General features: G+C 43.9%; 1 protein-coding gene across 2 annotated transcripts; it reads right to left on the bottom strand.

Moving 5' to 3' along the window:
- Positions 1-12,513: 12,513 nt before the first annotated feature.
- Positions 12,514-82,296, bottom strand: BAALC (BAALC binder of MAP3K1 and KLF4). Of its 2 annotated transcripts, XM_045561904.1 has the most exons (5): positions 82,008-82,167; positions 39,088-39,116; positions 35,296-35,371; positions 25,208-25,374; positions 12,514-13,865 (listed from the first exon to the last, which is right to left on the bottom strand). In XM_045561904.1, exons 1-5 carry the CDS (start codon positions 82,165-82,167, stop codon positions 13,755-13,757), a joined length of 543 nt encoding a protein of 180 aa, XP_045417860.1. In that variant the 3' UTR covers positions 12,514-13,754. The 2 variants fall into 2 exon arrangements, with proteins under 2 accessions (XP_045417860.1, XP_045417861.1); XM_045561905.1 differs by lacking the exons at positions 35,296-35,371; positions 39,088-39,116 and having other exon boundaries at positions 82,008-82,296.
- Between the last annotated feature and the right edge of the window lie 56,945 nt (positions 82,297-139,241).

Raw genomic sequence — 139,241 nt, forward strand, 5'->3', positions numbered from 1 at the left:
CTAGACCAGGAACAGCCCTTGGCTCCTTTCTCAGGCCCCTGGGAGATGCTTCAAAAGAGGTGAGTTTTCAAAGGTAGAACTTCAGGGAGAACATTTTGTGTTCAGACTTCAAAATGGCAATTCTTTCCTGAGTTGTCACCTGTGATATCTCACCATGTTTCCTGGTTCAATGATTCCTCTAAATCTTATCCTCTTCACACCAAATATCCCTGGTTCCTTTGATGTCTAAATCAAGAGGCAAATTCCCATAGCTCCAAATCAATAGCTCAAGTTTCTAGAACAGACACTTGCACAAAATACAGGCTCCCCACAGGCCCTCAGGTTGCTGTCTGATTGTTGTCTAAAAAGTCAATATTACAGGCCAGTTGACATCAGAGAGTCTTGGGCTTAAAAACTGGCTCAGAACTTCTAACTGCATGACCTTACGCAAGTTATGTGATGACTCTTAACCTAAGTTTTCTCATCTATAAAGTGGGGATTATAACAATATCCCACAACAGCTCTGACAATGATGTAATGTGTATACACCGCTTGGCACCTAATAGCCATTCAACCAGTCATAACTCCTTGCTCCCCTTTCCTAAGCAGACATGGAGTTATATATCTAAATTGTGGGATTTTTACAAGGACTAAAATGGAATCTGATAAGGCATTTCACTGTAGTCAGTAATAAAGTATTTGTACCCATGTTTATTTACCTACTGATTCTCTATTACATATTTATTACATTATATTTTAGCTGTCTGATTATGTTATGAGATCATTCAGGACTGGAACTCTGTCTAAAATTCTCTATAAACCCCCAGGACCTAAAAAGCACTCAGTGAATGATTGATAAATGAATAAATGAATTAATGGATTTCTAATTAAGCACTGAGGTGATGTATTTTGCTAATGCCTTATGTCCCATGAGTATTTTAAATTTAATAAATATTTGTTGAACCTACAGAATGCTACCGAGTTAAGGTCCTTACAATAAAGCAAAAGATCCTAATCTCTTACTAGACAAGCACAAGAACTTTATAACATGGATAGATTAGTACTGTAAACTATGTGTAGAGAGCTGAGGTGTTCAGTGGAGGGAGAGATTACATTTGGTTGAGGGATTAAGAAAAGTTCGATGGAGGAATGTGGTAGCAATGGAACAGAACCGTGGAAGATGCATAATAATCCAACAGCAGTGCAGAGAGGGATGCTGGAGTAGAAATTTGTGCCTAAGGCAGGTGGTGTGATGGGTGATCAAAGGGTTGCAAGAAGCCTGATTTGTGGCACAAAGTATATGCAACCTGATTAGAGCTGCAGAGACTGGGAGGGTTTTGAAACCCAGCCAGACTGAGAAATTGGTTCTCAAACCAGGCAATGAGAGTCGCTGAAAATTTAGAGTAAGAAAGGTTCAGATTTAATTAACATTGATTGCCTCCATTTTTCAGATTAGGCAAATGAGGCTCAGACAGGTTAAATGACATAGCCAGGTTGCAGGGATTGAAAGTGGCAGAGCTGGAATTCTATCGCAGTCCCTTGATGCTAAGATCAATACTCCCAGCACACCACAGCCATGCCTTTGGCAGATTCACCGTGCAGCAGGGAAGGCTGAGCTGCACGAAGGGAGACTGAAGCCCTGGATCCCGGCTGAGATGAAATGAGAGATGTACCCTTCACACTCATTCATCAAATCCCTGCCACAGATAAAGGAACCTCAAACACTAGGCAATCCTCCATTTTCCCAACGAGAAGATCCAAAAAGATCTGACCCAGTATAGAAACTGACTGAAAGTGATGGAAGGAGATGCATTTTGAAGCAAATATTAAGTAAACCAGTCTTGCTAAAGCCTAAATTTTAAGGGGTACACAAATATAGTTAGATAGAAGGAATAAGTTCTAGTATATGATGGTACAGTAGGGGAATCATAGCTAACATAATTTATTGTATATTTTAAAATAGCTAGAAGAAAAAAATTGTAATGTTCCCAATACGAAGAAAACGTAAATGTTTGAAGTGACGATATCCCAATTACCCTGATCTCACACAGGGGTGGGGGACCTGTGGCCTCGGGGCCACATGTGGCCTTCTGGCTCTGTGAGTGCAGCCTTTGAATCCAAATTTTATGGAACAAATCGTTTTAATAAAGGGATTTGTTCTGTGAAGTTTGGATTCAGTTGAGGGGCCGCAGTTGGGGATCTGAGGGCCACATGGTAGCCTCGAGGCCGCAGGTTCCCCCCCAGGGCAAGTGCTATGGTTGGATTTGCATTTTAGAAAGAGAATTTTGTCAGCAGTGTGGAGCCTGGATTAGAGGCAAAGAGGGAGGCAGAGAAGTGAGAAGATGTCTACAGAAATCTAAGCGATTTGGTGGCCTGGGCTAAGGTGGTGGTTGTGAGAGGAAAAGACAGACGTAAGAGGCATTTGGGAAGCACATGAGATAGGATTCAATAACACGGGGAAGGGACAGTCAAGGGTGACTCCAGAGTTCCTGTTTTGAGCAGTTATGTTTATAGTGGGTCCTTGGGTGTCAGATGCAAGGCACATTGATAAGGACAAATTTATAGAGCTAGGAAATTGAAGTGGTATCAGGAAGGGAGAGATAAAGTCAAAAGAATGGGAGAGAAAGGGTGTGATAGCAATATAAAAACAGAAGAGTCAGGAGGAGTAGCTAGTCAGGAGGAGTAGCTGGCTGGGAGGAGTAGCTGAGTTGAGGGAAGCTTGAATTTCAACTTTGTCTAGAGAATTAACCATGTGGTGCCATCAGAAAGATTGTCTTTCTTGCTTTGATTATTCCAGGAGGAGCAAGAAAACATGGTCATTACCAGTCTGTAATTTCCTGTCAGGAAAAGCTAAATCTTCTTCAAAATGAACATAATATTTAATTGACGTAGAAAAAATGAACATAATGCAAACAATCTTCCTTTGAAGACAAGAATAAACAATGTCACTCACTGTAATCACTTCCGTCTCAGCTGCTGTCACCAAAGGGCATCTCCTCTCCAGTGTTTAAAGCATGAAACACCCAGTGCCCAACCAGAACTCTGGATTTTCTTTCCCAAACCTCTTCTTCCGCCCACCTTCTCTGTCAGTAAGTGACTCCATCAACCAGCCAATTGCTTGAACCAAAAATCTAGGAGTCATCTCTGATTTCCTCATCTGCTCTCTCTACCAATTCCAGGTCAAGAAACCAAGAAACCAACCTCTAAAATGTATCTCAATTCATCTACTTCTAAAAACAGTAGCCAGAGGGACCTTTTAAAAATACAAACCCTAACTCCCTGCCATGACCCATGAAGCCCTCCTGATCTGGCCTCTGCCTCACTCTCCCATCTCGACTCTCACCCCGGCCCCTCTCTTCCTCTGCCCCAGCCACACTCAGAGCCTCCGCACTTGTCCTTCATGTTCCTGGACTCCTTTCTGCCCAGGTCTTTGCACAACTGGCTCCTTCTGGTCACTCGAGTCTTGGCTCACATGTCCCCTGTGCAGAGAGGCCTGTTCTGATCGCCCACCCTACGCAGGGGTAGATGCCACCCAGGGGAGTGAGAGCTGGGCTGGAGCCATTTGGACTCCTGCCCCAGAGGTCAGATTGGGAGGGTGACAGGCTTCAGCAGAGGGAGTCTGTATGGGGTGGACCACTGGAGCCCAGGGCAGAGCAGGAAACAGTCACCGTATCACCCCGTCACAGGAGTTAAAGCCAGAAAGGTCCAGCAGGAGAGTTTATGAGGATACAAAAAAATGTCCAGGCAAAACACCACAGAACCAAATACACAAGAATGTTAAGTATCAGAGGACCCTGAGAACTGGTGGCAAGCATTTAACTGTCAAATGAGAACTCTTGGCTCCCTTTTTCTCATCCTCTGGCAAACTCCAAATTGGAGGAAAGAGAGGAGGTAAGCAAAGAAGGATTAGGAGCAATCATGCCTCCTTCCTGACGGCAGGTTGTCCAGCTCCTACAGGCCCTAACCAGGGACAGGGGAGGACAGAAATCTTACCCTTGAGTGAAGACTGACATGCTGATTGATTTCCAGGACTTGCCATTCTAATTTCTGAATTGAGACCACGTTTATGACTTTCAGTAACTATAGGGATTTCTGTTAACTACGAGTGTCTAGAAACATCCTAGGGATGCTGGAGATGGCAGGGGGAAACTTCCCTTGTAGAATACATTCTAAAGGGACAGTTAGAGACAAAACTAAAGGTTATTGTGATCATGTCCCATGAGCCATGCTCGAGCTGTGTATCCAAGTAGCTCAGCTTGCAGCTGAGCCAGATCTGTCTGAATCCCAAGACCTGGGCTGGGGCTGGGAAAGTGACCAAGGTATCAGTGTGAAGTGTAGGCTCACCAGGATCTCCTTCATTTTGTCTTTTTTTCCCAGAAGATTTCCTTTGTCTCAAAAATGAGCCTTGATTTTGTTCAAGAATTAGCAGGTGAATAGTCTCTATTCTTCTTCTCTCAAGGATCTCAGATAAAGCTGTTTTAGAGGGATGTCTTCTTTAAAGGGATTTAATTTTCTATGCCCATTCAACTGATATATTTGGATATACATAGTTACTTGGGTCTTTTCTGGGTCTACAGGAGGTGTTGCTGGCCTCGTCACACTGCCGGCCTGGATATTGTCCCTGCCTAGAGAACATTGCACATTTGAAGCTAGGTTCTAGACGATTTATCCGTACAAAAGAAAAATGTGAAAGCCCCAAATCCATTGCCCTACAACTCCTCACACAAGACTCCTTTATAGCCAAAGTCATTTCTCACTTGCTAGTTACCAGTTTGGGGAAAACCACCCACCATAGAGCCTGCAAATGAAAGGCCTGTCAAGTTTAAAGATACAACATAAAGTCCCCGGAGTCTAAACCAACTAAAGAGTTTTCTTTCTCTGCATTGTCCTGAGTCTGTGCTTTTGCCCAGAGCAGAGCACATGCTTTCTGGGAAGATTTCTTGAAGATGTTTACTTTCCTCATTGCAGGGGTGCCCAGGGTATATTTTGTATCAGACAAGAAGTGCTTATCTTAAAAAAATGTTCATGTTGTGGTGCATGAGAGCAAAGTGCTGAAATAAAGAGCAAGCCCTCTGGTACATTTACCCATAACAGCTGAATTTTATATACCAGGCCTTGCCCATGTCCTGGAAATTTCAGGACTGGATCATAGTTCAACAGTAAAAAAAACAAAATAAAACAAAACAAAAAAACAATCTTGTGTTTATCTTCATAGGCTAGGGACTTCCTAAGTGTTTTAGCTGTATTTCCTTACTTAATCATTCCGATAACATGAGATGCTATGAACCCCATTTTACAAATGGGCAAACAGGAGCATGGACCAGTTAAACGACTTGCCCAAGGTCACAAAGCTAGTAAGTGGTGAAGCTGGCACTCAAACCTAGGGAGTCTGATTTTACATCCCCTCGTGGAGGTTTTTTGTGCTCTGTTGCTGAGGCTGGAATGCAGTGGTGTGATCACAGCTCACTGAAGCCTGGATCTTCTGGGCTCTAGTGATCCTTCTGCCTCAGCCTCCCAAGTAGCTCAGACTTGTACAGGTGAGCACACAATGCCCGGCTAATTTTTTTATTTGTTTTTGTAGAGATAGGGGGTCTCACTATGTTGCCCATGCTGGTCTCGAACTCCTGGCCTCAAGTGAATCCCTCCTAAATTGCTAGGATTATAGGCATGAGCCACCTTGCCGGGCTGCTCATGGAGTTTTTAAGACACTAATTCTGTCTGTGATCTGCTAAGCCAGTGATTTGCAACCGTGGCTGCACATTAGAACCCTCGGGTGGTGGAGAGGTGGGATTAAACATCGTGATTCCAGATTCCACCCCAGACCAATCAGACCGGACTCTGTGGGGGTGGGACCCAAGCATCAATACGTTTTAAAGCTCCCCAGGTGATTCCGATGTGCACCCATGTTGCCAGTGTGCCACGCAATCATAATTCTTTCCACCTGTTACTTTTTTTAAAAACTAGAAAACAGTTCTATTCCATTTAGTTCCTTTCCATGAGCAATGGCTGAGAGAGAGGTCACTGAGTACAAGACATGGTGCTACCCTCTGTACCCACATTTCCTTTCTCCTGGGGGACCCATCCAGCTCAGGCCTTCACTTTCCTATTTTAGAACAAAGACGAGGAGTGATTACTATGATAGATCTACAGTGTTTAGGTTTGCAATGCATTTTAGAAAGTGTTAGGTTTGTTCCAGGTGGGTGGAATGTGGTTAATGGAAAACTGAGGTTTGTGAAACAATAGCCCCAGGAGTCTGGAGAGTCCCGGAGGTTGTAAAATCTAACAGACAGCTGCGGCATTCCTATCCCCGATGATAAGTACAGAACCACCCTCCTCCCTTATCTCTACAGGATGAGACTGACCCAGGGGTCCCAGAAATTGGTTGTTAAAAAAAACTTTTTATTGCAGCAGCTGTCCTGGCCAGGTACTCACTCCCCCCTAAGAAACCCTCTGTAAAACCCAAGGCTTACCCCTCCCTCAGTGTGGACACTTTTTCGCCTCCACCCATCTGCACCCAGATGCTCAAAATAAATAGCATTTTGCTACACATGAGGCTTCATGTCTCTCTCTCTCTCGGCTCCAGACCTAACAGAAAGACCCCCCCCCAAAATTTATTAGTGTTACCTTCAAAGGAATTTTAATATTGTGGCGCAACTCAAAAGACTGCTACTGCTTTGTTGCTGTTAAGAAAAAAAGCTAAAAGAAACAAAGTGAAATTTCACAGATTTGCAACTAGAGTGCTATAATTGATCCAGGATTGGCACTGACAGCACTTGGAAGTGCTGAGATACTGATGCTATAAAAAGGGCTGTGAGGTTACTTGCCATCCATCATGACAGGAAGGAAGTAACATTTACTGAGCACTTACTCATGGTCCTGTGGACACAGCATGGGTTTTTATAGACAGGCAGACATGGGTTCAAATCCCAACAGTGCCATTTAGTAGCTGTGTGACCTTGGACCTTTCAGTCTGTTTCCTCATCTGCAAACACGTTCACCTGGCAGGACTGTGTGCTTGATTAGAGATGGTGTGTGAAGCACCTAGACACATGGCAACAGTTATGATCATGTGGCAGACACAGTGTTATCTGCATTTGTCATCTCCCCTAAGCCTCACAATACACCCCCAGAAAGATGCTGTTGTTTATTTCCATTGACAGCAGTGAGCCTCGCCCCAGGGCACACAGCTGTAAGATGTCAAGTTAGGATTTGTGTCCTGCACTGGAAGCCTGTGTTCCCTGTGTTTTTCCAGGTTGCCTGCCACCCTGGCTCCTCTAGCCATCCCCTGGCTGATTTAGCTATTAGAACAGAAGGAGATACTTTCTGAATAATGCAATAAAATTAAAAAGGCAAATCAATTTTCAGTGATCTTCCAGGCACGTGGCAATGTTATGAGAAGGGACATTTGGGTCAGAAAGGACAACATTATTTACCCCTTTTCCTTTTAAAGTGGAGTTCCACCTGGAGATCACCTAGCTCAGAAACGAAAACTGCAAAGCTCACCCTGACTTATATAAGTGCCTAGACTTAGCTCTCTGCTGAGCTAAAAAAGCCCCGGGAGATCCACTCTCTGATCATGCCAGTTCCTTTAATAGTTCCATATTCCCAGGAGAATTAAGCATAAAAATCCCATGGGACATCATAATATCAATAATTCAAATTGTCAAAACAATGTGAAGTAATTTAAGGGGTTAAATATTGATGAAATAGTTGAGGAGCTCATTGTAAGCGAGGCTGGGAAATACAGCCCAGGAAGGAAGGGGATGGGTTTGGAGACCGGTAGCAAATCCCTGCCATGCAGGTTGTCCAGGTGGAGGTTTCCAGTGGTCATTTGGAAATACAGTTTTGGTGCTTGGGATAGAGAGTGGATTAGGGATATAAACGGTTGAGGCCATGGGATCAGAGGAACTTGTCCAGGAAAATTGGGTAGAGCCTGAAGAGGAAAAGTTGAAAAGGGAACCTTGAGGAATACCAATATTTAAGGGGCAAGTGTTCTGACAAACAGTAGAATCAGAAAGTTGGGGGTGACCAAAAGGCAGAGTAGCATCTCCAAACGCAAAGGTTGACAGAATTTTTGTGAGGGACATTGACAAGAAAGAGATGCAGAGAGGTTGAGCAGGATAAGAAATTACACGATGTCATCGAATTTTGCAATCAGATTATTGGTGAACCTAGAGAGTAGCTGCAGTTGGAGTAGTGGGATCAGAGGCGAGATGGTAGCGGCCTGCGAAGGAAACGCGAAGTGATGAATCGGAGCTGGCGAGCAGACCCCGCTCACTGACGACTGAAGACTTTTCTGGCATTCTAAGCATCAACTAATTATGAAGTCTTGTATTTCCTGTCAAACTAATGCAAATGTCTTTCCTCACTGGGGAGAGTGAGACGTGGCCCTTGACTGGCCCACTGCGTAGTGTGCTTGTTTTCCCTGGAATCCACTCCTTACCTGTGCTTGCTATGGGATCCTCACAGGAGCACGTGAGTCAGGGGCGGGCACACACATTTAAGGAGAGGAGTGGAACAAGTCCAAATAGCAAAAGCACTTTGGCAAAACCAATTATAAGAGTTATCAAATATCACCACTTGGGAATCTGCAAGTATTCCTTGAACAAGCCCAATTGTGAACCTATAGAATGGGTCACAAAATCTTGGTGCAATTGTTTGTCCTGCCAAGCTCCTTTTTTTCCCCCAAGCTGTAGTGCCTTAAGTGTGACATGCATGTTCTCTCTCATCCCAGGTCCCGCTACTCCCAGTGGTCTACAAAATTTCTTTGTATCACCCACCTGTTCCTTGAAAGCACATAGTTTGTGACTTCTGTTAAGATATCTTTTGGGGCTCCTTTCCCAGTTACTTCTTATATCTAGGATATATCAGAGATTCCCTCTGAAGGAAAACAGAGCATGTATTTATTTATTTATTGTTCTTAAAGTCTTTTTAAAAATTGTGTTACAATATACATAAACAGAACAGTTAGTTATAAATCGGTGGTAACAGAATGGATATCCCATGCTAGGGAGAAGGAGGAGGACGGTCTACTGGTGAAAACAAAACCAGGTTTGGGAAAAGATGATGTTTGATGATAATAAAAAAGAGAGGAGCAAGGATGCTTTCCTACTGAAGCCTTTGATGACAGCAAGGTATCGACCCTAGAAATTAATCGAGAATCATCCAGTAAATAAACCAGCTACTCGCTGGGTAACTGGACCTTAATACAGCTGGGAAAACTCTAGGAGCTCGTAGAAAGCACATATCTGAGCATTACCCCACTCAGGATCGAGGGAGCTCCCAGCAGTCACTGACTGACAGGTGTTGGGATGGAGAGAGGGTGAATAAGCATCACTAGCACCAACGCCCTGGCCACGCCTGCCCTGGGAGTGGCAGGATAAAGCCCCAGGCCAAGGAGGTGCTGTGGTTGGAAGTCAGACGAGTGACTAAAGGCGTTGAGGGGAAGGTAGATGCAGCGTAGTGTCTGCTGCCGTCCTGTGTTCTTTTGTCCTCTGTCATTCTGGCTCCCACGAAACAAGTTCTGAAAGTCTGAGTACTGTTCCACAAATACCTGCTTTATAAAAATGTGCAAGTTATTTTTCTAGGGCCTTGTATTAGTTCATTAGGGGCTGCCATAACAAAACACCATCAACTGATTGGCTTAAAAAAACAGAAATTTGTTTTCTCACAGTCCTGGAGGCTGGGAGTCTGACATCAAGGCTGGTTTCTTCCGAGGCCTCTCTCCTTGCCCTGTAGATGCCTGTTTTCTCCTTGTGTCTTCCCTCTGTGTGTGTCCTAATTAAGGACAACAGTCATACTGAATTAGGGCCCTCCCAGATGACCTCTGTGACCACCCTTCCACTGGAATTGCTCTTGTCAAGGTCACCAGTAAGCTGCTTGGTGCTAGCTGTAGTCACATCTCTGTTCTCACATGATTTAGCCTGTGGGCAGCATTCACCACGACGGACCATTTCTCCTTCCTGAAACATTTTTCTATCTTGGCTTCAGTGCACGACCTCCAGTTTTCTTCCTAACTCTCTCACCACTTCTCAGTATCCTCTGCTGACTCTTCCTCCACCACTAACTCCCTGAATGTCGGCGTGTCTCCTGGCAGAGTCCTGGGCTCTCCTCTCTAGCTCCTCAGCAGACAAATTATTAGTGATTCCTGTGCCATTAAATACCTTCTGTGTGTTGACGACTCCCAAATTCCTCTCTCCATCCCTGACCAACCCCTGACCTTTATACAGATGTGTCCAGCTGCCTACTAGATACCTCCACTTGGATATTTCATACTTAATGGGTCCAAAATGGTTCTCTTGATTGGCACTAACCTCCCCCCCACCCAAATTTTTCAACCCTGTTTTACCCTTGTAGCCAAGAACCCAGTTGTAAAACCTAAAAAACATAAGAATCACCCTGATTTCTGCTAGCTGCAAGGGAGGCTGGAAAGTGTACTCTTTATTCTAAGTGAACATGTGCCCAGCTAAGGAAGAAGGGGAGGATGGCTATTGGAGTTCTAAACTAGGAGTCTCTGCCGGAGCTGGCTTTTTATGTGACATTCCTGAGTGTTAACACGAGGACAGACAAACCAAGCAGGTCTGCCATCTGGTTTCAGGAGAGGAGCTGCCAGTGTTGTAAGCCCTGCCTAGAGGAACAGGAGGGATGGGATGCATTTCTGTGGGCAGCCTGCAAATGGGGCTGGTGAGGACCGTAAACAGATGAAGGTTAGCGGGGCTTAGTCAGGGCCTGCAGGAAGGAGTGTGTTCAGGGAGCCTGGGAGGTGGGGGCGGGACGTGGAGTGCACTGTGGAGGTGGGGAGCAGGCAAAGGCGAAGGGGTACAGTCCCTTACCTCCACATCCACGAGTGTTCAGGGCATAGCAGCAGCAGGGGTGGTCCCTGGCTTCCCCCTCTTTAGGTCTAAGCAGTTATTCCAAGGGGTGCAGCTTTTACCTCCTTTGAATTGTAAAGTTCCTCTGCGTGCTCAGACCTCCACTGAAGTTGCCCTCTCACACCAGGTCAGGACCACCCTCTCTGAAGGGACAGGTGAGGCTGGACAAGCCCCAAATTCCCTGAGAGCTCACCAGCCCTCTCCAATCTCTGCTAGCCCTGTCCAATTTTCTCTGTGGTCTTCTCCAGTTACGCAAATTGCCCTCCGAGACTTGAGCTCCATCACATTCCCGTGCAAATGGCTTAGGCTCCCAGCACGCCAGACGGTCCTGCCGTGGAGACGTGTGCGCGGGGGAAGCACCTGACTCGCAGGCAGGATGCCCTCGCTTGAATCCCTGCACCACACTTACTAGCTGGGTGGACTATACATAGATACTTCCACAAGTGTAAATGGGACTAATCACATTCTCCTTACCTACTTCTCAAGGCAGTATCACTTATGTAAAAGGCCTTCTTTAAAAAAAAAAAAAAAAAAAGAGTCTAAACAGCTCTCCATACAAATTTAAGGTTCCAGTAAAAATTCTCTATAACCACCCAGGTATGTTTGAAATTAATGACTTTTATTGACACAAACTTTGCAATGAAAAGTGTTATCCTAATAGGATAGTAAGAATCAGTTTCTGTCTCATACATACATGAAAAAATTGCCAGATGAATTTTCAGTAACATGGTTTAACTTCTGGTCACTGTCTCGGTGAAATCCAGGTTGTTCTGGGAGGGCCAGATCCTGTGCCCTTGGCACTTCCTTCTCCCCCAGAAGTGGGAAACTGTTTCTATATAAAACAGAGATACCTTTTCAAGGTGATAAATTCCAAACAACATGCAGCAGTGAACTGATGCAGAAACAAAGCTGTAAAGAGAAGCCAGGGCCAGTACCTGGCAAAGGAACACCTCGCACTAAACAACGCACATGCCCTGGGAGAAAGAGCCCTTGAACTTGCAGGATCATTGCCAACCACTAGCAGTTGGAAGCTCCTGCTGAGTAATGCCAGTGGGGCCATAGGAGTCACAGGTTTTGCTTTTATTTTATTTTATTATTATTAAAAACAGTTTTTAGAACATTAAGTTCCCCAAAAGCCCTTTCTAAAGGAATCACAAAATGATAAAAGTTTAGGAAAACTATAGTTATGTGTATGGTAAAGGCTTATCCAGTGATTAGGAGAACACCCGGTTTAAGATAAACCTTCCATGAATATAAAAATGAGATTCCACTGCAGAGCAATTCATAAAACACACTATACCCTAGGGTCTAAGTCAGTCTCCTAGTTATAAAGTCATTGTTAGATCAGGATGTAGAGTGATGACTGACCAGACTCCAAACCCCTCAACATCTGCATAGTACCTGGCACAGGATGGGCATTTATAGTTTAATGAATAAATATACAATCTACCCATGGAAGGAAGAAAGGAAGGAATGGGGGAAGGAAAGAAGGAGGGAAAGAAAGAGGTAGGGAGGGAAGGAAGGAAGGAAAAAAAGAAGACACTAATCACTTGTGTTGGAGGAATAACAGAGTTAGCAGATAAGGAGGTTGCGTATCTGACTTTCAACCTGCATGTCAGTTCTCTGGACTATGCTGCGTAAACACACACCATCAGGATGCCTATTTCTGCTAGACATGGAGTTTATTGGTATAGTTTGGTACAACTTTAGTCCTACCTTTTCCAACCCCAGGCATGTTAACAGTCCTTTAAAAATCATGCTATATTATTTTGGAAGAAAATACTTCCAGTTGAACATGTTTAAAGAAAATGCTAGAAAAATTATTTCTATTAAAACATCCTTTTTCCGTGTCAGCTACCTGATTTCTAATGCAGTGCACATCAATCCAACGTCAGTGTGAATACACATCAACTGGGTACTGACTTTCTAAAGTGATTTTGTTGCAGGTGCCAAAATGACACAGTCCTCAGGCTGTGTACAGACAGGCAAGGGGAACCTGTGCGCGCTGCCACACGTCCCCGGTTATCTCCCTCTCGCAAGCAGTGTCCAGTCTTTGACTGACAATCGCAAATGGCCCAAGTGGAGCGGGAGAACGCGCAAGAAGACAAGCACAGGGAACTGGAAAGCTATGAAAAACTGCAATGTCTGACTGAGCCTTGAGGGACATCCTACTTTGGCCACAAGGATGGTGACATTATGGTCTGGAGGCCAACATGGCGCCAGCTTGGAGGGCTTTCCAGGCAGATAAGGAGCAGGTGTGACTGCATCACAGGGACCTCCCAAAGACACGCCATGGGTGTGGGAGAGTTAGTGCGTGAGGAACCGGATCTGATCTCATACCAAGATCTAAGAAAACAAGGATAACAGGAAGTTTTCCTGTTTCTTGACTTCTTATATATTTGCATTTAGAGTTGGGTAAAAGCCAGCTTTTTAGTGAACATGGTAAGTTTTGGGATAGTGGTATTTAAAAACAAAAAAGGAAAGAATAAGCTTGCCTGAAACCAAACACACTTTTGTGGCCAGGAGAGCTTAGTGCTAAGGTGCGGATCTTTCTCCCAGGAGACCCACTCCTCCTGCTTTTTTCCACCTCATAAACTGATCTGTAGCATTAGCTCTTTTACACCAGACCCTGTTACAGGAGTTGCAAAGAGGCAAACTGAACTGCATGTCTGCAGTTCATCAGCATACGTGAGCTCTGTGCCAATATATTTACATGTTAAACAGGAGGCTCAGAAGGTCCCCACAACTCAGGCAGCTGTTTGCTGCCAGGTAAGACAGTCTCTCAAGGCACTCAGCAGCGTTCAGGTTGAGCAAGGGGCATCCGCTTCCTCAAGCTTCCTTGATAGGGTCCAGGATTGTGAAGGGGAACAAAGAAGTCCATCCACTTTCTATTTGGACACTCTGCTAGTTGACACAGTTCTTTGTGATTCTTCGATTTTTGTCCATCTGTCGGATGCTGTCTGTAACATTAATGGTGACTTCTTTTGCAGACATTCTCTTAGTATCTCTTTTAGCCTGTTGGAAAGTTCAAAATAGTGCATTGAGTTACTAGGAAGTATCCAAAGGTCCTTGAATTTGCATTAATCTTTTGAGGTTGTTGTGCACACACACACACACACACACAGAGGCAAGAAGAATGACCCACAAGAACACATACACATAAGCTGTGTTTCAGAGGTTTCTCTGATGGATCTCTAATACCAACCCAACACAGAGCCTGGCTTAAAACATTATCAAATGAATGAACTAATTATTAATAGCTAAGAAAGTCTATCAAAGAGTAATGTGAAAGGTTTCATAGTTGGCTTTAGCAGAGTGGTTAAGGTTTGAGCTTTGGAGTCAGACAGACTTTGGTTCAAATACTGGCTATATAATTTCACTATGGGCAAGTTTTTTCTAACCTCTCTAATGCTCATTTATAAAATGGGGAATAATACTATCTACCTTATAAGGTTATTTTAAGGATTAAATAGGGTAATGCCTGTCACTAAACAAAAATGGAAAAAAAAAATAATAAAGGAAAGACTATCCACTTTTAAGTGAAGAAAAACCAATGATAAAGGTCCAGAATTAATTATATATTAAAGCATATGTGCCCAATCTCCACCTCCACTCTCCCCAAATAGAAAACAACTTTAGCTAGTGAGGGGCGATCTCGCACCCCTTCCACTCAAGGACTGTGCGCTGGGAATGAGCACACGGCGAGCTTGTGTCCACCAGTGGCTGGACTGCCAATACCCACTGCAGGGAGAATAGTCAGCAAACAGCCTCCGGTTGTCCCTTCAAGGGTGGCCTCAGCTGCAGAGAGCCACCTCACCCGAGCTCGTGCCCCTCCTGAGGTGGTAAATGGAGGGGCATAAGGCACGGCCATTTGGGCCCCAAACAGGTCAGTTCCCACAAGCGGCTTAGCTCCAGAGCGCCTCCTGGGGCGGGCGGCTGTGGCTGTTGTCAGCAGGTCATGGCTCAGATTCTCCCTCAGCCCTCTCCTGCTGCCATGGATTTCCACAGGGGTGCCCTGGCTTTCCAGGGGTGTTGACCCCACGGGCCCTTCCCACTAAACAGCCCGTATAATGACATCTCTCAGTCTGCTTCCTGGAAACAGAGTCCGTCTCAGGTCCTGCAGGAGCAACCCTTACGGTGTGAGCATCTTCCCGTGCTGGGTGTGGGGAGATGCACGTTTTTCATACACCCTGACCCCCGAACACAAGCCAACCACTTCCTCTGTGGTGCACCCACAGAAATGGTGGACTCTGGCACCACTGGAGAAAAACAAATCATTCTGCTGTATTTGTTAACAATTGCTCTGTAGGTTTCTAATATGTCACATAAATCCTGTGTGCGGTTGTAGCTACTGGTGTCGCGCCTTCCCATATGCCCCAGACTCTGCCGAGTAGAGTCAGTGGCTCTGAGCGTTGGCTGCTAACTGCTCACACAGCAACCTGCTTTGGAGAACTGCCCTCATCTGATTGGAGCCACCTCCCCCAAGGATGCCAATAGGTTACACCCTATTCCTGGAGAGGCCCATACCCAATGACTCATTTTTAGGGAAACAAAACTCTGGCCCTTTTGCCTCAAGGGGGTATAAGTCTATGATGCCAGGCGTGCTCCAGAGCTCCCTGTGGGATCAGGCCAAGGCCAGACTGCAGCTGTTCAGCTGAGTTCACATATCTGCTGGACTTGGTCCCCTGCCCTGCCCTGCCTCCTCCACTACCGTGCAGATTTCACCTGAGAGTACATTTTCAATACTTCCACAAGAATCCTCATCTCAGGCTCTGCTTCTGGGGAACCTGCCCTAAGATAATAGTTCATGGGTGATTTGAGGAATGTCCAAGGATAATTTTGACTCTGTGCCTCATCTATTGATTTCATGAACTAGGATTTCATTGTTTTCCTCCTTCCGTTTCAAGTGCCTAGAGTGGTTCTGAGACAGAGTAGGCTCTCAATTTAACTTTGGCGGAATAAACGGATGAATGAATGAATAAGCACACTGCATTTGTCAGCAGACTCTTGCTTTAACGACCAGTAAGCAACACTGCTTAGGGTTCAGTCTTACACTCAGATCTTCCATGCCTGAACTGGCACCAGGGCTGGCAAAGATTCTTAGGAGTTTATTTTTTCCCCAAAGAGAGCTCACAGAGTCTCACAACCTTCAAACTAGACATCTCTGGTTATCCACTTGCAACCAACTCCTCATGTCCTTCAAGGCATTTTTCCTGAGAGTAGTTACTTCATCTTCTGACTTCACATTGGACTTCCTTATGTGTGCTAATCTCTCTCCCTCACACACACAGATGAAATAAAAGGGAACGATTCCGTTTCCTAAAGAAAACTGTGGCCACTGTGAGGCCAGTTCCATTTGACTTCCACCCTTGGCGTTATTACATAAAAGCTCTGAGGACTGAGGCAGGGGAGAGAGACACAGAGGCCATCTTTGACGTGAGCAAGGTTGACAGCAGCACGCCCCTCAAAGTGGCGGGAAGTGGTGGAACTTTCCAGAATAGAAATGTAAACTTTCCAGACTGCAGAAATGCTTTTCTTCAGAAAAGATTGTTGGCAAGATGTCACAAAAGGTTATTAAAGATGACATACTGTTCTCTATTCCAGTCTGCATTTCTAAGCTTAAAAATCTAAGCAAAAATTCAGTAGTTGGATTTCCAAGCTCATTAAGCAAAGAGTCAAAGACTATAAAGTTCCTGGAACAGTCATAGAATATATATGATTGTAATCCCAGTCACAATGTGGCAATTTCTTAAACCTATGTATCACAAGCCTGCACCATGGAAATGTTCAGAGCACAAGCTTTGGGGCCAGACAGACCTGGATTTAGAGCAAGCCTTTGCCACCAGGTAGCTGTAACAAGACATGTTGCTTTAACCTTTGAGTCTCAGTTCCATTACCCGAAAAATGGGAAAATAATGCCTGCTTTTTCGTTTTGTTTTTTTTTTTTTAGTAGAATTAAGTATGTCACATAGCATTCATAAGGTGACAACTTTTCTCCCTGTTTATCCAGGACTGATACATTTTGAAACTAAATGTCTCACATCCCAGAAACCTCCTCAATCCCCAGCAAACCAGGATGATTAGTCATCCCAATTACAGCTATTAGCATCAATTTTATTTGCCAAAAGATGATGTCAGTCAAACACAGCAAACTGAAATCTAAAACCTCATTCTACTGAAACTATGACTACTGCTCCTTCTAAATAGCAACAACAACAATTCTGAAAGAGATGATTATGGATACAGCAACAAACCAGAGTTTTATACTCCAGTTATGGGCACAGAAGATTCCAAACTGTAAACAAATCCACTTTCAAATAATTACATTGCATTAAATTTAGCAAATTAAACAATTTATTAATAGAATTACAATGTAAATTAAACAATTAGAACAACAATGCATTTTCTTGGAAACATTTTATAAAAGAGAAGCTTTTGAATCTGAGACATTAACCAAAAGGCACCCACCCATTTGACAGCTGTGAGAATATTTAGTTATGACTTGGAAACCTTAGATTCCAAGCCCAAATGAGAGAGAGAAAAAGAAGGTGAGAAAGAAAACTGAAGTGCCAGATATTTTCTCTAGAAGTTCTGCGAAGTGAGTTTCTTTGCCCTCCTGTGAGGAAAGAGCTATGTAAATACAAAGAACAATTACACCGTTTTGTCCCTCAGTGGCTGTGACACTTTATACAACATAGATATTTTCCCCTCTGATGTGATTTTTAGCTAGAGAGACCTTTTAACACCCCGCTCCCTTTTCTTAATGACAGGAAAAGAAAATGTGTCCCTATTGCAATTACTAGCTTAAAAAAAATATCTTATGGTTCCCAATCTGATGATGAGAGAAGCCTATTTGGCATTTTTTTCTTATGCAGCTGTCTGTGAATTCAGTCCTTCCTCTACTTCTAATATTCTTGTTTTGAGAGTTTTATCACCATTGACTCTTGTTAATGGGCCACCTCTTGTTTCTCACCTAGTTTCACAGCTTTTCTATTCTTTCCTTGCCTCATTTTAATTTCTGTAGTTGTAGTACCCTGTGAATCATAGATTTTAGTCCTTTTGGTACTGCCTCTTAATTAAAAGTAATGTATTGGTTGCCATTTCTCAAGGGTAACCAGATGGACTGTGATAATTTCTTGGCAGTCTCCAACCCAGATGGACTTGTTTCTCTTGGGGTTCAGAAGTCAGTGATCCAGCCTGTTCCCCGTGGAGGGGGGGACAGCCTGGCAGCTCCCCAGAGACCTGGATTCAAGATTGCAGCTACATTTTGTTTAGCCTTTTCTCACTTTCCTCCCAAATGGAAACAGAGATGTTCTTGGCTTTGCTTGGACTCCACAAATATATCTGTACCTGACATGGGATTGTATGAACCTTTTCACAGTTCTTTGCAGACAACAAAGAAAAGCAAGGCTTGCTGAGACATTAATGCAAACATTAAGGCTTAATGATTTATGAGATACCAAGTTTTCCATATAACTAGTATTTTTAAATTATAAAGGCAATACATAATTATGATAAAAAGAAATTTGCAGAGTAGAGAAGGCCACATTGAAAAATAACACTTACTTCCTGGCTCCTGGATTTTCTGCCTTCCTCACAGGCAATCACAGCTAATAATTTCTTAGGGAGCATTGCAGGGGTTTTCTGATCATATGTAAGCATGGGGTCCTGTTAGTCTCTCTGCCTATACTCTTTACCTCCTGGCCTTTAACTGCAGTTTCAACTGTAGTTTTTATCTGTTTGTTTGCTTATTTTCTACTTTCTCATTAGATTATAAACTTCAAGAAGGTAGAGACCTAGCCTATCCCATAAGAGACAGTAAATAATTTGATGATAAATACATGTGTGAAGATAAGTCTAAAGACAGAAAGAAAGGGAGAGTAAAAACCCTGGGAACAGAATTTGTTTGCATTGTCCTGCCTAAATGTCCTAGGGCTTCCCTATAGGATATCAGTCATGTTCATGATTGATTGTTCCTTGCACCATCCCTGAGAGACAGGTGGGAACGTTACTGTGGTCACTTTCCCAGCGAGGCAGCTGAAATCACTCAGGCTAATGCAATTTTCCCAAGGCCAATGTCAATACAGGTGGTGAGTCAAACTAAAGATGGTGGCCCCAGGTCCTACATCCAGCCTCCCACAACTCTGCTGAAGCTCACTCTAAATTCTCCATTGTGTTTCAAGTAATGGGAAGGAAGAATATGGGGTTTGGAGGCAGACAGACCTGGGTTTGAATTCTAACACAGCCAAATCACTACTCCCTGGGCCATGCTGGCCAAATCCCTAGTTTCTGAGCCTCTATTTTCCCAAGTGGGGAATGATGCCTCTTACCTTTTGGAATTGTGAGGGTTAAAGACAATGTTATATATAGTGTGCCTGGCACACTATATAGTAGTAGGGACTCCAAAAATGTTGGTTTCTTCCTCTCCTCCTTCCCCAAAGATTAAAGACCAGAGCTTTGTCAGCTGCAACTCAACTCATTTGACTTCTTTTCAGTCAGGTCCCACTAAAGGGAGAAAGACAATAACAAACCTCAAGTTGTTCCAAAATTCCATGAATTTATTTGCTGCTGCTTTGTGAATTTTTATGGCATCAATGTGAGGTCAGTCAGGGAACATTCAATCTTAGCAACTCCACCAAGGGCCAGCTGCTAGCCTGGGAAGGCAATGCCAGACCATGCTTCAGGCAAAACTCTCAAGAATCCTCCAAGCCTGGAGCAAATCCTGTTCAGACCACTGTCCTATGCCCAGTTATCATGTAGACTCACTCAGCCTAGGGGTTTTTGGCAAGTACCAAAACGGGTTGTTGCTTTTCAACTTGAATCTCAGATAGAAGATCAACATTAGGAAGGCAGCAGAACCTGCTTTAGAAAAGCAACTGAGAAAACAGTCATCCTATGATGGTGGTGCAGAGCCAGGATGGGTGGGGTCCGAGCCATGGGAAACCTTTTCCAATCTGAGCCAATTACGAGGCTGTTTCATTCAATCAACACATAGTCATCGAGTACCTGTCAGGTGCATAACCCTGAAGTGGGCTCAGGGGTCAAGAGAAGAATGTAAAGAAGAAGGAGGGCTCTGCCCTGAGAGCCTTTTAACTGAACTGGTTTTCCCCACAGACCTTTAGATAAATAGTGAACCTTGCAAATCTCTACAACAGGCAGCAGCCAATAAATAGGTGCATATCCCTATACTGCTAAATACCTTCCCTTTTCCCCAGTCTTGAGCTAGTGACTGCACCAAAGTGCTTCTTTTATTTCAAAATATTAAGGGAGTACAAATTTTTGTTACATGGATACCTTGTATAATGTTTAAGTAGGAGCTTTTAGCGTGCCTGTCACCAGAAGAGCGTTCCCTGTACCAGATAGGTAAACCAAGTGCTCTTCTAACAGCTTTCCCTCTCTTCAGTTTTGTCCAGTGGTTTCTTTTGTTCTTTGCCTCTGTTTAATGTCTTTTTGTTTTTCTAGGAGAGACTCATATTTGCTTTCTAAACTCTTCCCTGATATGTCTCATGGTACTGTTGTCCAGGAGAAATTCTGGGCTGGTCCTATCCTGCTTTGTTGATCGGGTCTCCCATCTCAGTGGGGCTCCCCTGTCTCTCCTAGGCTGGGCCAGACACTGGGGTTGCGGGAAGGGCAAAGGGAGGAAGTTCCTTAGCTGAGAATCAGTCCATTGGCTGATTCCTTTAGCACAGTCTGGTCACTTTGCCAAGAATAATAAAGCAACTCAAAAATACACAGCTTCTGAAGGCATGAAGCCTCCTTGGGAGGTCAGCCATATATTTGGAGCTTTTTGTCTGCTTAGAGCTACATCTACATACACACTTCTACTCTAGCTGAATATTTGAAGAGGTAGTTTAGGAGGGGAAAAAAAAAGAGACCTAAGCCCAAGGACCTGGCACATTTGGTGAATGTTTGGAGGCAGCCCAGAGTTCCTGAACAACGGATGGGCAGCCGGAGACAGGCAGCTACAGACCTGCCTCTCGTGCTGCTTGTGGAGCTCAGACCAGGAGCTGGGCAGAAGAGACTGAGCCAGTGATGTATCAGATCCTGCAGAGTCAATAAGGCCCCAAATGATCGAGGAAATCAAGATGCAAGAAAGAAAGAGAAAGAGCTCCCCACAGAGACAGTCAGTTTCAATTTGTGAAAGATCATCTTTGCCACAATCTTTTTGCCAGTTAGCACCTATTAACACCAGGCATAAGGCAGGGGCCAGAGGGAATTGAAAAAAGAGAAAGACGGTTTATTTATGAAGCTATGAAGTGGAGAAAGGCCCAGAACATGAGCTGTTGTTGCTCACAGTCATTAGTGACATTAGGTGCATCCCACCCACCCTCCAGAAAGCGCTTTGAACAGTGGGGCGGTATCTGTGTTAGATGGAGTAGTTGCTACCCCCTAGTGACTTTCTTTTTCCTTCCTAGTACCATTTGGAGACTATAAGTGCTGTGCTTATTTATTCTATATTATCTGACTCTCCACCCTCACCCCCATTACAAGTGGCAGTGGCTTCAGAGCAAAAGCCATGTCTGCCTCTTCCCCTCCTGTATCCCTGGCACTAGCACAGTGCCTGGCACCTTGACAGCACTCCGTGAACACTTGATGAATGAATCTTAAGAGTAGTTACAGGAACTGATGAGAAAATTTTCCAGGCCTAAGGACTGCCTTAAACACACAGACTTGTTTTGTAAATCTGAATGGGAAACTGCAGCAGGCATGTGGGTGAGGACGCATGCTTCACGAAATGGGGTCTTCTGGAGAAAGAAAGCTTAGAAAAATGCCAAAGAATGATGCACAAAGGGATTGCTGTGAAATGCTACTAGGCCATCTTGGGGGTACAAAGGAAGATCAGAAGAAGCAAGTGGATACGGAGCTTTGGCCCAGAGTATAAGAGACAAACTAGGAAGAGACAGTATATCAAAGGCCCAGGAGGCGATAGGAAGAAAACTATTTTCTTTTGGCAGATTCTAGGCAGGTGAGAGGCTGCTGAGTGTTGGGATGAGACAGCTCTGCTACAGAAGCTTTAATCAGAGGCAAACTTGCCTTGTAAACTTATACCTTAGACACCTTTAGATGGAAAACCTTTGCCTTGGCCGTTGAGGGACTCAGGATGTCTGATGGCTGTTGAGGTCTCAGGATTTGAAGACCACTGTAAACTTCAGCAATTGTCTGAACACTGAAAACTCAAGTTATCTGCTCCCTGGTCTTATTTTGGAGATAGTTACAACACAGCCATGTTCATTGAACTGCAAAAACAAAAGCTGCCTGGACTGCTTATGGATGTGATCATCCACTGAGTGGAGCTGTGTTGGTCAGGTGTGTGTGGTCGTCATTCCCGTGTGACACAGTTTCTACAGCTGCTGGAGCCCTGTGGAGGCTGGCTTTGTCCGGCCCCACCTCAGCTGTCCCACGAGCTCCCAGACTGTGTGTGTGGTGTGGGGGTGTGCTTTCCTTACCTCTGAGTCTCAACTCTCTTGTGTAATCTGGAGACCACAATATCAACATTTTAGAGGTCTTGTGAGGATTAAGCGAGATAATATAACAAAGTGTTTAGTGTGCTATATTGTACCTAGAACACACAATTGTTGCTATTACAGGGCTCAGGAAGACACACTAAGCACAACTTATTGATTTTAAATTCTTGTCTTCCATAGCTGGGACTCATCCAGTGCTGGTTAGGGTGTAAAGTGGTGTAACCACTTTGGAAAACTATTTGTCAATATCTAGAGTCAAATATATCCCTTTCCTGTGACCTAGCAACTCTACTCCTAGGTGTATGCCCAAAAGAAGGGAATGCCTGCTAAAGGACACACACAAGAATGTTAACAGCTATGTTGTTCACGATAGCTCCAAACTGGAAACAGCCCAAATACCCACCCAGTAAAATGGTTAAATTGTGGTGAATTTATATAATGAAAAATACATAACAAGGAAAATGATAAAATTATCCCAACTCACAGCAACATGGATGATTTTCACAAGGACAATGCTGAGCAAAAGAAGTCACATGTAAAAAGGCACACACTGTGTTATTCCATTTATCAAAGTCCCAAGAATAAACCAAGCTGATCTACAATGCTAGCAGTCAGAAGCGTGGTTACATTGTAGGGATGGATGGTGGCTGGGAAGAGTGCACAGGGGACTTCTGGGCGAGTGATAACGTTCTACATTTTCACCTGGTTCTGTGGGTGTGTCAGCTCATTAAAATTCGTTGAACTTATGACTTCTGCCTTTTTCTGTATGCATGTTATTTGTGGTAGACTGCACTATTGCTCCTAATATTTTGCTGTCTCTCTACTTTGGATGGAGTATGTCTCTCTGCTTAATTTTGGGCTTGTTCATTGACTTGCTTTGACCAATAAGACGTTAGTGGGTATGGTGTAAGCGGAGACATGAACTGTGTTTAAGCAGTCTGGCTTTGCCCTCTGTAGTTTCTGCCATAGTCATGAGAAGAATATACCTATGAGAGCTGCTGCTCTCTCAGCCTGATTCCCAGAATAATGCACATGAAATAGACCGAGCCTAGAGCCAAAGTCAGGCCTGGCCTATTTGAGTTGCAGCTCACCGTGAGAGGGGAAAACAGTGGTTGTTTTAAGCCACAGAATGTTGATGTGCTTTGTTATGCAGCACTATTGAGGCAATAGTTGACTAATACATAATTCTTCTAAAACAAGTACTTTAAGATCTCATGCTCCACCTTTCTGACAGCAACCTTTTACAATTTAAATTTACTGGCAGTTATCTCCAACACATATGTGGCCTTATTCATGTCACACAACCAAATGAGCCTCAGTTTCCTTGTGTATAAAATGGGGGTGATTCTTACTTCACGATGCTCTAGGAAGGACTTACTGAGCCAGTAAACCCAAAAACACCTTCTGAGCTGCAAAACACAATTTTAAAGTAATGAGTGACGGTGGCAGGAAATGAGGTAACGTGCGTGGATCACGCCATCCACCAGGAAAGCTGCCTGCTCCCTACGGCAGCCCATCCTGGCTCAAAGGGTGGGGCACACGTGTGGGGAGGAGACTAGAGGACAAGTGTCGGGGCCTGCGCGAGAGCAGTCACCAAGCTCTGCACACAGTTCTGTGAGACCCAGACGGCCCTGGGAGATGGCACTGAGTAGACAACACAGGACCCACAACAGGAAGGTCACCACTAGCCTCCTATCTACCCACCTCGTACCTTCACGTCTGCAGGGCCACTGCTAGTGTCTCATTTAGGTGTTATGGTGCCGTGTGCCTAACTCTCCCCTGGTAATCCTTCCTGCCATTCTTAAGTACGCCTCAGGGAGCAGGCCCGTCTCTTCACTCATGTTGGTATTATGGCCATTGTGTGGATAAGGAACCTGAGATTCTGCAAGATTAAGCGATTTCTGTAAAGTCCTTAGTTATGAGCTTTAGAGCTGAATTTGCAACAGGTTTTCTGGCCAAAGCTTAGAAAGGCAACTCATTGATGTGAGCAAGAATTCCATCATTAGATAATGAGTTATACCCTCAGGAAACACATGGCATTGGCCTGAAGGGACAGATGAGACCAGCAAGTTTTGTCGGAGGAGATGGGAGAAAACCGGTTTGGAGCTCAGGTTAAGCGGTGGACGTGGAAGTGGGTGGGGCATAGGGGAGGGTGAGTAAGTTGGGTGGATCTGAGCAGGAGAAAGAGACTGCAGACCCCTGAGCCCGGCCTGCAGAGAGCATTTGTTCTGGGCTGCGCCCTCCTGCACCCATGGGAGAAGCCAAGGGCAGCAGGATGAACACTTCCACAGTAGCTCTAGGAGAAAAGAAAGGATCAGAAAGATTGCCAGCCAGGTGCAGGAACACCACTGCCCTGCCCCCCCTCCAACAAACAGTCTCCGATGATGCTGTCACCACATTCTGCTATGAGAGCCAGCCTTGGGGACCCTTCCAGTGCCCACCTGGTTGGAGGGTCTGAGACAAAATGCCAGACTTGTCTCCTACCACGCTGGTCTCTCTCCTTCCTCTGCCTACTCCCCACTCGGCCACCCCTTCGAGTGGCCAGCTGTCTGGCCTAAGCCTGGTTCCTCTAAACAGCACAATCCTCACATGAAGACAGTAAGAGCTGCTGCAGAAAAGGAGATCCTTCAACAAAGCTGTACTTAAGCAAACACACTTCCTTTAGAGTGCAAATATCAAGGACCTGCTTCCCCAGAGTGAACAAAAAACAGCAACCCTCAGGCAGGGGAAAGGCTGGGGTTGGGGTGGGGTTTGCAGCAATTTTTATATTGCAGGGTGGAGAATTTCCATTGCCAACCAAGTGAGTCATCCTGCCTGGGACACAGCCTCTGCCCTGAAACAACCCTCCCCCTGCCCCCCAATCTCTAGTCAATTCTGTGGCTGGGACCTTACCTCTGTGGTCCGAAGGCTATTCTGTTTCTGGGTCAGAGGGCCTGAGCTGAGGTTCTGGGGATTTGGGCACTGGGTCCCACAGTTCGTCTTCTTCTCTGGGTTGGATATTCCACCTGGGGCTGTAGATCGGGGCACACCATTGGAGGACAGTCCATCTTCCAGCACACCTGGGGAAGGTAAGTGGAGAATGGCGCCACAGGCTGGTACATGGCAGTTGTTGCAACCAGTCTCAAGATTGTGGAGAAAAAGATAGTCAAAAAGAAAGAACGAAAGTTACCAGAAATCCCAACATGCATGACTACGCTTTTCTATGAGAACATGTGTGCTTTTTTCCAACAGTTGGATTTTAAAATAATTTTATAACCTGAAATTTTCACTTAATGATACCTTGATGACATGTTTCCATGCCATTACATATTCTGCCATATTATTTTTCACACGTCTGCTGTGTATGGGTATGTCACCGTTTAACTAATCCCATCTGATTGGATACTTGTTTCCACTTTTTCATAATAAATGCTACTGTGATGAAACTCCTTGTGGCTAAAGTTTTATTTTTAGCTACTTCCTGGGGATAAGTTCCTAGAAGTGGAATTACTAGCTTGAAGGTTATACAGAGAGTTTTGCATTATTCCACCTCAAAGTGTGGGACTGAACATGTGTGCCTCACAGAGCAAATGCCAAGAAATGATAGAAAGAGGTTTATGGGTTTTTTTGTTTTTGTTTTTGTTTTTTTGGAGACAGAGTCTCACTCTGTTGCCCAGGCTAGAGTGCCGTGATGTCAGCCTAGCTCACAGCAACCTCAAATTCCTGGGCTTAAGCAATCCTTCTGCCTCAGCCTCCCAAGTAGCTGGGACTACAGGCATGTGCCACCATGCCTGGCTAATTTTTTCTATATACTTTTAGTTGTCCAGCTAATTTCTTTCTATTTTTAGTAGAGAGGAGGTCTCAAACTCCTGACCTTGAGCGATCCTCCCATCTCAGCCTCCCAGAGTGCTAGGATTACAGGCGTGAGCCACGGCACAAGGCCAATAGAGGTTTAAATAGCCTCACTTAAACACAAGGGTAGGACTACACTGAGAAATTAATGAAGGATGAAAGTATCTCATTGGAAGGAGAAAAGGTGGCCCAGGAAGCAGGAAGAGGACTGCCAAGTAGGATGCAAGAAGCAGGCAGAGGCTCTGCTGTAGCCACAGGGAGGCCAGGAGCTGCCACATGGCTCGGTCGTTCCACCTCTCAACCAGCTGAGGCCACACGGCAACGATGGAGGAGTCTGTGAGGGGTGTGTCTCAGAAGCTGGAGACACCTGAGAGACAGAGGAAACCCTTGGCTTTCTGAAAACAGTGCCAAGAGTCAGGCCAATAGTAGTCCCTGCCTCTGGGGCTTCTCAGATAGGTGCAGACAACATTCAAGTAGGAAATTTCAGTTACAAAAATTAGTACAAAAACAAGAACAAGCAAACATTTGAGGAAGGCCAACACCATTAAAGAGAAACAACTAACTCTCTGTTAGAGACCCAAAGGAAATGGAGCTAGTATGGTATACAGAAGAGAATTTTAGATAAGTATAACCAGTCTGCTCAGAAAAATGAAGGAAGATAATATAACCACAAACTGAGGACAAGAGTGACTCAAAAAGGTTCAGAAATATTCAAAATAATAATCTTAACTGTTGAGATGAGAGAGAGAAAAAAACCTCAATAGAGAAGCTAAATAGGGGGATAGACACAGTTGAAGAGCAATGTAGTGAGCTGAAAGGGCAAGCTAAGGAATTCTCCTGGCAAGTAACACAAAACAGTGAGTGAGAATATGGAAAACATATTAGGAAACATAGGATAGAAATCTAGAAATTAAACCTTGATCTAACAACAGTTTTAGAAGGAGAGGCTAGAGAAGATTGAGGGGAAACAATATTCCCAGAAATAATACAAAAGGATTTCTCAGAACTGAAGAAAGATGTGAAACCCTAACTTGAAATAGCCTACCAAATACTTGGCAAGATAATTATCCTAGTGAAATTTCAGAATATCAGTGATAACAAGAACAGCCCCAGAAGAGGAAAAAAGTCAAGATTGAGACTGACAACTTTTTATCAGCAACTGATAAAAGAAGACTATGGAACAATGTCTTCTAGATTTCAAAGGATATCATATTTTCCAGTCTTTTACAAGATATTCCCAAACTTACCTCTATAAATCTTTCTCCTTATTGCCCTTCTGCCACCAGTAGACAAAACAGCAATATTCCCTAAACCTCACAATACTGAATATTCTTGTTTCTCATCTCTGCCAATTTAGCAGGCAAAATAAATTATTTCATTGCTTGGATTTATGCTTTTTGATTTATTAGAAATATTATATTATTTATATGCCTATTGGCTAATGGTGTAGCTTTTTAAAAAATTGTCATTTGTTTCTCTTTCCTTTGGAGTGTTCGCCTGGGCTTGCTTTTAATCAAACTTAAGGAAAATAAACAAAATCCTTTTCCTGGGTGTTGAGAAATGACTTGCCATGAGGCAGGCATCAGAAGCACAGTGCATTTGAGCTACCGGGGGCTGGAGGAGTGGTTGACAGAGCAGGGCTGATGACGCTGCAGCTCCCAGCTGAGGAGGCAGCGGTCCGCAGGACACCGAGCCACACATCGGCCCATCTGCTCTGCCAAATGCTGAAGGGCCCTCACTGTGACCGTGGGATAGAAATCAGAATTCAAAACACTAGAAGTCACAGCAGAAAATGCATGGTCCAGAGCTTCCTGACTGGCAGGCTTCAGTATACTGGGGTGCTGTGGGTGGATTCTAGGTGAGATTCCTTCACAGGGGCTTGCCCCAAATCTCTGTGGCCCCCTTCCTCTGCCAGCCACAGCCTGCTCCTTTCTCTTCTCATCCCCTTCCCCTCCACCCTGCCCCCAAAGGGGCCTGAAACGCACGTGTATGGACACCCAGCACACACGTCTCATCTCTGCCCCTGTCCTCCCTGCAAACAGCGTGGGCCCAGAGGAGTGCACGCCTGGAGCACAGGTCAGGAGAAGAGACCCATGAAGACCCCGGAAGCAGGATTAGTGTGATCTGGACTTGGTGGGATTTAGATTGCATTCTAGAGTCCCAGCACCTACAGCAGAGTCTAGAACCAGAGCTACTCAGCGTGGCCCAGGGACCAAACTGTTGTCACTGGTCTGCTGTGGGGTAAGTATAAAAAACTGAGTGCAAGCATTTAGAAATTTCTATAGCAACTTGACATTGCCAGAACATCCAAGAGCAAACTTGTCTGATTGAACTTCTCTGATTAAACAGGGCATAGACTACTTTGGGTGCTGTCAAGCTCATGTGGTGAGTCACAAGGGGTGTGAGCTGGGTATTAGTCACGCACAGCGGGACCATATATTCGTCTGTGATGGATTGGGGGATGGAAAAGCAGCTAGTCCTGAAGGAGGGCTGGGACCTTGGTAGGTTCGTCCCTTTGGCCCCTGGATAACTCAGACCCTGTGGGGAAGGTTGGGGCTGACGAGGTAGGAGGGGGAGGGGCCTTTAAAGCACGAGACTGAGGCAGAGATCCCACTTCCCTGAGCTAGGGTAGGGCTGCTTCAGCCCTTGGGGCTACTGAGTGGGATCCAAGGTTGCTGTTTGCCACAGTGTGCCACACAGATGTTGCCATTTCTTATGTGTGTCATGACCCCGGCCTGGGTTGAAGGGGAGGGGAGGCCCCTGCTGAGCCACCCACTGAATGCACCGTGGTGCTACCAGCCTAACTGGGGGTGGCCACCCCCTTCCCCCACCCCGAGGCACTTTAAGGTGTACACCTGACCCTAATCCTCCCCACACCCACAGCCAGGTCCCTGCAGGGGTCGAAGGGCGTGAAACACGGCACCCTTCTCCCTCCTCCCAGGAGCAGGGCAGCAGGGCAGGAAGGGGAGGCCCAGGCACAGGGTCTAGAGCAGGCAGCAGAGGACACATCCCAGGGAGGCGACAGCAAACGGGGCGAACATGAGTCAGGGCTCCAAGCTCCAGCACGTGCTCCATTGTCCACTGGATTTACTTACAAAACACCAAGTCAAAGATAAAATTATTAGGGATTTCAGGATGGTGCCTGCAGAGCATTAGACCCTGAGCACTGGGCCCGCGTGAGCCCTGCAGGCCCCGAGTGGCCGCGCAGCTGTGGACACACCCCGCCGAAGCCAAACACAGACCCAGGCGGGGCCACTGCGGCCAGTGCAAATGGCCGGCGCCTCCCTCTTGGCAGCCCTCCCTTCCCTGGCATCTTTACTGAGCCTTGGGGTTCCTAGAAACACCGTCTGAAAATCCATCATTTGGTCCAGAGTTTTCACTTTTCATTGGTGGCTAAACAAAAATTGCAGCTCTGGTTTCTTAACCCCCAACGCAGGGACTTCCTCATCTATTAAATGGGAATAACGATTCTACCTTCATGGGGCTAAAAAGACCACATAGATGAAGGTTCTAACGGTGCCTGGCACACATGTTGTACTGATATCAATTGCCCAGCACCAGCTGCCGAGTACCCCTCTGCGCCCTGTCCATTAGTCACATTAGTTACATTGTTGACTCATGAGTCACACAATCAGCTGAGTGCTAAACCACTGGCCCACCAAGTCTGATAAATTAGCAAAGCTCTGAGGACAAGCAGAGCCAGCTTGGGGACTGGCATTGCCAGACAGTGAGCAGGGATCACCTGCCCAGCATGGCTAAGAGGTCACCCCAGGGGTCAGGAATATGGGGTCATTTATTATTACTTTTGCTTGCAACAAACCATGTGCTTTTGCTGCACAGATTTAATTTAACTAGTATTTTCTAGTTCCAAAAAAATAGACTCAATCTTAGAAAACTTTTATAACATGGAAAAACACAAAGGAAAAATATTTTTTTACCTCATCACCCAGAGGTATGCTCTGTGTAGGAGATCAGCATATGCCACCCCAAAACATGCCACTTTGGTGTAAGGATTATTCTGAGCTGAAGGCAACAGAGTAGCAGATATAAGAAAGTTCTCGGCCTCCACACTCCCCCGCATTTCCCTAAAAGTAGGGCGTAAATTTACTTTTCACTGGTGCCTACACAAGAGGCTGGGGCCTCCCTCTCCACACGGAAATAGGCTGATCACCAAAGACAACTTTAGACCCTTATCTCCTGGAGGGGGCACCAGAGGAATGCGCATTGACAAGCTTTACTCACCAGGCTGTATCTATCATACTATTTATCTGCCTTCCCACAGTTTGCCACCCCTGGGCTCTCCAAGTCCTGTGCCTTTCTTATCAGTTCTCTAAAAATTCACTGTTGTTTGCTGAAGATGCTGTATAAGCTGGAATTCTAAGCCACTTCTTTGAGATTTACTGTTCTCTAGATATCTCCCATGTATCTGTGAAATACACATGTAAATAAACTTATTTATTTTTCTCGTATTAATCTGTCTTTTGTTACAGGGTCCTTCCCAGCTAAGAACTAAGGATAGGAGGGAAATTATTTTTTTCCTCCCCTGCACCTGTCCTTCTGGCAGATGCCATCGGTGCCCGCCCAGATCCATGTACCCGACCCTGCCCCCATCCCCCAGCAGCAGCCTAGTGGCTCACCCCTGCCCCTCCTCCTGAGGCTCGCCCTTGGCTGAAGGGAACCCCCTCGCCAGGAGAAGCCTGGCCTGGCCCGTTCCATCAGCTATGGTCCATGGCCAATGACCAACTAAAAGTATGTGTGGCAGGGGAGCGTCAGCGGGAGTGGGTAAAACAGCCTCACCCCTTTGCCTCTAAGTAATTTCTGTACCTCTCTCCAAAGCAACCCATGGACCAGGCTGAGGCTAGACCAATCCTGAAACTACATCTTTGCCCAGCTCCTTCTCCTGGCCCATCCTGCTTCTCTGCCTCCTTCCCTTACATGGGGCTCCTCCCAGTAGTGTCCCCAGGAGTCACTTGTGCAAAATCCCCATCTCAGGCTCTGTTTCTAGGGAACCAAACCTAAGACAGCATGTATACCCTGCTTGCTGGATACACTTCCTCTGCCCCTCGAGACTCACACTCCCCTTCTCTCTACCCTGCTCCGTGTCCCGGGAGACTGACCCGAATGCATCTGTCAACAGGCTCCCTTGCCCGCTGGCTTCTGGTTGGGTCTGGCCAGTGGGAGGTACTAGGGGTGGCACATTGAGCCAGGTCTTAATTCCCCGTGCACCCTCCAGGCAGGCAGTCATGGGTGGACTGTGTCCTCTACACGCTCCTCCCCAAGAAAAGGACACAGAAGCAAGAAAACGCAAGAGGCTGTGCAGTTAAGTCTACTGATCACTTCAGGGAGAGCTCAGGGAAGTGGTAGGAACAGAAGACAGATGGCAAGTTGTTGAGTAGAGAGTTACAGGTGCTGTATCAGTCAGGGTTCTTAGGTGCAAGCAACAGACATTGACTGGAGAATTAAAGTTAAAAAGGGATTTATTAAGTGATCTAGGAAGCTCACAGAATTTCTAGGAAGGCTGGAGCTTGGGCATGGAGGCCACTGAGGGACAACTTTCCAAATCCTCCTATAAAGCTTGTCCCACCAACTCTGAGGCCCCAGGGACTGCACTGTTGCCACACTTATAATAAAAAATTATTGTTGTTTTTCTGAGATTCAGGTTTAACTGGGCATTCTGAATTTTATCTGGCAGCCCTACTGGACATCAAGTGCCCCAGACTCGGGGGACAGTGTTGTGAAGGCTGCATTGTCCTAGACCCTGGGCTCCATCTGCATGTCTACTCCACACCACCCCTCTCAAGCCTGGGAGCTGGGAGAATTACCCTTATTTTGCAGGAGAAGAAATTGAAGTTTAACACAGGTTCTATATGTTTCAAACCTTGTGGTATTAGCAAGTATTTCCATCCATGAAAAACTCCCAAGTAAACAGTTCTCAAATTTTAGTGTGAATGAGACCCACCTGGGGTGTCTATTAAAATGTGGATCTACATTCATTCCCCCAGAATTTCTGATTCAGTAGAGGCCCAGGAATATGTATTTTAACAAGTTCCCTCCACCCCACTTCCACCCCAGGGACTTGGGACAGGGGATTCTAAAGACCGTAGAGGCTCATCTGTATTATACACATAGATACATAGAGATCTATCTATCTATACATATGTATATCTGATATAGAGATCAACACTAGGGCTAGTTTTGAGGGTTGCATACAAAATGCTCATCTATATTTTTTCCACAGTGAATTCTGTAGCAGTAAATTAAGAGACATTTGCGTGTCCCTCGAATATGTCTTTTTGACACCCTTCACAAAATTTTCATTCCACCCAGGAGACAAGCCAAATTGCTGACTTTACCAAAAGATGGGAAACAGCTGTGTCCAAAGCTTGCTGATGAATTGCAACCAATGACTTCTTGCCAAAGCTCCTTGCTATTTTGGAAATGGAGCCGGGCAGGAGGGCAGAGTATGGAAATGTAAAATGGTAGCTGGATGCCATGGGGAGAGCAGGCCCAGGGGCAGTTTCTCCTCAGCTGGAGCATCTGGCTTTCCTTGGTCAAGGTGATCACCGAGAGTCTGTCCAAAATCATCAGAAACAACCTGCAAGTCATTCCCCTCAATGACAGAAAACCAAAGTATAAGACATTAGCAATCTATCTGGAAAGAATCTCCTAAAGTCACATCAGATGAAACTGGTTCATCAAACACTCTCTGGGCTCAGGTGCTGAACATATGGCTGATGATAATCTTGTCTGAACTGAGGTATAAATTAAATAAATTGTGATTAATGAGCCACTGACTGAGAATTTATCTTTCAAAATGGGAGAGTGTCTATCATTTCTTCAATCTGATGAGTAATCATTGACCACACACCATGTATAATATGATATGTGATCTTTTGCGTGGCTATTATAAAATCATTCTTAGAAAATACTGAGCAACCCTTACATTTATGGTCAGTTGATTTTGGACAAGGGTGCCAAGACAATTCAATGGGGAAAGAATAGTTGTTCAACAAATGTGCTGGGACAACGGAATATCTACATGCAAGAGTGTATACATACCGTCTACAAAAATAAAGTCAGAAAGGATCAAAGATCTAAATGTAAGAGCAAAAACTATAAAACACTTAAAAGAAAACATAGGTGTAAATCTTCATGACCTTGGATCAGGTAATAGTTTCTTAGAAATGACCCCCAAAATATAAGCAACAACAACAATAAGTAAATAAAATGGTCATCTTCAAAATTGAAAACTTTTGTGCTTCAAAGAATGCCATGAAGAGAGTGAAAAGACAATCCACAGAATCGGAGAAAATTTTTGCAAATTATGTATCTGGCAAGAAACTCTTACTCTCAAAGACATCTTACCACTCAATAATAAAAGAGACAAGTAACTCAAATAAAACATGGGCAAAGGATCCGAATAGACATTTCTCCATAGAAAATATGTAAATGGTCAATAAACACATGAAAAGATACTCAGCATAATTAGCTATAAGGTAAATGCTTATCAAAACCCACAAGCAGCTACTACTTCACACTCAGGAGGGTGGTTAGTGAGTGCTGGGGAAAATGTGGAGAATTTGGGACCCTCATGGGAATGTAAGACGGTGCAGGTGCTTTCAGCCTGACAATTCCTCAAAAGGTTAGACATAGAGTTACCACGATCCAGAAATTCCGTTTGTGAGTATATACCAAGGGAAATGAAAACCTATATCCATACAGAAACTTGAACATGAGTGTTCATAGCAGCATTACTTATAATTGGCAAAAAGTAAAAGAAATCCAAATATCCATCAATTGATGGATAAAGAAAATACGGTATATACATACAATAGAATGTTATTTGGCAATACAAAAAAATGAAGTACTGATACATGCTACAACAGTGATGAACCTTGAAAATACTATGCTGAGTGACAGAAGCCAGTTACAGAAGGCCACATATTGTATGATTCCATTTATATGAAATATGCGAAATAGGCAATTCTATAGGTAGAAAAGTAGATCAGTAGTTGCCTAGGGCTGAGGATATGGAGGAAAATGAGAGTGACTGTTCATAGGTATGAAGTTTCTTTTTGATGCAATGAAAATGTTCTAAAATTGACTGTGGGGATGGTTGTACAACTCTGAGAATGAAGAAAAATCATGTAATTGTATGCTTGAAATGGGTCAATTGTATGGTATGTGAATTATAGCTCAACAAAGTTGTTATTTTTAAAGTGGTGAGCAACACATTTCAGAATGCTGTATTGACCAAAGAAAATAAAGCAGCACATTTGGACTTGAACAGCAACAGGTGGGGAGAGAGATTGACTGGTGGACTTCCACAGTCCTTAAGGACAACTGCAGCACAAGCAACAGTCCCCAAAGGACAGGGGTCCTGACCGAGAGAGCCCTGGAAGACCACTGTTCCCCGAGATAAACCATCAGCCTGTCACATCTGCCCTTGGCCATGGGGTTTGGAGGTGGAGACGGCTCCCCCATGGTACCCAGCAGCATGCAAGGAAGACACCCGCTGAGAACTGCAGCTGGAACTGAGAGGACAGCAAGCAGAGGCAAGGAGAGTCCTGTTTGTCTTTGATGAAGTAGACCTGGATAGTTCCCTCCCCAAAGAGACTCCCAGGAAACAACAAACAAGCATATAAACTGGGAGGCAGCCAAAAGGAAAAGTCACAATCTTACTTTTCTTCTCCCTACTGCTACCCTTGGGACCTGTCAGTGTTCTCCGAAGCTTGCTCACTTTTCTCTCTCCCTTTGATCCTCTCAGTGGTACCTTCCTTCTCTGAAGGTTCCTCTGTGCTCCCAAAGCACCGCAGAGAAGATTCAGCAGGACAGTTTAAGGTGACATCCCTAAACTGCTCCAAAGGTGCCCGGCACCATGCTAGACTTGATGGCCTGCAGTTTAGACTCTTTTCCTTAGTCACTGAAATTTTTTTTTAGGGAAAGATTCTTCTAATGCAATTTTCCTCCCTCCTATAGTCTGAATGTTGGTATCACCCCAGGATTCATACGTATAAATCTAACCCCCAGTGCAATGGTAGTAAGAGGTGGGGCCTCTGGAAGGTGATTAAGTCATGAGGGTTCCTCCCTTATGAACAGGATTAATATCCTTATGAAAGAGGCTAAAGGGAGTTTCTTGACTCTTCCACCACGCGAAGATACAGCAAGAGGTACCATCTTTGGAGCACAGAGCAAGCCCTCATCAGATGCTGAATCTGCTGGTGCCTTGATCTTGGACTTCCAGCCCTCAGAACTGTGAACAATAACCTTCTATTGCTTATAAATTACCCAGTCTACGGTACTTGTTATAGCAGCCCAAACAGATTAAGATGATCCTTGTTTTCCTGGTTCAATCACTTTTGGGGTGGTTAGCCCTTTAAGGAAGTCACAGCTAGTTTCTTGGGTTTTTTGTTTTGTTTTTTTAACTCCTTGACATTTTCTGAGCTTAGTACAACCAGATTCTTCATTAGGCTCTTTCCACACCAGCTGTAGCTGGCACTAAATTGTTCTCTGAGGTCGACAGTAGAAATTAGATGATATATCTCTATTAGAGCTAAGAAATATACTTGGGTCAATCAAAATTAGGAGAATTTGATCAACTGAATTGTTTTAATTCTTGTAATTTTTAAACCACCCAAAGCAATCAATCAATTCTCTGGTGTCCCTTGGGTGCTCACTTTGTGCATAGCCCTGTGCTGTTATGAGGGGATATATTAATAAAACATTTACTTACCTGAACCCTTTATGCTCCTGTCATTTAACTGGGAACTTACAAATTATGTAAGAATTCCTGAAAAGTGGAGCCATGCAAAATTTAAATATGTATCGTTTTTTACCCATCAGAGTAACAAAAGTTAAAAAGTGATAATGTTAAATGTTGAAAGGGTATGGACGAATGGGTTCTCTCATACACTGGTGGTGGAAGTGCAAATAGAACTATCCTGAAGGGCATTTGGCAGAATCTTATCAAGTTTAAACTGTGCGCCATTATGACTCAGCGACTTCTGTCCTCAGCATCTACTTTAGAAAACCTCTGACCACTGCGCAAAGAGGCTTGTTGAGGATGTTCCTTATACCCCTGTAATAGGGAAAAATGTAATCAACATAGTCATTCATTAGCTGGATAATTACTAAAATAAATTGTATACCTATACTATGGAATTCTATACAACAAAAGTTATGAGTGGATGTATATAAATAGAAGCTTAATATATAATAATGAATGGAAAAGCAAGTAGGGAATAAATGTGCACAAATGACAGCTTTGATATTGACAAAACTATGTTAATACTATGTTACTATGATGTTTTTGTACAGGAATACGTACGCACATATTTGTGTGTGTGAGTGTGTGTAAACACAGAAAAGGGTGTGTTGGGATGTCTAACAAACAGATAACAGTGTTTATCTCTGGGGAAAAGCAGAGGAGCAGCATCGGGGTGGTCAAAGGGTCTTATAACATTTCCACATTTTTTCATTTAGTACGTATGAAACAAAAATGATTTTTAAGAAATAGAGCTATGTCATAGTCTACCTTTTCTCATGAGTAATAGCTTTGGAACCATGCAGAATATTTGCCTATTTATTTTTTAGTCATTATATCACATTTAATCATCAAAATACTATAAAAATAGTAATGAAATATAAAACACATAAGGATAAGGATAACACACAGGAATTAAGACATCACTACATCAGCCTATTCCACAAAGTCCAACCCTTTTAGAATCAGAGGGTGAGCTGTCCAGCTCCCTGTAGGACAGTCAGACAGTAACATTCCTTGAGGCGCCCTAACAGTATGTGTGGGTGGAACAAATGACAGCTGTTCCTAAGAACCTGTGGGTTACTGACGTGACTCAAATCAGGCACGGTTAGACTGCATAGAGTAGGATTCCTGAGCAGTGTTTAAAAGGAAAGAGTGGGCATTGTTGGCATGAAGACTAATAGAAGAAATGAAATAAAACTTAAATTTGTAGATTCATGCCAGCCCCATGCTCAGAGCTAAGGAAACAAAGATAGAAAGACTCCTGAAACAATTCGTAGCTAAGAACATGGGGTTGGAATTTGATTCCCAACTCTACTTCATTGTCACAACAATCCTGCATGTAGCCCACTTTTTTTTTTCAGAAGGGAAAACTGAGGTTCAAGCAGGTTAAGTAACTTGCCTGAGTTCCTGCAGCCAGTGCCAGGGCAAGGCTGCCACCCCAGGTCTGCCAGACTCAAAAACCTCTGCTTTCACGTGCCCTTGTGTTTGTTCACATCATTTGAAAAAATCTGCAATGAATCATATTCTCCCATTTCAGGGCTGGGCAATAACTAGTTGATGTATCGTGTCATCAGAACAAACGAAAGGCTTTTGTTTGTTGCTTTAAGGATAATCCACAGCTCAAATGTCTTACTCCTTGAGGGTGAAGCAGATCTTTAGAATCCAAAAAAACTTGCCTTCAGAATTGAAGTCCAGCCAGTGAGAAGATGAGCGTATTTAATTAAACTACCCTGGTGTGTTTCCTCCTCCTCAGACCCATGACATTGTCTCCTGCCAGGTGCTCAGCCCTCTGGGTCACCCACTGAAGATTAGACACTGATTCCCTGACACTCAGGAGCCACTGTTGGGCTTGTTTTCTGCACACGACAGCTCCTGTGTCAGGGGTGTGGCTGGCTGGCCTTGGGCAATCTGTGCTCCAGGCAGGACCATGACTACCTGCTCTGAGGTGGAAAATAATCCCAGGGAAGCTCACCAAGACAGGATGCTGCAGACATCTAGTGATCCAATCAAGGGGGCAGAAAGAGGCTGCCAAACTGAGAAGGGGTGACAGCCTGTGGACTCCATTGTCCCCTGGGCAGCCAGTGCAACCTCTTGGAACCATGAATCTGACCCCAGCCCAGCCCTTCATTGACTTCTCAATGACCTTAGGATAAAGACACCAATCCCCACGTGCCCTGCAAGGCTCTTTGTGTGTCTCCTGCCTCTTCAGGCCTCATGGGTTTACACTGTCCCCTCTGTCCTCTATGCTTCAGCCTACGGGACAACACTATCCCTTCTACTCAGAAGACTCTTCCCCTTGGCCTGGCTAATTCTCCATCTCAACTTAAACATGACTTCTTAGGGGGCTTTCCCAGACTCCTCCCGGACACTAGTTGGGCCCCCTGGCCCCCTCCCACAGCGCGGCACTTCATCCTGGAGCACTCGTCACTACTGGTAATTATTTGTCCCTGGTTTGCCTGCCCCACTAGTCTGGGAGTTCCATGAAGACTAGGACCATGCCTGTCTTGTTCATGACCAGGCCTGGCATACATTACACACGTTAAGCACTCAAGAAATGTTTGTTGAAAGAGTCTTGAACCGTTGGGCAGGTTGCCAGAGTAGGTAAGATCACTGCAGGAAGACGCTGCCATATGGTCCTTTATGTGTTAAAGTGTTTTTTCCCTTGCTGTACCACACAGCTGAAATTCCAAAGGAAGCAAGTACAAACATGAATCATGCTTGCTGTTCAGATTCCTGAGCAGGTACCGGGAAAGGAATAGTTCACATGAACGGTGAGATTGGCCTTGACAGAGACCTCTCACAGCCCCCCAGCCACTCGTCCCCGCTCCTCTTCAGGTTGCTGCAGTCCCCTGGGGCTCCCGGTGCAGGCTGGTGCTTTCCCGGATTTGGGGCTGCGTGCACACTTGAGCACAGTGCTGGCAGTCTTCTCCAGATCCCCCCTGAAGTCCTGAGTAACCGCATTGGCCCTTTGGGGGTTCGTGCTGCAGGAAGGAGGGGTAGCTTCTCCTCGAGAACATCAGAGCTCTCTGATAACAGCAGTTCTCCAACAACCTCAGCTTGGTAAAGATCACCCTGAACTCCGCTTACAGGAAGTGCTGGTGACAGGGCCGGAGAAGGCTGCATGGGGGCTGGGGAGGGGACATACGCCTTCACCGGACACTGAAACTGCTGGCACCTTGATCTTAAATTTCCCAGCCTCCAGAACTGTGCACAATAAATTTCTGTTCTTTATAACCTGCCCAGGCTCAAGTATTTTGTTATTACAACACAAATGGACTGACACCAGGGAACAGTATCTTTCATACTATGATTAGCACTAAGGTTTAAACTTTAGCTCACTCCAGGAGAGGGAATATAGTAAACTTTAATTCACCTCTCTCTACCTCTCCCAATTTTTTAAAGACAGAGGATTCTTGACCTCACAGCTTGCTTCTGCATTGAAGAAAGAGAGGGAACATGATACCTTAAATTCACATTCTTTCGTGACAAAGATTAAATAAAAGATTGCATTATATTACATATATTTGTAACTTTTCTCTACCTCACCCAATCTTCTAAAGGAACAGGATTCTTGTTTGCTAGAATGATCTGAGGGCTTGCTTCTGGGTTGAAGAATCCAGGTAATTAACCAGTGGAAAGAGAGTCAAAGAAAAGAGAGACATTAAATTGATTTATCTAAGAGGGGTTTGGTGGAAAATGGATGGAGAGGCAGAGGAGTGGTATCAGGGAAAGAAGATTTGGAGAAAATCTCTGCCTGGCTTGTAAGAAAGTCTGAGAGCAAGGGAATTTCAAAGAGGTTTTATTGTGCATCAAAAGAAAACTCCATCCTTTGTGATATTTTTCTCGTGAGACAGAGCAGGATTTGAGTTGCTTTTTTCCCTTCATTGCCATGTCTCTGCATTTGACTCCATTTTGAGACTGAGTCTGTTGGGGCCCTATGTATCTGTGAGCTCATGGCTTAAATTCATGTTCATCCTACAAGCATCATTGGTAGCTGGCTCACTGTGTCCTGGCAAGAGTGTGCTACAGTGGGGCAGGTACTGACTTTGGAGTCAGGCAGGCCTGGGTTCAAATCCCAGCTCTGCCTCTTGCAAGCAATGTGACCTTCCAGCAGAAACTAAATAATAATACCTACCATATGTTTTTGTGTAGCAAGTGTCAAATATACTGCAATGTGCAGTATTGAGTTCTGCAAGTAAGCATTGTCACTCCCATTTTATAGACTAGGACGGAGTAGGTCAGAGAGGCCAAACAACTTGCTCAAACACAGCCAGCTGGCCAGTCGTGGAGCCAGGACTCAAAACCCAGATCTGTGCCGCTTCAAAGACAGCTTGCTCCCTCTACTGTCTCTGTCCTTGCTCTACTACTTAGCCTCACCAAGCCTTTATTTCCTTGGGTATAAAATGACAGTCATGACGTCTGCATCAAACATTGTTGATCAACGAAAAAAGAGCAGGCGAGCTGGCACACAGTCAGGGTTAATTTCACAGCTGCCCACACCCAGGCCAACAATGTGCAAACGGCTGATGTCAGATCCTTCCTGAGAGCAAGGGAGGGCGCTGAGCGGGTGAAAGAAATGAAAGAATATCACCAAAGATCAACTTTGCCTAGTCCACAACTTTGTCCCTGATCTGGTCAGGGTGTAGCACCCTTTAAAGGGACTAAAACCCAGAGATTAAGAGGCCCCAGGAGGCCAACCAGCAGGTCAGAGGTGGAGCTGCAGTGGGAGATCTGGATCTACGGAGCAGATGCTGTTTACTGCACGTTATCAGAGGGCTGAAAAGTGACACCTGTGACAGAGATAAAGCGTAATGTTCACAGGCTGTTTCTGTGCCTCACCTTTTTAGAAGGACAGATAATTTGGGGCTTGTCTAGCTACTGGGACGTGGTCGCTGAACAGAAATGGACAGAGCCAGAGAAAGACCATGGAGGGGGCGGATCATGGAGCTCTGCACCAAATATTTACTGCACCTCTCTGATGGGCCCTGCTCTGATCCAGGCTGGGGATGCAGAGGGAGGCAGAGAGGCTCAGCCTTGCCCTGTGGGGGCGATATTTGGGATGCTGGGAAGAGAGAAGTCCAAGAGGAATTGCTGGTGGCAAAGCACAGGACAGGCCAAAGAGTGGCAGAGGCCAAATCATGGGTGGCCATGGGTACCCTGTTAGGAGTTAGGATGTTTCCTACGGCCACAGCAGCCCTAGAACGTGTGGAGGATCCATGAAGGGCTCAGGCCTGGAGGCAGGGAGACCAGCCAGGGAGCCTTGCCTGTGGGGCTCTAGCTCCTCCCAGAGTTTTGCTTAACCATCTGAGTGTATTTCTGAGATGATTGTCTTCCCAGCTGGACTCACCAAATTAGAAACCACTTTCAGAAGGCTGTGACTGGAAATTACCCCACTTCAGAAAGATGGTCTTTGCCAAAAAATTCACCTGATGAGTGCAGCTAAATATTTAGAAAGAAAGAGGGGGGAAAAAGCAAAACGATAGTAAATTAATTAGGATAATCATTTATCTATAACACAATCTAGATAAAAAGGGTTTCAGTAAGAATTTCAAAAGGACATGGTCAGAATCAACAGGTGTAAGCCTATTTCTTTATTCTGAGAAATCAAGTTCAAGGCCTGCCCCACTCTTGACAAGTTCCTGAAAGGGTCTGAGAGCAGGTGCAGTTGGCTTTGCTTGAATCATATTAGCGTTCTTGATATTTATAAAGAGTTGGCTCTTCCACTAGAAGGGTTTGCCCATCATTATCTACATAGTCAGTAACCTGCCTGCGTGATCTGATCCCAATCTAAATGTAGATTCCTCTTTGAAAAAGCAGTTCTGCTTGGTTCAGCATTAATAGAACAAGGGGATGTGAGGACTGAGAAAAATCAAAATCCTTTGTAGGTATTTTCCTACAAGCAGTTTTTCTTCAGTATAAAATAACATTTCTTCAAGTTACCCCTTCAGAATATCTGGATCGGAACTCAGGGATATCCAAGAAGGTCAGCAGCCCTATGGGAAACCTCATGAGCCCAAGGTCATGCAGAGGTGACCTCAGATGTGGTACTAGGACTGGTTTATCCAGGCCCCCACTACTGAGCCATGGCTTGTAGTTTCTGTCCAGGAAAATCAGCACACATGGCTCCTACCTCACTGAGAACACAGACACACTAAGAATCTCGTTCCCCCCTCTGTTCTGACATATTCCTCTCTCAGAAACCACACTGTTTTAACTCACATCTGATACCCAACTCTCTGTTCCTATCAGTTCATCGCAACTGTATTGCTGTACCCCTGCACACACCAGACGTTTCACCAGGCCCTGGTGACACACAGAGGCATAAGTTAGTTACTGTCGGTACCGAGTACTGAGTACTCCTGGTACTCACATCTAGGGAGAGAGTTGAAAATATAATTCAATGCAGTCCTTATAAATCAAGTCATCCTTGAGGTCCAGTCTCAGAGTGCCATTAGATTAAAGGCAACAATTTCAACACTCTTAAGTTTTTAGAAAGTAGTCTAAATCCTTTACTTGCTTTTATTGGAAGAAAAGCAAAGGAAGTTCCATTCATAATCCATTGCAACACTTTATAATATCCCTAGACAAATAGTGAATTAGTAATCAGGAAAACAAAGTTATAGGCTTAATGAAAACATGAGAGAAAAGTCCAAAGACACGGAGCAGGATGGATTGAAGGGGATGAGCCCAGAGGAAGGGTAGGCGGCCAGGACTGTAACGACAGGGAGGCAGGAGGTGGTGAGGGCCTGGGCTCACACAGTGGGGTGGGGCAGAGTTGAACAGGGGGGATTCAAGACACAGTTAAAGGGAGAAGGGAGGGAAAGATTCAGGAAGTGGCGCCGACAGCCCTGCAGGACCAGCTGCAATGTAGCTTTTCCACATGGAGGTCTCTCAAGTAACTTTAGACTCAATATGTCCAAACTGACCTTCCCAGTTACCCTCACGCCAGTTCCCATTCCTGATGCCGCTATTGCTGTCGGACATGCCACCATTTTTCTAGCCTCTGGCCTTGAACACTTGCGCGCTATCATTTCCCTTCCCTTCTCTTCCTTCCCTACAATCAAGTCTGACACTAATCCCTGTGTATCTCCTCAAACAGCTCTTTGCTCTCCCCTGACGCTCCCATTGGAAAGGCCCGTTCACCTCACCTCACCTCTAGATTATTGCGATAACCTCCGGCTGGCCTCGCTGACGCTCCCCATGGCCCAGCACATCCTGACCCTGACAGGGAGACGGATCTCCCCAAAGCACGACTCTTCCTCACGCCACATTGCCCCACGGCGTCAGATCCAACGCCTCTGCCTGGCATGCAAGTGCTCCCCACTGTGGGCTCGCAGGTCTAACGTCAGGCCTTGCCCTCCAGTCAGGCTGGTGTCCTTATGTTACCCATGAGGGCCAGGCTGGGGACGATCCCCCACCTGCGGTGTTCGTCCGCCCTCCTCCACCTTCCAATCTGGTGAGATGCCACCGACCGGCACCCTGCTCACCGGCGTCTGCCATCTGCAGTCAGCATCACACGATCCAGCTCTAAATCATTCCTCGCTTATTCTAAGTGCCCGAGTTTTCTCTCCCCAGCTAGGCTGTTCATTCCTTCAGGAGCAAAGTCTCTCACTTTGCCCAGCCACCTCTGCTAAGCTGGGAAAAAGAAAGATCTCAAGGGAGCAGCGTATTTGCATGAGGGACTAAGGGACCCTCGGAAAATAACTCACTCTGAGGGAAGAAGAATCTAGAAGGGAGGAGCAATTTTAAAGAGAATCAGCATTTGTCCCTCAACTCTGTCTCTGCTCACAACCTGACCCCATGAAGATTAGGGGGCCACAAGAAAAAAACGAGAAAGGTGTTTGCTGAAAAATTATCTAAGACATAGGGTACAAACAACACTAGTTGGGGGCTCCTCTAAGATTACAGCCTAACATAAAACGAGGAGAGAGGCCTTCCCTCCCACCTTACAACGTAACTCTGCTTGTGCTACGTAAGTGCACATACGCCGCCGGCACCCACCAGTCTGTCCTGACACGTCCGAGCTCCAGCGTGGCTCCAGCTTACACGCAAACGAGGTAGAGAATCTTTTGTGAATTGGTGTCCAAGGAGTGCAGAACGTGGAGGGGGGCTACTGAAGATTAGGCTTGTGCTTTAGACTGTGTGTCAGTTGGGACTTTTGGTGGCAAGAAATAAATAAACAAACAAACCAACACCCAAAACACAAAATAAAACTGGATCTGGAGCAGGGTTTCTCAACCTTAGCAATATTGACATTTGGTGACAGATAATTCTTTATCAAAGGGGGCTGTCCTGAGCATTATAGGATGTTTAGCAGCACCCCTGGCCTCTACCCACTAGATGCCAGTAGCATCCCCCACACTCGTGACAACCAAAATGTCTTCAGACCTTGCCAGATTTCCCCCAAGGGGCAAAGCCACCCAGTTGAGAACCACTGCTGTAGAGCATTGGTGGCTGTGGCAGTACCTAAGAGGGCACTTCAGTGCCCACTGGAAGTGGCCGTCTTGCCCAGCCATAACAATAAATGTGCTTGGAAGATATGACAGTGCCTAGGATGGGTGCATGAGGTGGGAGGGAGAACGATGAGTGTGGGAGGAGTTTCTAAAGCAGAAAGTGAAAAGACAAAAAGCAAAAACAGGACCCCATGGTAGCAGGACAACACCTGGCCAGAATTATTTGTCAGAGACAGCCCAAGGACCCCCTAAAATACTTTGGGAGATTTTGCAAAAGGTCTAGGGTACTGAGAGAGCAAGTGGCAGCAAGAAACAGTGACATGTAGCACATTGCTTCTCTTGTGAGCCCATTTGTACCCAGAGACCAGTGAGACCTGAGGCCATTTGGAATGACCTTGGAAAATTCCACAACCTGGAGCTGTATCAGACAGCTTGGCTCAAGATACCCAGCACCATGCTCTGTGTCACAAATACATTTACTTACAGCTACGGGACGATGGACTCCAGGGACCACTGCTTAAACTCAGCGTGCTCTCCATTTCTGGGGCTTGGACACTGCAGTGTGTAACTGGGGGATATGCATTAAAACAAAGCAGGAGGGTGTTTCCTGGGCAAATTTAATCAAGAGACCACAGGGCAGAGGGAAGACCAGCTTGGATGAAGAGGCCTTCAGGCAGACAAAAAACAGGCCCTACGGGAACAGCAGTGGAGCTTGTTGACAAGCAGCAGGGCCCTTGGGAATTTTCAAAAGGAACCAGGTCCGTTTATTCACCGCAGTTTTCCTGGCCTCTCGCGGCTCACGCTGAGGGGCTGTGGTATCATGAGAACTGGCTTTGCCGGCAAACAGAGCAGGGGTCCAATCCTCTCACCACCACCAGCTTGTCATACGACCTTAGACAAGTTTCTTCTCTAAGTCTCAGTTTGCTCATCTAATAAAGCAGAGCTCATAGTTCCCACCTCCCAGGAAGACAGACGGTCAGGGTGGCCGAGAGAGTGGCTGGAGCAGGCCTGACACTTGGTAGGTGTCTTACCCCCTGCTAGGGAACCACAAAGGGAAGCAGGAAGTGACTCCTGGACACCCACTCAGTGGACAGATGTTCACTGGCTGCTGTTACCTGACAGGCCCTGAGGGAGCCCCACAGATGAGCAAGCCCTGGGCTTGGCCCTGAAGCTGCTCAGCATCTCATTCTCGGTTCTGCTCAACAAACGTGCAGATTGCATGCATGCAGCTACAGTGAGGACTAACACCCTGGCGACAAGGAGAGAGGAGAAACGAGATTTCACGCGAAAAAGAAATGGAAGGCTGAGCTCCAGCTCCCTGGGCACATTCTAAGTAAGTGGTTAAGGAGGCAAAGAAGTAACCCAGGGTCCCCACAAGTGTCTGTGCCCACAGTGCCTTGTGTTTCAAGTTCAAAGCCCTTTGCACACTTGTGACTATTTTATTAATGATTTGGTTACTGTTTGTCTTTAGTGCTAGACAATAATCCTCTCTCAAATGATAGATGCCACTGTTTGGGGGGCGTGGGAAGGAAGCACAGTACCACACACACTCCAGTTTGCAATCCCAACCCCTCTAATCTCCCCAGGTCACTTGCCGATGTGTCATTGGTCACAGCTGCTTAGGAGTCACTTGTCTGCAAGCCTGGGGCAGAGCCCCATGTGTTACATAGAAGCACCAGTGTCTTTTTTATAGGAAAGAATTAAATTGACACAGGAACAGGGAAAGATAATGATATCTTTAGACTTTGATCAACTATGTATGTAAAAACTTTAGGATAACTAAAGGATAAAAGATTCCAAACTAAATAGTTTGGAATAATAGTTTCTGAAATAAATAGTTTCTGAAAAAATCAGAAATTGGGGGAAAGATCCAAAAGAAAATGAAAACTTAGGGGAAAAAAATAGAAAAGTTGGAAGGAGAAAACTTGAAGAATTTCATGGGTCCATTTCTTCACAGAAGTAGGAAGTGCTGTGCTCCTCAGAGAGGGTGGAGGAGGTTCAGAATGGTTAATGAAGGGAATGAGAAGAGGCCAATCTAGATGGAGTCAAATAACCACCTTGCAGCAACCAGGGCCTGGCTGAGGTTTACAATTATGGTTTTGCAATAGATGCAATCGGCTATCAAGATAGCACATCAAGCTGAAAGCTGCTTGGTGAGTACAGAATCAGTGAACAAAGAATTAGGTTTTGAGGCTATTCTGCCCACAGGCTTGGGAGTGTGAGGCCAGAGATAGGAATATCACTCTACTATTCGTCATGACATTGTGCCCAAGGACACATGTCTCTCCTTAACAGAGAGCTGGGTAAAAACCAAGACATTCCTATTACCCAGTTCCCATACTGATCAGACTCCAAGGATACCCCTGCATCAGGCAAGTTATAAATAAACTGAGTAAATGACAGCTCTCTGTGCTTTAGTCCACGTGAGTCTCTTGAACCTGCATCCTGATGGCCTTCCACTGTCAGCAGTCAAACAGTCACCAATTGTCCCTTGGGTAAATCACTGCTTCTGGTTGTCACTCCCATCTATTTTAAGTTGATTCTCCTTAGCTTCAAGTTCAGGAAGTGACTTCTTACTATGATTTTTCCCTCACTCCCATATACTTGTACGTGTGCTGACATATATTTTAAAGCCTCTGGGTCTATTTGGGAGGAAACAAAGGGTAACACAAGGCAGAATGGAATGGAGGACATATGGACTGAATTCCATCATCACCAGCTGTGTAACTTTGGGTGACTCACTAAGCCTCTCTGAGCCAGTATTGTCTCACTTGTAAATTCAGGATCAAATGTTGGGGAATTAAATGAGATAATCTGTAAAGCACCTAACACTGTCTGACACCTAGTACGTGCTCAATAAATGGCAGCTCTCTATGTATTGAGCACAACTCTGGTGATGTGGTATATTAGGCAGAATAACACCCCACCTACAGATGTCCACTCCTAATCACCAGCACCTGTGAATATGTTGGGTTCTATGGCAAAGGGGAATTAAGGTTGTAAATGGCATTAAGGTTGATAATCAGCTGGCCTTAAAATAGATTATCCTGGAATATCTGGGTGAGCCCAGTGTAATCACCAGAGTCCTTAAAAGTGGAAGAGGGATTCAGAAGATAGGATGTGACTACTGAAGAAAGGCACAGAGAGATGCAGTGTTGCTAGTTTTGAAAATGGAGGAAGGGGCCATGGACCGGGGAATGCAGGCTGCCTCTAGAAGCTGGAAGGGGCAAGGAAATGGATTCTCCCAAGGAGCCTCCAGTAAGGAATGCGGCCCTGCTGATGCCTTAGCCCAGCGAGAGCATGTGAGGCTTCTAACCTACAGAACTGGAAGATAATAAATTTGTGTTGTTCAAGCCACTAAGTTTGTGGTCATTTGTTACGGCAGCAACAGGAAACTAGCACACATGACATGGGAGTTTTTCCATCCTGCTTTCTGGGACCATGCACAGAAATTCAGTCAGTACCCAACAGTGCTCAAACTTAGGTATTCCAGAGACACAACTATGACTTCTGTGCCTGTGATCAGTTTCAGAAATTAATGTGCCAAGGTTTGTGGCAGATATAGAACAGAGGTGGTGGGGCTGGATAGTTACTCGCTGCAGCCTCTTTGTTGGAAAAGAACTGGTCACTGCTAGCAATTCCAGGGCAGCTATGCTGAAGCCTAAATGTTCACCCATAGCAGGGAAACATGCCTCCTGACACCTGGGCCTGAGAGGTCTCCCAGGGTGTGAATCACTAGGTCCTTGTACTGCTGGCCCATGTCCACCTGCCCAGATCTGGTCCTCCCATGCCCCTCTCACCTGTGCATGGGTTGTGGCCATGCTGCCTGAGCAGTCCTTGATCCAGCAGAGCCCTTACACTATTGTCCCTCCATGCAAGTGTGAAGGCAGGAGGGTAACGGGCTGACTGGCAAAACCAGGGGAATGTGGACGGTGGGATTTGGTGATGGAAGTGGTTAGGAACTAAAAGAGAAATAAGACTTTCCCTGTTATCCTCTACTTCCCATCACTTTGGCCTTCTCACGAAGGACTCTTGGCCATATTGCTGGTTGCCCACCCAACGGCCATCCTCTCCCTTCTTGGAAGACCCCACCTTCAGTGACAAAGGCTGAAATACCAACCCTGGCTCTCCCAGACTCTGGCAGCTCCTCCCCCAGCCCGAGGGGATGAAGCATGACTGGTTTGAGATAATCATGATAACATCTTCTCCTTTCTCAGTAATTTGTTCTGTGGTGAGCACAAGATTTAATTACGTCCCATGAGATGTCAAGGTCATCTTCCAAGGGGCTTCTGGGAAAGAGACAAAGAGGGAACCTGCCTTTCCTCCCTCTGAATGGTGTTGCCTGAGAATGAATGAAGACCTGTCATCACGGGGAAGGTGCCCTGGGAGCCGGCCTCGCTGTGCCATGCAGTTAGCTCACCTGGAGCCGCTCTGCCTCCGAGCTTATTGCTGGAGACGACACATTCCTTACTGGTCAGCGGCCCCAGTGGGGCATTCTGTCCCTTGCAGCAGAAAGCTCTCTCAGTGACAAGCACTTTGGGACTCACGCAGACCTCAGGAACCCCTGCTCAGTTGGTTCCCTTCCGATGGAGACGTAAGGACTAAGTGGGCAACAAATAATAATACAGTGTTTCTTCCCTTAGAGTTCCACACAATCTAATGCTGTTATGGAAACCGCTTCCTACCTACTTCTATTCTGCATTCCAGAAGTCATGAAAATGGTGTGTGAGTTCTGTCACTCCGAGTTTAACCCACATTTAAATCTCACTAGAGATCATAGATTTTCAGATGGCAAATTTGCTCTCTTAAAAGCCTGACTGTTCCATCTATAACTACATGCCAAGCCTCTCTATCCCTTCAGAGCCCCCCAGAATGAGGCAGAGAGCAAGAAAAGCCATTTGGGTGGCTGAACCAGGCACCTTGCAGAGTCCACATCAAATGGGCGTAAATATTCAAAAATTCTACCATTTTGTGGATTTAAACAATAGGATACTGGGAAGGGCGCTGGCGGGAGCCTCAGGAAGGAGCCTCAGGAAACGTAGCCGGAGTGGAGATCTGGCACACTTGCGCAGGAAGAAGTGTGGACCTCTTGGATGTTGATTGATTCTGTGGCAAACCAGGGTGGGCTACAAAACCACAAAAGACACAAAATAAGGAAGACAAAAGAAGAAACGGCTCCAGACAAAGCAGAAAAGAAATATCGTGTTTCAGGCCCAACTATTAATAAGTGTGTCACTCAAAATTCTTGGGGGGAGGGATCGGGAGTCAGCCCTGGAATGACAATGCCACATCTATCCAGTGTGTGAAGTGTGGTTATGCATATTCATGGTTAGTGATCAGCATAAAGTTTATAATGCAGGTTTGGTGTTCTCAACTTCACTTTGGTGGCAAAGTACCAGGTTAAAGGAAACCAGCTTTTCACCCTAAGCGGGCACCACCACCAGTAGGCAGCAGCTCACCTCACAGGGCAATGCCCATTAGTTTTTTTTTTTTTTTTTTTTTGAGACAGAGTCTCTCTCTGTCACCCTGGCTAGAGTGCTGTGGTGTCAGCCTAGCTCACAACAACCTCAAACTCCTGGGCTCAAGCAATCCTTCTGCCTCAGCCTCCTGAGTAGCTGGGACTACAGGCATGCGCCACCATGCCCGGCTAATTTTTTTTCTCTCTATATTTTTAGATGTTCATATAACTTCTTTCTATTTTTAGTAGAGACAGGGGTCTCTCTCTTGCTCAGGCTGGTCTCGAACTCCTGACCTCGAGCAATCCACCCGCCTCAGCCTCCCAGAGTGCTAGGATTATAGGCGTGAGCCACTGCGCCCGGCCCATTAGTTTTTATATTAGCTATTAACCAAGTTCTCAAAGGTGGGAAATGACAGCACACTTCAAACATTGCATCTCACAGATTTAAAACAGTGCCAATTGATGAGATGGGTAAAAGGCAGCCAGAAATGCCTAGATGCCCCTTTTGGTGGAGGAATCGCAAGAAGGCAAGTGGCATGGCCCCAGTCGCTGGCCGTTCTGTGGACTCCAGAACCTGGGATGGACCCAGACTTGGAAATGTCCTCAGTGTTGCCACTGTGCATCAGTCATCCATGAATTCATCTCAAGTGCTCTTTTCCAGGGTGGATTACTCAGAGCATTAAGATTATAGAATGATAGATGGTGTCTGTGAAAAAAGTTACAATAGATTTATAAGTCTGGGTAACTCTGAGTGAAACAAAAATGTATTTGGTTTCTGAGGCCACTATAACAAATTACCACAGTCTTGGTGACTTGAAACAACAGAACTTTATTCTGTCATGGTTCTGAAGGCCGGAAGTATGAATTCAAGGTGGCAGCAGGGGGCTGCCTCCCTCTGGCGTTCCTTGCCTCGTCTAGCTCCTGGTGGCTGCCAACAGTCCTTGCCATTCCTTGGCTGGTGGCCGCATCACCCCAATCTCTGCCTCCATCTTCCATTGACTTCTCTGTGTGTGAGGTAATGCTGAAACGCCTCTGCCTGTCTCGTATAAGGTCACATGTGATTGCATTTAGAGCCCACCTCTGATGACAGGGGTTCAGGGCACACTACCCCACAATATGGCATCTTGGCATATTGAAGAACAGCAGAAGCAGGAAGGTCTCTCTGATATTCCTCCTGTCCTTCTTTCTTGAAGCAGGTCAAAAAACCTAGGAAGGATTTTTCAGACTTTCCCTTGAAGCAGGTCATAAGACCCTCATGGGAGAAGTGCCTTCCTTGTACCCAGATGAAAGGAATATCCTTATCTCTGAAGACAAAAGGACACAGAGAAGAATCTGCACAAAGAGCCTCGCTAAGATCCCCCCTAGAACCATCAGATCACACTCCTTTTGTCCTGTCATATTTTTCCATGGCTATCCACTCTTCAGCAAACCTAGCATAAAAATATACAGGTTTAACCATTTCTTCAAGTCTCCATTTCCTTACAAGGGCTCCCATGTCACATAAGATTTATACTAAATACATTTGTGTGTGTTTTCTTGTTAATATGTCTTTTGTGATAGGGCCTCAGCCATAAACCTAGGATAGATCAATAAAAAGATATTTCCCCCCCATACTGATAATCCAGGATAAACTACTACTTTCAAGGTCTTTAACTCAATCCCATCTTAGTTATATAAGATAATGTCCACTCTTTTGCCATGGAAAGTAATATTCACAGGTTCTGGGGCTTCGACTGTTGTCCTAGCTTTGGGACCACCACTCAGCCCACTACACACGGTAAATAGGTTTACTTACTATAGGATTCCTCTAATATGTGCACATACGTTGTGGCCCTCTGAGAGGAGTCCGTGGGATGGAGCATTTCCAAGCTTATCTAACCACAGGGCGTGGCCCAGGTGCCATCCTGGAAAGAGTCTAAAACGGTGGCTAGAAAGCCATCGTCTGTGAATCGCCCTTTGCACAGTATATATTTCCAAATGCATTCATCCAGGGTTTCCTCTGCCACTCGTCCACTTCTTTGCAGTTTTCAAGGTGAGCCCAGAAAATCAGCTAGCTGGCACGCCTGCAGCAGAGGCCCACGGTTTGGCTAGAAGAGCAGCGGCCCTGCCGTGAGCCCGTGAGGGAAGCCCTTCCCAGGACCTGGCGCGCAGTTTGCTTTGCTGTCAGGCCCCTGGCTGTGCCCCATGCGAGACGCTCCAGTCTCATCTCAGTTCTTTCTCAGCAAACACATAAATTACTTTCCCCTTTATTGCCAGGTTCCCAGAACATACTGGCTCGCTCTTTCTTTCTTTCTGGTGACATGCCAGAGGGGTTTCCCTGACAACCAAAGTGGAACCTGTGTATCTGTCCTTTCCTGCTCGAAGTCCATCTTGATGGAGGAGGCTGGAGGGATGAATTCACAGTCCAACCCCCTTTCAGAGCCTTATTAACCATCAGCTTCTGTGGTCTGAATCTTCCGAAAGCTGCTCTGCATGCTGGCCCCGTAATTTGCCTTCTCTGGATTGTTTACGGATCAAGGCCATCAGTGTTCTCTACAAGGACAACCTTGCTCGTTGTGAGAATGGGTGTCCTTTCCATAGCCTCTTCCTATTTCATGTGACAGGTTTTAAAAGTAATTTCTTCAGGGCCTTCTGGTTTGTATGTACACTATAGGCCTATGGTCAAGGACCATAACTATGAAATAATTTTGCATGTGCAGATCAGTTTATTCACTTCTGGCACCACTGTTACCAGTTACTTGGATTCAAATTCAACTTTGTCAAGGCTTAAGTTGAGTAACATTTTCCCTAATCCCTTTCAATTTTTTTAAACATGGAATCATTGAAGTCCAGTTGACTTAACTTTAAACACAAAGTTTGGAAATTTCTGCCCTTACTGGATGGTTTTGGCATAAATTTCATAAAAACTTTTCTTTATCAAGTGCCTACTACATGCTGGATGCTTTCCTACATTTTTTGTCAATTTGCCTAAAAATGTGGTGGCCAGCAAATTCCTGGGGGTCTGAGGATACACTATCATTCTCCTATTTGGATGGTAATTGTGAAAAAAAAAAAAACTATTATAAACAAACTTGGAATCATCCAAATGATCTCAGCTTAGAATTTCATGATTTGGTGCTTACATTTGTACTGTTTTAAAGGTTGAATTAGCATTAACATATGAATGAGACCTCTGTATTTCATGAAGGCAAAATGGCATCATGAATGAGGCTTCTGAGCTATTTAAATAAAGAAAGGGATGTGAGAATTGAATCATCCCCCAGCACAAGGTAATACAGGGGCTCTGTGCTGGAAACCATGAATTCACATCTGTGTGGTCCACAGTTCCCATCCTTAGAGGTACCAATGTGTTGTGAAGGCGGTGGATGATTAAAGTTGGCATCACCATAAAAATGAAGAATAGCTGCAATAATGATGGTGCTTCAAATGATCCTTTATTATGCTCAAAAACCAAAAGAATCCAGTGGGCAAAACTGAAATAAAAAAAAAATAAGCAAATGTGTCTATCACTAAAAGCAATATTTGCAATTCAGTTTCTACAAAACAAAAATATTTGTTATATTACATTAATACTATTATTTAGAATGTTACTGGTTCTCTGGTTTGCAGGTCTCTCCTTTGTGAATCGTTTTTTGTTTTATAATTGTTTATGAGATATAAGAAGTAGCTTCACCTAATTTGCACATTTTTAAGAAAAAAAAACATTTAGGCCGGGCGCAGTGGCTCATGCCTATAATCCTAGCACTCTGGGAGGCTGAGGCGGGAGGATCGCTAGAGGTCAGGAGTTTGACATCAGCCTGAGCAAGAGCGAGACCCCGTCTCTACTAAAAATAGAAAGAAATTAGCTGGACAGCTAAAAATATATAGAAAGAATTAGCTGGGCATGGTGGCACATGCCTGTAGTCCCAGCTACTCAGGAGGCTGAGACAGTAGGATCGCTTAAGCCCAGGAGTTTGAGGTTGCTGTGAGCTAGGCTAACACCACGACACTAGTCAGGGCAACAGAGTGAGACTCTGTCTCTAAAAAAAAAATTTTTAAATATCCCTGGAGTCATTTAATCCTTACACCTGTGGAGTTGGTTTTATTATCCCCATTTTATAGGGAAACTGGGGCTTAGGAGATATGGAAATTTGCCTCTGCAAATAAAAAGCAAGCCAGATTAGAATTCAGGCTACCTAATCCCAATTACTGTCTATTGTCTTCCTAAAGCAAAACATGTTTTCTTGAATAGAACATCTGGCTTCTGGGTCATTTTATGAAATTGTAATTCACCAAAAACCATTTCACTGAACAACCAAAAAGACCAGCCAAAAGCTAGTCAAATGCTCTTTTTAGGAAAGGAAAAAAAAAGAACCCAAGTCCTTAGTTCCCTCAAACGCTATCAGACAATTATATTAAACTCAGCCTAGAAAAGTTTGCTATAATTATACACTGTCCTATGGAGAAACAGAAGCAGACAAGGGCGGGGGCTGGGGTTGGAGCAGGAACAGGAGCGGAGCAGAAGTCCTCAGAGAGAGTGAGAACAGCACAAATGGATGTAAGGGGAAGTTCAGCCATTTGCACTTAAAAGAATCCTGGACTAATGATTCCAAGCTAAAGCAGTTGTAGCAAAGTTGAGGCAGAACCAAAACTTGGGGAAAGACCTTAGGTATTCACGTGGATTCACTAATTGGCAAATTTATTTTTGGAAAATTGTCCTTTGGACTGAGTCTGTTCTTGTCTCGTGTGAAATCTAGATTTGGGGATATTTCTTCACCAATAGTGAACTGTGCTGGGAAGCTTGATCTTGCCTGGGTTGCCTATGTTCTGACAGGTCCGCAGATTTAAGACAGACAGAAAGTCTTTTTGAGGGTTCTTCTTTCCCCATTGTTGCTCTTTGATCTCCACTGGGCCCTATGGTCACCAGGCATTTAGTAGACTAGTGTTCCCTACCTCTGGGAAAAGCTACAGCCGAGGGCAATTGAAATAGCTGGTGATGGCTGCCAGCCCAGACGAGGGCTTCAGTTATGGTGGGAGGATTAAGTGACACAAGTGACAGGAAGTTCTTAGAAGAATCCTTGTGGAAGGACCAGAATCTGGGTTTCATGAAAGAATTTGAGGGACCCAAATTTGATTCTGGGGGTTCTGGTAACCTTAAGAGAAAGAGGCAGCAGGGGATAGAGGAGGAAGTCTTATTGGGTTCATTGTTGCTAGAAGACTTCCCACGGTTTGGGTCAAAATAAATGGAGATATAGTCCGAATTTTTTTTTTCTTTTCTGATTAGCTGTCCTAAACTTCAGCTGGCTCTGTTCAGCTTAATAGTTTTCCAAAGAAAGTAGATAGGCACTTTAAAAGTTAGCCACAAAAATAAGACACATCAGATGTGTGCTTCACAATGACAATTTTATAGTGTGGAAGAAAAATTAAGGCACTTACTCAGTGAAACTGCTAGATAAGAAATGATATAGAGAACAAATTTCTGCTTCAGGGAAAATCACCTTCCATTTCTCACAGCACTTTCATTTCTTGTGGTTCTTTTTTTTTTGAGACAGGGTTTTGCTCTGTCACCCCAGGTAGAGTGTAGTGGCTCAGACTCCTGGGCTCACGCAATCCTCCCACCTCAGCCTCTGGAGTAGTTGGGACTACAGGTGTGCACCCAGCTAATTTTTCTACTTTTAGTAGAGACCAGGCCTCGCTCTTGCTCAGGCTGGTCTTAAACTCCTGACCTCAAGCAATCCTCCTGGCTTGGCCTCCCAGAGCGCTAGAATTACAGGAGTGAGCCACCGTGCCTGGGCAGCACTTTCTAAGAACACTGGAAGTTTCTCAAAGTACTTCCATTTCTAAGAACACTAAATCACATAACTTAATACCCATCTGTATTAGTTTCATAGGGCTGTCATAAAAAAGAACCAAACACTGGGTAGTTTAAAACAGCAGAAATTTATTGTCTCACGGTTCTGGAAGCTAGTCTGAAATCAGGCAGGGCTGGTTCCTTGTGAAGGCCCTGAGAAAGAATCGGTTCCATACCTCCCTCCAGCTTCTGGTGGTTGCCAGCAAGCCTTGGTGTTCTTTGGTTTATAGATGAATCACTCTAGTCTTTGCCTCTATCTGCACATGGTGTTCTCCTCCCTGTCCAAACTTCCTTCCTTTTATAAGAACATCAGTCACTGGATTAGGGCTCACCTTAATTCAGTATAATCTCATCTTAACTTGATTGTATCTGTAAAGATCCTCCAAATAAGCTCACATTCACAGGTACTAGGAGTGAGGACTTCAACCTTTTTGGGAGATATAATTCTACTCACTACACCATACAATACAAAATCATGAGAAACAACGAAATCCATTTTCTATACTATAACCAAAGTGCCTAAAAATAAAAAAAAAATAGGCTCATTGAATTCCAGTTTTTAAATGGCAAATTTTATAATTGCAAATGCAACTAGCTCTGTTCCACCCCCAAATCCCACTAAAGCAAATGTAAGAGCACTTTTAAAGGCATAAACCCATAAGAACAAAGAGAAGAGAAGAAGATATACTACAAAATTATGGAAGCTGGAAAGGAGATGAGCAAGTGCTTACTATTTCAGCAGTCCAGGAAAGCTGAAACCTAAGCAGAAAAATGGAAACTTGAGGCAGGGCACAGCAGTTCATGTCTGTAATCCTAGCACTCTGGGAGGCCAAGGCGGGAGGATCGCTTGAGCTCAAGAGTTCGAGACCAGCCTGAGCAACAGCAAGACCCCGTCTCTACTAAAAAATAGAAAAATTAGCCAGGCATAGTGGTGCACACCTACAGTCCCAGCTACTTGGGAGGCTGAGGTAGGAGGATTGCTTGAGCCCAGGAGTTGGGGGCTGCAGTGAGCTACAGTGATGCTCCCCAGTACTCTACCTGGGGCAACAGAGGGAGACTCTGTCTTTAAAAAAAAAAAAAGAAAGAAAGAAAGAAAGAAATTTTTGAAGCAAAGTCTCCAAAAATGTCACCTTCTACACAGAAAGCTACTTAAGAATGTTCTTGGCCAAACAAGAGAACAAACCAAGAAAGAGAAGACACAGAATACGGGAAATATAGGAGGAAATATGGGATACAGTCAACATGAGAGAGGCCAAGAGAACCCTCAGGTCAATATTAAGGTGCGATTCTGGGCCAAGAAGTCGGCAGTAGCCTGGGGAGCAAGCAGCCCAGACGGGCAGCTCAGAAAGCTCCAAGGGCAATTTTTTCAAAAAGAAAAAACTGAATACAATTTCTAATGTGCTTCAACATGGTGAAAGGATATTTTACACTACCAGAGGAAGTTTTGATGTGAATTAATGATGAGTGCAAATAAAAAACATTTAATGAAGCAAAAATAAACTAGTGTGTGTGAAAGGAAAAGTAATCAGTCTATTATATGGTGTTAACAAAGTCATACCAACAATGAACATTGATCTAACCAAATTATGTCACAGCTATATTGGCAGTGGTTACGGGGAGGTGAAAGAGTGAAATCCTCACCTTTCATGTGGGTAATCAATAGATCAGGCTTTAGGCAAGAAAGAGTAAAACTTATATATTATTTAGAGACAAGGAAATAAATACCAAGAGAATCAGCTTAAAGAGGGAAAAGTGGTTACCTCAAGAGAACTGAAAACTGGGAAACCTAACAGGGGATCATTGATTTTCATAGCAAGCCTTGTGAACTATTTGACTTCAAATTTTGTGCCTGTATCACTGAAAAATATTTTTTAAAATTTTCAGCGTAATTGGATCATGTTATTTTCCTCCTCAAAACCCTTCCAAGGTTTTTCATTGCTGTTAGGATAAAGACCAAGCTCCTTAGCATGGCCTGGGTCCTATGCAACCAGCCTGCCTGCTCCCAGTCGTGCCTCACCTCACTCCCAGCTTCCGTGATGCTCAATCACGTTGGCTGTCCTTCAATATCTGGAAAGTGCCAAACTCTGCCTGCCTCAAGGCCTTTGCACACGTTGTTCCTTTTGCTAGAAATGTTCCCCACACCAACCCCAACCTAACGAATCCCAAGCATTCTTCAGTTTTTAGCACAAATGTCAAAATTTCAAAGACACCTTAGCTGACCCTTAGATTAGGTTACATTTCCCAAGTTTTATTTTCCCATAGCATCTGACTTCTCTTTTGTGGCATTTACAACAATTATAATTAATTAATTGTGTGAGTTGGTTTGTTATCTATCTCTTCTTCTACCTGTGCTATCCAGTATGGTGGCCACTAGGTACGCTGGGCTATGTAAATTTCAATTAACATTAAATAATATGACAAATTCAGTTCCTCAGCTGCATTAGCCCCATTTTCAAATGATCCACAGTCACAGCTACTGTATTGGACAGTACAGACATAGAACCTTCCTACCATCACAGAAAGCTCCATTGGACAATGCTGCTCTAGACTGTAAGGTCCACGAGGGCTCCTCCTAGATCTACCCTGAGTGCCTAGAACTATGTTGTGCATTTTGAAAGTGCTCTCTAAATAACTGTTGAGTAAATACATTCATTCATTCATTCCTTTAGGGTAAAAACTAAAGCCACTGCCCTGAGAGCACATTCATGTTTGGTCTATCTCAGTCTCTTGAGCTATTCAATAATGTCCATTTCTATATCATCCCAAAGGCAAAGCCCACACAAGAGAAAATTAAAGCTTAGGTAACAAAATAAATAAATACTCATGGTACCATTGGGAGCATAATAGTGGACTTAAGTGACTCATGAAAGCAAAAGCATTACATTTTGCCCCAGTTATCACTCTTAGAATTAGCTTTCCCATTTGCCTTATGAGCCAATCACTAGTATTAACCTGGAAGATGTGTATTCTCAGAGTCTATTTAGATTTAAAGCATCCCAATGTGTCCTTTGTGCCCAGCGAAGTCACTTTGGGCACTGTGGATTATAAATCCAATTTAGATGCTGTATTTAGCATTTCACACCAAGAAAGAGATTAAATAGGTATGATTTCCTTTTAAGAGGATTATTACGGGGCTTTCCAAATAAGCACAAGCACCTCATTAATGGTTAAGGTGTTCATTGGGTTTGAACAAATTCAATAGCCCAGAGATGCATTCAAATTATATTTATTTAAGCATCTGGAGATTTTTCTTTTTAAATGAAAAGAAAAGCCAGTCAAAGGATCTTTCAGGACAATAGTAAAATCACTATCTCCCTCGCCCAACGCACTGGCTATGGGAGAATCTCCTCACATTCCAGATAATGGTATCTGCCCTCGCCCCACCCACACATTTGCTCCCCTCATGCTCTGATCCAAAGAGGACCCTGGAAACAGAGAAAATATTCCTGAGGCCTGAAAAAGAGTGTGGAGGAAGCAGGGTTCTCTGTGGCTCTCATTTTCAATGATGGATATTTATTTGTTTCTCTTCCCTCTCGTCCTTCCACTTTCTGGAACAAAACAACCGAAGGGCAGGCCTGCCGCATTCCAGCCGCAGACAGTGGCAGAAACAAAGGTTACAGAAGCAAATGGACTCTGCAAATCAAGTAAGACATGCAGTGGCAGAAGTTTAAATTCTGAGTCTGTAAAGCACCTGGGGCCAAGATGACCTCCTCTCCCCAAGACATAGCCTCATCCCACACTGACCGTGTGCAGCCATTTCAGGGAACACAGACAATGGAGAACCTGCTCAGGTGACAGTTAGACCCAGGACAACTGAAAGGATTGAACTTGTACACGTAGAAGCAAGGGATTATATTGAGAGGAACACAGGCCAACACAGTCACAGTCTTAATAAATGGTGGCATTTATCGAGCACTTGCTGAGTCCTCGACATACATCACATCACACATTCAGTCTGTACCTCACATTCTTGGGGTGTGTTTTGTAGAAAAACTGTGGCACAAATGAGATAGTATAGAAGGTGGACTTCGGCTACTCGCCTAATCTTAAGTCTGCTTACAATACTGAACAGAAGCTTTGAAAATGATTCACTCCCAGCTTCAATAGAGGGTAGTTCTGGTTCCTTAACAGGATGAGGCAACCATTGGAGCAGGGGTCTGCTGGCCCCAGTCAAAGCCAGCACAAAATGGTTACTGCCAAGAAGAAGCCCAAAGTTGACTGCTCATAGACCTTTTCCTTCATTGTAATGCTAAATATCATGTGCAAGGGTGGAGATTTAACATGCTAATGAGACATGTGATATATGAAGACACATGACAGCTGGATGGGCAACTGCCAACCGAATCCCACCTCTACATGCTATGACTTCAGTGCTGGCACTAAACTTTCTTTCTCTCTCCCCTTTAAAAGTTCCCCAGCCCTCTGTTTGGAGAGCCTGTCTGGTCGCTTCTTAACCAGCACTGTCTCCCTCATATTTGAACATGGGCCCCACTAAAGCCTTGCCTGTGATTCCCATTCAGCCTCTGACTAATTTCTATTGCATAGACAGCCCAACAGCCTGTGCTGGTAACACAGAGAGGGGAAGTGTCATACCAGCTGTGTGGCTTCATTTGCAAAGTGGGGGTAATCTGACCCCATACAGTTGCCACAAGCATTCAATGAGTTTTGTGATACAGTGAGAGCGATGTCAGGCCAAAGTAAGTAAAATATACAAGCATTTGTTATACAGAAACAAGTAAGTCCCCATTTTACTAATGAGAAAATGCATTCTGGTTGTGGTTCTGTTGCTGACAAACTGGGACATTAGGCAAGGCACTGAAGCTCCTGGGTCTTGATGTCATAAAAACGTCAGGGTTTGTACTTGGTTATTGGGATCCCTTTCATCTATAAGCTTCTTCTGATGAACAGAAGAACATAATTTCTACACAGATTTTCCCTCACCTTACTCCTCTTGTGCTCATAATCTAGGGATCTTAACAGGTGGGAGAGAGGAATTTTGGAAAGGAAGAGGGGTATTTTTGGTTGTCTTGATGATAAGGGAGCCATTTGGTACTGCCATTTGGTGCCAGAGTCAAAGGATGCTTAATGTTTAGCAGCGCATGCCACAGTCCCACCCAAGATCCCAATGGCTCCTCTTTGGAAAATACAGTCAATTTCAGAAATCACAATGTGACTCACAGGAAAGCAAAGGGAAGGTTTTCCATCAAAGCTAAGGAGCCACCCAGTCAGAGCCATGCAAGCTGTGGCCAGACAGTTGCGCTTCTATATAATCATGCAGCTAAATAGCTATATGATTGATTGCGCAGCCATGCAACCACACAGATAAATCTCCATGGAGCCATGCCCCAAATCCCACAGTTTTGTAGCCAAGCAACAACCCATCATGTTCTTCAAAGGCAAGTTTGGTAACAAAGTAGGTGTGTGCCTAGCTCACCAATCTCAGACAACAGTAGTGGAGCTCCTATTTCGTGCAGGCCTTCACAGGGGATCGATGATGAGCAAGACACAATTTCTGCCCCCAAGAAACACTCATTTCTGGAGAAGGGCACACCTGTGCACACGTGCACAAGGACCATACAGCCATGGAAATAATGATAAGAAGAACAGGGATATGGTGGAATAGATTAGTTCCACTTGGGGAGAGCCCAGGGAGGTTTTGCAAATGGGGTGGCTTTGAGGTTAGGCTTGCACAATGAGTAAGTGTGAAGGTAAAATGTTCCATCTGAGGAAACTACAAGACTAAAGACAGAGAAGGAAGGAAAGGGCAGGCCTAGGAAACAGTGGGGACTCAAGAGTGGAATTGGTAGGGATAGAGGGCTCAGGCCAGATGGCCAAGGGCCCTGGAATGACATGCTGAGAATGTCATCATTCATCTAGTAGGAAATAGGGGTCACAAAACCTTTTGGGCATGAGAGTGACAGGATCACATCCATGACTCCAGAAAGACTCTCTGGCAGGAAAGTGAGATATGGTCTGAGGAAAGGAAAGGTCAGAAGTAAATAAGGAGTTTAGAGGTTCCAGCAGGGGCACTTAATCCTCTCTCTGCTTCCCTCTGTCATAGAAATGAAGCTTAAATGCTGCCCATCACTCACAGGGCCCTATATGTCCCACCCCTAAATATACCCTCTCCTACCCCACTCCCTCTCTCTTGGTTCCCTTCCATCACTGTCACTTCATTCCATGCCTCCATCATATCAAACTCATTCCTGCCTCAGGGCCTTTGTACTTGCTGGTGGCTCTTCCTAGAGCACTGTATCCACTAATGTTTACAAGGCTACACCTGCTCTTCATGCATAATTTAACTCAAATATCACTTCCTCAAAAAGGCCAGCCCTGACCACCTAATCTGCTAGGCTTCCCCCATCTCCAGTTACTCTCTACTTCATACTTTGGTTTTCTTCATGCTGCTTACTGACACCTGAAGTTACCTTGGTTATTTATTTCGCTGCCCATCACCATTACCCTAACCTGAACATAAGCTCCGAGAGCAGGGTCCCATCAGTCTTGTTCATTGCTACAGCACCAGCATCTAAAACAGTGCCCACCCCAGAGTGGGTGCTGAAGAATATTTGTGGAAGGGAAGGAAGGAAGGGAGGGAGGAAAGAAGGGCATTTTCTATGTGAGAAATGCATAAAATTCAACTGAGCTTGTGATTTTGTAAGAGACAAGCATGGAGCAATGAGGGGGAAAGGGGACGCTTGCCAAGCCACCAAGATGCCCCCACATCCAGGAAGGTCAGTGGGAGGTGATTTGAAGGGGAGCATTAATGAGGGCCTGAACTAGGGCAGTACTGCTGGGACAGGAAGGGAGGGAACAATTCACTGCAACCATTCATTTCGAAGGCAGTCTGCAGGATCTGACTCCTCACTGGATGTGCAGAGAGAGAAAGATAGGAATAAAATGAAAAGAACCCCCAAATCTTGCACCTGGGCAACCAAAGATAATTCTGGTGACCTGAGAGGGACAGTAGGACAGGCAGGAGCATGGGAGAAGAGGTTAATTTGGTTTTGGACAAGTTGAATGTGAAGCGCCCAGCTGACAGCAGTCAGATGTCCTCAAAAGTAGGCAAGGTGGGTCTGGAATGAGGAAGGGGAACCGTGGAGGCATCCATGAGGGGGATGAAGTCAGCAGGGCATGAAGTCAGCAGGGGATGAGCCCTCAGAGAGGGACCCTGCAAGACCGGGAAAGAGAGCCGGAAAGGGGGATGAGGAGACCTGGGCAGGGTGGGGGTGAACGGAGAAAGAGACAAAAAATGAGGATGAGGTGAGAAGAGAGTAATCAGAGGTGGAAGAGAAGCAGTGGTTGAAAGGAGGGACAAGGTTGTTTTCCAAAGTGGGGAGGAGGGCGAGGCAGAGGAGATTGGCCAGATCAATGGTGCTGAAGGTGCAGAAAAGTCAAGGGACATGAGCTCTGACCTCCCATGTACAAGGCCTTTGGTACCCTTTGGGAGAAGAGATTTGGTAGATTAGCAGAAACAGAAGTCTGTAACACATCTGCTTCTCCCCAGTGAGACATGGGGAAAGAGCTCATGCAAATATGCTACTAATGCTCATGTTTGCTGTGCCACAGTAACAAAGCCTCTTGTTTCTGACCTAGAAGTCTCATGTCTTATCAGCATCCAAGAAACTGTGACAGGCTAACTTGAAGGGTAAAATCTCTGATCCTTCACAGTTCTTAAAACTGTCATGCTCTTCTACAATAGAAACTCGCCATGCCTCCATCAAGAGGGGGAGTCTAATTCTCCTTCCTTTGAATCTAAGCAGGCTTGTGACTCACTTGTAACCAACAGAATACAGGAGAAGTGACACTATATGTCTTCCAAGACTAGGACATAAAAGGCAACACAGCTTCTGCCTGGCTGGCTGGGACGCACTGGAGCTCTGGGAAGTTACGTAAACAGCCTGACTGTGCTCACGCTGTGAGGAAGCCCAAACCAGCCCTTGTGGAAAGACCATATGGACAAGCCCTAGGACTGCACCTCAGCTGCTCCATCCCATAGCAAAAACCCAGCAATTTATTCACCGAATAACTGTAGGGATTTTTTTCTTTTCAAAATATCTCAGTCATCCTCAAAGGATGAAAATTTGCAACCAGTAAACGTGATCAAAAGAACAGGTCTAGAGATGTGAACAGATTTGTATACAGGGGAAAAAGGCAATTTGTCCATGATCGTATGAAAAGATAGCAACCTCACTCATAGAGATGAACACTAAATCCAACTGCGCTATAATTTCTCACCTATTAAAGTGATAAAAATGCCTAAGTTTGATAATATACTCTCTTGGCAAGGCTACAGGGAAACAGGCACTCTCATGCACTGCTGATGGGAATGCAAAAACGGTACAAGCCCTGGGAAGGGGAAATTGGCAATATCTAGCAAAATTACATTTGCATTCAGCCTTTGGCCCAGGCATCCCACTTTCGGGAATCTATCTAAATATACACTGGCCTAAGTGAAAAGACACATGGACAAGACTATTTTTTACTGCAAAAGACTGGAAATAACCCCAACAGCCATCAGTAGGAGGCTGGTTTAATAACTAGGACACATCCACACAATGGAGCACTATGTAGCTATAAAAAAAATGAAGAATTTATATAGTGCTTTGAAGTGATCTCTGGGATATAGTGTTAAGAGAAAAGCCAAGTACAGAACAGTGGGTATAGTATGCTGTTTTTATCTTAAAAAGAGAGACATATAAATATAGATATAATTTGTGTGTGTTTATTTGCTTATTAAAAAAAGAAATGATAACCCCCAAAACTAATAATGTTATTTATAAGATAAAGGAAACAGAACAGAGGGGGCAGAGATAAAAGTTAGACATCTTAAATTGTAGCTTGTTTTATAAATTTGTCATTGGAAACTTGTAAATGTTTAACCAATGTAAAACAAAACTAAACTGAAATGAAATAAACAGCAGTTTTGCCTGAAAAGCAAAAGCAACATGAAACAAATGAACCTACCTTTATAGCAAGTTGATGGCTTAATCACACAGCAAGAAATTATTTCAAGTGACTCTAAAACATAATAATCTAACTATATGTACGCCCCTATTGGGATATACCCTGAGGACAGAAAAAAAAAAAAACCTTTGAAAATATTTTCAGTAATCATATTGTTAGATATGTAAGACAAAGCAAATAAGTACTTATAATGTTGTTAAGAACCAAGATTTTCAGCATCTGAGAAAAAGAACAAATATAAAATTTTAAAAGGATGAAAATTTGAATAGATCAATGTCATCCAGGCTAGAGTATAGTGGCATGGTCATAGCTTAGTGCAGCCTCAAACTCCTGGGTCCAAGCGATCCTCCCACTTTGGCCTCCCAAGTAGCTGGGACTACAGATGCACACCACCATGCCTGGTTATTTTTTAAATTTTTTGTAGAGCTAGGGGTCTCCCTTTGTTGCCCAGGCTGATCTCCAACTCCCAGCCTCAAGCGATCCTTCTACCTTGGCCTCCCAAAGTGCTGGGATAACAGGAACCACACCCAGCCACCACAGTGTCTCTTTAAAAAGAAAATAAATAATTCCTAGCTTTGTCCACTGAAAAGGCATATAAACAGCAACCAACCCAGAAGCAACAAGCAGCCTAGGTGCCCAGGCTATAGTCTCTAAATATTATATTTCAGTTAAAGGAACCAGGGCTCCTTAGAGAAATGGCTAATTCCAAGTTTAGTCCAGAAAAATATAAGAAAAGCCTAGAAAAAATGTATCATACCAGAAAACAAAGACTATCAAAGACCATCGGAGTTGTATAAAGGGGAGTCAAGAGTCAAACTGAAGGGCTCCCACTAGCCAAAGAGGAGACAGTTTGAGCACACACACACAAAATAAGTGCAATGAATTAAAACTCATCAAATATGCTAAAATCCATGAACTCACAGTGATACTTTAAAAAATACTCAATTGTTCACCTTTGGAAGATATTAAGGAAGAAAGTGAGAACTGACCATTAAAGGAAAAAAAATTAGGCATTTACTCAACCTTCTCAGGGAAACCAAATGGGCAACGAGGAAAGGTTATTCTTTATAAAAGAACCCCAGCTAATAAATATTGAAGCAATGTTAGAATATCACCATTTTGTGATTCTTAATGAAATAATTGATACAGGCAATGGTTATTAACAGCTGCTAAAACCATTAGGTAGAAAGCTGATGAGAAACTTTATTACAGAGGGATCAGGTTGCCTAAGCTGATCTTCACATCACAAAAAATGAGTGATAACCAGATATTGTGTGGTTCTGATGTGTCACAATGGAAAGAGTCCATCATCACTTACTAAGTATTCTTGCCAGAAACTACTAATCCTGAACCCCATCAAGCCTGTCGTTCTAATTACAGTTTACAAGAAATATAGAAACATTTTTTCAATGAAATACTTAATTGACAAATGAAAATCATATATATTTATGGTATATGACATGATGTTTGGATATATGCATACATTCTGGTATGGGTAAATCAAGCTAATTAACATATCTCACATTTTTTGTGATGAAATTATTTAAAATCTACTCTTTTAGCAATTTTCAGGTACAGTAAGCACCCCCTTTTCTGCAGTTTCAGTTTCCACGATTTCAGGTATTTGTGCTCAACCAGAGTTTGAAAATATTGAATGGAAAATTCCAGAAATAAACAATTCATAAGTTTTAAATTGCACACTGCTCTTAGTAGCATGAGGAAATCTCTCACCATCCCTTCAGGTCTGGGACATGAATCATCCCTTTGTCCGGCATATCCATAGTGTAGACACTACTGGCCCCTTAGTCACTTCATTGCCATCTCGGTGATCAGATCAACTGTGTATGGCAGTGCTTATGTTTGAGTAACCCTTCTTTTACTTAATAATGGCCCAAACCTCAAGAGTAGTGACAGTGGCGATTTTCGTATGCCAAACAAAAGCCATAAAGAGCTTCCTTTAAGTGAAAAGTGAAAGTTCTTGACTTCATAAGGACAGAGAAAACTAGCATATATAGCATTCAGTACTTCCAGTGGTTTCAGGCATCCCCTTGGGGTCTTGGAACCCATTCACATGGACAGGGGGAACTTCCGCATACAATGTGTTGTTATTAACTAGAGGCACCTTGTTGTACAATAGATTACCTGTACTTTTTCCTTCTGTCTAACTCAATACAGGAACATTTTAAACAACACCATAGGGATGCAATCCACAAAATCCAAAAATTGGGAGACTCAACAAGACAAAAACCCTAGTTTCCTCAACAAATAGATTGAAGGGGGAGGGAGGAAATGGGAAACCTATATATTAAAAGAAACCTAAGAAAGATACCAACCAAATACAATGTGTGTGCATTATTTGTATCTTGATTCAGACAAACCAATTATAGAAAAACATTTGAGACCATTGGAGAAATTTGGACACTCACTGGGTTTTTATTATATTACAGACCTAAGGAATTTTCATTAATTTTTAAGTATAATAATGGTATTGTGGTTATATATTAAGTCGAAGCATATGGAGAATTTCCAACATTATGGTATTTCAACCTGCAAAAATGACAATTTCATATGATCCAATCTTATATTTTAGAGTCCTTATTTCTTAGAGATTCATACTAAAGTATTTATGGATGAAGTTACTTGAGTTCTAGAATTTGCTTCAGAATTATCCAATTGGTGAAGAGGAATAGAGGCAGAAATAAAGCAAGATTTGTAATGTGCTGATAATCGTTAAAGCCAGGTAATGGGTACTTGGGGTTCATTATGCTATTCTCCAAATTTATATATATGAGGGTATACAGGTTGAGATATGTGTGTATAGTTTTACAGTTTTAAACTTTTAGATATGTTTAAAATGCTCTGCAAAGAATGCCTGAGGCTACAACTAAAGGGTTCCAGAAGTGGTTTTGAGCAATTGCAATCAGATGGCGTCTGCTGCTCAATTGAAGATACACTCTCTGGTTTTGTGTGTGTGTGTATGCGTGCGCATATGTGTGCATGTGTCCGTGCACATGTTTAAATCACTTTCTCATATAACTTTTTGGTACATTTTCCACTGATTTTTTACTCATTGCTATGGGGTTTTGGAGTTCCAGGAATAGTCAGTGCTTGAATTTTGAATTCATGTGCAAAAGAAAAAAATATGGCTAAAGAGCACACTCTCTCTGGGTCCCTTTGTTAACATTTTTAGTAGCTTCTATTTAAATGATGTCTTTTCTCTAAGAAGTTCACTGCGTGTTTTCTGAAGCCTTATGTAATGGCTGGAAGCCCCCCTGCCTCTGCAAGGAAACACCTGATTCAGAAAAGTAAACATCACAACAGCAACCCATTCATTAGCTGCCCAGACGCACAACCAAGCAGATGTGCAGAGACTTTCTAAAAACCCTCAACTCTAGCATTAGGGCCTGTGGCAATAACTAAGAGTCAAGGAAAGGTGAGAGAAGCTCAGAGAGAGACAAGGGAGGAGATTATTCCTCATACCTAGAAGAGCAATCCACACTCTTTGAAGTGCTGTCTGAATCAGAGTCGGCTGGGAAAGCAACTCAGGCCACAGCAGCTGCTCTGAAAACTGATTCAACAGTGACCTGTGCTGAATGGACAGGAGGGTCCCCACGTCGCTGTGAGCCCAAGGCAAGGAAAGCTCCTTTGAGAACTGGGAAGGAGATAAAATTCATCTTCAGGTACCCCTGCCTTGCTCTGGTAACACCATGATATTCTTCCCAAATCGCACCCAACTCAAGAACATTATTTGCGTAACAAACTCTCCAATACCTTAATGAGATAATCAGAGATCCTTTAAAAACCTTTAAAAACTGCCTTCAAGGTGAGGAATAAGCTTAATCCCATGAATTCATTCTTTGTTCATTCCACACAGTTTGCGTATGCGCCGAGCATATTTGGAGGTGTATTTGAGGGCTGGCGCTCGTAACTGCACATCCTTTGCTCTTTTCTCTCCCCCACTCTGCCTTCCCTGTTACAGACGGTGGCTCTTAAACCTGGCTGTGCCTCAGAAGCACCTAGGACAGGAGGCGCTGGAACGCGGACGCGCTCATTCACGTGTGTGTATTGTTCATGGCTGCTTTAGCACTAAAAACAGAGAAGCTGAGTAGTTGCAAAAGAAACCAGGTGGCCCTCAAAGCCTAAAATGTTTACCATCTGTCCCTTTACAGAAAAAGTCTGCCAATCTCTGATCTAGGACCTCTGGTCTGAGTTGTCCCTTGACCACCAGCAGCAGCATCGTTTGGGAACTTGTTAAAAATGCAGAATCTCAGACCTTCCAAGTTCCACCCTACACTGACTTAGAGAACTTGTTAAGCAGGAAGGCTTTCTGGCCTCACCACACCCTACCAACTCAGAAGCCCCGGGGGCGGGCTTTGTTTTAGGTTCCCCGGGTAAATCCGGTGCGTGGCCACTAGGGAAGCAGAAAGACGGGTAAAGTGAATGCGGTCCCTGCCTGTAGAGGTCACTGTGGTGGCCGGCCGGGTCTACCAGCGGGATGGCCGCACCACAGCCTCCAGCTGCCTGCCTTTCCAGGAATGGCCCCACCCAAGGTCACGTGCCCTTGCTGGGGGCAGCCAGCACCCAATGCTGGTAGATAATAGGGTAAGAAGGCCTGGCCTTCTCATCTCAATCGCTGAAGGCCATCCCAGCCCCAGAGCTCCCCAGGGCATCAGCTGAGCCTCTGTTGCAACAGCCATTCAACTTCTCCCTCCCCGGCGCAGCCCGCACCCCTCCCTGGTGGTGTTCCCTAGCTCTCTCCCCAGCAAGAGTCCAGCTCAGAGTCTGTTTCCTGGCTCTGGCCTTATGCACACACAGTATGATAGCAGGGACAAGTCCCAGCCATAAATAAAAACAATTCAAAACAGAGTTAAGCGTCCTAAAAGGTGTGTGTTAGCAGGGAACACATGACTGGGGCGGAAGGGCAGTGGGATCAGGCCTTCAGGCACAGGGCAGCCTGCCCCGCTGAGTGCAGAGGACGTGTGGACGATGAGCTGGCCTTAAATGCCACGCTGAGACATTTGCATTCGGTAGGCAATGGGAAATCATGAACGGCTTTGAGCAGAAGAATAACACCATAATGATCCCAGCTATGCATCAGGACTATTCACCTGGCAATATGTGAAAAGGACTGGAGTGGGAGTGACTGAGGGTAGAGCCACCGCTCCCCAAGCTGTTGCAAATGTCCAGGTAAGAGAAAGGCAGTGAGGACCAGAGTTAGCAATTGGCCAAGGGGCTGGCGTAGTGGGAAGAGACTGACCCTAGGTTCCAAACCCCACCCAGCTGCTTACAACCTGTGCACACTTGGGTCATCTCACCAGTCTGACTCCCCTGATCTGTAAAACGCAGATAACAGAGTTAGGTCATAAACCTGCAATGCCTGGCACATGCTGGGCACCCCGTTAATGAAAGTCACACTCATGAGATCCTGGCTGTGTTCATCTGTGTTTGTGTAGACATCACTTATCACCCCAGCTAGAAAGTCCGAGTCTGCTATGAAGACTGCCCTTGCAAAGTGATTCTTGGAGGTAATAATTTAATGGGGCCTTGGTTTCAAACACGGCTGTTGTTTATTGAGGTGCTTAAACCTGAATCATTCCTCTTCTGAAGGGTGCTCAGGCCATCCGCTTCCATTGTAACTGCTGCCGTGCCCTGTTGTTATGGCGACCAGTTTCCCAAACAGCCATGCTGTTTTCTACAAACCTTTTCGGTTTCCTCATGCCCTAAAGTCCACAAGCCCTGAAGACAGCAGCAGGGGGATTTTTTTGAACTTCCGCAGGAAGAGGCACTGTCAACTCTTTAAAGGTGCCAGCTGGCTGTGTGCTGCTTCACCCCCTGAAGCCCCCAGCCTGAGCATTACACGGGCCTGCACAGCAAAGGGCCACGAATGTTCCCACTAACTGGAAATCGGTGCCCTGGGATATCAGCTGGCACACAGTCTCTGGCTGGCATTAGCCTTGCAGGAAAATGAAGCAGAAAACAAAGGAATGTCCACCACGCATTTCATGCACACAGCACAGCATGTTTAGGATACTGTGGCATTATTTAAAAAATTTTTTCAATATTAGCACATACAGCTTTTCCAGCAAATGTTCACCTTATGAACTCACTTGACACATGAAAATATTTAAAAACAATGTTATTATTATGGCAAAATCTTAATCATGTCTCCTTGGTTTCCAGCAGAACTCCTCTCTCCCTTTCTTTTTTTTTTTTTCTTTTTAGAGACAGAGTCTCACTTTGTCACCTGGGTAGAGTACAGTGGCATCATCATGGCTCACTGCAACCTCCAACACAAGCGATCCTCCCAACTCACCCTCCTCAGTAGCTGAGACTACAGGTATACCACAATGCCCAGCTAATTTTTCTATTTTAGTAGAGACGAGGTCTCACTCTTGCTCAGGCTGGTCTCGAACTCCTGAGTTCAAGCAATCCTCCCTCTTTGGCCTCACCAGAGTGCTAGGATTACAGGTGTGAGCCACCACACCTGGCCTTTCCTTTCTTCTCTCATGCTCCTGCTAATCTCTCCTCTCTGACCACAGCCTTAGGAGAAAGATGCAGCCACCTGCTGGCAGCTGCCCAGTATCCGCCCTCCCCTATTTTCCTTTGCCAAAAGGACCCTGACACTTTTATGGTGGCAGGTCCCCAGCTAAAAGTCTTGGTTTCCTAGATTCCCTTGCAGCCAGGGACACCCACATCACACAGTTCTGGCCAGTGAGACCCAGCAAAGCTTACTGGGTTCTGGGAAAGCTGTCATTTTAAAGATAAGGAATAGATCAGGCAGAATGCTCCTTCCTGCCCTTCTCCTTCTTCCTATCTAAAATAAGATGGCACAGCATCTTGCAGCCATGAGGATGAAATGCACACACTAAGGCTGGCAGAGCAATAAACCCAAAGGAGCCCAGGCCCTTGGCAGCACCCTGGAATGGGTACGGCTGCCCAACTCCAGACTTCAGTGCAAACCCTCTACTTGCTAAATCCCGTAACTGTGGTCGGTTTCTGTGCAGGCAGCCAGACACAATAATTCCTGACTGGTACAAAAGGTGAGGAGGGTTCCCCTCATTCCATAAATAACCACTGGACGCCTGCTGTCTGCCGGGCACTGTGCAGAGCACTTGGGCTGCCACAGGGAGTGAGTCAGTCAGCCCCTCGACCTCATGGAGTGAGGGAGCCAAGAAATAAACAATAAATGAACAAGACAATGGCAGGCTCTGGTGTTAGGAAGGAAATGACCAGGCAGCCACTGGGGAAGGCTGGTCTCTCTTGAAGAGGTGACATCTGAACTGAGAGCTGAAGGGGGAAGTGGAGCTAACCATGGAAAGGAGGTGGGTGGGAGGAAGCACATTCCAGAGAGTGTGAAGTCTTGGTGACAGGAAGCGGCTCAGTGTAGTCAAAGAGCAGAGAAGAATCCAGGAATTCATCCTGAGTGAACAGGATAAACAATGCAGGAGAAGCTGCAGGGACTGGAGGCCAAGGAAAGGGACTGGGGTTTTATTCTACGTGTAGTAGCAAGGGAAGCTATCAGAAGGCATTAAACAAGAGAAGGATGGGACCTGACATATGTTTTTAAAAGACTGTTCTGCCTATGACGTGAAGAATGAATTGTCAAGGGCAAGAACAAAAGGAGGCTATTGCAGAGGTTCAGGTGAAAGATGACGGGGATCGGGCCCGGCGAGGGCCAACGAGAGGCAGAGCAGACCTTCACCCAAGCCCGGCTGCCTGTGAGGGCCTCGCGTGTGGTTGCCTCGTCACTGCACTTAGAATCCCAGCAGGCAGATTAGAGGACAGCATGGCCGAAACTCTGAGGTGGCAATAAGGACAGGTGATGACTGGAAAGAAAAATAGGAGAACTCACAGCAAGTCTTTGAGTTTTTTTGGGGGGGGGTGTGTGTGTGTGTTTGTGTGTGTGTGTACAGAGGGAAAGAATAGGACAGCGTTGGGGGCTGTTATAAAGGGACTGTCACAGAGTATTAATAAGGAGTTATTAATACTAGAACTGCCAAGAGGTGGTGACATCATTGAGGTTCTAGTGAGTGAATTGCTAGTAGGTGCAATCACCAGCACCCATGGGTTTTCTCCAGCAATGCGGGGCAGCTCCGAAACTAGGATGTAAGGAGCAGAGGAGAAGGGTGACCCAAGGCTTGAGACTGGCATGACAACGAGCCCAGTGCAAGCTTGAGGAGGTGAGGGGATCCTCATTGCCAGGGTGGGCAGCACTGAAACACAAGGGCCTTCATATTTGTGAATGCATTAATTCTCCAGTGATTCCCATCCTCAGTGTGGAAACTACAGCCCAGAGAGCCTAAGAAACTTGCTCAAGGTCACACAGCAGATAAATGTCTGTTGTTAAAGTCAAATTTGTTAACCACTGAGCTGTATTATCTCCAAACAAAGTAACAGGGAAGGTGACGGATGAAGCAAGCAGGTTGAGGTCCGAGCACTGGAGGTCATGATGCACATGAAAAGCTAGCTTGTTAGTAGGGCGGGAAGCACATGAAGTTGTAAAGGGAGAGACCAGGCCATGCCCTGTGGGTGTGGCTGTATCAGAGCATGGGGCAGTGGCTTGGAGAAGACAGCCAAAGGCTCTGGGTTAGATTCGCCAGACCAAAAGGCATCTGGCTGGCAGCCATTGACTCAGCTTTGCCTAACCGCCCATTAAAATGCCTGTGAAGACACAGAAAAAGTCCAAGACTCAACATCACCGCAAGTGAAGATTAATAAGCAACCTAACCCCAGATTGCAGGAGAAATTGCCACCAATCATGAGCAGATCAGGTTAGATTAAGAAAAACCTACTCACTTCTGGCTTTGCTTCGTCACCCGAAAGCCACTTGGCGAGATGTAGGCAGACACTCCACACCTATGCCATCTGACACAGAGACCCAGAGCTGTGTCTGGAGTGGTACCAGCCAGAAACCTCGGCAGACAACCTGCCTGACCTCCGGGCATTTGAGACTCAGAGAGCTGGTCCCTCGACACGCGCACACATGCGTGTACCCCCCCCCACACACACACGGGCCATGTTTCTGCATCCATAAAGCGACTGAAAATCCCAGAATATAAAGCAGCACGCTCAGCCTGAGCCTGTTGTAGGGGAATGCAGGGGAGGCAGGCAGGGAACATGGAGGAATTACATACAGTGGAGTCACAATATGCATTTGCCTGGTATGTAATTTGCCTGAATTCAACTACCCTTGCTCAGTATTGAAAGAAAAACAAGAGAAAAATCCCTTCCCTTATCCATAGCCTTTCCTCTGGCTCTTTCTCCATTCAAACTAGACTCTGACTCCTACTACCTCCAGATATTTTCCTGAACACAAAGAGGAACATGCATTGCATTTGAAACCAGAAAAATATATTATTCTATGCAAGACTGTTCATCTTAAATGGGCCCATCAGGTGATTGGGATGCAGGTGATTATCGGAGCACCCCCTGCACCCCTGCTCTGAGAAGAAGACAGGCACAGGGCACTCCCCGCAGGGAGGGGCCACAGAGCTGCAGGACTCAGCCTTGTAAACGCTGGCAGGAGGCTCCCACTTCAAATGGTTCATATTTTCAAATAAATCCAAGGCAGACGGGGTGGAGGAGGGTCCTAAACTCGTACTTAGCAGTACAGCACAATGGACATGCCCTGGATTTAGAAACCAGAGACCTGAATTCCCATCCTGGCCCTCCCATTTCCTAGCTGGGTGACTTTGCTCAATCTCTGAATCTCACTGCATCTCACTTTCCTAACATGGCAAATGGTGATAACAATGGTCTATGAGGTTATTTCAGAGAGTGATGTGAACTAATGTCCAAAAGTGAAGTTCTCACACATAGTAAATGTTCAATAAATGCTACTTAAATCTAAATGGCAAGGAAATAGGCCTAGTCTCAGAAGAAAGAGTAAGGAAGTAACAGTGAAAATCCTCTTATTTTCTCCAAATGTTCACAATGTTTGTGCTCACAAACACATATATAGTAGTTTGCGAGAACTGCTGTAGCAAAGTACCACAAATTGCATGGTTTAGACAACAGAAATCTGTTGTCTCCTGGTTCTGGAGGCTAGAAGTCCGAGGCCAAGGTGTTGCAGGGTTGGCTCCTTCTGGATGCCCTGAGAGAGAATCTGTCCCACTCCTCTCTTCTAGCCTCTGGTGACTTGCTGCAGTCTTTGGTGCTCCTGGGCTTGCAAGCGCCACCCCATCTCTGCCTTCGTCTTCATATGGAATTCTCCGTGTGTAGTTGTTTCTCTCCAAATTTCCCCTTTTCATGACACCAGTCATATTGGATTAGGACCCACCCTAATGATCTCATTTTAACATGATTACCTCTCTAAAGGCCTTCTGAGAGACTGGGGGTTAGGACTTCAAAATGAATTTTGCAGGGACACAATTCAGTCCGTAACCACATTCCACAAGAGCTTTATCTTGAGACGGATGGAAGCGGTCGGGCATGGGCAGAGTGGGAGGGGAGCATGTGAGGAAGTAAGGGCTCCTGGCGGCCAGGCTAGCAGGGGCTAGACCACAATGTGGGCTCAGAGTGCACCCATCAAGTCTGCTCTGCCGACACGGCATTCAGACTGTCCAGGGAAGCTCTGAAGGAGCCCTGACGGGTAGGATTTTGCAGCAGAAGCCAAATGGTCTGCTGAGAGTGGCTGGAGCCTGTGGGCCTGACACAGAAAGACTCCTGGGATGAATGGCCAGGCACCATCATCCAAAAGCAGTGCAGATGCCCAACTTCACTAAAGGGTGGAACGGCCTTATCAGCAGGAAGATACTGTGGGTCACAGGCGCACAGATCCCAGGGCAAAGGCAGGACTTCTAGGGGTCTGAGCTGGAGGGATTGCCAAGTGCAGGATGAGCCAGGAAAAGACCCCTTGCTGACTGAGAGAAGACTACCTTTTTCCCACTGAGGCCTAAAAAATCAGGGGAAAAAAAGCAAGAGGCGATTCTGGAATGCACTTAGGGTGCTACTACACCTAGCAGTGGAGTCACCATAAATTTATCTCTGGTTAGAGTTGAAATTGCTTTATCTGATGTCCAGCAAAGATGAGGTTCAATGGACTGATGTCTAAAACAAAAGTATCTAAGATGAGAGTCAGGAAAGAAGTTACAAGAAAGACAGACTGAGCTTCATTTGCACAGCTAGATCATTTATCCACTCATTCATTTTCACAGTCATTCAACAATCATGTGGTAGATGCCAGGCATGCATCAATGTGGCCCCCACCCGGAAGAGCTCATGGACTAACTGGAGAAACAGAGGCACAAACAAGCCCTGGCAATGCAATATGGCAGGTGCTATCACTGGGCTCTCCAAGAACCTGGAGAGCCAGGAGTGGGGCCTGATACTCTGCCCAGCAGACAAGGGCCATGAGAACGTGGGACTTCCTAGATCTTTATAAACTACATATGCTTGTTACCAACTGTTTGTGGTAGTGATTTTTGCAGAACAACCTTTGTGACAAAGAGGCTTGTGTCTGACAAAAGGGTCATGAGGAAGGTGGGGATGTTTTCTTACTATGCAACCAATCAGGTAGACATGAACCCCAAAACAATGAGCAGATGGAACTGCTGAGGAAAGAGAACATCATCTCTGGGGTCTACAAGATAAACAGGCACATAGAAGTTTTAGGAGATTTATTCATTCAAGAGAGATCACTTGAGGGCCTCCTACAGCCATGCACAGTGTTAGGCACAGGGAAAGAATGGTGAGTGTGAAGACCCCTTACCTAACCAGGGTTCCTCGTATCAAGAGGAGCTTTGACAGTCATCCTTGAGAGGGGCAGACATTAGTCAAAAATTATTTGAAAATATAAGCACAGTTTGTAACAGATATGTAGAGGGAACTGGGGTTGGGGAAGAGGGGGCTTATCCACCAGGAATAAGCCCCAGTTGGGCTCTCTGCAGCTGCTCCCCTCTCAGGGAAGGAATCAGGACAGCAGGGCACCTCCTTCCTGTGCCTCTCTGGGCTGGAGGGCCTGCAGGAACAGTCCTGCCTCCTCCGCTGGGCTACTGCAGAGGTCTGTACACACACTGACCCCTCCCCTGGCAGAACAAACCGCTCAGTCCCCTGAACTCCTTCAACACTTCCTTCCTGCCCTTCCAGTAGGGACCATGCTGACCTGAAGTGTGTCCCCTTTTATGTCTGTTTCCCCTATCATATTAACTTCTTTAGGTCAAGGAACACAGCTTACTCATCTTTGTGACAAATGTCTACTGAATGAACAAAAGAGCAAATAAATGTCTTTTATCTTTAGTCTGTCAACACAGGGAAACAAAGATCTAGAACATTGTCTTCATAGCACTATCAAAATGAATCTCAGCAAATCTAAACATTAAACTGAAATCCCCAAGATGATTTTTAGTAGGAAAAAATGCAAAGATCCCAAATTTGGGTTACTGAAATAAAAAGTATAATTCAGGATTCATGGGGGAAAAAAACTCATTCATTCAACAAAGATTTATTGAGTGCCACCTATATTCCAGTCACTGTTCCAGGTGCTGAGTACACAGCAGAGAAAATATAGACAATGTCCCTGATGTCATAGAACTAAATTTGATTAGAAAAAAAGATCTAAGGGTTTTAGCTAATCACAAGCTTACTGTGCGTTACCAAGGTAATATAGCAACAACAACAGCAGAAGAAATAAATCCTAACCTGATTTTACCTGCACCAGGGGAGCTTTGTTCAGTGGCCATATGAAAGAATGCCTCGTGTTGCCCTGTGCTGTTCGGCTGACATCTGTAGTGTGGAGCTAACCATAAGTCCCTCATATCAAAACGAGCTTTGACAAACCTAATAATGTGTTTAGAGGAATCTGGTCAGGCCTATGAGAAGTGTGAGAATGATTGAAGGAATTACATATGTTTGGCCTGGAGGCCCAGTGGTAAGAGGAGATGTGAGAGCCAAGGACTTGATCACCTGGGTCCAGAACCCCTCGGGTAGGAATTACAAGGGAGCCTGAAGAGGCTCAAAGGGAGCTGTCCCACAAAGGTATGGGAGGGCCTCCTTCCCTGGGGAAGAGATAGTCCATCCTCAGGGATGGTGCTGAGGAAAACTGTGCTGTCCAAGAGCAAACTAGACTGTCAAGAGATCAGACTAGACTTTGGATCTTATAAACTACCAAATGAAGAATTCTATAGCTAATCCCTCATTAACCAGGAAGGCAGTGTTGAGGAATACAGGCTTTAGAATCAGACAGAGCTGGATTCCAGGCCTGAAATGGCAAAAGTCACTCACACACTTCAAGCCTCATTCCCTTGCTTATAAAAGGAGGATGGTAATAGTTCTCACCTCATTCCGGAAGCTGGGATTAAATGAGATAATTTACATAAAGTGCCCAGCCAGGCCCTTTGTAAATCAACAATAGGTGTTAGCAAATGGTAATGTGAAGTGCTCTCCATTTTACTTGACTATCTTTCAGTTTATTTAGGCAAATCGTTTTGTCTTGAGTCTCTAATTCTGCAAACTTCTATTATACTAAAGCAATTATTTAGCAATTTAAAACTAGAAAGAAGTACTTTAGAGAAATTTGAAATGCTTTATTCTCTAGAAAAATTAGCAAAAAATAAAACCCTAACAGTCCAAAAGGGGGTGTTTAAGGATGCAACTTAAAGGACTTGTGATTGCATCAAGGTGACACTAGGAAGTTATTAATGTATGGAATGGCTGAGCTAGGCTGGGTCATGGCAACCTCAGAGACTCCCTTTCTCCTTGGAGACCCTCATCAGACAACAAAAGTAAAAATCAATCCAGCAAACCGATTTTTATGAGGATGAAATCATTCCAGACCAATTTAATTTCCTTCTGTGACAGAGAGACAGACTTTGGTGACTCAGGGAAGCAACAGATATCAGATACTGTGGCTTCAGCTAAGTCTTAAATTCTAGCCTCCATAATAATCAAATCTAAAAACTGAATTCAATTCTGATGGCTGGTGCAGATGATCTCCAAAAACAAGAACCAGAGGCTCAGGATCACTTTTTGAGTAAGGAAGAAAAGAAAGAAACTCTCTCCTTTGTGAATCTGGCAGAAAAACATGCCCCCTTCCTACCCGCAGTGAGATGCAGAATTCATTCAACAAATATGTACTGTAATGTGACACACCCTCAATCTGGATGGGGCTAAGAGAAATTGAAGTGAGATTTAACATATTAACTGCCATTATGAGTTGTATTTGTCTGATGCTAGTTTTGAGCCCAGTGCCTCCTGAAGCATATGTAACTCACACGTCTCTTCACCTTTGAACTGAGAACTATTTTTCAAGTTGCATATAACTCATGCACAGAAAACAATAAAAAATAACAAATTTTTCATTAAATTAGAAAAAATCATTTTGTTTTCAAAGTTTTTCTTCTGTTTTCATAATAAAACACTGTGGCTCCAAGTAAAAAAATTTTTTCTAGTGTGGCAATGTGTTAAAAGCAGGTATGCTTAAACGGGGCTTTTCGGTAGATGTGGTTATGGAGTTAAGGTATGGGACAGCCACAGGACAAATGGCATCTTTGGGCCAGGCCAAGTGTTTCAATGGGGTAGGGTAAAGTTAGGGGGAATTTTAAAAGGGAAGCTATGGGATCAGAAAGGCACTTCGGAGAATCTAGGTTAAAGTGATTCAAGTGGGACAATGTCAATAGCAAGGACGGCAAGAAAGAGAAAAGAAGAAGTGAGTCTAGGAAGAGCTGACAGGAATGGAGGGCAGGCCCAGAGTGCCCATTCACTCAGAAAACTGTCATTATGCCCCAACTTTGTGTCACACATACGCTGCACAGTGTACTCAGCACAGAAGAGACAAAGAGGTCCACTCCCTGCTCTCAAAGGTTCCCAGGATGAGGTAGCCAGGAGAAAAGGTGGCTTCAATTTGACACTAAAGGGGAGTGGACCAGGGTCCCAAAAGAAAGGATTCTTGAGACTGAGGGAATGAGGATAAGAACTGCGAAGTCGTTGAGGAAGTTTCCACACTGAGACAATTAAACTGGGAGGCTCATTTGCCTTGGATAACTGAACTGACCCCCCAGAGACCATCTCCAGCTCTAGAATTCTAGTAATAAAGACATTTTTTGTTGACTTTACAATCTGGACTCTCCTGAATCCAGCTTTTTCGTTTACCCTTCCCCCATCAGAAAAGATTGCTGTAAACAGGGAAAAAGTGGCATTCTGGCTTCCTGTCACAACACAGCCACCGTGGGCCATTGGGTGTCCTCCAGCAGCTTGGTGTTGAATCCATGGGTAAAGCACTGGCAGAGGGTGGATGAGGTGGGGGGATCAGGGAGGAAGAAAAGTATAAAGAAGTCTGGCTGATCTCCCAGTGTGGCTGAAACCCAGGAGATTTGTAGTTTTCTCAGATGACCCACTCTGACTAAGTATGACCAGTCCCCAGTCTGAAAAAATCCATGAGAATCAAGCCACACTCCAAAATCCCTAGGCACTGTCAATACACTCCAAGGGAAGCCTTGATTCCATCTTGATTTTTGGAAATGTCCCTCTCTCTGAGACTAATAGGAATTTCTAAGGAATTGAAATGACTCTGCCCAAAAAGCATCTTGCCGATTTCAGGGCGCTGTCCCAGGGCTGAAGGATGCAGGTCTTCAGGACCACCTGCCTGGCAGGGTTGTCCCACGTTTGGCAGGGGACCATGACTGAGTGTGCCTGTCCCAGGCTCCACCTGTTACAGGGACCAGATTTCATGATAGATGGGATGTGAGTTAGGATGGTAGAATAATAAATGAATTAAATGTTTGAAAAGATGTGAGAAACATATGTACATATTTAGCCATCCATAATAACTGTCACACTCATACACACACACCCCGTATACTCTCAGTCACCAAGGTAACCATTCTATAAAGCTGTACTTAGGGGGTTATTTCATGCTAGATCTTTTTACCCTTATTTCCTTGGAGTGCAGTCTGAGCTGACTCTGCTAAAAAGTACCACACTTGCTTGGGAAATCCAGTTACATCTAACATTTACCAGGTGCCTTTAGAAGGCTCATGGCTTATCCTCATTCTGACACTGAATTCAGCCAACACATCACTTGGTAACTTGCTGAAAGCACCAGCAACACAAAATAACCAATGTGATTGCCACCATGAGTCAGAAAAATTAGAGACAAATACAGTCTTATGCCTTGTACAGCTTTCACAGACAGGTCTCAATATTTTAAAAAGCAAGTCACAAAGTTCATGTGAAAAAGGAGCCAGCTTTGGTCCTAGAAGATGGAGAAACCTATTCTCAAGTTTACAGTGATAGCTCTTATTAAGGAGTCATGGATTTAGGATTATTAATCTTTTAAAAGTACTTCACATTTCTTTCTTCCTCCATATAATACACATTATGCTTCAAATCTACCTTATTTTCTATTTTAGATTTCATTATTCAAAAATGTCAACAACATAAAGATGTCAGGAAACAGTTAAAACATTTTTATCCAAATATTGATATCGCTTTTGACAACATCCATGTAATAAGTAGTGAGGCTTTTTTTCCTTTTAATGTCACCAGCATGTCTATGGTCAGTCTATGGGCACAGCTTTCATCTCTATGCCATAATTATTAGTGTCTGCTTTCAAGAAGAAAAAAAGTCCTGAGCTGTGGCTGGACCAGAAAGTTCTTTGCACCTTCTTCTATTAGATTTCTGCTGGGTGGGGAATGACCCAGGTAAGAGTATTTAATTTATAGTCAAAACCCACTTTTATGCCCTACCTCATATAAAGCACTAAGGCACCACGGGTTAGGGAGGGAAGTGTTTTACTGTGAAACAACTGTTTGCAAAGTAAGCTAAAGTGCAGAACTAGCGACGGGACGGGCGTGCATTTAGTTTGCCCTGAACTAGGGTTCTGGTTTTGGAAGCCCGCAAGGGGGCTCCTTTCCGAGAGGTAGAAAGGGGGAAGTGACAGGGAAGACTCCACCCAGGCAATCCCAGTCAGGTGCCTAGTCTATAAATCGAGGGAGAAAGATGCCAGGTGGCCAGTGGATGGAGAAGTCACCCGAACGGTGGCCACGCAGGCGGCCAGAGGGAAGATGGACCAAAGCGGAGCGGAGGCGAACCCGGGGGGATCGGGGCATGGTGTGGCTGAGGGACAGGTGTGCGGGGGAGGCGGGCTGTCCTCCCACCCACCCACCCATCCCTGGGCAGTGAGCAAGCAATGGCCAAGACAAAGGAGTGATGGGTTTCCCCGAAGCCCAGGGCACTAGCTCAGCCCTCTCAAGGGGGTCTCATCGACCCGGCTCGCTAGGCTCGGGTCTGTCTGCCCATCAGCGGGCAGGTCCAGTCTCTGTCTGTCTCTGCTCCCCCCACCCTGCCCCATCAGTTCCTTGGGGGAATGGGCTGCAGGCTGTCCCCGGCGCCCGCAGCCCTCCCGCTCCTGTCGCCGTGGCCCGGGGCTGCGGGACCCGGGCTCACTCACCCGCGTGCAGGCCGCCCGCTTCGGGGCCGCTGTCCGGGCCGGCGGCGCTGGGCAGCGCGTCCGAGTCGGTGTAGGTGAGCCAGGTAGACTCGGTCTCCCGGGTCCAGCTCTCGTAGTAGCGGGGCTCGATGGCATCCGCCCGGCTCCCGCCGCAGCCCATCCTCCCGCGCTGCGGGCGCGCCCGGCGGCCTCTCGACTCCCGGCTCAGCCCTGGCGGCGCAGCCCCGGCCCGCGAGGAGGCGGCAGCGGCGACATTGCGTCCCGCGCCTGCCCGCGCTGCAGCCGGCGCCGAGCTCCCGCCGCGCTCCCCGCCCGCCACTGCTCTCCGCCTCCAAGGCCCTCCCGCTCCCCACCGCTGGGTCCTCAGCTGCCCTCGCCCTCGCAGCGGCCCCCACCCCGGCCCAAGTCCCCCTCTCGCCCGCACCCTCCCTCAGCGCGCCGCAGCTGGCCGGGGCACAGGGGCCGCTGCTCCGAAGCGGGAGGAGGACGGTGGGTCCCACCGGCCCGGATTACCGTTTCCAGTCCCTTGCCCATCTACCCATCCACTCACCCACCCATCATCCATCCAGTCACCCATCTTTCCTCCCTTCCCTCCGTCCATCCATCCATCCTGGGGAAAACTGAAATGCTTAGAAAGGGACCCCAAGCTTTCTGGCCACCTGTTCCAAAAGCGATGGAGCTGGGGTGGTTGGGGACAACCCGGTAAAACTGGGAAGGGAGTGTTTGCCCCCAAGAATCAAGGAGCAGCCAGAGCCCATGCCTGTCTTATCTGATCTGGGAAGTAGGGAGTAGGGCCTATGATTTCGGAGAGGGTTGGGCTAGGCACTCTGTCACTAACACCCCTTCCGGTTCTGGGACTTCATGATCCTCTGAACTTTGTTCTCCAGAAAGCAAAAGATCACCAGGAACCTGGCAGCATCCCAGACACCCTCTCTGGGTGGGGCTTAGAGGCATGGTGGACTTTCCTTTAGGTCCAGGGGTGGCCTTGACATCCCAGGGCTCCACTGCCCAGTTGTCAGCCTTTCTTTCCCTGGGGCACACTCAGGTCTCTGTGTGTTCAGACCTAGAATTCAAACTTGGGTAGGCCAATGAATTTACCTGTCCCAAGAACCCACACAGGTGGTAAAAGAAGGAAAACACCCCTAAAGACAGGGCTAGGAAAGGGGAAGAATTTGGAAGAGTAAATCCTCGATAACAAGGCTCTGCTAGAATATAATATGGTGTTGAATAAGTATTATATTCATTCATTCATTCAATGTATGCTTACTAAATATGGCAAAACACTGTTTTAGTATATATAATACTCATATTATGTGTATTATCTAGTGACTATAGACTATAGTGTATGTTTAATAAACATATAAAGAATAGAGAATATAGGTATGGTACTCATTATATCCTGTATAATGTATAGAATGTACATTGTCTATAAAATTTAGTATGTAGCATCCAGTAGGTAAGCCAAGTCCAGAGCATTGCCTGGAACTTAGTAGGCCCTCAATAAATGTCCACTGAATGAATAATAAAGTATCTTTTTGTAGCTGTCAGGGAGAGAGAATGCTCAATATCCGTAATGGAGCCTGTGTTTCCCTCAATTCTATGGCAAAGTGCTCCTTTCATAATGAACTGCTTTGTAATGTTACCACCCAAAGAGCAGTCAGGCCAGAAAGAGTACCTGAGTTGGAAGGTACTGGGTGAAAGGTGGTCCTCCTAGTAACCTATCTAACAACACAAAATAAACTATCAAACAGAAAGTAAGAGAAATAAACTCACAACACAACTACGCTTTGTTTAATTAAAACACGTGTGGCTTAACTTATCTCTGAGCTCTTTCTCAGCCTTGAAAAAGTTGCTGAGCAGACAGTAGGACTGCGAGCTTCCCCTGCTTCCTAGAGAAGAGACAGTACCAGATGCCTCCCGCTGTCAAGAAGAAAGAAGAAACTAAGTCTGCTATCAATCTGCTACATGAGAAACAGAAAAATCAACACAGCAGCTTCATAGCCGCTTTTGTTATCAGTCCCCTGAAGCAGGGAGAGGGGGAGAAAAAGCCATTTCTACCCTTTGAAAGCACCAAGCAACTTTCCTCGCTGCCCAACATTTCTTTCCTCCCTCTGTGTGTCATGGCCTCTCTCTCTCTCTCTCTGTTTCATTCTCTCTTTCTCAGAAAAATAAACAAACTTTTACGTTTGTGTATCCTAATCACCGTCAGAATTCTTTCTCCCCTCACGTATGGACTTCACACCCTAACACTGGGATGTTCTAAAAAATGAAAGAAAGTCCTGGAGCTGGAGCTTGGCAAGCAGAAGAAACAAGGTAAACGTGAGATGAGGCGGAGGAGTAGGCGGGGGCCAGACAAGGGTGGAGAAGACCACAGAAAGGGATTTGGACTTTATCCTAAAAGCAGCGGGCAACATTGGAGGACTTTAAGCCTTACACTGCCAGTATCAGATCTGCTTCAGGAAACAGTCACTCTGGAGGCAGATGGAGAACGGGTGGGCAGAGAGGCCAGAGTAGTTTCTGGAGGGCATTAGGCAGCTCCCACACAGAAGCGATGATGGAGGATTCGTGGAGTTTGGGGACAGGTTTGCCAATTCATCACTGAGGAAGGGAATACTGGAGGTGAACGTGGTAGGGTGGAGAGGTCTGGGAATGGCAGGTAGAGGAGGAATACTGTTTTGGTTGGATTTGAGACACAACTGTGAGACACTATGGAGACATAACTCAAGTGAAGCACTTAGCTTAGCTAACTAGGACATGGTAAGAGTCACTTTATAAATGCTAGCTTTCATTATCACATGGCTCCAAGTCTGGAACTCAAGAGAGAGGTCCCAGCTAGAAAACTAAATTTAGGAGGCATCAGCATATAAAAGATATCTGAAAAGAAAGTCTCTTGCAGGATGCAGTGGCTCACGCCTGTAATCCTAGCACTTTGGGAGGCTGAGGCAGGAGGATTGCTGAGGCCAGGAGTTCAAGACCAGCCTAAGCAAGAGTGAGACCCCATCTCTACAAAATAGAAAAATTAGCCAGCCATGGTGGCACATACCTGTAGTCCCAGCTACTTGGGAGGCTGAGGCAAGAGGATGGCTTAAGCCCAGGAGCTTGAGGTTGTAGTGACCTATGATGATTCCACTGCACTCTAGCTTGGGTGACAGAGCGAGACCCTGTCTCCAAAAAAAAAAAAATGTCTTTTCCCAAATATCTTGGCTTTTCCTGCTTTTGTTTTCCAGTGCTCAACTTCTCACCTCCTGCCTACCCACTCTCCAGCATAACCTCTAGAAACATACATCTGTCCCAGCATCTGACCCCAAAGTCTGATATTCCAACTGCTGCTTACCACGGTCTTCAAGTATATCAAAGGCTTGAAGGATGAAGATATCATCCACATTCAGCACTGAAAGATCCTCTGTTAGCAGGCAGTGGAGAGGAGTAAATAATCATTTTTTTTCTTGTCACATATCCAAATTCAAATAAGGTATTTACTATATGTACCAACTGGGAATGTGACTCGTTGCCATTTGGCCAGTTACAGGAGACAGGAGTGGAAACCTGGGCAAACTGGCCCCTGTTTCTGATTCGTTCCAAGATGCTTCAGCACCCCTTGTGGACTGGCGCCTCTGACAGTTCCACTTCTGGAGGCTCTGGGAGGAGGAGAGCGGAAATAAGGTGAAGAAAAGAGGGGCTTGTCAGGAGAATGTGGCATCATCACAGCCAGGACAGGGAGAGGGCACAGTTGAATTCTGATTATGTTGACTTTGGGCTGCCTAAGTGACATAAAATAAGGACAATGTCACGTAGGTAGTTAGAGAAATCTAAAGCTGGAGGACGAAGAGCAGTGTGGACTGGGCTGGCAGGAGTGAGTGACAGCCTAGGGCCAGTGAGTAAGAAGGGACAAAGGCTGGGAGCAAGCCCCGGGGGACATTCAGCATTCAGAGACTGAGTGGAGGGAAAAGAGCCAGAAAAGGGAATTGAGGCTTAACGCTTGGGCGAAAGCCAGGAGAATGGCGTGTCAAAAACTCTGTGAGAGAAGAATTTCAGCCACATGTACACGATGCAGATTGCCTAACACGGGACTGAAAAGTGTCTGGCGGGATCCAACATCAGGGAGGTCAGGTTCTAGTGGGATGCTGGCAGCGGAGGCCACACTGAAGTAGAGAGTGAAGGGGGCTGGGTAGGAATCAGATGGCAGGGAGCAGCTGGAGGGAAAGTTCAAGGAAGAAGTTTGTTTGTTTTTTCAAACTGAAGAAACTAGAGAACTTTTAGGGCTGAGGGAGAGGTTGAGGACGCTGAACCACGGAGGTAGGAGGGGGAGAGGCGCAGAAATGCCCCCTCTGCCTGCACCGCAGTGACCAGGCACAGAAGGGGGCTGCGGTGAGGCTGCCTGGAGGTTTGCAGATTTAGAACTAGGACATTGAGCCTTTTCCAAAGGGCTGGGTTTTATGTTCTCTGAGAAGTAAGAAGCAAGGTTAGCTACTGGGAGCGAGGTGGGGAGGGGGTTTCAGAGATTTGAGGCAGTGGAGAAGGATCCAACCATTATTCCAGAGATTGGGAGATGAGGCTGTAAGACTTAGGGTGCAGTATAAGTCCAGTTGAGGCTGGTGACTTTATTCTGCCAACAGTGAAGGCTCCTCAGCCACCCAGGTGCAAGCTACCCAGGTGCAGCCATGTCAGGGAGAAGGTAACGTGCAAAGACAGAGGTGCAAGAAAGGGACAGGAATGTGGCGGTGGAACTCAGGCCAGGTGCCAGGGAACTGATAGAGGAGAAGGACATCATAAAATCCATGACCTTGAGGCCCCCAGGAGGTCAAGGAGCCTTGACTGTGGGGCCCCTTGGACCAAAAAGCTGGGAGAAGAGGGAGTGATGGTTGGAGATAACAGCTGTGGGAATTTGAAACTCCATTAAGAAGGAGCCCTAAAAAGTGCTGAAATGAGGCAACTACTCATTCAGTACCTGGGCTCAGGCCCCCTTTGGGCCTGGACAAGAGTATAGACAGAAACCCACATGCCTGTATGTCTACATTGTAAAAGCTGTAAACCAAGTTGGCAAGCTTAAGTAAAACATGTTCTGTCCCCTTGCCTTGACAAGTTATCTTCATAATGACCTGAAAGTCCAGGTTCTAATGTGAGTTCTCTGAATCTTTGGAGTTCTGCACTGAGCATGGCAGGACAGGCAGAGGTGGCCCACCCACTGCTCTTTCTACCCCAGTGCAGCCCTGTTCCACAAGGGTCCTTGTGGCCCCACAAGTCCAAGCTCTGTCCACACTCCGCTCCCACAAGTAGCTGCCCTTGGCTGTTCCTCTGGCTGAGGAGTGTGCCTGGGTGGTGCAGTCTGCTCTCATGGGGCTTGCTTCCAATGCAAGCCCTGGAAGTAGCTTCAGGACATTTGGAGAAGAGAATTTCAAGGTCTCAGGTACCTGGCAGGGAGATTAGAAGGGGCTGGGACTCAGGCTCCAGGTGGACTCTTTCTATGGCCCCTGGATTCCTTGACCAGGGCCAGAGAACCAGAGTGGGGCCTCTGGAGCAGAGATCCAGAGTAGAGATCCCTCTTGCCAGGCACTGTCTACTGATTTGAGTGGGATTATGAACATTTTCAGAGTGCAGGAGATGGTTATCAAGTATCGCCTGGCTTAGGTTGAGTGTGGTCACTCATTCCACGAACATTTCTGAGCATGTATCATGTATATTTTAAGCTTTTCAAGGACAAGAACATTGTTCTGTTCAGCTTGGAATCCTCAGAAGGGATTAATTCCATGCCTTCATAGAGTTGGTGCTCATCAAATATTTGCTCAATGAATAAATGACAAGACGCAATGTGGGAATGTGGTTGAGAGCGTAGGTTCTGGAGCCTAACTTTCTGAGTTTGACCTTGGCTCTGCCACTAAATGGATGGCCTTGGGCAAGTTACTTAACCTCTCTGTGCCTCAGTTTTCTCATCAGTAAATGGGAATTACAATTAATTGCATTAGTATATGTAAAGTCCTTAGAAGAATACCTGGCACACAGAAAGCACTCACTCAATCAATGTTTGTCACTGCACTCGGGGGGGGGGGGGGGGGGGGCCAAAGAGCCACAGTGGCCACTCTCCCTTAAGAAGGAAATCCCCAAAATTATTAGGTGTTTTCACATGATATAATGTTTGTGAATTTCTTTAGCACACTGCAGAAGTTTGGTAAATGGTAGTCTTTTTTCTTTTCCCTCCTTCCCGTTTCCTCTTATGATATTACTGCTAACAACCTTCCTGCAAATAAAATTTCTTCCCACCATTCCTCTTAATGCATGATCATTACTGACAGACCAATGTGCTATTTTTTCACAGAATAGATTTGGAGAATTTTTGAACTCAGAAAAACTTAGAAAGCAGCTGACCCAGTCCTTTGATTTTACCAACTAGGAAATCATAGCTCAGAAAATTTTGTGCGATTGCCCGAAGTCACATGGTAACAGTTATCTCTGGCAGAGCTGAAGTTTCAGCCGGAGCTCTGGGCCTCCGACTACTGGCTCTGTGCTCCGTTAATTACAACTCTCTAGTTGGGATTGAATTTTCTCCTAACCCTTTAGGAATCAACATAATAATTGTAATGAATTTTGATAAATTAAATGTAAATATGTAAAATGTAATAAATGTAGTACATTATCTTAAACCACCTATTCAGAATCTATAGCTTCACTGGCACGGCTTAGTCATCGTTTTTCATCAACTTTGAAAGCAACAAAAAAAGAATCCATCTAAAGGCAGAGGTTGCAACAGGGAATTGGAAAGCCTAGGCCAAAGCCATCCTGAGAAATGAAGCAAATTATGCCTGTAAAAGCTATTGCAGAGTGGTATTTGTTTACATGATGGGATTGTCAAAATAATGTATCTGTGGCTTTAAGACCCCCTGTGGCAGGTACCACCCCCGACTCGTTTCTAAGGAAACCAGAGCAGAGGGCTTCCACTTCCAAAGTCCCATTTCTGTGGCCCAGCATCTCTGGGCTCTACCCAACTATTGTGAGCCAGAGAAAGGAGACCTTCAGTAAGGACGGAACAGAAGGCCTTCAGAACCAGTCATCTGAAAAAGAGTAAAGACAGATTCACTGCCTTACCAGTTCCAATGTTTCCAAGTGAAAAAGCAGTACAAATGAAGAACAATAGTAGCAATAATTCTAGCCAACGGGGTGTAGACTGTAGGTAAATCTCTTTAGACTCAAATGCCAAATCTCAGCAAGTAGCCCCTTTGCTCCAGAACTGGGGCCCCATGCCCTCCCTCTGGAGGATTTTAAAGCAGTTTCTACCGAACACCTTTCCAGGTCCCCAATCTTGGCTAGCTGATACATCCTCATTGATCTACAAATCACAATTTAATTGTGAAGGAAGAGAGCTCAAAGTTAGCAACCCAAGGCACAAAATCTGATTCCACTGCCCACATGTGGGGAAAAAAGTCAGAAAATGTCATTTGACAAGAGCCCCTTCTTTCATCTCTTGCCTTTGAAGAATGACTGCATCCCCCAGGAAAGGAATGGTATGCCTGGAATTCAGGTGATGCGGACAGATGGGGTAAACATTATCTCAAACAGAGTGAAAACAAGAAAGGGGAACTGAAATATTAAAACAAGACAACAAATGAGTTTTTGATTTGGTTTAAGAAGTTAGAAAAGGTAAAGAATTTTTCAAAACAACAAAAAAGGAAGCCTTGGATATGTTACAACAAAATATTTATATAGGAAATGAAATTTAAATGTGGAACTAAATACTGTGGAGTTAATTCTCCCTCCGCTAATCTTTAGAACAAATAGTTCTCATGAGAAGAGAGGCCAGTTCCTTTGGGTTAATTCTAGAGAGATTCAGAAAGTTCTTTCAATGACTATAAAACTCTTCAGAATCTCTCTCAGTGCCTGGATGAATGTTCTGTGGCACTTTATCATACCCCAAATTAAAACACAGGACAAAGCAGTTTCTGATGTTTCCCAGTTTCTGATTTCTGTATTTCTTTCTGGTGTAGTACTAGCTCATTGATAAGATGTAATGAATAACCAATTTGTTCTCTCACAGGGGATATACTACTGGAAATGGCCCAGAGAGAAAAATCTGGTAATCATGAGATATTTGAGTATTTTTTTTAAATAACAGAACAGCTTCAAATTGTAGATTGTGATAGTTAGAAGAAAGGAAACTGAATTAGATCTAGAAAGGCATATTCCCACAGGACTAATTCCAAAAAGAATTCTGAAAACCCAGGGAAGGTTTTGATTAAAAATATATAATTCTATGTGGATGTTTTAAAACCTTTAGAGTCATGATTATCTACTTTTTCTAACGTTACACTGGGAAAGTTAATAAGACTGTCCTCTGCACTTTCTCTTCACCCAGAACAAAGAAAGTTTGAGTAATTTGCCAAAGGTTACTATAAATGTCAGGAAGAGAGAGATTGGAGCCTAGACCTCTTAGTCCATAAACATGAACCCTTATCTTTAGAAAAAGGGAAAAGTAGATCATAACTTCTTTCCAGGCTTGGAGAAAGAGCATTTTCTATAGATTGAAATAGTGCATTTTGCAGTGCTCATTAAGACCAATGGTTCCATGTGCATATGTCAGATCTCTCTCTCATTGTATCTTTACCTTTATCGCATGAAGATTTTTACAGCATGTGTCTTAGTCCATTCCCAATGCTATAATAAAATACCTTACACTGGATAATTTATAAACAACATAAATTTATTTCTCATAATTCCCTGAGTCTGGGAAGTCCAAGGTCAAGATTTGGTGTCTGGTGAGGGCTGCTCTCTGCTTCCAAGATGGTACCCTCTTGCTGCATCCTCACATGACAGAAGGACAAAAGGGACAAATGCTGTGCCCTCCCAGGGCAGCAGAGATGGAAGGGCTAGCTAGGGCTGTCATTATAAGGGCTCTAATGCCATTCGTGAGGGCTCCACTCTTACTTCCCCAAAGGTCCCACCTCTTAATACTATCACACTGGAGATTAATTTTCCACCTATGAATTTTGAGGGACCACACACATTCAGACCATGGCAGTAAGTGAATCTGAGGGGTAGTGTGGGAATCAGTAGGTTCCTGTAAAAAAATATAAACTGATGAAAGGAAAAGAACTGAAATAGGGTAGATTTTGGCTGATGCTTTTGGCAGAAGATTGCTAGTTTACCATGCCAGGCAACCAGGAGTGTAGAGAGCTTGGGTTTCCAAGGCAGAGCTGGAGGAGTGGAACAGAATGTTCTCTTCACCCCTGTCCATGGCCTAAGCATGGAGGCACAGTTTCCTGGGGCTCTTGAAGGCTCTCAGAAATGTTCACATAGCACAAAGTAGGCCAGATAATTGAGATTCTTTCCCTGCAAGAAATTTGGAACATTTTTGTTTGCTGTTTAATTATACCACAGTTAACCTGGACCTCCAATCATCAAAGAGGTGTGGTCTATCTTTTGTGTTTGTTATTTATTTTTATTGAGACAGAGTTCCACTCTTGTCATCCTGGGCTACAGTGCAGCGACATCATCATAGCTCACTGCAACCTCCAACTCCTGTGTTCAAGTGATCCCCCCTAGTAGCTGGGACTACAATCATGTGCCACCATGCCCAGCCAATTTTTCCACTTTTAATAGAGACAGGGTCTCGCTCTTTCTCAGGCTGGTCTCGAACTCCTGACCTCAAGAGATCCTCCCACCTCAGCCTCCCAAGGTGCTAGGATTACAGCTGTGAGCCACACACCTGGCTGATGTGGTCTACCTTATTCATTTCCCTTTGCAAAGAGTGGCTTGCCTACTGAGTCAAAGCAGAAAAACAAGTCTTTTTCATGTTTATTCTACTGCTTCTCAGGATGGGGCAGGCTGGTAATTGTGCCACACCACAGCAAAGCGCAGGGAAGCAACGGCAACTTTTTCTCATCATTTCCCAGATGAGGGAGAGTGACCATAGTCATTTACTCCATCAGTGCCATTTTGGTTTTTGCTATTGTGGTTGATGCTTTTGTCAGAGAAGAGACAGATCTAGACGAGAGCAGATGAGACCCGGGAAGTCAGGCCACCTTTCAGTCCTGTCCCCATTACACGAATGTGGGAATGAGGCTCCGTTTGCTTTTTGCTAGTCTTCAGTCAACAGAGGAGTAATTGCCTTATCCTAAATGAAAAACATGACTCCCTGATTATAGTAAATAGAGGAAAGGGGGAAAAATGAGCAGGACAGACAATTGGGTCTTTCACTGTAAGTACCCAGAAAACGCTGCCTCCAGAGAGAGCTGGCAGCTCAGGAGCTGATGGAAAAGCAGCCCAGGCAGCCTGCAGGGCATTTTGAAGGCCAAAGTCATCCCTATGCATGAAGCTCCTGGTACACCACCTGTTAGGGTGGGTTGATCAGACTCTGCCTGAATTTTGGAGTAATTAAATCAAGGATTAGAATGATTATTGAATTTTTTTCCCTCAAATAAACCTGTGTTCAAATAACCATAATACCTACTTCACAGTGTTTGAGGGGAGTAAGGTAGTGCATGGAAAATGTTTAAGGCAAGTCCTAACACATAGCAAGTGTTCAACAGATGGTAGCTAGTATTTTAATCTTTAAAAATGTTTTATTTTGTGATTGTTTCTCCTTGACTAACTGGGACAGTTGGGTCTTCTTTCTGTCCTGCCTTTGATATTGTGGGGCCAATCTTACATGCTCACTGACAATGTCCTCAAAGTTCTGGCATCCTCAGAGCAAAACAGTGAGAACAAGCTAAGGCAACCCCCATGGGCTCCGAAAGTACAGAGGTCCTTCTCTCTTTGTGTCTTCACCTCTGGCCAGTGAGGCAGAACTCATGGCAAGGCCTGGGTTCTGCACACATGCAGCTGCATTTTGTACTTGGAGGTGAGTGTGGAAACTGATTGGAAACACAGGTGTATCTTTCCCTGCAAGAGCACCCTTTCTGGTACAATGAGTCAGACAGTTCTTTGGAACAGCAAGCTTCCCAGGCTGGGAACAAGTACATTCAGAGGGAGGCAGCAGTCCTCTCCCCCAGCTCTGATGACAAATAAAAGCTAATATTTATGCAGCACTTGCATGTCCCAGTCCCTGTGTAATAAGCACTTTGAGTAAGGATTATCTCATCCAACCATCACAGCCGTGCTAGGAGGCAGGTACCATTAAGAACTCCATTTTCATAATGAGAATACTGAGACTTAGAGAGGTTAAATGACTTGTCCAATGTCATCCACAAACATTGAACACAGGATTTAAACCCAGGTTATATGACACCAAAGTCCACGCTCTTGATCCCAATGCCAATCTCCCATTTTAGAGTTGTTGCCACTGGGCTTGAGACCTGCAAATACCCAAGGAGCTGCTTATGTCACAGTCCCAGGTAGAGAGAGTGAGGTCCTCTTGAAGGACAGCCCCATTGTGCAAAAGCTACATGTGCTCCCCTACAGTTCATGGGAGGAAAATCAAGAATTATTAAGGGCCTTAAGAGAAGTTTTCCAGTTCCAAGCAGTGTCTATGCTGTGAGTAATCCTATTCGAAATTCAGAAAATAGAACAGTTACTGAAAATAGGGTGAAAAATACTCCCTCCTCGGTTTAGAACTCCCTCATAAACAGTCATAGGACCAAATCCAGGAACAGGCCATGAATATAAGAATGGTAATTTGATTTTGTTTATCTATGTTGCATGGGGTGTTATCCCGGCAGCACTGGGGAGAGATGAGCTAGTGAGAAGTATATGTGGGCTGGTAGAATGTTTGAATTATCTCCTGATAATTCTTTCATAAGGCTGAATTAACTGATGTGCATTTTCAAGTTCTCAGCTATTGGCACGCAACTCACTTAATGAACTGCGGCTATCACACAGGTCAGAAAGCAGGTAGTCTCGCTGTTATCAAAGAATAGAACTCCTTACTGAATAAGCCCTATATAGAAAGAACAGTGTACCTCTTTGGGTCCCTCAAGAATGCATCCAGATATTTTAGGGGGAAAAAGTCATGATTAGAGAATTAAAGATAAGTAGATGGTGGTGGTAGGGAACAGGTTAAAACTAAAATTGTTCAAATATATCTGAAGGTATCTGGACAAAGGCTCGGGAGGGCTCCATTTGCTTGAGAGACTGAGAATCCTCCTGGGAGGATTTTGGGAAAGCAATTTGGTCACAGCGCAGGGCCTTAGCTATCAGGAGGGGGAAGGTTCTTAGTGCAGCCTAGTGCTGGACACTCACAATCACCCCCTGCTCCACCCATGCCCCTAGTCTGCAGGCTCCCTTCCTCCATGAACGTGTGCCCAAATCCTAAAGAAAGGAGGCAGCTATAAGCAAAATTTAGAAAATAATTTCACTCAAAGATCTTTGATGTTGAGGAGTAGATTTCACTCCCCTGGCACTCTTCTAACCAGATGGAACATGTACAAAAATAGGAGAGAGATGTGCTTTGGCACACGGAGCTTCTAGGGCTCCATGTCCTAGCAGGAGACTGTGGTACCCAGAAGTGGTGGCACCAGGGAAATGACAAGGGTACCCAGCAGAAAAGCCATGGCATCTGGTGCAGACCATGGTAACAAACTTGGAATTTAAGAGCAATGAAAAGTATTTTTTATCAGAAGAGGGAATAAATATGGTTTTCAGTTTTTAAAAGATCACTTATATGGAGAACTCATTTTAGGCAGCCAAGAGAAAAAGTAGGGAGATCAGTGTGGAGACTGTTGCAATAGACAAGGCAAGAAATGACAGTGGTTTCGAGACTAAGGCGGTAGCAATGAAGATGGAGAAAAAGGACAGATTCAAGACACATTGTGGAGGTAGAGTCAAGAAGGCTTGCTGATAGATTGGATGGCAGGGATAAGAAAGAGAGAAAACAAGAATGACTTTCTGATTTCTGCTTGCATATCTGGGTTGGTGAGGAGACTTAATGAGGAATAAATTTGGAGAAAAAAACCAGGGTTTCTGGTTTGCATACTTTGAGTTAAATATGATTGGAAGACAAGTAGGCAAATGGATCGAGAAGATAGGAAATCAAAGGAAGATCGGTGTTGGAGCTGTGAACAAAAATGTGATATTCCTTAAGGAGGGAGTCGTGAGTACATAGAGATAATGTGGCCTGAGATCATGCTTTGAGGAATCCACTTCTTAGAGGACTGGTAGAGGAAAGTGAACTTGAGAAGAAAAACAGGAAGAAGAAATCAGAGAAGTAGGAGAAAAACTAAAAGATGTGGTGTCACAGAAGCCAAGAGAAGAGAATCTGTCAGGAAGAGAGTGTTCCGTTTTGATTAAGGCTGCTGAGGGGTTGTGTGAGTCGGGGATGACAAACAGCCCACTGGATTTGAGAACATGGAGGTCACTGGTGAAGTTGGTAAGAGTGGTCACTTGGGGAGGGGGGAGTCAGAGCCAGAGTGAGTGGGTAATGAGTTGGTGACACCCACAACACAACACCAAAGTGATTGTCTTTAACATAAATTCATAAGGATGGTAAGAAGTGGGGAAGGCAAAACAGCCACAAAATTCTGAAAGCTGGAAACCACCTGGATAAGTATTAACTGATTTAGCAGACTGAAGAAAGAACTCATAAGTCAGTAGTGAGGAAACATAAAACCGACACAATTTATACCTCAAAATCCTTCAAGGTCTCAGGAATTGGTGGGACCAGGAAACTTTAAAAGTGGAGATAAGGCAAAGGTGTGGGAATTGGCATTAAAACAAGGAGAATTGGTTGAAAGCATTTTAAACGGTAATTGTATTTGTAGAACTCTTACCCTACCCTCAATAGTCTTTTAACTGCCCTTCCCCTATCCTGGCAGAAGACTGATTTATTCTCTGGAAAAGATCAATGAGCCCCTCGACTGGGGTACCAGGTAGGAAGAGTAGGAGGCTGTATGCTTACTTGTGCTGAGACACTCGGGCATCTTCCCCTTCTCACCTTCCAGAACACAGGCAGCAAAGATTCTCTTGGAAATCAACCAGTCCTGAGGAAAGGCCTAAAGATAACATCAGGGCTAGCCAAGGAAATAGTTGAGCCAGATTGTCCTACTGTGACGCTCACAGTTGCTAAGCTCCACTCATGTGAACAATGCTTCAAATCAGCCTTTCCGTCCCCACTGTCAAGTATAAGCAGACAGCAGGCATTAAAACATACATGAAGAAAGCTTTTAAGGTGAAAGAGATACTTGGAGAAAATAGACTATACAAGAGGATGCAAACTTGCAAAAACTATATTTAATATACTCAAAGAGAGTAGAGGAGATATTGTAACCATGAAAAAGGAACAGAATGCAAGTAAGATAGGACCTCAGAGAACAATCAACAGCATCAAGAAAAAGCTCTTGGAAATTAAATATATGACGGCAGAAGTGAGAACTCAATAGAAGGGCTGGAAATATAAAACTGGGGGGGTGGGGAGCCAAAAGCCAAAGAGATAGAATATAGAAAAGCAAATCAGAGGATCAATCAAGAAGGTCCAACAGCCAAATAATATTATAGAAACTCCAAAAAGAGGCAAGAGAACACAGAGGGGAGGAAATCATCAATGAAATAATTCAAGAAAATTTTCTAGAATTAAACTGTCAAAATAGGTGAATGTAACCCCGCCCCAAAGCACACCAGCATAAAATTTCAGAACACTGGAGGCAAGGAGAAGATCCTACATGTTTCCAAAAAGAAAAATAGGTCACATACAGAGGTTTAAGAATCACAATGCTGGCCAGGTATAGAGGTACGCACTTATAGTCCCAGCTACCTGGGAGGCTGAGGTGGGAGGATCCTTTGACCCCAAAAGTTCAAATCCATCCTAGGCAACATAGCAAGACCCCATCTTTAAAAAAAATTGTTTTTAATTAAAAAAAAGAATCATAATGTCTTTAGACTTCTCAATCACAACAGTGGAGGCTAGAACACAGTGGAATATTGCCTTTAAAATTCCAAATAAATTATTTTAAACCTAGATTTTTTTATTCCCAGCCCAACCATTAATTAAGTGAAAAGTCAGGATTTCATTTGCAAGGTCTCAAAAATTTTACCTCACATACATTTCCCAAGAAGTAACTGGAAGCTATGTTCCACCCAAAATAGGAAAGAAAAGTTTGGAGCCAGGGCCCAGGGAAAAGATGAAGAGAATCTCCAAGATGATGGTCAAGGGACTGGACAGTGCTACACCAGATTGGGAGGGAAGACTGGAGAAGGTCCAAATGGAGAAAGAGGCTCTGGAAGAGATTTCTTCAAGAGGATAAAACTGATGGCAATAAGTGTAGACGTTTTTAGAGGAGAGTTAAATAATGGTGGTTTGAGGTGGAATTGGTAATTAGAACAGAAAACTAAGCAAATAAAAAGTTATTCCCATGGAAAACCAAAAGTTGTATAGGAAATAAAAAGTAGTCTAGCTTTACTACCTGGCTCAGCTCTCAATATCACTATATAATCAAAATAAGATAAACATTGATTATTGAAGCAAGCAAAATTATGATGTAAGCATACAGGAAGGGTAGAAGGATGGGAAGAGTTTATGTGTGTGCTGTGGAATGGGGAGAGGATGAGAATTAAGTGCTCATCCTAGGGGAAATTCAGTAGATACTGCTCACAACTGAGAGATCAAGAATTACAACACCAGCATTTTATTTAGAAACGCAGAGCCAAGTGCCAAAAAGAAAACGCAGCTAAAAGAGTTATAAGTAGCTGTCTTTGGTGGGGAGAGCCCAACAGGGGATTGATGTTCTTCCTAACAAATCTTATTAAACTATAGGACTACTTGAGTCTTTAAAATGTGTGTGAATAAAAAAATTAATAAAATGAAACACGTGTGAATGACCTTGCTAAAAATAGAAAGCAAATAAAAACAAATGCAAATGGAAAGTGAAGAACTGAAGGTGGCATGTATACACACATTTTGGGGGATTTGGTTCTTTTTTTGGTTTTAAAGGGGAATTTAAAAGTGCGTTAGGGTCACATTTGGGTCGAGAGTGGGTTTTTTAAAGTTGGGAAATTGAGCTCATTGAGATGGAACTGTCTACCTGAGAGGAAGAAATTGATGGTGCAGCAGAGGGAAGATTCCAATGGAGCAAGGTCCTTGGGAGAATTACAGGGGTAGAATCCAAAACCCACAGTGTGGGGCTGGGCTGTGATACAAGAGACACCCCTTCACCGAAACAAGAGGGAACAAAAAGATAAGTACAGATACAAGTGGAATTGTAGAATTTGTCATGATCTTTTTTTCTTATCAGGCCTGAGAGACACCCAGAGCAGAACACATCGCAATACACTAGCACTTCTATGAGAAGTAACACACGGACTCTACCCAGACGTGTGTTCCTTCAACCCTCCCATGTGCGGAATGCCAAACTGCATATGCTTGATGGACAACTCTCCCACAATAGATGTGTTATCCTTTATCTCATAGAAATAAGAATATATACATTTTTTAAAAGAAGACTTCCACTGGGAACATGTTGGACTAAATATGTTGGTGGGCCTTCCTGCTGCAAAACAACCAAAGCGTACACCTAGTATTGCACACTAGATAAAGCATACTTACTGGTGCAATTTTGGGCTTGTAGGAAAGAGAGGAAATTACCAAGGGAATTCTCCCCACAAAAATCAGCAAACTATAAATAGAAATTAGAGCAGGAAGCAGAGCGAATAGGGAGGAACAGAACTACCCTAAGAGCAAATCATGGTAGAAGTGCCATGATCCAGATACTAACTCTTGGGCCAGCAGAGAGGAGGGGGAGCCAAACCTAAGACTCTTTCATTAAGCCAGAATGCTGGAAGAGCTCTGAGTGGTTCCAAGTTTGCAATGCCCTCTGGCTCTTGGAAGAAGCAGGTGCAAATCTTCCCTAAAGAGGGCATCCCCCACTTAAGCCTGGAAGATTCCCACCAATGAAGATCTAAACAAATACGTGTGCACACTCAGATACTGGCAGGCCCAGGAGGGACCATGCCACCATGAGTGGGAGTCAGCAGATACATGTTAAAAGAAAGATAGGAAAAGCAAATGAAAAAAGGAAATAAAAAACCTATTTGTTGCTCTCCAAATCTGGCCTTTGGAACACTCATGTCACTACCACCTGAGTGCTTACTAAAATGCACATTCCTGGGTCCCATTCCAGTCTTACTGAGCCTCGGCTTTGAGGATTGAGCCTGGGGATCTGCCTTAACACTCACTCCCTACAGAGGGAAAACCGGACAGCTGAACACACCCCTGGATTTCCTTTTCACAATCATATTCCTGTACCTTTTACTGTACATTCAGGGAGCTGTAAATGCAGCATGCCCATCCATTCAAAGGCTAAAACAAAACTAAGAAAAATAGCTGAACAAGAGAGCACCCTCTAGTGTCAGGAAGGTAGGGACTGACTTAACTTGGGTGCGGCCTGTCTCCCGTTGGAACACAGCATGAGCCCCGGTCAGTCCAGCCCATGAACCCTGGGGCCATCACTGTGCTGGAATGAAATCCTGGTCACACTTCATTCTGTGATTGAAGATGGTAGGTAGTGGGGTGCCATGATACTAACTAATGTCTTAATGGCTTACTATAAATTGTGTTCACCAGGATTTTAGAAGTGCCTGGAGAATCCATAGGGTGGGATGTCAGGGGACTCTTTGCAGAAGGAATCAAGAAGGAGCTTGGAAAAGAACTCACTCTAAAGGAAGAGAGAGTCAGGCATAGTGTAACAGAGGGAATGGCCTGAAAAAAAAAAATGGAAAAAATATTTTCTGTCTCTTTAAAACATCCTCCACTCCTTTTTGGGAACTAAAACATGAATCCCTGACTCAGGCCAGTGGTTGGGAGGAGCAAGTTAAGTCTTTTGTTTTTTGTGCTACAGGAGATTGCTCAGCCACCTGGTGGGGGGAGGTCCTGGGTGGAGGTCATGGGATTGTCTTCAGCGAGGTGGGCTAATCAGAATTATCAACTGTCGTTGAACAGCAATTGCCTGAAGCTAAGAACCCATCCTTTAAAAGCTCTGTATTTCACTTATTATTAGGACAATGGCATTTTTCAGACAGAAGTCTCCATCCTCCTCCTTTAAAACTTCTCTTTCCTTCTCAAACCACTTATTTTCGTTCTTATGAGGACAAGTGCCCAGCTTTTCATAACAATAGTCTGGGTCCAAAGATAATGAGCCCATTTCAAACAGAAGAGCTAATTTTGAGAATAGCGGTTCTATTGAGAATAGAGGATGGTTCTAATTTACCTGGCCCAACCTCCATGGCCCTTATCCTAATGAGAGCATGGAACAACAACAACAAAAATAGCAAAAATACAAACAGAAGATACCACTGCTCTGCAGTTTTGTAGTTTAAGGAGCACAATACAGGCTAAGAGTGAGATAGGAAATGGAAAATGTGAAAGGGGTGGCCTTGCAAAAATAATAGGAAAATACCTAATCCCGCAATTAGCCAGTAATGGTTAAAGATCAATCCTATGAGTTTTCTCACTAACAGGTACACTGCAGGAGTTCTGTTTTGCACAACTTCTGAAAAAAGCTGAATGAACAGAAAAGAGATGTAAATCTCTTTCAAAAAAGTTTTTTTTTTGAGAATCTGCTTTTTACAGCCTAAAGAGTTCCTGAGTGAACAGCAGGGTGTGAGCCCCAATCCTCAACTCTATATTGGGGACAGAGTCACATCTCCTGTGATAATCCCTTCTCCAAGGAAAAGCAGGAGAGCCAACTCTTCAACTTTGACATCCTTGCAGTTTTTTTTTTTTTTTTTTTTTTAATCTACCTGCCTCCAAGAAGAAAGGAAGGAGTGGATGCAGCAGTTTCTCATTTATACCCTGCCATTTTTTACAACCCCCTTTAAAAGCACATTCTTCCCTTTCCACCTCCTTGCTGGTCCTTTTCCCTCCCTGCTGCCATGGAAAAGTAAATAAACCTCTTCTTTCTATCCCAAAGATTTCTGGAGAAATCTTTCCCAAAACCCGCATGCACGAGCATCTCCACCGTAATAAAATGCCTTGCGGGAAAACTGGTAATGACAACAATAGCCAATCAAAGTTGAATGGCTATTCTGTGCCAGGCAGGTGGACTATTCCAACAGTCCTATCAGGCAGGTATTACTGTTATGTTACAGAGAACAAAATGAGTTCAGAAAGGTTAAGGAAGTTGCTCAACATTACACAGCAATAAATTGTGGAGTCAAACTGGAACTTAGGACTGCTTGACTTTATAAAGCCATGTTCTTAAAATATTTTTTCTAATTTGATTGTTTAAATAGGTGACTTGATTTCATAATTCTAGACTTAGAAAAAATACAGAATGTTTAGTGAAAATTCCATCTCCTATCACTGTCCACAGCCCCCCAGCCCTCCTCTCCTCATAGACAACTAGTGTCATCAGATTCTGTGTGATATTCCAGACAGAGTTTATGAATTTCATTTTGCTATACCATTCTGAACCTCACATTTTTCGCAGAGGAAAATATCTTGCAGATTACTCCTTATCAGTACATAAAGAGCTTCTTGTTGTTTTCCAGCTGCAGGATGTCGTTGTTGTGTGGAGGTGCTATGACCCCGTTTACCAGTCCCCAGTTGGCAGACATTAACCATGGCAGACATTAACCACAGGTGAGGTTCTTTACTCTGAGCAAACCGTACTCTCTTTGGGGGAATCTTGTGACTCTGCCCTGATAATTAGGCTTCTTTAAGCTGCAAGACAGCAACACTGTCAGGTTACCTTCACCCAGGGCTGGGGAACCTGTGGCCGTCTAGGTCCTTAAATGTGGCCTTTTGACTAAATCCAAATTTTATAGAAGAAATCCTTTTATTTTTATTAATACATTTTTGTTCATCTTTTATATTTTTATTTTATTTAAAAAATGAACATACTTAAAATACAAAAGAATAAAATAAATTTCAACAAAATAATCCTCCCAGATTGACCGGCACAATTAGAACATTAGGAAGCCATAAGGGCTAAATTGACAGATGCTATGCTCATGATTTAGTTCTAACTTCTCCCACCTGACTGGTGCCACTACTGCACAAGGCTGGTTGGCAAGACTTTACGGGGGTCGAGTGCACCAGTCTGTTATCAGCTTTTGACTCGGTGCACTGTGTTTCTGTTTGAAGTGGAATTTGTGAATAGTTGCACAGCTCGAGAGCATTTTTAAATTTTGTCTGCTTAATAGCCCATCCTGTCAAAGAAGACCAAGAGAACACTGAAGGAAGACGACAGATTTTTAAATGAGGATTGGGAAATGCAATATTATCTTGTTTCTGGCTAAAGACAAGATGATTTGCTTGCTTTGTGATATTGCAATATCAATATCAAAGAAATCCAATGCTCATCAGCATTATAACACTCATAAGGACAACAAATATTTTTAATTACAGGGAGAGGCATGGAAGATTGCATTACAGAAATAAGATGAAAAGCAAAAGCAAAGACAGTTCTTTCAAGCAGCAATAAAACCTGGAAACAACGCCATTGAAGCAACTTATAAAGTAGCTTATATACTCAGGGAAAAAAGGGAAGCCATTCAGTAATGTAGAAATTGTGAAAGAATGCATTGTCGAAGCTGTAGGATGCTTAGACCTTGATAACGTTTCAAAGTACAAACAACTGCCTCTTTCAACGAGAACCATAACTGATCAGCAGCATGAATTAGCCTTTGACTTAAGAGGACAACTTCATGCAATACTTGAAAAGGAAAATATATATTATTCAATTGCTTTGGATGAATCAACTGATAGTACTGACTTGGCATAGGTTTTATACTTCATTCAGGTTATAACAGAAGATTTTCTTTGCTATGAAGAGTTACTCACTTTGGGCACTCTTGTGAACAGAACATGGGGAATAGATATCTTCAACAATTTTCAAGATAAATGTTATGAAGTTAGACTGAATTTGGTAAATTTAGTGAGTGTATGTATAGATGGTACACCTTACATGACAGGAAAACATGAAGGATTTATTACACAGATTTTTAAAAAGTATTAACAGATCCAAATGCTCTCATTTGTTTTCATTGTATCTTGCATCAGCAAAATCTCTGTGCTAAAGCTATTTTAAGTGACACTTTGCAACAAGTTATAAGGTATTGTTTACTATATTCATGCAAATGCAACACAGCATTATCAGTTTAATAACATGCTATATAGTAGAATGATGAGGTATTCAGTATGGATTTGCCATGTCATTCTAAAGTATGTTGGCTATCTCAGGGATAGGCGTTAGCCAAAAGTTTATCTCTGCAAGAACAGATAGTTAAATTTTATGAAGAACAGAGTCAGCAATGTGAATTATTGAAAGAAGATTTCTACAGGAATGCAGCATTTCTGTGTGATATCATGTCAAATCAAAACAGCTTGAATATTTCTTTGCAAGTTAAAACTAAGTCTATATATGATATGTGGCAAAAAAAATCCAAGCATTTTGGAAAAAGCTATCTTTTTTCAAAAGCTTCTTCAAAAGGAGATTTTGGATGAACATTTTCCTTAGTTAGCAAAGGTCATTGATGAGCAGGATGATATATGCAAATCATTTGAAGAATACGCAGCTGTTATAGACCTAATAATTAGAGAATACAATGAAAGATTCACTGACTTTGAGAATCATGACATCACACTCAAATTAGTATTTCAGCCTCACCTGATTGATATCACCAAGGCACCTAAAGAACTACATATGGAATTGAGTTCTCAGTAGATGGCATTTTAAAGTCATTGATGCTAAGAAAGATCCAGTTGAAATATGGAAAAATGCAGTAGAATACCCACACCTTCAGCAACATCCCCCAAAAAATGCTTTCTTGCTTTTCAACCACTTATTGCTGCGAATCTACATTCTCCTACCTAACTCAAATCAAGAAAACCCCCCACACGTTTGGTCACCAATGACTGATATTAATACCATCTATAGGATCAACTGAAACTGTGGACCTCCATGCTGCAACCAAATATTCAAATGTTTTGCAACAGAAAGTGGACATGACAAAGCCATTAAAAGGTTAACTTTAAAATAGTTTTCATTTTTTGAAATTATTAAGTACATAGAAGATTTTTACAAAATAATGTACATTTTTATCTAATTGAAGTTTCTTGAATGTGGCCTTATTTGATTACAGCTAAATGAATGCAGCCTTCCAACATGAAGAGTTTCCCCGCCCCTGCCTTAACCAGTGGGAGTGTACTGTGAAAGCTCACAAGAAGACAAAAATAGAAACTGGAAAGCAGCTTGAGAAAGCAGGAGGCAGAGCAGCTTTGCCTTTGGTACCTCTCCCCACGCCACCCCGCAACTGTGAGGGGCTCTGAGAGCTATTCAGACTGTCTAACGCCAAGGCTCCCACCCCACTTCAGTTACCAGGCTCCCTCTGGGAGCTCCTGAGTCCCAATGTCCACACAGGAGAGCCGCAGGGTCCCTGGGCAGGCTGGGGGAGCTGCTGGCTGCTCAGCTGCCCTGGGAGCAGAGCCCATCCCTCATCACACCAAGTGTAGCCAGGGTGCTGGGGTTGAGTGGAAAGCACCTGAGACTATGCAGAAGGCTCCTCTTCCTCAGGAGGGGCTTGGGGCACTCAGAGCAAAATAGCCTCCTGGGCGTTAAGGATGTGCCTCCTACCCAGGAACCCCAGAACTGCCTGGAAGAATTTGAGCAGCCGGAATTCCTGCTGAGCAAGAGAAGCCAGACTCACAAAGACCCTCTTAAGGTGACCTTGTTTTTAGAATCAGGGTAATTCAGTCTGGGGGAAAAAAATGACCACATGGAACCACTTAAAAGGCTATCTAGCTTAAAAAGCAATTTCACATGCCATAGCCCCAAGACCAAAGTCTTAGCTTAGACCAAAGCCGCCTGCGGTAGTCACCACCAGCAGCACTCCCATTTTACAGATGAAGAAAGTAAGACTCGGAGACATTGACTTACTTGCACAAGGCCATAGTACCAAGTAGCTGACAGAGCCAGGCTTCAATTTGAGCTCTATTTGGCATTATTCCTGCTGTACTAGGCTGCCTGGGGACTGTGGGGCCACAGCCTTCACTCTGTTGCACAAGCTTGAAGTCGTGGGCTGTCCTTCACTGCCCCTACCCCACCCTCACCACCCGGCCTCTCACCCCCACGGCTGCTTCAGAGCCAAGTCGGTCCATTCCACCTTCTAGATGATTCCCAGGCTGTGCCTTTCTCTTCATTCCTATTTTCACTTCCTTAGTTTAGCCCCTAAATTATTCCCCCCCCCCCCCCCGTTACAGAAATAGCTTCCTGTGGTGTTATAAAATACATATTGTTTTTCATGCACGGTCCTGGCACACATCTCCCATCGTCCTTGTAACAGTCTCTTGTTATATGTTGGGTGTATTGAGCCTCAGGAAACAATCTCTCTGGCCACGTCTTGCCCTCCTTTTACCTGCCTCAAGACAGGGCTCTAATATTCCCCTGCTTTTCTGATTGTGGGTCGAGTAAGACCCTCATTCCAGAGAGGTCCTGCCCCATACCTTGGAGACGACACAGTTGTCCATAAAAACCCAGAAGGACTGTGTTCGGACAGCTTCCAGATAGCTAAACAGCCGCGGTTCCTGGAGGGGGCCCCTGGGGATGGCAGGCAAGCTCCTCCCCCCCATAAGCCTTCCCCTACATAACTCTCTTCACCTGTATCCCTTATAATAATGTAGTAAACATAAGTGTTTCCCCTGAATTTTGTGAGCCGCTCCAGCAAATCAATCAAGTCCAAAGGCGGGGGCAGTCTTGGGGACTGAGCCCTCAATCCGTGGGATGACACTATGGAATTAGAGGACACCCAGGTGGTGTCTGCTACTTGTGTAGGTGAAAACCCCCCACACGATTGGTCACAGAAGTCTTCTGCGTGGATGATTGTTGTGGTGTGAAAGCAGGAAAAACTCGGGTGGCGTTTTTCCAAAACACTGCCTAAATAGTTTCTTTGTCCCTGGCAACAACCTCACTTCAAATCCTCTCTCCCTATGAATGAGCTTCTAAAATACACCTGATCATTGCACTCCCCTGGTTAAGAACCTCCAAAGGCTTCCTCCAGGATTAAATCCCAACTTCTGTTCCTGCTGCCGCCTATCCATGCAGGCAACCTCTTGCTGGGTCTCTGAAATGCCCATAGCATAGCTCATAAAAATGGGCTCATCTCTTCAAGGTTTCCACTAACTGAGACAATTTAGTACTCTCCTTGCACACCGCACTGATCCAGACCGTCTCCGCTGTGTTGTAACGAATTACAGAATAAAGCCTGAGCAAGAGCCATTCACATGCAAAACAGAGAAAGGCTGAATTATGCAGGAACTATTGATAAGTCTACAGTAATCTATTGCGCAGCTGTTTACCCAACAGATTGTTTGTATTGTCTTCAGTGCCTCGTAATTTGTTTTTGTGACAGTGTAGCTAATTAGACCCAGGATGGCAGGACTTATGCATTACTGAATCATTTATTACTCCACACCTCATTGAAGAGAGCTTCATAAACTTTCCAAAACTATTCAACAGAGAGAGCATAATTTGTGCTCTGCAGACAAAGGATTCTGTTGTTGGGTGCATATTAGCATACTAAAGGCTTGAGAAAACCAGCAATGCAGAAACTAGAGCAATTTTGTTCTCAGGAGATGGTTTTCTTCTGCACATCTACCTATTAACATCTTCTGAAAGACTTTTCCCTCAACAGAAGATTGGGGAAGCACTAGACTAAAATGCAGAGGCCCTGAAGACTTCTGGAATTTCTCCTAGTCTGACATCAGGATGCGAGCGCAGACCTGCCACTGTCTGTCATGGAACGCCTTTGGTTAACTCCTGCTGGTCTTTCAAGATTCAGTTCGGGTGGCACTCTCTCCTACTGCCCTCTCTCTCTCTCTCATGCACTCACTTGCGTGACGTGTAATTGTATGTGATTCCCTAACACCCTCCTCATGATACCTCTGTATTTTCTGTTGGTTGATAGAAAATTCAGCCCATACTGGCTAGAGCTGAAGGAGGAATTTATAGGCCAGTTCTTGGAGGCCTGCAGCAGCGGCAGCTCCGCTTTGCCTCCTCCCAGGCTTTTTCAGCAGGAAAGCACGTTCTCTCCTAGGTCACGTGCCAACCCTGACCCAATCACTGTGGCTGAGGAAATGAGTGCAGTATCATCAAAACCTGTGGCCTGGACCACAGGTGCCACCTCTGGAGTAGGGAGTAAGCAGCCTTCAAGAGAAAAGGTCGGGGGATGGGTTCAGGACCACCCCAAACAACCATCACAGCCCAGCCCAGAGCAAACACAGCCCATGAATCTCGCTACTTCCCTGTCTCCCCAGACTCCCCAGACAGTGAACTCCCTGAAGGTGGGCCAGGGTCTCCATCTCCATATTCTAGCACCTTCCCTGACACAACTTATTTTCAACAAATGATAAAAGGGGACATGAAATGTTCAAAGCAAGACTCCTACCTTGAAGGAGTTTATAGTCTCGTCCAAGAGTCAGCATTTATACAACAAAAATCAATTAACCATACAAAGTCACATGATATAAGTGCCAAATGAGTGATCTGGGTATTAAATGTCAAAGAGATTCAAAGAAGGGACAGTTCTGGAAGTTAATAAATAAGATATATATGCTGAACTAGAGAAACTCAGTCTCTAGCGGGAAAGAAAGATATGTTACATGGAAAATGCCAACAAGAGTGTTAGGTCCTGGGGGAGGAGTGTTAATCAGGATGTTCTGGTCGGTTCCAGAAATCTTTTCTTTCTTTCCTAAATGATTCAAAGAATAGCAGCCTTGGTTTTCTTGGTTTTATTTTCATAATAAATATTCCAAGAGAAGAATAGGGGATTCCCTGTGTTAGGGTGTGGCTGACTCCGGACACTGGTGCCCACATCCCAGCCTGACGTTGGAGCAACTCTTGCCCATTTCGCTTTACTGCAGCGTCACGGTTCTCAATAACTTTGTCTTTTAACTGAGCATTTATCTGCTGTTAAGGTTGATTAAGCCCTGCCCCTAGAAGCATGCTGCAGGTGGCAGCAATAACACTCCTGCAGGGAGAACACCCAGCCGGGCTTGTTGATCTCATGGAATTGGAGCTGCAGGTACTGTGGGGAAGTTTTCCTCACTCTGACGGAACATTTTCTCCTCTGGTTTTGCCACCAGAATTTGAGCAAATTTTGGTTTTGGTGGAGGAATTCACTGACTTTGCAGACACAAGCCTTCCAAAATCACCAGGGATTTCGGGATGACGGGGTGGAGGATGACCTTGGAGGGCCTTGAGGTGTCCCTGGTAGCAGCTCCTCAGGCCGGGAAGACCAATGTTGGCCACCACAAACTCACTTTTGCCTCTGCCCCTCACATCCTCTTCTCAACTCCCTTCCTCCTGGAGTTACTGGAAGAGCATTTAGATCACTTGCTAGCCCAGGGTTTCTGAACTGAGAATATCTAGTCTGATTCACTTTTTTCCCTCAAGCCTTCAAGGAAGCCTACACTTAAGGTGGATGGAAATATGATTAGCATACAAAGAACTCTTTAAAAATCTCTCTTGGGTCCCATTCTGATATCTGCCAATTTTATGATGTCTATTTTTTTCATTTTTTTATTGATACATAATATTTGTATATATTTATGGGGGTACCTGTGAGATTCTGATATATGCATACAATGAGTAATGATCAAGTCAGGGTAATTAGCACATCATCACCTCAGACATTTATCATTGTGTTGGGAACATTTCAAATCTTCTCTTGTAGCTATTTTGAAACATACAATATATTGTTGCTAATTGTAGTTACTCTACTGTGCTACCAAACACCAGAACTTATTCCTTCTATCTAACTGTGTGTTTGTTCCTGTTAACCACCTGTTCCTCCTCCCCACCCTCTTCCCAGCCTCTGGTGACTAGGGTGTCTATTTCAAAACATTGAATTGCAATTCAGGCCCATGTCCCCCTGCCCAATCCCTTGTTGAGTGTTGGGAAACCAATCACCTCTCAGCCCATGACACGTTAGCAGCAGCAATGGGTCACACGACAAAGAGAGAAGCAGGTTTTCTCTCCACGTTTAGAAACACTGACAAGAGTTAGGTGATTTTCCTCCACCCTACGCTGTCTTGTTCTGAGAAAGGATTTGACTTACCCAAATACAAAGGCTGACAGCTATTTCTCCCAAATGAATAGTGGGGAGGAGCCAAAGTGACATTATTTTAAAAAGAAATGAAATATTTAAAGAAAGAGTTTTCTATTTTTCCCCCTGGGGAAGGGAGCCCTTAATATTCCCATCAACATTGATACGTGTGAATCACAGCCCTTTCGTTCCTATAAAAGCAGGGTGATTCATCACGAATCCCGCCAGCTGTGGGCTGCACGTGATTCTGACAGTGCAGGCTTTCCTGGGAGAAGAACTTTGGGAACACGCTGCTCCCAGCTGTGTGTTATTATGAACCAGCCCTCTGTTTACATCTTTTTCCAGAGGTTTGGGATGGACTAGGGGTAACCCGAATGCCAGTTTAGGGCTTGTGATGCATTCAAAGGGCTCTGTGGAAGGGTCAGTCTCCTGTTATCAAATGAACCAGGCCATGTTGGCTGAGAAAGCAAACTGCATTTTGGTTTTTTATTTCAAATTCTGTGCATAAACAAAAATTTATAATTACTTCTTGAATAAACTTTACTGAAGTATAATTTATATACAATCAACTACACCCATTGCTATGGATTGAATATTTGTGCTCCCCCTCAAAATTTGTATGTTGAAACCTGAGCCCTAATGTGATGGCATTAGGAGGCAGAGCCTTTGGGAGGTGATTAGGTCATGAAGGTGGAGCCCTCAGGAATGAGATTAGTGCCCTTATAAAAGGGACCCCAGAGAGCTCCCTGGCCTCTTCCACCATGAGGGGACCCAGAGAGGAGCTGGCAAAAGGACCCTCACTAGAACCTGGCCATCCTGGCACCCTGATCTTGGACTTCCAGCCTCCAGCACTGTGAGAAGCAAATTTCTTTTGTTAATAAACTACCCAGTTTGTGATATTTTGGTATAGCAGCCTGAAGGGACTAACACACCCATTTTATGTGTACAGTTCAAGTTTTGACAAATGATATGAATGTGCATCCTCCATCCTAATCAAGAGATAGAACATTTCCATCATCCCACCCTGGGCAAACACTGAGCAGCTTTCTGTCACTATAGATTAGTTTGCCTATTATAGAATTTTACATAAATGGATTCATACAGTATGTAGTCTTTTGTGTCTGGCTTCTTTAGGTAGCATAATGTTTCTGAGATTCACTAATGTTGCATGTACCAGTAGTTTATTTTAATGGCTGAGTAGTATTCCATTGTATGGATATACCACAATTGGTTTATCCGTTCACCTGTTGATAGATATTTGGGTTTCAGGTTTTGGCTATCATAACAGTGAATAAAACCACTATGAACATTAATGTGCATGTCTTTCTGTGGACATGTGCACTCATTTGTCTTGCACACCTACTAGGAGTGGAGCAAACTGCATTTTTAAGAATGTATCAAATGTGATGATACAGACCATGACCAAGAATTTGGGGGAAATGTAAATATTGCAGGTGATTAGAAAATTATAATATTATAATAGAGTGAAAATCCAAATGATGTGAGTTCCTATGGGATGGGCAACATGACAGCAGGCATGGAGTGTCCTGGAGCACAGGGATTTAACAATTAACAAAATAATTTAAAGAGGTTTATTCTGAGCTGAATATATGTGACCATGGCCCAGAGAGCCACACCCAAGAAGCCTTGAGCAAGTGGTCTTACCATGATTAGGTTGCAGGTTGGTTTTATACATTCCAGGGAGACAGGAATTACACCTAAAGTCATAAATCAATACGTGGAAGGTGTACATTGGTTTGGCCTAAGAAGGCAGGACATCTCAAAGCAAGGCATTACATGTTATAGGTGGGTTTAAAGATTCTATGATTTGTAATTGGTTAAAGAAACGAAGCTTTGTCTAAAGGCTTGGAATGTTTTAAGATAAGTCTGTTAATCAGAGACAAGCCACCGAACATATAGTGAACATATACCCAGACTCACATGATCTATTAAGTAAATCGATGACCTCCATGTGAAGTTTAAGCTTTGTCTTGTATAGCCCTAGGCCTTTAATAAGTTACAGAGGACATCTCCAAGAAGGGAAGCGGGCATGATGAGGCATGGCTGACCTCCCTTCTCATGGCCAGCAGCTCAGCTTTGGGGTGTTTCTGGGGTCCCCTTGGCCAAAAGGGGGTGCATTCAGTCAGCTGGGTGGGGGAGCCTTAAGATTTTATGTTAGTTCACACACCACAAAATGAAAGTAGTAATATCTGATCCTTACTTCACCAAGCTTTGAGATCATCTCTTGGAAAATGTTTGAGTCTAAGAGAACTTCAGCTATAAAAAGCCAAAGTGACATACATTGTACTTACAAATATGGATTGAGTGTGGAAGGCCAGGCACAGAATAGGCACATGGTAGGAACTGTTGGGGAAATATAATTGGAAACAAAATCTTCTCCCAACCCAGAAATCCTCTCCTCAAAGGTAGTAGAGAACAAAAACATGTTTACTATTGAGTAGGCATTAAACCAGAATGCGATGCACATCACAGGCAATGTGCTGACAGACTGCAAAGACAGGAATCTCACCCCTTTATAGAGTCAAACAGGCACAACCCCCACACACATGTTTTCAAGGTCAACAATAACTAGTCCTCGGGTAGAAGGACTTGGCAGCTCCATTGGTGACACATAGTTCATACTGACTTTACCTGGTAATTGGGGTGACCATCAGGCTAATTGGCTTTACGCAGAGGAGAAACAAACTTCTATCTTTACGAGAGAAGGTAGTTTTGCAACTCGGACCAAGGTGCCCACTGAAGTTGGGCCCCAGCCTCCCTCAGAAACTGGGAGATAAGGCTGCTATCTCTCTTGGCCTTTATGTTTCAAACAGATGGCTCCCGTCCTTAAGAAAGACATTCCTACTTCAAAAAGCTGACAAAATGCCAATGTAGTCTTCCAAAGGACTCATTCATATACATTTGAAAGAGAGAAGAAAGTATTTACAATTCCAAGTTTTCTAAAGTAAATGCTCAAAGAAAAAGGAGGGGCAGGAAATCTCATTTTCAACAAAGGAGAATGAAGCCTCTTATTTTAAATTTGTATTTGTCCTTATAGTATGCAATGGATGTTTCTTAAAATAATGTACTCAGGCCAGTTGCAGTGGCTCACACCTATACTCCCAGCACTTTGAGATGCTGAAGGGGAGGGATTGCTTGAGACCAGGAGTTCAAGTCCAGCCTGGGCAACATAGGGAGACTCCGCATCTACAAAAAAATTTTGAATAAAACAAATTAGTCAGGCATGGTGGTGCACGCCTGTAGTCCCAGCTACTCAGGAGGCTGAGGCAGGAGAATCACTGGAGCCCAGGAGTTCGAGACTGCATTGAGCTATGATCATGCCACTGCACTCTAGCCTGGGCAACACAGCAAGACCCTGTCTTTAAAAAAAAAAAAAATGATGCATAGAAAATAAATCATTTCTGTTCCCAGTTTTCAACCTGGAGCCTCAGGCTTCGGGATGAGCAAAGATGAGTTGATGAAATTGAAGGCTTCCACCCCCTGCAAACTTTAGGTCATACAATGGACTCTGCATTTCTTTTCTGATCCAACCCTTTCTATCTCTGCCTCATTTTTATTCATGAGGAGGCTGCTCCTAGGAAACCACCCTTCTCTTTCCCCCACTGCCGGATCCTGGGCTTTGATTTTTGGGGGTCACTGCAATCTTTCAGAAGCCGCAGCGAAGTCCTTAACCGACCCCTCACCTCTAGAGGCCCCCAGTTCAGAACATGTGACCCGCCCCTGTGCCAGGCATTGTTTGGGTTCCAGGATTCAGCCGCTGCACTGGGCACTTATTAGATCTAAACATGGCCGTGACCTGTGCCCTCTTCCCTGAGCTGGTTGCCCTATTGTTCTGTCTGAAAAGAGGCGTCTGTAAGCTGCCTGATCCAATTACTGCAGCTTCTTTCTCTCTAAAATGCCACCAGTTTCTAAATGTTTTTAACTGAAATTGGGTGGCTTCCCTCTCTAATTAACTCAAGTGGTCTCTTCCTTGATGGTGGTGACTGTAATTATGCCTCACTTAGCTCCCAAAGGACTGTCTAAAACTTGGGGATATACAAGGTGACCTTTTTAAAATCACACCCTGTTTACCTGAGTTTGGCTTCCGGAGGAGAGAAGGACGGTGCCCGGCAGATGCACTGCTCACGCCGCGGCTCGGAGAACCGCACGTGTGCTCTCCATTTGTGTCAGCCCCGCGGAGAGCAGCTGAGTCAGGGGGTTCAGGGCCAGGGAGCGTGTGTTTGGTGATGTGTGGCCCCGTGGGAGAAGGGAGATGGTGATACTGTCATTATTTAAAATCACTTCCACCCACTGGGCTGAGTCACAGGAACGTCACTGCTTGGGATTTTAAATCAGTCTCAAAAATATACCTCTGCAAAGCTTTCGGCTCTCAGTGGCATGCCTGTTCCCTCACTCAGGCCCTCCTTAAAAGGAAGGCTGCGTGCTTCCTCTATACCAAATGCCTAAATGCCCCACTGCGTCGTCCTGGCCAGAGTGATGCGGCACGTTTGTGCAACACTCGGTGTTGAGCTCTGAGAGAGGCAGTGCCACGATCTCCACTTTACATGCAAAAAACCCTGCAGATTCTAGGAGGCTAAGGACTTGACCCACGCTAAGGAGAGAGGCCTGGGCTAGAATCCAGGTTTCCTGCCTCCTGGCCTAATCCTGACTGGACAGGAGAGGAAAAAGACCGTTGGGTCTGAAAACATGGACCTCTGCAAAAACACACCAGCACTGGGGCAAGTGAACACAGACAAAACCCCACTTTGGCTGCATGATTCTACCCTCTTACATTCAATTTCAGATTTCAGAACAAATCGGACCATTTCTTTTCTTTCCCTTTTATTTCAGATCATGATAAATGTCTTCTTCCTATCCCTCAAAATCCAAAACAAGAGCTTTCCTATAAAGGCTTGGCTGGTTTCCAGAACACTAGTAACTGTTCATAAGAAAAAGAATGATTTCCCGAGTGCTGGGGCAGTGTGGCCTAGCAGTTCTAAGAACACAGCTTTGGGGCCATGCAGGCTTGAGGAAAAGCTCTGGGTGACTTTAGGCAGGGGACTGTCACTCTGCATCTAGTTTCTCTTGGTTATCATCATCACAGGGTTGTTACAACGATTGAATAAGGTGATGATTATAAAGCATTTAGCACAGGGCCTGACCCTTAGAGAGCCCTCTAGAAATGTTGGTGACAATCATATCATAAACGTTAAGAATTATCTCATGCTACACATCTGGTAGATACTGGATACTATAAGGGGTGGCTCTGGTCTCACTCTTTAAGCGTCTTCTGTAATGACTGTCTTTGGATTTCCTCTGTAAAAGATTTTTAAGCACATGTGTTAAACTCTAAGTCCAATCATGCTACCAAAACAAACCTCCTATGATGGAAACAGTTACTTTACATTTATCATATGGGTGACTGGAGCCCCCTACTGTCAGGGAAGCCCCAGTTACCTGCCTTTGCAGTTTTGTTTTGTTTTTAATCCAATTTCCAGACAAGCTCTCACTCTGGGGAGCCTTCAAGAAGTGTCCTGGTGAGGCCCAGGATTGGTTAACCCATCAGAACAGGCCCCACACCAGCAAGAACGCGAGAAAACCCGCCCTCTCCATAGTAACAGGGCATCCTCTCCAAGAGCAGGTAAGTTGCGATTTCTTGCTGCTTGCTGAGCATTGCAGAGTCTGCCCTCCTCACAAAGAGTTGAGAATGCTCTTGCTGCTCCTCTGTACTGGGGGTATCCTTAGGGCTCTTTGCTACGTGGAAAGAACCAGAACTACCATGGCCCCCTCTGCCCTGCTCTGAGGGAGGGGTGGGGCCTGGGAGCCTCCCCCAGCCTCCCACCTCCCAAGGTAAGTTCTAAACAAAGCAGCAGAGGGGAGTGGTCACGTGATGTTGGCGAGGGTTGGCGCGGAGATGGGCCACGTGCACAGAATTGGGACCCGCACTCCTGCTGTTGAGGAGCCACTCACTTGAAGGCCCAGGCCCGTATGCTTTGTCATTGGGAACAGTGACCACAGCACAACAAGAACAGACGCTCTACAGCACTGTGTGCCAGGCACGGTTCTCAGCTCATTATGTGTATTAACGCTTGAGTTCTGTGCTCAGGCCCCACAGTGGACGGGGTCCGAATTCCTCCCGGGCCCTGGGGTAAGGAAGCATGCCACGTAAGAGGAGGTGGGGAAGGAGAGAGCTTGCTCTTTTCTGGAGCCTCTGCAGGCTTGGAACCTCCCTAGCCACCTCCTCTAGATGTTCCTGCTTCCCAGCAATTCAGCCCTTCTTCCACTTCTGCATGCAGACATCTTCAAACTCCTTTTCCCTGCAGTGCCTGCGCTCCCGCCCCACGTCAGCAGCAGGCCACCAGGTCGCCCTCAGGTGGCACTTGCTTTCCCCGGGAGCCTCGCCGTTGTCTAGGTCATTGTCAGCAGCCCTAACCTAAGCTGCTGCCCTTCATGTCCTCTGGCCCCAGCAGGACACAAAAACCCTCAGCGCACAAGGAAAGGATCCAAAGGGACCCCTGGTCTGGAGGGTGAGTCCTTTCAATATGGCTAAAGAAAAAGCCCCGTAAGCTTCTCCAGAGTTAGAATGTTTCCTTTGTATCTCCTAGAGTTAACAAGGACCCCACAGAGCGGGCGCTGTCTACGTGCCTACTCAGGAAGCGAATGAATGACAGAACCAGCACACTCAGATCTCCCTTCAGAGCATCAGTATTCCCACGTGGAGGCGATGACCAGCTGGTGGGCATTTCTAACTAGAACACAGCACAGGTAATTAAGAAGATGTTGACTGAGTAGAGAGATTGTGAAAAAGAAATGCATTGACATGGTGGAATAATTAAATCGTTTGTCCATCTGCCAAGGACAGTTTGACGGCACAGGTATCGATGATAAGGGCAGAATCGGGCTGTCAGTTCAAAGATTTCCCACCGGGTCACAGGTGGAGTCAATATGAGGACATGGGAGAAGAAACGTAGCTCCACCTGTTCCCAGTGTCATCAAACCTGGGTAACTCCCCAGCGTGACTCCTCCCAGCACGGAGCCCACCTCCTGTAGCCAGTGTCCCCAGGTGTCACCACCTTACCCAAGGGAAACGCCCAGCGTGACAAAATGCAAAGAGAGAGATGAACCAATGTAGGGAGCAACAGGGTTACCTGCTAAATCTGTCCACAAGAGAAGAAGAATTACGCAGAGGGAGACTGGTGTAGGTGATGGAGATGCCACATCAAGGCACAGCGAGGTGGAGGTGCTGGACAGGCCAGCTGAAGTGGTGTGCTTTTTAAATAACTGGTGAGGAATGTATAGTTTTGATGAAATATTATTTTGCCAAGACTTTATAATGCAAACTTTGGGTGCCTTTTATCTGCAACAGCAAAACTTAAATTTTGGGGGGCATATATTTCATGTCACTGTTGCCTTTGGGGAAGGAGAGCTGTCACTGACAGAAATGTGCCAGAGGCTGAGTTCAAGTGAAGTAAAACAAAATCCCATTGCCTAGTCCTTGAGGGAATACCTTTTGAATTTTCAGACTTTTCCAGAAATTCCTACACATCAGCTACATGATGTGCAAGTAACTTGAAAAGCAACTCTCTTCTGCTTTTCTGTCTATCCATAGCATAGAATACATGCAGAGGCAGGTGGGACCTCTGGCGACCAATTATACTGGATGCTGCCTCAGCCAGCCCGGTGTTCAGGAGGACATCCATGGAGAGGCATTTCTCTAAGCTTCCCTTGTCCAGGGCGGGGGCCCTCTGCAATCTGGCTGCCCGTCAGCTCTGGAAGCTGGTCTCCTCCTAGTGCCCCCTTGGACAGTTGCTCACTGCACTATAGACACACCAACACACACTGTGCACAGCCCTGCAAGGAGGTCTCCTGCCTTGGGGTGTTTGCACTAGCTGTTCTCCTGTCAGATGCTCCCACTCCAGGAATATGTGTGGCTTCCTCCTTCATCTCCTTTGCTCCAATTTCTCACTTTCTCAGGAACTCTGACATCCTATTTAAAACTACAATCCCTTCCCCCATCTCCTAGCACTTCCTGGTTTGTTTTCTCTCCCTCTCCCTCCCTCCCTCCCTCTCTCTCTCTCTCTTTCTCTCTCTGTTTTACTTTGTTCCTTGTCTGGCCCGTCTAGAATGTAAACTCTCTGAGGGCAAAGATTTCTTTCTGTTTGGTACACTGCTGTATCCCTAGCACCAAGACCCCTGGCACTCAGTAGGCTCTGAAAATAAACAAGTGGATCAAATGAAAATTATTTATTGGGTTTGAAAATGGCTTTACCTTTTTGACAGATCACAAAGGGGCAAAGTTTAAAAGTTTTAAAATGTTATTTGTGATTTTCACTCATGTCCTCCTCTAAATATTAATATTATGGGACCGGGTGTGGTGGCTCATGCCTGTAGTCCTAGCACTTTGGGAGGCCATAGAGAAGGAGCGCTTGAGCCCAGGAGTTTGAGGCTGCAGTGAGCTGTGATCCTGCCACTGCGCTCCAGCCTGGGCAATGGAGCAAGACCCTGGTTCTAAAAATAAAAAATAAAAAAAATACTATCAATGTTTATGACAAACATCTCTAAAAAGGGTAGAGTTTGAAAAATGTAAACAAGGCTTAAAATATTCACTGACACTGTTTTCTTTCTGGTTTTTCTTCCATCTGCCTTATTCTCTCCACCACCACCACCACAGCCGTCCCCCCCACCCACCCAACCACAGCGTCCGCACATCCTCTTGGCTTTTTCCCCCATTTAAGCATCTGTGCTATTTTGTAAATTGAAAAATGCTATAGTCAGGGAAAAGAGGGCTCTATTTTTAGTTTCAAAAGCCTAGGCCCTGAGAAAATTCAGAGCACAGAAAAATTATGATGAATAGGGGCCAGATATTTATACCATCAGACAAGAAAAAGATTTCCCAGGCTGTTGCAGATAGAGACCAGGAGGGCAACAGGAATGAGGGGTAGAAACAGAGAGGTCAGTGGAGCCCAAGAGAAGGGATATTATTCCTGAAAAAGTTATCAGTTCAGGAGCTAATTCAGCATCCTCAGTCTCCACACCAGTGAGCACCAACCATCACCAAAGCCGAGGAGTTTTCTGGAGGTCTCTCCCACTGACTTCTTATTATAACACTTAGCTGCAAGTAACACATCTGTCTAAACATAGTTAAACAACAGAGATAATTATCTCATATGAAGTCTTAAGAAAGAAGTCTTAAGGTTGGTTTGGCAGCTTACTGTCATCAAAGACCCAGGCTCTATCTTCTGCTATCTCAGAGGGTTGAACTTTCTCTTAGGTTTGTCACCTCATGGATGCAGGATGGCTGCCACAGCTTCAAGCATCACATCCTCCTATAACTGCATCCAAAGACAGAAACACAGGAGGTAGGGAAGAAGTGCTCTTCTTATACATCTTTCTTTTTAGCAAGGAGGAAAATCTTCCCTAGAAGCTATCTGCAGACTTCCCCTTACATCTCATTGGTTAAGACTGGGTCACATGCCCTCCCCTAGCTGCAGTGGAGGCCAGAAATATCTGGCATATTCAGTCTCTATGGTGGGAATTGAGCTCTACCAACAGGGATGAAGGGAAAAGGAATATGGACTGCTCTATTGAATAGAAAACCAACAGTGTATGCCACAACCTCTCTGACACCAGGGTGTCTGTCATCCCTTAGCCAGCCTCCAAGAGTGGCACCTGTCTATACCCAAGACTTAGTCCCTTTCTGACTTACCTTTTAATGTCCCAGGACATGCATAAAGCCTCTTAGACAAGAAGAGGTCCCTAGGCACCTATCAAGGTGATGGCGTTGGGGAGGGAAATGTCCCACACCTGTACTCAGACAAGGCTAACCAGAGGATTTGATCTGGATTTAACTCCTTGATACCCCTTCAAGCGAAAGAAGTGGGGCACTCCCCATCTGCCTCTATACAAGCAAGCAGTCTTCCTAGAATATCGAAGGTTCTTAGCCTCTCCAGGCCCTGTCACCAACATGATCACTAGCAAAGTACCATGCAAAGTGTGAATTCAGAATTCAAGGTTTTCCCATCATCAGTCTAAGTAGAATATTCCAAGGAATAATATGGATTGGAAATAGAACTTGATTCTGAGAACACCAGTAGGCAGGATTTAGCTCAGTAGTAAATAAGGCAAGACTGGTTGTTGTTTTTCTGAGACTCACTGTTTCTTAGAGCCAAACAGCAAGAGCACTGCTTCTATAAGTAAAAATGGATTTGAATAACATGATCATCTATATCTGGTGCCATTTCCTTTTCTATTAAAAGGAAACAGTCCAAACACTTGCAGTAAAATGAAGAGTGGATAATTAAGCTCACTAAATAAGATTGCATTAGATAAGTGAAAACAGACTCCAAATATGACATAAAAAATTACAACTACCCTATATATACACACACTGTATGTATATATACAACACTGTATACATATATAATAAAATGTATTGTAAAAATAACCTAGTTGTGTGGGAGTATGAATCATTTAAACTGTTCTCTTTTGTGGGAAACAGAAATGCCAGATAATTAAATTAATTTGGCTTTAGACATATTGAAGCGAGATTTTCTTTTTCTTTCTTTTTTTTTTTTCTTTCACAGCGTCTCAGACAGCAGAAGCGAGATTTCCTTAGTGCCTCCTTCACTGTCTCCCACTGGGGCTTCTCCAAGCCCTATAATTAAGAGTCCTGAATGGCTGCAAACACTTCAACAGCTAACGCAGCTCCAGCTCCAAGACAGGCTGGGTAAGGTAAGCTGGTTGGGATCAGGGCAAGAAGAAGAGAGAATAAAGTTCCCATGTTTAAATGTATGTCATGTGTTCTGCTCAGAAATTTCTCTTACTAAATATATTCTATGTGATTAATACAATTTACTAGATTCACATGGATAACTCTATCATTGCATAACAAAGATGAGTTGTATGCCTATCCTAGGCAGCATGACTTCAGAAAATTCACCTTTTAAATTTCTCCATCTAAAAAACGTGGCTTATTTCTGGATCCTTTATTGGCAAATCTGAAATACTTGTGCTTCTAAATGTATCTCTTTGATATTTTGCAATAGGAAATCTAGGCTAAAAGAAATTCTCAAGAGGTTACCCAGTTGCTGGCTAGTTTCCTCATTAAGTTACAAGAAAGAATGGTGCACTTGAGAACCCAGGAGAAGCTTCTTGAATGCCTTACTTTGAAGGATTCTTTGACTATGCTAATGAGCCTGGGTAAGACAAGTTCAGACATCAACATTTACAATCGCTTTTGGTTCTGCTTTTCAAAGTTGAACTTAATGAGAAAATGGCAAGAATCAGCAAGAATAAACCTGCAGTGATTGTTTTTTTAATCAATGTTTAATTATTCAAGATAATGCAGATACACAAAAGAAAACAATTTGCTCTTGTGTAGCCATCTCACAAAGTCAAGAAGAAAACAGGTTAAGTCAGTGAGTTTCAAACGTTTTGTGCCACAACCCACAGCAAAAAATACATTTTGCATCACAAGGTTTCTCAAAACAATGTTTGCCCTTACGACTTGTGTAGCACACTGATGCCTTTTATTATACGTTATCCTATTCTATTCCACTCTGCTATCTTCTTACCGATTTATTCCCTCCCTTTCTTCCTTCTTTCCTTTCTTTTCTATGAGAAAAGTCCTGGTGGAAACCCCCTACGCTGGCTTCACAACCCCCGAATAAATCTTAGTCGGCAGCTTGAAAAACACTGGATTAAATGGTAATTATAAATTAATGAAGATTAACACAAAGAATGTGTTATAGTCAGTTATAATAATCATGGTAGGGGAACAAAATTAATTCACATGTTATAGACTATAATAGCAGGCTTTTGTGGAATTTTATTACTTCTTCCTTTACTTAAGAAAAAAATCTGCTTTAATTAAGAGAATAATACTGCACCCAAACATAGTCGCACTGTAGAAAATGCACACGGTCCAGCCAAGGCAGAAGTCCTTGCAGACCACTGCTCACCCCCAGCGTGGGAGGGGGCCTCTTCCCAGCAGAGGCTGCTCTCTACGCCCTTCCTAGGCATTTACATACATGCAGGTCTATATAGAAAGATGAGTTGTGGTCTATGTTTTAATATTATAAACAGTTGATGTGGTTCAGGATACGCTACCCCAAAATATGGCACCTTGGCGCTTGGAAAAACAGTGGAAGCAGGCAGGTCACTCTTACCTTCCTCTACTCTTCTCCCCTGTAGCAGGTCATAAAAACCTAGGAAGAATTTTCTGACCTCCTCCTGAAGTAGGTCATAAGACCCTCATGTGAGAGGTGCCTTCCCTAAACCCAGAGGGAAGGAACACCCTTATCCCTGAAGAGAAAGAGACATGTAAATTAATCTGAGCAGGTCTTGCTAAATTTCCCCCAGCTTATTACCATTAGGTCTGTTGTAGGGATTATGTAAGAATCCAAGACTGCTCCCAGTGATAAAACATAGTGGAAACGTGCTATAACGTGTGTATTGTAAAGGATGAGTTAGCTAATACAATTCCTGCTAGGTCCCTAACTGTAAATAAAAAGCTCATAATGTAGCTAGAGATCTTTTAATGTTACCTCCAGACAGGGTTGCCAGTCAGCTAAATACCTTAACTTGTGCGAGAATAACAATGATTACAGTCACTGATGTAAAACATGCTCGGGTGTCAACATCTATTCCTATTGTACATACATGTTGAGCTCATACGATAAAGCCTAGGAAACCAGTTGATATTACAGCTCACATCATTCCTACATAACCAAACAGTTCTTTTTTCCCAGAATAATAGATTGTGGGATTATTTCAAAGCCTAGCAAGGTAACAATATATAAGTTCTGGGTGGCCAAAAAATTAGAATCGATGCTGACACAAGATTAGATCTCCTTCTCCAGCTGGACCAAAAAAATTGGTATTAGGGTTTCAGTCTATTAATAGCATGGTAATGCTGGATGCTAGTATATGTAGCAGTAGTGTCTGATATTGGGATGTAGCTGTGGTTTCATGTTAATAATTGCTGTAATCCAGTTAATAGCCCCTAAGATTGATGAGACACTTGCTAGGTGTAATGAGAAATTGGGAAGATCTACAAAGCCTCCTGCGTGTGTGAGATTCTCAGCTACAGGTGGATAATCTGTTCACCCTGTGCCAGCGCCAGTTTCCACTACTGAGGAAGCAAGCAGGAGCGGAAATGATGGTGGGAGAAGTCAGAAACTTGTTATTTATTTGGGGAAATGCTATACTGGGGCTCTGATTATTAAGGAGACTAATCAGTTATTGAATCCTATGATTATAACAGGCAAAATTATTAAAAAGATAATTACAAATGCATGGGCAGTGACAATGACATAAATTTGATTATCACCTAATTGGGATCCTGGTTGACCTAATTCTGCTTGGGCTAAAAGACTAGAGCAGTTCTTACTATTCTGGCTCAAGCAACAAATAGTAAATACAACGTGCCAATATCTTTGTGGTTTGTTGAGAATAATCAACGATTAATGAACATAGGTAGAAGGTAAAATGGCTGAGTAAGCATTAGACTGTAAATGTAAAGACAGAGGTTGAACCCGTTTTTTAGCCAGCCTTGAGGTGAATATTCACATTGAATTGCAAATCCAAAGGAGCAGCTTCAATTCTCCCTGGGCTTCTGCATTTTTCTCCTCAATGGGCAGAATTAGCTTGAAGCCAGTCAACTGGGGTATGTATCTGTTCATTGAATTTTTGTGGGGTTAGATCTCACCCATCTAGTAAGGATTTCACTTAATTAAAGAACTTGATTTGGATTCAATTGGTGTAAGATAGAGTCTTGCAATCCTTATTTTTTAAGAATTAAGAATAGGGTACTTAGCCTGAGCAAGAGACTCCATCTCTACAAAAAAATAGGAAAATTAGTCAGGCATGGTGGCATGTGCCTATAGTACCAGCTACTTGGGAGGCTGAGGCAGGAGGCTAATTTGAGCCCAGGAGTTTGAGGTTACAGTGAGCTATGATGACACCACTCCAGCCTACGTGACAGAGTGAGACCCTGTCTCCAAAAAAAAAAGAAAAGAAAAGAATAGGGTACTAGCTTAGGGCTTTGAAGGTTCTTGGTCTATCTATTATTATAATAATTTAAACTCCTAGTCCAATGTTGAGAATATTGGTGAAAGTGGGAGGGAAAACATCGATACTAAGTGATGGTAGAAAAGATGTTCGTTTTATATTTTCAATTTGGCATTTTGTTTTTATGCTGTTGGTTGTTAGAAATATAGTTAATGATGTAGATTAATCATATATAAAAAATAAGTTGAATAATACTATAATACCTATAAATGTTGGCACAATAATGCTGCTATTTTTTTAATTCCTGAATGATAATTCATTTGGGTAGAAAGCCTGTAAGTAAGGGTAAGTCTCCTAAGAATAATAGAGTCATAAGGATTGTAGAAGTTATCAGGGGTAGTTTATTTCATGTGTGTGATAGTGATAGTGTTGTGATATTTATGTTTAAACTAAATATTATAAATATGGTAACTGCCAGAATGATATAAATTAGTAAATTTAAGATTATTGTGGGGAGATTACAAATGAAGATAGCTATTATTTAGCCTATATGTACAATTGATGAATAGGCTAAAATTTTTCATAGTTGTATTTGATTAAGCCCTCCTCATCTTCTTATTAGCATAGATAATATGGTGTTTATTTGTATTATATTTAATCAATTGATGATGATACCAGAAATATAATTAAACTTGGTCCCAGTTTTCCTCATGTTGATAGGATTGTCCCTGATATTAGTGAAATTCTTTGTGTTACTTCTGGGATTCAGAAACAGAATAGGGAAGAGTCCAAGTTCTATAATTGGTGCTATGATAACTACAAGGGATGCTCTTTAGTTGGGCATTTTTATGATTGTTCATTGCCCAGAGTATGATATGTTAATGATGATGGCTATTATTAGGAGTATAGGTGCGGTTGCTTGTGTTAAGAATATTTGTGAGCTATTAATATTTCTGTGGATCATGGATTTGCTTTCTTAATCAAAATGGGTGTAAGGGCCAATATGTTTATTTCTAATCCTGTTCAGATTATTAATCAGTATGAGCTAAATATCATGATTATGTTTCCTATGAAGAGGGTAGGTAGAATGGTGGAAAATTTAGGGAACTAATTAGTATGGGAAGAATATAAACCAACATTTTTGTGGTATGGGCCTGACAGCTTATTTAGCTGACCTTACTATAGAATATGGTGAATTAGGTAGTGCAGAGATTTTTTAATTCTTAAGAGTAGGTTCAATTCTTATAATTCTAGAAATAAGAGGGCTTAAACCTCTATCATTTACTCTCAAAGTAACTCTTTTATCAGAAATATTTCTGATGTTTGTGATGGAATATGCAATAGTAAAATAGGTATTAAGATGTGTCATATGCATAAGGCTAGTGTGAGTGGTAAAAAAACTTTGCATATTAGGTGCATGAGTTGGTCATACCAGAGTCATGGGTGGGTATGATCCTCAAACTCATAAGAATTAGATAGGAAAAGCATTTTTTCTTTTTCTTTGTTTTTATTTATTTACTGTCTTAGAGATGGGGGTCTCGCTGTGTTGCCCAGGCTGGAGTGCAGTGGCTATTCACAGGCCTGATCCCACTACCGATCAGCACGGGAGGTTTGACCTGCTCCGTTTCCAACTTGGTTCACCCCTCCTTAGGCAACCTGGTGGTCCCCGCTCCCAAGAGGTGACCATACCGATGCTGAACTTAGTGTGGACACCTGATCAGCATAGCGCACTACAGCCCAGAACTCCTGATCTCAAGCCACCCTCCTGCCTCAGCTGCCTGAGTAGCTGGGACTACAGGCACGCTGTCACCGCACCTGGCAGGAGAAGCGTTTTTAATGATAAAGTTGATTGTGTAAATTTCTGGTATCTGAATATCATGGTGTGCTCCTAGGAGAAGAATAGTGGTGAGGGCATTTATTACAATGATGTTGTACTCCGCTTTGAAATATAGGGCAAATGGGCCTGCCATGTGTTCAGCGTGAAAGCCTGATACAAATTCTGACTCACCTTCTGTCAATTTAAATTAGGCTCGATTAGCTTCTGCTAATGTTGAAATAAATCATATTATGGCTAAGGATCATGACAGAAAAATTAGTCATATGTATTCTTGAGTAGTAATTAAAGTTGATAATGTCAATGATTTGTTTATTAAGAGAACTGATAATAGGATAATGGCCAGGATAACTTCATATGAAATCATTTCTGCTACTGCTTTTAGTGTACCAATTAATGTATACTTCCAATTTGGTGCTCATCCTGATCAAAGCATACATAGCTAGGTTCTATGTGGCTAAAATGCATAATATCCTTATATTCATGTTAATTAGTGGATATGACATTAACAGTGGAATTCACATGGTAAGGGCAAAGGCCAGGGCCAGGGTAAGTGCAATGGTATATGATAGTATGGACGATGTTAGCGGTCATATCACATCAGTGAAGGGTTCAAGAAGGCCAAGGCGGCCTACAATAATATTAGGTCCTTTGCGAAGCTGTATGTAACCTAATACTTTTCGTTCAGCTAACATTAGGGATGCTATTGCAAGGATAGGAGGGAAAATAAGCAGAGAGTAACTATAAACATGCTGTTAAGAAGAGAAGTTCAGCCTCTGATTGTCAAGTTTTAAGTTTTACATAATTATTGGGCTCTGCCATCTTAACAAGCCCTGTTTTGGGGCAGGGTGTGTAACAATATGTTAGACTGAGATTATAACATCTAGTAAAATTGAGTGTGCTTTTGGAAGTGGGCTCTATTTCTCTTGTCCTTTTGTACTGGGAGATTGAATAGATAGAAACTGACCTGGATTGCTCTGGTCTGAACTCAGACCATGTAGGACTTTAATAGTTGAACAATTAATGAATCATTCATAGTATTTATACATTGGAATGTCCTGATCCAACTTTGAGATTGTAAACCCTATTGTCGACACAAACTCTAAAATAGAGTCATCCTTATGGTAACTTACTCTATTGATCAAATTGCTTAGGTCAATAAATGATTATGTTACTTTGACTAGTCTAATCAAGGTTTTAATCATTTGGAGGTTGTATTGTGCTCCAAGGTCACCCCAGTGGAAATTTTTAGTCCAGTAGATTAAGTGTTATTCCTTTGAATAGTTAAGTTTAAGTTGTTTTATGTGGACTAATGAATTTAAGCTCCATAGAGTCTTCTTGTCTTATTTGATATCCCTGCCTCTTCACAGGGATGGGAGGGTCAATTTCACTGATTGAGAAAGTAAGAGACAGTTAAACCCTCTTATGGCCGTTCATACAAGTCCCTGTCTAGGGAACAAATGATTATACTACCTCTGCATGGTCAAGATACTGAAGATATGTCACTAAGCACACAACACACTACTCTAATACTACATTATTTTAGAGATAATATTTTTGGTAAACAGGTGGGGTTTGTATTTGCTGAGTTCCTTTAACTTTGTTTAACCTTTCCTTAAGTGCATGCCTATGTTGGATTCACAATCGTTTAAATGAAGTCAATTAATTGGTTTAATTTTAATCGGTAACTATCAGTGGCCATTTACTCTGATACAAGCTTACACAAAAAGAAAATTGTTTCTTGTTACTTATATTAACAGTATCTCTTCTATTTATAAATAGATTAACCCAGTAAAATATAAGTTTACATAAACACTTGGAATTAAGATATTTTGATTGTTGAGCTTTGACGTTTACTTAATCAGTGGCTACTTTTAAGCCAACTATGGGAATTTAATAGTTTACTCTCAACAAAAGATTGTTTCCTATTTCCAAAGAGCTGTCCTTCTTTAGATTAACATTTAAATTTACATTGGGATTAAATATTTCTTTAGATAAATTTAAAGTTGAAATTCTCTTCTGGATAACCAGCTGTTCATGCGTAGCTTGTCTGGTTTGGGGGTTTTTAGCTAAAGTTCTCTTTGTAAAATTGTTCCAGTTAATTCATCACACAAAAGGTATAAGGAATAAGCTTTGACTTGTTTGTACTTTATTCTTTCATTTTTCCCTACGGTACTTTTTCTATAGTGGCTAAATACATTTCCATCTCCTATACTTTTTGTTGTGAATAAATGTTTTGGTTTAAATATGTATGTGATTGTTAAGTTTTGTTAGTTTTAGGCTGGTTTTGGTTCAAAGTGGTCAGATTAATATGAAATATTCCAGGTGTAAGCTGGGTGCTTTGAGTTAAGCTACACTGGTTTATCCAAGCACACTTTGCTTACACACTTAGCTCCTCTTATATGTGGATGTGTTGATTATAAATTTGGGTTTACTGAAGTATTCGAAGAGGGTGATGGGCAGTGTGTGTGTGCTTCATGGCCCTATTCAACTAAGCTCTCTAGTCTTAATTTACCACTAAATCCTCCTTTGGCCCTTAGTTTCATACGGGTTATTGTGGGTTGGGTGTTCTTGAACTCCTGGCCTCAAGTGATCCTCCTGCCTCAGCCTCCCAAAGTACTATGATTACAGGCATGAGCCACCAGGCCTGGCCATTTTTAAATATTTTATTTTAGTTTAGTTTTTATTTTAATTTTTTCAAGACAGAGTCTCACTCTGTTGGCCTGGGTAGAGTGTAGTGACGTCACGGATCCTCCTGCCTCAGCCTCCCAAGTAGCTGGGACTATAGGCCCATGCCACAATACCCAGCTAATTTTTCTATTTTTAGTAGAGACAGGGTCTCACTCTTGCTCAGGCTGGTCTAAAATATTTAAATTTTTTTTTTTTTTTTTTTTGGTAGAGACATGGTCTTGCTATTTTGCCCTGGTGGGCCTTGAACTCCCAGCCATCTCACCCAGCTGGATATTATTTAATTAGAAAATGTAGCCCATTTCTTCCCATCTCATAAGCTACCCTTTGACCTAACGTTTTTATGTAAGTGCTTGTGCTTACTTAAAAGACCTTCTTAGGGTTTACTGAAAAGGCAACAGATCATGAGGTTTATTGGGGTTTATTGACTATAGAACAGGCTCCTCTAAGGGGATATAAAGCTCTTTGAGTTTCAAGCTGTTGCTGATAGGAGCACCCTGGCAAATAGCTTTATTTAGTTATTTACATTTATGGCTAAACATAGTGGGGCATCTAATCCCAGTTTGGGTCTTAATCTAATGTGTATTCAGAACATATTAAAGTCACTTCCATAGTTTATTTTTATTTTAACTGTAGTTTTTTATGACTTAAAGTTTAGCTCCATTTGTGTATAATCTTTAATGTAAATATGCTCTATGGCCAGTTTTATTAATTTGGGTTAATCGTATGACCATGGTGGCTAGCATAGTATTTACCAATCCTAAGGAAAACTAGTATAGCTCAGCCAAACTTTCACTTATTGCTCACTTTCTATCACTGCTGTTTCCTGCGGGGGTGCAGTTGAGCGAGACATGAGCTCCTGCTGATCAGGGTGCTTCATGCCTGCCCCGTTGATGTTTTGCTGAGCGAGAGGGCATTCTCACTGGAATTCGGATACTTGCACATGTAGTCTTACTATGAATCAGTACTATAGAACGCAAGGCCAGGACCAAACCTGTGTGTTTATGGAGTTACAAGAATTCATCTAGGCATTTTCAGTGCCTTGCTTTAGTGGATTAAGCTACAACTCATACCTAGAAAATTCTCTAGGTTAGTATTGGGGGCTTTTTTGGCAATCTTAGTAAGAAAAAAAAATGATTTTAGCCTAGAAAGCCTAATTTTTTTTTTTACTCTAGAAATAGATTCTACAGAGAAAGACTAATTCTTAATGGACTTTTGAATTTATGAAAAATGCTTTATTCAGAGTTTGGCTAAAATTAGATGAACTTATAATTGGACTTAATATTATAACATGTAAGTACATGTATGAGCCTTAGCTCATAGTCTAGATATAAGATTTCTTGTTTGGGGGTGGTTGGCAAGAATAAAAGACTTATGCAGATATTCTTATAGCTTAAGGTGGAGGGTGGGGGATTTGCAAAGTTAGTCATACATGGTGAGAAGAATTGTGTGTATGTATACATGTATATGTCTGGATCTTGTTTTTATTGTGTTCACTGAGCATGCATTAATTAGCACCTTATGGTTTTTCTGCGAGTAAAGAATATTCAATTTAAGCTCAGTCAGGTTGACTGAGGCAGTGCCTTGATGGCCATGCTGGATCACAGCATCCCCCCAAATTAAAAAATTTGTGACATCACAGTTATGTGTGATCGTGGGCTGATTAGTTATTAGTCCATTGAGATGTCTGTCTTAGGGGGAACAAATGAGTAGTTTTAAGTCTGCGGCCCTCAAGTAGGAACCAAATGCTAGGTATAGTTTCAAGTCCAAGAAGCTTCCAAGTTTTATGGGCCCAGAGTGACAAGAGGGACACTTTCTGAGCTGGCTGTGGGTTTCTCAAAGACTGCTAGTAAATCCTATCAGAGGTGATAAGTATGTGTTGAGGGTTGATGTAACTCAATGTGCCATTATAATTAATGATATTATATCCTATGTAAAATAAGGAAATTAATGTACTGGATGATATTCATGTGTTGAATCCATTTTATGTAAGCCTGTAATTTAATGTGCTATGCACTGTAATTAGTGCAATGTACATGCTTATATGCATGGGGAATGAGCCTTAGTGGACAAAAAAACACTTATGTATGATGTATGGTTAAGCATATATAGCACTAGTCCATTATGAATGGGGTAAGGCACACAATGCAAGTTGAGGGCCTCTGCGGAGGTTAAAAAGAACAAGGAATGTAGAGGGAAAGGAACAGGAAAGATAGGTAGTAGCTCCAGAGGGACACAGGGTCAAGGGAGAGGGGTTTTTGAATGAAAGAAACAGAACTCTGTTTATATAATATTAATACAAATATAAAGGGGGGAAATAAACAGGAAAGAAGAGAAAATTAAGCAAGGTACCAAAGACCTGTGCACACAGGGGCAGGCCCTGGTGAGATCAGAGAAAAGCGGTGCCTGCAGGAGGGCAGGGCGTGCTGGCTGGAAGAGGGCATACTTCCCAGAACTGGGAAGGACGGGCAGAGGGAAATTGGGGGCGATTAGCACGTGGCACCCAGCACCCAGCAGGTTCCCCGGACTAACAAGATCAATTGCTTCAAATTAAATCCCAGTTTGACCATTCAGTAGCTGTGTGTGACCCTAGCCAGGTAACTAACCTCTCCTATCTGTGAAGGGGCCAGATCTTAAGCTGAGAGCAAAGGGGCAGGAGTTCTGGGAAGGAACCCCGTGAAAGGGTAGAACATTTGGAACAATTCCTGTGAAGAATGGGAGACAGTTGAGCAAAGACCGGTAAAAAGAACATGCATCAAACATGGTGAAAAGGTACCAGAGTGGTATAAAACTTAAAAAATAATGTCACAGTTAGGAACTGAGATTTCAGTCCTTTTTCTCTTGGTTTAATTTCTGTATATGCCAAACAACAAATAGCCCCAAGCCCAGGACGGGGCTGTGTGGTAACAAAGAAAGCAAGAGCTGCCTGAGATGGTTCATTTTCTGCACCAACTTGACACGGCCATGGGGTGCCCAGATAGTCAGTCAAACATTTTTCTGGATGTTTCCGTGAGGGTGTTTTTAAAGGAGATTAGCTTTTAAATCTGTGGTCCTAAGTACATCAGATTGCCCTCCATAATGTGGGTGGGCCTTGTCTAATCAGTTGAAGGCCTGAATGGAACAAAAGCTGCGCCCTAACGAGAGAGAACTCTCCTGCCTGATGCCCTCAAACTGGGCCAGTGGCCCTTCTGACTTCTACAGCAGCTTCCAGCCTTCATGCTCAAACAGGGACATCAGCTCTGCAGATTTTGGACTTGCAAATCTTCGTAATCCTTATTCCTAATTCCTAATCTTCCTAATTCCTTATTATAAATCTCTTTACATATACACTGCCTAACTGCATGAGTTTCATCATTCATTCCTCTCAACTTCAGAATGGGTTTGAAATGGCAGCTTAGCTACATGAAGTTTCAGGCAAATGGGGTCTTTTAAACTATAGTCCTCAGAGGGAAAAAAAAGGCAGGTTCATTGAAAAAGGATCCTGACATGAAGCGAGCAAAAAGGAAGAAAGAATAAACAGAAGAATGAGAAATGGTCAAAGTGGAACTAGAATGTTAAAAGGAAGATTTTAACCACATACAATTAAGAAGCAAAAAATAGGGACAAAACTAGGAAACAAAAAAGGCAAGAAAAACAAACAATGGCATTGAAAAAAAAAATAGGAGTCTAATAAACGTCACTGTCCCCTTACAATTCTAACGAGAGATTTAATGAGTTTCCAGAAGCCGATGAAGCAGGGACAACTTTGTGTACCATATTGTGGCTGACAGTTAACTTTCCTAGCCAGGAGGAACTGAGGCTGTGTGTCTGGTTGTGCAGATAAGAGCCATTCAAAACATTTATTTTAGAAAAGAAAGTCTGACACAAGGGCAAGCAGCCAATTACAATCTGGAAAGCTGTGGCTATGGAAAATTTTACAATTTCTTTCAACATAAGTACCTAATTACACAGGCCCCCATTCCAGAGCTAACATGAACACTTCTCAAGCAATCAAGTCATACATTCCAATGTTCGCATCTCTCCAAAGTCACTGTATTTCCCCTGGAAGAACGGGACAGATCTGAGATAGCTTCCCAAACAAATGCCTTAAATGACCTAAGAGGCAGAGCCAAGAGGGAAGTTAGAGCAGCAACAATTTACATGATAGACTTACACTTCTTCTATTGAGTGCAGATCAAAGCCTCTGGTCTTCCAGCAAAAGGCTGTAACAGTTTGAAGCAAAAAGACAACATTCCCCTCTAAGGAAAGTGGAAGTGAGAAATACAGACATATTGGAAAAATGAAAAGGAAACCACAGTGGCCTCCCCGCACCCCCCCCCCCCAAAAAAAACCCTGTTGTCACATGTTGGCTATTATCAAAAGACTATTGCAACTAATTCGGAGCTGTGGAGTCAGCCAGTTAATGTGTCAAATATTATCTAAAATACCAACCAATTTTATAAACAGGTGATGATGATGTCTTTGAAGAAATCAAAGCAGCTGCAAAAGAATTTAGTAATAAAGTTTACAAATTACTAAATTCTGCCTGGATCTTCATGGGCATTTGCAGGAGAGCATTAAGTATACTTACTTGCAAAACATTCTTAAAGAGTGAGAAGATGGAGAGAACGTTCGAGTGCAGAGTCCGGCACACTTCCTGGTGTAGCGTATACTCAACGGATTAATCCACTGGAGAAGCAGAACCCAGTGCCTACTAAGAATGTGCCATGCACAAGGGAAGAAATTGGGGTTAGCAAACACACAATAAGACCACTACCAGGCTGATCCTTGAAAAATGCAAATGAGACCCTAAAATATGTTCCCTTTGTCATTAGAATAAATCTTAAATTCTTCGTCATGGTCTGGAAGACCCTGCATCACACTCTTGGCGATTGCCTGCTGTTACCCGACTTCTGTGAGCCAGATTCTTCCCCTAGGTCTTCATGTGGCTGAGATCTTCTGGGGTACCACTAGCCACCCCTCTGAAGGAGCTCCTTCCACCCATCCCCAGCCCAGGTCAGTCCTCTGTCACCTCACAAGTTTACCTTGCAAAGTCTTACCTTGTTTACTATGTGTTCATGCCTGTCACCCGCTAGCAGGTAAGCTCCACGCAGACAGGGTCCTTTTTGTCATTCAGCTGCTTTTGCCCCAGCACCCATTCAGCAACTACTAAATATTTGCTAAGTGAATGAAGATTCTACCCTCAGTAAATGGTTGTTGAATGAATGAATGAGCTGTCAGCACTTTTACCTAGGCACCTTATCAGAGACACAAATATTGGAGAAACAGAAAGATACCATCAGACCAGTGAAGTCTCAGACAATTTATCCTCAGCCAGCTAGCTGTCTTTTCTTCACAGACTGCTGAGAATGAACGATGGCTGCTAAAGTGATAACCAGTGATATAAGCTATCCTGGGACAGATTTATAACTTAGCGCTGGAAGTGGAGGAGGGGTTTGCAGACTGCTGCAGCCAAGTCTAACTGAGATAATGACTGGAACAAATGAACACACACCAAAAAAGGCAAACTGACAGAATAAATAGCAAGAGCATTGAATGGAGTGAAACCTTAAAGTGCAAAACTCCTTATCTTTCACAAAAAAGAATTCAAGTTAATTTTTTAAATATACATTGATAAAAACATATAAGCAAAGAATTAAGAGAATTTGTAGAAAATCTGAAATAATCTCTGGTAGGTTTTTTTTTTTAATTGAGAAATAATTCACATACCATAACATTCACCTGTTTAAAATGCACAATTCACAGTGGTTTTTAGTATCTTCACAAAGTTGTGCAACCATCACCACTAACTAATTCCAGAACATTATCACCCCAAAAAGAAACACCGTACCCATTAGCCGTCACTACCAAACCCCTCCCCTATCCTGGTCCCTGACAACCACTAATCTTTCAGTATCGGTTTGCCTATTCCTGACATTTCTTATAAATGAAATCATGTGAGCTTTCATATCTGGCTTCTTTCACTTAGCATAATGTTTTCAAGGTTCACCCATGTGGTGGCATGGATCAGTACTTCACTCTTTTTTATGGCAGAATAATATTCCATTGTATGGGTTTACCATATTTTGTTCATTCATTCATCAGTTGATGGGCATTTGGGTTGTGTCCACTCTTGGGCTATTATAAATAATGCTACTATGACATTTCGTGTACAAATTTTGTGTGAACATATGGTTTCAATTCTCTTGGGTATATATACCTAGCAGTGAAATTGCTGGTCATGTGATCCTGGTAGGTTTTTAATGGAGAAGCTGCCTTCTAAATAGATGTAGTTAAAGGGAAACTAATTTCAATTCACATATGAAGCAAGAAGCAAACAAGAAACAAAAATCAAGTAGTGAGAAAAAGGATAACACTAAAATAAGTCAGTTAATATGTTGAACCCGTTCTCTGTGCCATGTCCCTTGCTAGAAAATTTGTACCTAACGTTTAATCCTCATCCTCACAATAGTCCTATAGTGTTATCCTAATTGTCCCTCTTCTACAAAAGAAGAAACGGTTCACACTCCAGGATGTTAGGCTGCCCAAGATCACACTCCGGGAGAGCAGTGGCCAGCTCAGAGAGGGCGGGAGAGAAAAGCAGACTGCTGGAACATTCATAATAAACATCTATGGTCTAAATTTTCCTTTCAAGGAGGCTCCCATCAAATTAAAAAACAAACATTAAACAATATTCTGTTTTCAGAAAATACATAGAGAAGCCAATTTTAAAAGAGGGGAAAATCCAATTTGAACAAAGGGACTTTATTCTTTGGGTAAATGAGGAGCCTTCAGGATCTGTGAGCAAGGACGTGAGTGCAGGCTCTCTGGCAGCAGAGCTAGGGTGGACTGAAGGTGAGGGGAGACCGGGGACGAGGTGGCCAGTTAGGAGGCTGTCAGAGTAGACTGCGGAAAGAAATACGGCCAGCGCAGTGGAGGATGGGGAGGGGGGCGAAAAGGTGAAAGAGACACAAGCAAAGAGTCTCTACCGTGAGACAGAGGTGGGAGCTGCGGCACAGGAGCCCCATGGCGCTCAAGAGGGAGGTAAGAGCCATGCCACATGTCACTGATGGAAAACGAGCCACTGACAGAGGGCTCTCACTTTCCTATGTAATTTGCCTCTTTCCAAGGGCAACTGTAAGTTGCTAGACTTCTTATGAGAGGCCTTAACTGCTTCAACATTTTATGAACTTCTTAAATTCCTCAGAGTCAATAGAGACAAATAATGTCATTGAAAATCATGTGCTGAGCAGCTCCGATGCCTCCCCACAGAGCCTGGCGTAGTGAATGCCCTGCACACAATGGATGCTAAGTGTGCACTGATTGACAGAAGAAATTATATCCCCATTCGAACCACACAGCTGTGTTTTCAATTTTGCTGATTCAATATTTCCCATCAGAAACAGCTTTTGGTCTTTCAATATTGCAACCAGTTTACCCTCATGCACATAAAGGCACAAAGTATATGTAGTTGTCTTTTGTGATCAAAGAGAATGCTGTGTAGCAATCTGAGACACATCAACAATGACTAAGAGAGCAATACTTTCCTCTCCTTGTTTCTCAGACTTGTGGGGAAATTAAATCTGGCAAGCAAAGTGAATAGAAGATAGGCTGGCTCTTCCAGTTATAGAAACCAAAAAAAAAAGAGGCCAAAGGATATGGGACATATTGGAAACTTAAGGGCAAAAGGACTCATTACCCAGGTGTGACCACCTAGACCTGCCTGTCCAGCGCAGTAGCCGCCAGCCACATGTAGCTATTTCATTAAAATTAAATAAGATTAAAAATTCAGTTCTTCAGTCACACCAGCCACATTTCAAGTGATCTACAGCCACGTGTGGCTGGGGGCTACTACACTGGTAGCACAGGTGCAGAAGGTCCATCATCACAGAAAATTCCTTCGGACAATGCTAAACCAGACTGACAGTGTGGTCAGATTTGAAAAAAAAAATCTATTTTTACCCACTAACTGATACTATGGGTTGACTGTTCTGGACAGTCAGTATGTTTTTAGACTTTGGATTTCACAGATCAGTAAAATCCTTCTTCTGATCTGGTATTGCCAAGTTTGTATTTTTCCCAGTCAAGCTGCCATCAGATTACTAGTCCGCACACCCTACAGAGGCCTTCTGACCGCTCAGCATTACATCCCTGTGCCTAAGACAACTCCTGGTTCACGGCACGTGCTCAACAACTATCTGCTGAATAAGTGTATGTACACACACACACACACACACACACACACACACAGCCTTACCTTTTTCACTTTATTTTTGGTGAAAACTTTGTCACTGGATAGCACCAGTCTGATGAAAGGTGTTTGGGTTTGTTTGGGGTTTTTTTCTTTCTTTTTTTTTTTTATTTCAGAGTATTATGGGGGTGTTTGGGTTTTACACACACACACACACAGAGGCTGGAGTCAAAATGAATGAGTCATCTAACACTTTCTGAGAACTCTATATTAACAAATACTTGTAACAGGAGTCCAAAGCAGAACGCTGCCAAGTGTGGGCTTCTCTAAATTGACTCTATATTTCAGAATCAACCACAAGGAGTGGCAGGGTGGGGGGTGGGGGTGGGGGACTGTTTGCTTTTCAATGGCACCAGAGTGCCCTCTTGTGGTAAAATATAGTACCAGTGTAGTCACAATTTTTATTCAAAAAACAAGTGACTTTATGCTTCTAGCAATGCATAAAATATATACTGACCTATAACTACTCTGAGAATCAGTCCAAACATGCATCTAAACAGCTAAATATAAAATATGAAAAGCCGTGTTGCTAAAAAAGATAATTAAGAATGATTTGTCACAGGACTATCCAGTGAGGTCATCCAAATACGTAGGAAATGGTGAAATACATGCATGAAAGCTGCTCTTGGGATTTAATATTCTCTACAGTTTCTCTTCATGTTGTAGCTAAAAAAAAAAAAACTACTTTCAAGTTCAAGGTATCATACATTCAGTCTATTCCTTCGTCTAACTGCAACAATAACCTTTGCTGCCTCCAGCTTTTTTCATCTTAACATCTTTGTTTCCTCATATAAACCACTTTGAGAATGAGAACTGTTTTAGTTGTTCTTTTACACTGTATAAACAGTGAAAAATCATGTCCAGATCTCCCGGGGGGCGGTTTCTCAATGAAAAGATGAAAATGTGACCTTGATCCTTTTAGGTAGTTTTTACAAATTTCAGCTTGATATTCTGTGGCCTCCCAAGAGTTAAGGCAGAACTCTCTGGTTCTATTGAGTAATGATACCGAATGCTGCTTCTGGTGACAGAGTAGAAAACACTGATTTGCCCATAACGATCCTATTAGATGTGGTCTCTGTGAAGCAGAAGAATCACTACTTGAATGAGGCCTTAGGATGCTCACAAACCATAAGCCAGTGCCCCAGTCTGGAGGTTCAGAGGCAGAATCTTTAGAAGGCAGCCTCAGACTGTAACGGTGGCCACCAGCATCTGATTCTCCTGGGTGCGTGTTAAAAATGTAGATTGTTCCTCGGATCTACTCAAGACTATAAACCACATTTCTGTGGCATTTGGTAATGAATCTGCATTTTTATTAAATTCCTTAAGTAGGAACCCCTGTGGGTGTAACAGCCAATTTCAGTGTTCAGCAACTACCAGGAAGCATCCCCTTTGTGGTGGTTTTTTTTTTAATTTCACAATAGTATGGGGGTAAAAATGTTTTGGTTACATTGATTGCTTTTGTACTGCTTGAGTCAAAGTTGTAAGTGTGCTCCACCCCCTTCCCATCTGCTTGATTTCTGTTGAGTTTTACTTCCATCTGGGCACCAGTCCTGATTGGTTAGTTTCAATTTAATAGTGAGTATATGTGTTTGTTTTTCCATTTTTTGCAATACTTCACTCCAGTTCCACCCAGACTGTTAGAAAAGGTATTAATTCTTTTTTATGGCTGAGTAGTACTCCATGGTATACATGTGCCACATTTTATTAATCCACTCGTCAATTGATGGGCACTTGGGTTGATTCCACGTCTTTATGATTGTGAATTGTGCTGCAATAAACATTCAAGCACAAGTGTCTTTTTGATTAAATGACTTTTTTCCCTTTGGGTAAATATCCAGTAGTGGGATTCCTGGATCAAATGGTAGATCTTCTAGTTCTTTGAAGAATCTCCATACAATTTTCCATAGAGGTTGTACTGGTTTGCAGTCCCACCAACAGTGTATCTTTTTCTCTGCATTTACACCAGCATCTGTTGTCTTTTGACTTTTTAATAATGGCCATTCTCACTGGGGTTAGGTGATATCTCATTGTGGTTTTGATTTGCATTTCCCTGATCTCCTTGTGTTCCTTGACTGCCTCAGCTTTGTTTTAAAGTTTTTTTTCTTCTTGCATTATCTTGGCCACTCCTGGTGTGAAGGATGTTGTCTTGTTTCTCTTCAGTTTTATCTTTTGCAGAGCTAAACAATCTGGGGAGGTAATCTCTCACTGTTCAGGATTTCTACAATTCTACTCTGTTCCCTTTTTCTCTCACAAGTCATGGGGCTCATATCTAAAAATATTTTATGAGTAAATCCACTGGTGAATCAAATGGTTCCAATGTGCTGTATTCCTTTTTTTAGTGAGGATTACATCCATACATTAATCTAAAGAATCTAATGCTATCAATGCTAGGAAAATAAAGACCATGAATAAATTTACATTACTGAAATGGGTGAACTTCAATGTAGAGACAAGTACTAAATTTGCTATGTTTCTTCTAGAATGTAATACTGTTATAAACCTTCTAGGACAAACCATCTTTTATTGATGTAAACAGAAAACAATCACATTTTTTCCAAAAACAGGCAAGGTTTTCATTATAAGCTGTTCTGTAATATTTGCATATGTGGTTTTTAATCTTGTGCATATGTTACTTTATTTCTTTTTAAACTAAAAAGATAGTTGAGAATGAAGGAGAAAAACCTCATTACTAGATCAATTTCTTATATTTTATTAGCAACACTTGTGACTAATTTTGAAGCAAGAGCAAATAGAAGTTCACATTTGCTAAGTATTTATGTACAAAGTATTACTTTAAAGATACTACTTGATAAGCACTGGTTCAAAAAGCTGTGTGGAGTATGTTCCACAAAAAGTTTCTGCTTAACAGCAACTTCAGCAGAGTAGTAGAAGAGGTAGAAAAATCTGCTAGGGTGAGTAACTCAGGCTACTGATATTAGCATTAAACAACTAGACACATCATCACCCATCATTGATGAAATGTTCTGGACTCCTGGGTTCCTACCAAATACCAACACAATTTAATATCTGATTATCCATAGCTAGTACCTTTTCTATATTATTGTCTATCTTAGACCAAGGTTAAGGAATGTGTTTGGCTCACTCATACAGTGCCTAGTGGAGGGTGGGAAGTATGATACCCAGCAGTCAGAAATCCTCAAGTTCAAATACTGATTCAAAATTTGTGACTTAACATAGAAATCACTTAAATTCTTTGACCCTGAATCTCCACATATGTAAAATGGGGAGTGCCAGTCTTCCCATCACGAACACCACAGGGAAGGGCTGAGGTGACAGATGTGAATGGTCTCTAAAGGATACTCAATAAATGTTTAATGAATCTCAATATAATCTGAGCTCTATCCTAGTGGAGAAACAGTAGACTCCTGAGCGAGGCAAGTGACAGGAGCAGTCCTTTCCCAGGAATGGTACCTGCCATCAACAACGTAGATAACCCAACACAGACCGAAGCTAGCTCAGTGATGCTCAACCTGCTTTAATGTTATGTTACAGACAC

This window comes from Lemur catta, chromosome 9, assembly GCF_020740605.2.
Source record: "Lemur catta isolate mLemCat1 chromosome 9, mLemCat1.pri, whole genome shotgun sequence".
Taxonomy (NCBI): Eukaryota; Metazoa; Chordata; class Mammalia; order Primates; family Lemuridae; genus Lemur; species Lemur catta.

Bases quoted from the DNA above. Each gene is read 5' to 3' on its own strand.
- BAALC (XM_045561904.1), bottom strand. From the start codon at position 82,167: ATGGGCTGCGGCGGGAGCCGGGCGGATGCCATCGAGCCCCGCTACTAC. The intron at 39,117-82,007 runs GTGAGTGAGCCC...TATTGTGCACAG, and splicing joins AGCGGGCGGCCTGCACGCGG to TTCTGGAGGCTGGGAAATTT. The intron at 35,372-39,087 runs GTGCCAGCAGTT...TCCAAGATCAAG, and splicing joins CTGGGAAATTTAAGATCAAG to GCACCAGCAGATTCAGCATC.